Consider the following 144179-nt stretch of genomic DNA (forward strand, 5'->3'; position numbering starts at 1 on the left):
GTCCAACCACAACCACTGCAGGTCCCACTACTACAACAGCAGGACCCATAACTACAACAGCTGGTCCAACTACAACGACTGTAGGCCCAACAACAACGACTGCAGGCCCTACAACAACTACAGCTGGCCCAACAACAACGACTGCAGGCCCCACAACAACTACAGCTGGTCTAATAACAACCACTGCAGGTCCCACAACTACAAAAGCTGGTCCAACCACAACTACTGCAGATGCCACTACTACATCAGCTGGTCCTACCTCAACCACTGCAGGCCCAACAACGACAACTATAGTCCCAACGACAACGACAGCTGGTCAAACAACAACGACTGCAGGCCCCACAACAAATACAGCTGGTCCAACAACAACCACTGCAGGTCCCACAACTACAACCGTGGGACCAACAACAAGCACCGCAGGTCCCACTACTACAACAGCTGGTCCCACTACTACAACAGCTGTTCAAACCACAACCACTGTAGGCCCAGCGACAACGACTGCAGGCCCCACAGCGACTACAGCTGGTCCAACAACAACGACTGCAGGCCCCACAACAACTACAGCTGGTCCAACAACAACCACTGCAGGTCCCACATCTACAACAGTGGGACCAACAACAACCACTGCAGGTCCCACTACTACATCAGCTGGTCCTACCACAACCACTGCAGGTCCCACTGTTGCAACAGTGGGACCAACAACAACCACTGCGGATCCCACTACTACAATAGCTGGTCCTACCACAACCACTGTAGGCCCAACGACAACGACTGCAGGTCCCACAACTACAACAGTTGGACCAACAACAACAACTGCAGCTCCCACAACAACAACAGCTGGTCCAACAAAAACCACAGCAGGCCCAACAACGACAACTATTGGCCCAACGACAACGACCGCAGGTCCCACATCAACGACAGCTGGTCAAACAACAACCACTGCGGGTCCCCCTACTACAGTGGGACCAACAACAACCACTGCAGCTCCCACAACTACAACAGTGGGACAAACAACAACCACTGCAGGCCCAACAACGTTGATTATAGGCCCAACGACAACCTCAGCTGGTCAAACAACAACCACTGCGGGTCCCACTACTACAACAGCCGATCCTATTACTACAACAGCTGGTCCAACCACAACCACTGTAGGCCCAACGACAACCACTGCAGGCCCCACAACAACTACAGCTGGTCCAACAACCACCACTGCAGGTCCCACAACTACAACAGCTGGTCCCACTACTACAACAGCTGGTCCAACCACTACCACTGTAGGCCCAACGACAACTATAGGCCCAACGACAACGACCGCAGGTCCCACAACAACGACAGCTGGTCCAACAACAACCTCTGCAGGACCCACAACTACAACAGTGGGACCAACAACAACCACTGCAGGTCCCACTACTACAATAGCTGGTCCAACCACAACCACTGTAGGCCCAACAACAACCACTGCAGGCCCCACAACAACTACAGCTGGTCAAACAACAACCTCTGCAGGACCCACAACTACAACAGTGGGACCAACAACAACCACTGCAGGTCCCACTACTACAATAGCTGGTCCTACCACAACCACTGTAGGCCCAACGACAACGACTGCAGGCCCCACAACAACTACAGCTGGTCCAACAACAACCACTGCAGGTCCTACTACTACAACAGCTGGTCCAACCACAAGCACTGCAGGTCCCACAACTACAACAGTTGGACCAACAACAACAACTGCAGCTCCCACAACTACAACAGCTGGTCCATCCACAACCACAGCAGGCCCAACAACGACAACTATTGGCCCAACGACAACAACCGCAGGTCCCACAACAATGAGAGCTGGTCAAACAACGACCACTGCAGGTCCCCCTACTACAGTGGTACCAACAACAACCACTGCAGCTCCCACAACTACAACAGTGGGACCAACAACAACCACTGCAGGCCCAACAACGTTAACTATAGGCCCAACGAAAACGTCAGCTGGTCAGACAATTACCACTGCGGGTCCCATTACTACAACAGCCGGTCCTACTACTACAACAGCTGGTCCAACCACAACGACTGTAGGCCCCACAACAACTACAGTGGGACCAACAACAACCACTGCAGGTCCCACTACTACAACATCTGGTCCTACCACAACCACTGTAGGCCCAACAACAATGACTGCAAGCCCCACAACAACTACAGCTGGTCCAACAACAACCACTGTCGGCCCCAGAACAACTACAGTGGGACCAACAACAACCACTGCAGGTCCCACTTCTACAACATCTGGTCCTACCACAACCACTGTAGGCCCAACAACAACGACTGCAAGCCCCACAACAGCTGGTCCAACAACAACCACTGCAGGTCCCACATCTACAACAGTGGGACCAACAACAACCACAGCAGGTCCCACTACTACATCAGCTGGTCCAACCACAACCACTGTAGGCCCAACAACAACCACTGTAGGACCAACAACAACAACTGCAGGCCCCACAACAACTACAGCTGGTGCTACAACAACCACTGCAGGTCCCACTACTACAACATCTGTTCCTACCACAACCACTGCAGGCCCAACAACAACGACTGCAGGCCCTACAACAACTACAGCTGGCCCAACAACAACGACTGCAGTCCCCACAACAACTACAGCTGGTCTAATAACAACCACTGCAGGTCCCACAACTACAAAAGCTGGTCCAACCACAACCACTGCAGGTCCCACAACTACAACTGTGGGACCAACAACAACCACTGCAGGTCCCATTACTACAACAGCTGGTCCCACTACTACAACAGCTGTTCCAACCACAAACACTGTAGGCCCAACGACAACGACTGCAGCCCCCACAACAACTACAGCTGGTCCAACAACAACCATTGCAGGACCCACAACTACAATAGTGGGACCAACTACAACCACTGCAGGTGCCACTACTACATCAGCTGGTCCTACCACAACCACTGCAGGCCCAACAACGACAACTATAGTCCCAACGACAACGACAGCTGGTCAAACAACAACGACTGCAGGCCCCACAACAACTACAGCTGGTCCAATTACAACCACTGCAGGTCCCACAACTACAACCGTGGGACCAACAACAAGCACCGCAGGTCCCACTACTACGACAGCTGGTCCCACTACTACAACAGCTGTTCCAACCACAACCACTGTAGGCCCCACAACAACTACAGCTGGTCCAACAACAACCACTGCAGGTCCCACTGTTACAACAGTGGGACCAACAACAACCACTGTGGGTCCCACTACTACAATAGCTGGTCCTACCACAACCACTGTAGGCCCAACGACAACGACTGCAGGTCCCACAACTACAACAGTTGGACCAACAACAACAACTGCAGCTCCCACAACTACAACAGCTGGTCCAACCACAACCACAGCAGGCCCAACAACGACAACTATTGGCCAAATGACAACGACTGCAGGTCCCACATCAACGACAGCTGGTCAAACAACAACCACTGCGGGTCCCCCTACTACAGTGGGACCAACAACAACCACTGCGGCTCCCACAACTACAACAGTGGGACCAACAACAACCACTGCAGGCCCAACAACGACAACTATTGGCCCAACGACAACCTCAGCTGGTCAAACAACAACCACTGCGGGTCCCACTACTACAACAGCTGGTCCAACCACAACCACTGTAGGCCCAACGACAACCACTGCAGGCCCCACAACAACTACAGCTGGTCCAACAACCACCACTGCAGGTCCCACAACTACAACAGCTGGTCCCACTACTACAACAGCTGGTCCAACCACTACCACTGTAGGCCCAACGACAACTATAGGCCCAACGACAACGACCGCAGGTCCCACAACAACGACAGCTGGTCCAACAACAACCCCTGCAGGACCCACAACTACAACAGTGGGACCAACAACAACGACTGCAGGTCCCACTACTACAATAGCTGGTCCAACCACAACCACTGTAGGCCCAACAACAACCACTGCAGGCCCCACAACAACTACAGCTGGTCCAACAACAACCACTGCAGCTCCCACAACTACAACAGTGGGACCAACAACAACCACTGCAGACCCAACAACGACAACTATAGGCCCAACGACAACCTCAGCTGGTCAAACAACAACCACTGCGGGTCCCACTACTACAACAGCCGGTCCTATTACTACAACAGCTGGTCCAACCACAACCACTGTAGGCCCGACGACAACCACTGCAGGCCCCACAACAACTACAGCTGGTCCAACAACCACCACTGCAGGTCCCACAACTACAACAGCTGGTCCCACTACTACAACAGCTGGTCCAACCACTACCACTGTAGAACCAACGACAACAATAGGCCCAACGACAATGACCGCAGGTCCCACAACAACGACAGCTGGTCCAACAACAACCTCTGCAGGACCCACAACTACAACAGTGGGACCAACGACAACCACTGCAGGTCCCATTACAACAACAGCTGGTCCCACTACTACAACAGCTGTTCCAACCACAAACACTGTAGGCCCAACGACAACGACTGCAGCCCCCACAACAGCTACAGCTGGTCCAACAACAACCATTGCAGGACCCACAACTACAATAGTGGGACCAACTACAACCACTGCAGGTGCCACTACTACATCAGCTGGTCCTACCACAACCACTGCAGGCCCAACAACGACAACTATAGTCCCAACGACAACGACAGCTGGTCCAACAACAACGACTGCAGGCCCCACAACAACTACAGATGGTCCAATTACAACCACTTCAGGTCCCACAACTACAACCGTGGGACCAACAACAAGCACCGCAGGTCCCACTACTACAACAGCTGGTCCCACTACTACAACAGCTGTTCCAACCACAACCACTGTAGGCCCCACAACAACGACTGCAAGCCCCACAACAACTACAGCTGGTCCAACAACAACCACTGCAGGTCCCACTACTACAACAGCTGGTCCAACCGCAACCACTGCAGGTCCCACTGTTACAACAGTGGGACCAACAACACCCACTGCTGGTCCTACAACTACAACAGTGGGACCAACAACAACCACTGCGGGTCCCACTACTACAATAGCAGGTCCTACCACAACCACTGTAGGCCCAACGACAACGACTGCAGGTCCCACAACTACAACAGTTGGACCAACAACAACAACTGCAGCTCCCACAACTACAACAGCTGGTCCAACCACAACCACAGCAGGCCCAACAACGACAACTATTGGCCCAACGACAACGACCGCAGGTCCCACATCAACGACAGCTGGTCAAACAACAACCACTGCGGGTCCCCCTACTACAGTGGGACCAACAACAACCACTGCGGCTCCCACAACTACAACAGTGGGACCAACAACAACCACTGCAGGCCCAACAACGACAACTATAGGCCCAACGACAACCTCAGCTGGTCAAACAACAACCACTGCGGGACCCACTACCACAACAGCTGGTCCAACCACAACCACTGTAGGCCCAACGACAACCACTGCAGGCCCCACAACAACTACAGCTGGTCCAACAACCACCACTGCAGGTCCCACAACTACAACAGCTGGTCCCACTACTACAACAGCTGGTCCAACCACTACCACTGTAGGCCCAACAACAACTATAGGCCCAACGACAACGACCGCAGGTCCCACAACAACGACAGCTGGTCCAACAACAACCTCTGCAGGACCCACAACTACAACAGTGGGACCAACAACAACGACTGCAGGTCCCACTACTACAATAGCTGGTCCAACCACAACCACTGTAGGCCCAACAACAACCACTGCAGGCCCCACAACAACTACAGCTGGTCCAACAACAACCACTGCAGCTCCCACAACTACAACAGTGGGACCAACAACAACCACTGCAGACCCAACAACGACAACTATAGGCCCAACGACAACCTCAGCTGGTCAAACAACAACCACTGCGGGTCCCACTACTACAACAGCCGGTCCTATTACTACAACAGCTGGTCCAACCACAACCACTGTAGGCCCAACGACAACCACTGCAGGCCCCACAACAACTACAGCTCGTCCAACAACCACCACTGCAGGTCCCACAACTACAACAGCTGGTCCCACTACTACAACAGCTGGTCCAACCACTACCACTGTAGGCCCAACGACAACAATAGGCCCAACGACAATGACCGCAGTTCCCACAACAACGACAGCTGGTCCAACAACAACCTCTGCAGGACCCACAACTACAACAGTGGGACCAACAACAACCGCTGCAGGTCCCACTACTACAATAGCTGGTCCAACCACAACCACTGTAGGCCCAACAACAACCACTGCAGGCCCCACAACAACTACAGCTGGTCCAACCACAACCACTGTAGGCCCAACGACAACCACTGCAGGCCCCACAACAACTACAGCTGGTCCAACAACCACCACTGCAGGTCCCACAACTACAACAGCTGGTCCCACTACTACAACAGCTGGTCCAACCCCTACCACTGTAGGCCCAACGACAACTATAGGCCCAACGACAACGACCGCAGGTCCCACAACAACGACAGCTGGTCCAACAACAACCCCTGCAGGACCCACAACTACAACAGTGGGACCAACAACAACGACTGCAGGTCCCACTACTACAATAGCTGGTCCAACCACAACCACTGTAGGCCCAACAACAACCACTGCAGGCCCCACAACAACTACAGCTGGTCCAACAACAACCACTGCAGCTCCCACAACTACAACAGTGGGACCAACAACAACCACTGCAGACCCAACAACGACAACTATAGGCCCAACGACAACCTCAGCTGGTCAAACAACAACCACTGCGGGTCCCACTACTACAACAGCCGGTCCTATTACTACAACAGCTGGTCCAACCACAACCACTGTAGGCCCAACGACAACCACTGCAGGCCCCACAACAACTACAGCTGGTCCAACAACCACCACTGCAGGTCCCACAACTACAAAAGCTGGTCCCACTACTACAACAGCTGGTCCAACCACTACCACTGTAGAACCAACGACAACAATAGGCCCAATGACAATGACCGCAGGTCCCACAACAACGACAGCTGGTCCAACAACAACCTCTGCAGGACCCACAACTACAACAGTGGGACCAACGACAACCACTGCAGGTCCCATTACAACAACAGCTGGTCCCACTACTACAACAGCTGTTCCAACCACAAACACTGTAGGCCCAACGACAACGACTGCAGCCCCCACAACAGCTACAGCTGGTCCAACAACAACCATTGCAGGACCTACAACTACAATAGTGGGACCAACTACAACCACTGCAGGTGCCACTACTACATCAGCTGGTCCTACCACAACCACTGCAGGCCCAACAACGACAACTATAGTCCCAACGACAACGACAGCTGGTCCAACAACAACGACTGCAGGCCCCACAACAACTACAGATGGTCCAATTACAACCACTTCAGGTCCCACAACTACAACCGTGGGACCAACAACAAGCACCGCAGGTCCCACTACTACAACAGCTGGTCCCACTACTACAACAGCTGTTCCAACCACAACCACTGTAGGCCCCACAACAACGACAGCTGGTCCAACAACAACCCCTGCAGGACCCACAACTACAACAGTGGGACCAACAACAACGACTGCAGGTCCCACTACTACAATAGCTGGTCCAACCACAACCACTGTAGGCCCAACAACAACCACTGCAGGCCCCACAACAACTACAGCTGGTCCAACAACAACCACTGCAGCTCCCACAACTACAACAGTGGGACCAACAACAACCACTGCAGACCCAACAACGACAACTATAGGCCCAACGACAACCTCAGCTGGTCAAACAACAACCACTGCGGGTCCCACTACTACAACAGCCGGTCCTATTACTACAACAGCTGGTCCAACCACAACCACTGTAGGCCCAACGACAACCACTGCAGGCCCCACAACAACTACAGCTGGTCCAACAACCACCACTGCAGGTCCCACAACTACAACAGCTGGTCCCACTACTACAACAGCTGGTCCAACCACAACCACTGTAGGCCCAACGACAACCACTGCAGGCCCCACAACAACTACAGCTGGTCCAACAACCACCACTGCAGGTCCCACAACTACAACAGCTGGTCCCACTACTACAACAGCTGGTCCAACCACTACCACTGTTGGCCCAACGACAACAATAGGCCCAACGACAATGACCGCAGTTCCCACAACAACGACAGCTGGTCCAACAACAACCTCTGCAGGACCCACTACTACAACAGTGGGACCAACAACAACCGCTGCAGGTCCCACTACTACAATAGCTGGTCCAACCACAACCACTGTAGGCCCAACAACAACCACTGCAGGCCCCACAACAACGACAGCTGGTCCAACAACAACCTCTGCAGGACCCACAACTACAACAGTGGGACCAACAACAACCACTGCAGGTCCCACTACTACAATAGCTGGTCCAACCACAACCACTGTAGGCCCAACAACAACCACTGCAGGCCCCACAACAACTACAGCTGGTCCAACAACAACCTCTGCAGGACCCACAACTACAACAGTGGGACCAACAACAACCACTGCAGGTCCCACTACTACAATAGCTGGTCCTACCACAACCACTGTAGGCCCAACAACAACGACTGCAAGCCCCACAACAGCTGGTCCAACAACAACCACTGCAGGTCCCACATCTACAACAGTGGGACCAACAACAACCACAGCAGGTCCCACTACTACATCAGCTGGTCCAACCACAACCACTGTAGGCCCAACAACAACCATTGTAGGCCCAACGACAACAACTGCAGGCCCCACAACAACTACAGCTGGTGCAACAACAACCACTGCAGGTCCCACTACTACAACATCTGGTCCTACCACAACCACTGTAGGCCCAACAACAACGACTGCAGGCCCTACAACAACTACAGCTGGCCCAACAACAATGACTGCAGGCCCCACAACAACTACAGCTGGTCTAATAACAACCACTGCAGGTCCCACAACTACAAAAGCTGGTCCAACCACAACCACTGCAGGTCCCACAACTACAACCGTGGGACCAACAACAACCACTGCAGGTCCCATTACAACAACAGCTGGTCCCACTACTACAACAGCTGTTCCAACCACAAACACTGTAGGCCCAACGACAACGACTGCAGCCCCCACAACAACTACAGCTGGTCCAACAACAACCATTGCAGGACCCACAACTACAATAGTGGGACCAACTACAACCACTGCAGGTGCCACTACTACATCAGCTGGTCCTACCACAACCACTGCAGGCCCAACAACGACAACTATAGTCCCAACGACAACGACAGCTGGTCAAACAACAACGACTGCAGGCCCCACAACAACTACAGCTGGTCCAATTACAACCACTTCAGGTCCCACAACTACAACCGTGGGACCAACAACAACCACTGCAGGTCCCACTACTACAATAGCTGGTCCAACCACAACCACTGTAGGCCCAACAACAACCACTGCAGGCCCCACAACAACTACAGCTGGTCCAACAACAACCTCTGCAGGACCCACAACTACAACAGTGGGACCAACAACAACCACTGCAGGTCCCACAACTACAACAGCTGGTCCCACTACTACAACAGCTGGTCCTACCACAACCACTGTAGGCCCACCAACAACGACTGCAAGCCCCACAACAACAACAGCTGGTCCAACAACAACGACTGCGAGCCCCACAACAACAACAGCTGGTCCAACAACAACCACTGCAGGCCCCACAACAACTACAGCTGGTCCAACAACAACCACTGCAGGTCCCACTATTCCAACAGCTGGTCCAACCACAACCACTGCAGGTCCCACTATTACAACAGCAGGACCCACAACTACAACAGCTGGTCCAACCACTACCACTGTAGGCCCAACGACAACTATAGGCCCAACGACAACGACCGCAGGTCCCACAACAACGACAGCTGGTCCAACAACAACCTCTGCAGGACCCACAACTACAACAGTGGGACCAACAACAACCACTGCAGGTCCCACTACTACAATAGCTGGTCCAACCACAACCACTGTAGGCCCAACAACAACCACTGCAGGCCCCACAACAACTACAGCTGGTCCAACAACAACCTCTGCAGGACCCACAACTACAACAGTGGGACCAACAACAACCACTGCAGGTCCCACTACTACAATAGCTGGTCCTACCACAACCACTGTAGGCCCAACGACAACGACTGCAGGCCCCACAACAACTACAGCTGGTCCAACAACAACTACAGCTGGTCCAACAACAACCACTGCAGGTCCCACTACTACAACAGCTGATCCAACCACAAGCACTGCAGGTCCCACAACTACAACAGTTGGACCAACAACAACAACTGCAGCTCCCACAACTACAACAGCTGGTCCAACCACAACCACTGTAGGCCCAACGACAACCACTGCAGGCCCCACAACAACTACAGCTGGTCCAACAACCACCGCTGCAGGTCCCACAACTACAACAGCTGGTCCAACCACTACCACTGTAGGCCCAACGACAACTATAGGCCCAACGACAACGACCGCAGGTCCCGCAACAACGACAGCTGGTCCAACAACAACCGCTGCAAGTCCCACATCTACAACAGTGGGACCAACAACAACCACTGCAGGTCCCACTACTACATCAGCTGGTCCAACCACAACCACTGTAGGCCCAACAACAACCACTGTAGGCCCAACGACAACGACTGCAGGCCCCACAACAACTACAGCTGGTCCAACAACAACCACTGCAAGTCCCACTACTACAACAGCTGATCCAACCACAAGCACTGCAGGTCCCACAACTACAACAGTTGGACCAACAACAACAACTGCAGCTCCCACAACTACAACAGCTGGTCCAACCACAACCACAGCAGGCCCAATGACAATGACAATGACAATGACAACAATGACAACGACAGCTGGTCCAACAACAACCGCTGCAGCTCCCACAACTACAACAGCTGGTCCAACCACAACCACAGCAGGCCCAATGACAATGACAATGACAATGACAACAATGACAACGACAGCTGGTCCAACAACAACCGCTGCAGGTCCCACATCTACAACAGTGGGACCAACAACAATCACTGCAGGTCCCACTACTACATCAGCTGGTCCAACCACAACCACTGTAGGCCCAACAACAACCACTGTAGGCCCAACAACAACCACTGCAGGTCCCACAACTACAACAGTTGGACCAACAACAACAACTGCAGCTCCCACAACTACAACAGCTGGTCCAACCACAACCACAGCAGGCCCAACAATGACAACTATTGGCCCAACGACAACGACCGCAGGTCCCACAACAACGACAGCTGGTCAAACAACGACCACTGCGGGTCCCCCTACTACAGTGGGACCAACAACAACCACTGCAGGCCCAACAACGACAACTATAGGCCCAACGACAACGTCAGCTGGTCAAACAACAACCACTGCGGGTCCCACTACTACAACAGCCAGTCCTACTACTACAACAGCTGGTCCAACCACAACCACTGTCGGCCCAACGACAACCACTGCAGGCCCCACAACAACAACAGCTGGTCCAACCACAACCACTGTAGGCCCAACGACAACCACTGCAGGCCCCACAACAACTACAGCTGGTCCAACAACAACCACTGTAGGTCCCACTACTACAACAGCTGGTCCCACTATTACAACAGCTGTTCCAACCACAACCACTGTAGGCCCAACGACAATGACTGCAGGCCCCACAACAACTACAGCTGGCCCAACAACAACCACTGCAGGTCCCACAACTACAACAGTTGGACCAACAACAACAACTGCAGCTCCCACAACTACAACAGCTGATCCAACCACAAGCACTGCAGGTCCCACAACTACAACAGTTGGACCAACAACAACAACTGCAGCTCCCACAACTACAACAGCTGGTCCAACCACAACCACAGCAGGCCCAATGACAATGACAATGACAATGACAACAATGACAACGACAGCTGGTCCAACAACAACCGCTGCAGGTCCCACATCTACAACAGTGGGACCAACAACAATCACTGCAGGTCCCACTACTACATCAGCTGGTCCAACCACAACCACTGTAGGCCCAACAACAACCACTGTAGGCCCAACAACAACCACTGCAGGTCCCACAACTACAACAGTTGGACCAACAACAACAACTGCAGCCCCCACAACTACAACAGCTGGTCCAACCACAACCACAGCAGGCCCAACAATGACAACTATTGGCCCAACGACAACGACCGCAGGTCCCACAACAACGACAGCTGGTCAAACAACGACCACTGCGGGTCCCCCTACTACAGTGGGACAAACAACAACCACTGCAGGCCCAACAACGACAACTATAGGCCCAACGACAACGTCAGCTGGTCAAACAATAACCACTGCGGGTCCCACTACTACAACAGCCGGTCCTACTACTACAACGGCTGGTCCAACCACAACCACTGTCGGCCCAACGACAACCACTGCAGGCCCCACAACAACAACAGCTGGTCCAACCACAACCACTGTAGGCCCAACGACAACCACTGCAGGCCCCACAACAACTACAGCTGGTCCAACAACAACCACTGTAGGTCCCACTACTACAACAGCTGGTCCCACTATTACAACAGCTGTTCCAACCACAACCACTGTAGGCCCAACGACAATGACTGCAGGCCCCACAACAACTACAGCTGGCCCAACAACAACCACTGCAGGTCCCACAACTACAACAGTTGGACCAACAACAACAACTGCAGCTCCCACAACTACAACAGCTGGTCCAACCACAACCACAGCAGGCCCAACAATGACAACTATTGGCCCAACGACAACAACCGCAGGTCCCACAACAACGACAGCTGGTCAAACAACGACCACTGCGGGTCCCCCTACTACAGTGGGACCAACAACAACCACTGCAGGCCCAACAACGACAACTATAGGCCCAACGACAACGTCAGCTGGTCAAACAACAACCACTGCGGGTCCCACTACTACAGCAGCCGGTCCTACTACTACAACAGCTGGTCCAACCACAACCACTGTCGGCCCAACGACAACCACTGCAGGCCCCACAACAACAACAGCTGGTCCAACCACAACCGCTGTAGGCCCAACGACAACCACTGCAGGCCGCACAACAACTACAGCTGGTCCAACAACAACCACTGCAGGTCCCACTACTACAACAGCTGGTCCAACCACAACCACTGCAGGTCCCACAACTACAACAGCTGGTCCAACCACAACCACTGCAGGCCCAATAACAACAACTGTACACCCAACAACAACGACTGCAGGTCCAACTACTACAACAGTAGGTTCCACAACTACAATAGAAGGTCCCACTACTAGGACAACTGGTCCAACTATAACAGTGAGTTTATCATGAAAAGTCTTTGTAAATTCTTAGTCTTCTCATTTTTTACAGCAATAAAAACAAATATACAATTAACATCATGCTTTCCTAAAATTACATTTAAAAATATCAGCCAGATTTACCAAATTGATTTCCATAAAACCTAAAACTTCCACCAGTCTCAACTAATTTCTCTGCATTCAATTTAAAAAAACACAATCTAAAATAGATTAAGCACTTTCACGATCAAACATGCAACACAGTTTAACTGTATTAAATAATCTTATCGCGCCTAATAATCAAACCCAAGCGTCAAAAGCAATTACAAGTACAACTCACTTAATGAATGAGTTCCTTTCCTAGGAGCAGGTCGTTAAGCGAATTGGTCGGTAAGGGAGGACCCGTGTTATCTCACCTGAAGGGGGCGTGGCCATTGTAAATGCTAGTGTAGTGAATACTGACAGACTGCGGGAACGAGACTGAGACTGAGAACGGTGATGAGATGAGATGTATACAGTGTATATAATGTATATAGTATATATAGTATATAAAGGGTGATGAGATGAGATGCTTGACGCTGAGACGACACGCACACAGCACGCACGCTGCGGTTTTGTATGCAGCGTACAATACAGACTGGTCAGAGAGCTGGTCGTAAGTCAGAACAGTCATTAAACAGGTCAGTCGTTACGTGTCGAGAACCTGTACTATTTCACACCTGAATCAATAAAAAATTTATATCCATACAAAACCTAAATATTTTCACACATTAGTCAGTGAGATAGTCCAATACTTAATAAAATGTTGTCATATGAGCAATTATATTTCATGATTTTCCAAAAACTAATAAAATACATTACAACAATCCACAAAAAATCTTCTACCCCTTCCTCCACCATCAACTCCATCAACCCCAATAATATAAAATAAAGCAACACAACACAAAATCCTGATGCAAACAATTTAATAAAAAGAAAATGCATATAGTAATGAATAATCACTGCCAAATTAAAATTCTGGCAGAGACATTTAACCTCAATGGTCATCAAAATTAAAATAAATACAAATTCACAAATTACAAAATTGCAGATTAACCAATAGATAGCATGCTCAAATGTATGTTATATATGATGTATATCAAACATTTAACTCAATACTTTTATAAAAAAAAGGTTTTTAGCATTCAGAGGTCAGTAGGTCCTGATTTAATGTACTGTAGTTCTCCACATAAATAATTTTCTTAACTAAATAAAAAACAGACATTTGACTTACATCTTTCCTAAAAATACCTGATGTCACAGATCCAACGGATGTCATGTATTTTATCTGTTCAATTCCAGATACCACCAACTGTTACGGATGTCACAACTTTAGCCCCAACAAAAGCATCTGTTACTGCTGCAGTCAGTGCGACCTCAGCTGCAGTAGGATCCACAGACCCTCCACGAGCAGATGAAGGCTTCCTTATTCTGCAGTTTCGTATGGATCGCACTTACCGTCCAGCTTACGCCAACTCTCAGTCGCAAGAGTACAAAGACTTGGCGAATAATGTAACAACAGAGGTAATATCCTGTACAACCCACATATTCAAACATAATTTTTTTTTTTAATTACTTTTTTAAATTATTGGCAAAATGGTTTTCCTCTTTTAAAGAAATCATAATTTGAATGAATTTGAGTGAATTTCTTTTCATTTTTTAGTGTAATAACGGGTACAGAGAAATATATCCATCAACCTTTCTGCGTTCTCGTATCATACGTTTTTGGTAAGTATTTAATATTCAAATACATTCAATATCCATAAGGTATCTACTATGATAACTACTGCTCTCGAAAACAATACATTTAGTCCTGTTCTTTCACAATAGGGAAGGCTCTGTCGGGGTGGAAATTGATTTGATCTTTAAAAATCAGTCAGTGGTACCTGACATCACCAATGTAGAGGAGTCTCTAAAAATGGCTGATAACACATCAAGGGCTTTCCTGAACTTAATTCCCAGCAGTGTCACAGCAGGTTGGTTTCATGTTTCAGATTACTTTCAAACTTGTACCAACAAATGTGGCATCAAGCTATCAAAAGAGATTAATATCTACATACATTTAAATTTAAGCAATTTTGTTAAAACATGTTTCTTCTTAATTTTTTTTTTTTTTTTTAGCCCCACCGAATACCATGACAAATGCAATTGCAACAACTGAAGCCACAACCACAGCATCACCAACAACTTCAGCCGCAGTAACAACACAAGCAGACAACATTGCAACATCATCTACCAGCAGACCGATCAATTCTGTCCTATTACTCCTATTGTCCCTGGTCTACACGGCATCAGATCAGCGGTGGATTCTCTAGGGGTGCATTCATGTTCACCGGAAGTTAATCTGCTGAAGTAGCAATCATTTAAACAATGTTTTTAAGATGGGTATGCCATTTAAAATATATGCTAGATCTTCTTCAGTTCATTTGGGATATATCTTCTGGGACAAGCTCGGCATTTCCTAGAGCACTCTTCCAAGATTTAAACCTATACCAGAACTCACTTAAATATATATTGAATCATTAACTCAAGGTTAAATGACTTAAGGTGGACCTTCTTACTAAAGAAAAACGGTTAGAGTACTTCTATATTTAATATTTTAAATGTTGTATTTATTGCTCTCATTAACATCAGCTAGTCACAGGTGAGTGATTGCATTGTTGTTTAGTTTATGTTATTTTATGTTGTTGTCTCCAACAACAGAAATATTATCCAATTTCTAATGTTGTCTCATCTTTGTATTGTCTTAATCAATGACATGTGAGTAAATCTTTCCGTGATTATGCTTTATTAACCAATAAATGAAAATGTCTTTTTTTCTTTCTTTCTTTTTAGATTTTTAAATTAAATATATTTATTTTTAACCTGTGCTGTCAGCATGCTGGCCATACAACACTGAGTATTTGTGCCATTGAATCTAGGATAGAGTTAGTCTGCAAGTGGGGTTCAACTTCTTAACCTCCAATGCCACTCATTATTCATTCTTTAATCATCAAGAACTGCTGCAATAACTCTGTCCTGTGGACGACCTGTAAGACGACAGGATTGAGTTTGTTACACAGAACCACCACCCATGCCCCAGTTTGGTGAACCATCTTACCATGGTTTGGTCTTTAAACAACTAATCATCATTACTACTCCAAGAGAGGGTGATTACCACGGTCGAGACAAATAAACAAAAAACCAAATAACATGTACATGGAAAAACATAAACATACAAACATCAGACAACAGCATTTATTGAAAAAATGAGAGTTAGCGTTGGAGTTGGGTTAAAGAGTTAATTAAGTCTAGGAAAATTGGAACAGCAGTTGGACATGTGGCCTTTTCCTGTCCTACTGTAGTTATGGCAGTAAATGGGGGAGGAAAGGAGAGGGACGAAACCAGTTATCAGGATGGTGTAGGGGGTGTGTTCAAACCAGATGCTGGCGGTGTGTGTGTGCCTGTGATGAGACCGCCTGTGTGTGTGTGTGTGTGTGTCCACCGGTGCACCGGTGAGTGCACAGGAGTTTTCCCAATTGGTTCTGGTGTATGAGATCGGTATTATATCGTTGCGCCTCCAAGCAGCGGATAAGTCCCCAAAGCCACCCCTGAGTCTCGCGGCCATAAAGACACTTCACGACCGCAGGAAAGCCCCGAATACCCTGCCCTGCAGCCACAACAGACCCCCCAGCCCCCAGAGAAGCCGGAAGCCTGCGGAGCAACACCCACGCATAGCCCGGAGGAGCATAACCCAGTCCCAGAGAGTGCAAGGAGACCCTGCACCCTGAGGCGCACGCATTCAACCCACCCCCATGCGCAGGCACAAGACACAGCCGGAGGCGCAGAACCCGGGCCACAGACGTCAAGCACGGATCACAGGCCAAGAGCCAGATCCCGTGCCGACAGACCGACACCCCGCCCAAACCGCCAGGCCCAAAGTGGAGCCAGCGAGGCCCACACACCCACCTGCACCCCGCGCAAAGGCGAGGCCCGCCCCACCACGACCGACTAGACACCTCATCCATTTGCAAGCCTTGAGCGCCCATCAATGTAGCTGGGTGTGCGCTGAACACCTGGATGTCAGCCACCGCCCACCACCCCCCCTCTGAGAATGTGTAGGCAGGCAACAGGAAATACAGATGTGAAGATCGTTAAATCCAAATCATTAAAATTATATATATATATATATATATAATAGGTTTGTTTGATTGAGGTATCTCAGTGTAACAGTGCAGGCAATATGTAGTTACTTCTTATCTATTGTTGATACTGGTGCATGGGCATATGAAAGTTTATGCATTCTATTCATGTTTCATGTTATGCATTACACCTGTGAATAACCCACTGTGACACCTCTGTGAAAAGGGTCCGCCACTGGAGCATGCACTTCTTTATAAATAAAAAAATTACTAATTTTTGTTAATGAGTAACCGGTTATGGTTCAGTTAGTTACCCCACATGAGGAATCTTCTATATGTTATACTTAATCTGATGAGATAAAAAAAACGAATTGAGTGAATAAAAACCCTTTAAAAATGACCTTTAAAATTTATATCTGTCATAAGGCCAGGAGATGGAGCCAAAATCGAATTCACCTTGAAGCCAGTGGAGGGAGCCAAAGTCTAGTACATCCTATGACCAGCAGAGGGTGCCAAAGCCTTCCACGATACAGAAAGATTAAAATATTACCAAGGTCACACAAGGCGCAGCAGACTGCAGAGTCAGCTTTTGTTTTTTTGGAAGCCAGCTGCACTGGAAATTACAGCAACGCCCTCTCCCAAGAGAGGGGAGGGTATTCAACTATGAAGACTGTAATTGGCTAATGGTAATTGACTGTGAAGCGACATCAGAAGACGGGTAAACAAAGTATAACAAATGCGATTGGCTAAAAATGGGATTTTGATGGCTTATGACAAAAAAAGAGGGGCGATATGTAAATAAGCAAAAAACCTTTTCACGACTATAAAACAATGAGTACAACCGAAGACAAATCAGTCAGTTTGGCAAAGCCTTCTCCGGGTTTGCTGCTGTGTTTGTTTTTCTGATAGACAATAAACTTGATCGCATCAGATTTTGTTTTGTTCCAGTGTTTTTCAAAGTATTTGAAAGTTCGAATAAGATAGAAACGTTGTGCAGAGATCCAGGCTTTTTTCACAGGCCCAGGCCTGAATGTTCTTTGTCCACGACATTGTATTAAAAATACATATATTTGATATGTGTATTTTATTAAACAAAAGATTTGTTGATCAACAATGTATCAGATTCCTTGAAAAGCTGTGTAATGTGTGTATAATCGATATATATATATATATATATATATATATATATAATTGTTTATAGTGTACTGTATTTTATTAAAATAAAATAAATAATATAATATTCAAATAGTTTGTTATTTTATTCAAATCACTCAACACCAAAGACAGTGTTTAGTCGATGAATAATTGTTCCCGGAAAAATCGAACATAAAATATTTTACAAATACAGACTTTTTGTAAACAAACTCAGCAATCTGTCCTTATCACCCATACTTAACTTGTTTTGTTTCCCATTTGCAAATGTTGCGGGCCTCTGTCTGTAGAATATAGTTGTCTCACTATCTGCATTATGGCTGAAATGTCCCAAATCATATTCCTCAAATGAACGATTGTAGACGATGACAAATGCATTGTCTAGTTCAATGATGTCCTCTAATTCCTATCTTCTAAATTACTCTAAAGTCTGCAGACTGAAGTAGCAGTACACCCATACTCCAGTACTACCCCCCTGTCCCCCAATTTGGAAAATATAAAGTGGGGTCAATCCCAGAGGGGATTCAAAAACTGCCAAGTATCATTTAAGGTTGACAAGAAAGCTTGTTTGTTTTCATAACCATGGATATTTTTTAATATAATTGGCCCTTTTTATACAATCACACCAATGTTATTTCATACCTGGACACATCAACTTGCTGGAAAGTATGCAGGAAACATGAGTAGCTATTGTTGTAGCAGTTAAATTCAGTTTCTTTCATTTAGTTTGGATTTTCCTTTATCAACAATTTGGAGTGAAATTATTATCCCCCAAATCATCCATCCATCCAGTTACCTATGCCACTGATTCACCATAATGTTGATGGTGGTGTCACAACTTAGGTTGCTAAGTTTTATTCTGTCACTTATCCTGTTGATTTCTCTGGTCATTTCAGATTATGTCTCTCCTAGAGTTCTGCCCCTCCCAATCTGCACCCCTAAAATCAGCACTATGATAGCATTGTGACATGTCTGTCTATGCCTGTGTATACTGTATATATTGGTCCTGTTCACTCATGCGGTGCATGATTGTCTACTACCTTCCAACCAGCTTTCTAGTGTCTTATTCTGTATGTATGTATGCAGTAGGTAAGGTTGCACAGTGCATTGCACTGCTCCCTCACAGCAAGCAGGTCCTGGGTTCAATTCCTGCCTGCTGTTGGCACCTTGCTCCAGCTGGTTATCTCCCAATTAGGGTCCTTTCTGTGTGGAGTTGGAATGTTCTCCCTGTGCTCATATCGGGGTTTTATCCATGGTTGTCTGACGAGTAACCGACATTTTTAACTGGTCACCGGCATGACACTATATGCTACCATACAGTCATCTGCCACCATTTGAAGCATGTGCATTCTTCTGTATCAGCCTGCCTAATTCTTGCCATGTTCCTGCCTTATGGATCCTGGAATTACGGCAGCGGTCTGCAACATGGACCTGTTTTAAGCAAGACAATTATCCACGTTCCATGGTCATCGCGTACATAACACAAAATAAGTTGTTTTTTTGTTTTTCTCCTAAAGATGAATAAATAAATAAATAAAATGAAATAAAATGAAAATAGAGAAACAACAACAGAACAGACACAACCAACCTCAGACTGGTCCTGAAAGAAAAATTCACCAGCCAGTATCTTGCACACACATCAAATACAGTATAATAATTTCACTTTTGCATTACGCTTTAACATTATTCCAATATATGATTAACATTTTCCTTTTCCCCCCTTTGTCCATGCATTTTCTAAGATAAAAATAGTATTGAGTCTATGACGGAATCAGATATTTAGAATGGATATTTCTCTACTAATGTTTGCTCCTCACTACACACCTCTACCCAATTCAGACCTGTATGCTGACAGATTTTAACAATGTCATTTTTCAGCACACCATTCATTTTTTCACAAACACCTTGGCTTTGCGGATGATAAAAAGCTCCTAGACGTTGTTTAATTCCCAATTTTTGCAGAATTAATTTTCCTGTTTTTCCCATTATCTGAAGATATGCGATCTGTAAGTTCCCACCTGCTTATGACCTCACGACACAAGAACTTGGCTTGGCAACTGACTGAGCATCTTTACGTTTGGTTGGACATGCCTCAGTCCACCTTGAAAATCTATCCATGTCCACTAACATGTATCTTGTACCTCCTACTGGTCTTATCATGTCAACAAATTCCACAATCAACTCACGCATGGGACCTGTCGAAGTTGGAATGTGACCGGGTGGACTCATCAAACCCCTCCGAACATTGTTTTTAAGACCGATTGTACATTGTACATTGACATAATCAATTTGCTCAAGCAAGTACGGTGCCCAAAAACTATACTCTTTCGTGATTTTTCTCCTTATCTCCCCCCTTGCAACATGGGCTAACCCATGTGCTTCCTGAATCATCAGACCTAGTAAGTCGGGGGTGCTACCATCAGTCCTTCATGATTTCTCCACAGACCAGTAGACTCATGTGTTGCCCCTCGGTCCAACCATAATTGTTTATCTATGTCTGACGCCGCTCTTGCATTAAGATCACATCTCTGAACGTGATTTTATCTTCCAAGTCCACTTCATGGGTGACAAAAAGAACATTGCCTGCTTTGTTTGCTCCTGAAACTGCTTTAGCAGCTTCATCCGCTGCTTTGTTACCTTGAGTAACCCTTGACGTGTCCATTTTGTGTGCTCAATTTCCTTATCCGGGCATGATGCTTCTGTGTCCATGGGTTATTGTTTGACCCCAATAAGCTACTTTTTCTCGACAATACTGCAGCTTCTTCCATCACTTCTCTTATATGCTTCTGCTCAAATCCTTCAGCCACCATTAAAGTCATATGTGGCACACTTTTCTCAATGTCACGCTCTTTATCAAGATAATCATCAGTGTTTGTCTTCATAGCTGCTCCTTTACTTCCTCATTCCACCACCAAGAATCCTCTTCTTTCAGCTTCTCCCGTTAGGGGGCGCCGCAGTGCCTTATCTACCTACAATTCCTTCTGTTCTGCGCATCTATAAACCTTCTCTTTGGCCTTCTTATTCTCATTCTTCCTCTCCACCAACTGTATTTGGTTGTTTTTTAAGAGTCTCCTGGTCTTGTTCCTTCCGGTCATGCTCCTTTTTCCTCCGCTTTAGCCCACATCTGTCTGACTGCTGGGTTGTATCCTCCAATAGCTTCATCCGAGTCACTCACACTCTCTTCTCCTATTTCCAGGCTTCTGACTTGTTGCCTGCTTTCCAAACAGTTCCTTCTCTTGGTACTGTTGGAGCTCGGATACATCTTTATGGTTGTTGTAGCCTTGCCCATCTCTATTATTTGCTCATCCTCATCTTTGAAGAGATAGTTGCCCTCCGTTGTCATCACTGGGAGCTGGGGATAAACATCAGTGAACTTCACCTCCTTCTAATAAGGCGGGGGCTTCTTTACAGATGCTGTATGTGAGAAGGGTGCGGTAATCTTCTCCATCAATTTTTCTGCTTCGTTTTCATTTTTCTTTATTTCTTGTATACTTCTCTCTTTTGCAGCTTCGAACCATGTCTGTCCCTCCTTTACGAACAGCTGCAGAATGCCAAATTCCGTTTGCCTTTTCTCCATGCCTCTCTTTCCTCTTTTCCTTTCTTTTGATTTACTTTATATGTGGACACAAGCACCTGCATTGTTTTAATCACATCTGGGTTAAGAGTTCCTTCAGCCGGCCACGGTTGTTCAATGTCAGGCCACCGCTTGCTCCATTTTCCTGATATTTTTGCAATATCTTTAATAAGAGGATTATTCTTTCGCATTACATCAATAGGAGTTATTACTTTTGTAAGTTTTGTATCCATTTATTTTATGATAAATTGAATTTATTTATTTAAAAATTATTTATAAAGCACCGTGTAATCACACTCAACAAAAAACAACTGAATTTACCAACCCCAAAGGAGACCAATAGCTTCCCACTTATGAAAGCAACTTCACTTGTTTATGATCTGATACATCTGATCATACTCATTTATCTTCAATTATCAAAATGTCCATCAATTTTCACTCTCAAAACAGCCTCTATCAAGGTAAATCATACCCAGATAATGAAACCAATATTCACAGCACTCAACCGTATTTAAATCAAATCAGTTTTTCTGCATGTGAGCAAGCAAATCAATAATGCTCCATTAATTAGGCGAATGCCTTGATTAGTCAGTCCGTTACAAGTCTCTTACTAACTAATTGCAAATGCAATATAAGAAAAAGACCTACTGTAAGCCCATATGTGAAAACAAGCAATCATGTTGGTTATCACTAGATGTACACACATATACGGAAATGCAGGTGTTTATTGAAAAGAGTTTGTGGATAATACGCACTGGCCTTATTCAACTGGATTCAGAATTCTTATGCGCTGTCATCCAAAAGCTCCCGGTGTCTGAAGAACTGCCAGATGTCTTGTCATCTGCCCCTTGGATGATCCAATTCAGACACATTCCATCTTCTGTCTTTCCCCCATCTCTCGCTCAGCAAAGTAAAAGAGAGGAAGAAAGAAAAAAAAAACACAAGAGTTTAGTGTCTTAAGACCACTCCAGATTCTTATACATACTATAATACAATTCAATGAGACATACATTATCAGCTTTTTTTTTTCTTGCGCATTTGAAATAAAGCAATGTTTACTTTTATTCATACGACGCATTTAAATCTAAAGAGTACATTAGTCAATCTAATATCACCTCTAATTAATTATTTTTATTCTATTTTTCCTATTTTATTTTAATATTAATTTACTTTCTTCTATCATACTTCTTCTCGGCCCCTCTTGTCAGGGGGAGTTGATTAAGTTCCTCTCTGTATGAAGCACCACCCCTTCCTCCACCTCTTAAATTTAGTCACAGCTTCCAGTTTGCACTGGTCGTCAGTGAGCGAACATCCTGTTTTAGCTCCCTGTCGGAACACCCCAGCCAAATGCAGCCACGCACAGAGTCATAAATCAAAGCTGGTTCCTTGCACTCAGCAGCCAAAACACAAAACCTCTTCTCTTGCATCAAAAACCCAACTTTTCCTTCTATTTCACCAAGGCTATCTGCTCCTTTAACCAACAGGTGTCACGACCAAAACTAGGAGAGACCCAAACGCACGACACAGGGAGATGGAAAGCAGGCAAAGGATGTTTATTAGCCTGGACGGTGGAGCTGGCCGAGTGGACCCGGTCGGGTAGGGATGGAGCAGGGCAGGGCAGGGATGATGATGACCAGTAGATGGGGTCCAGGATCCGGGTGGAGAGACGGGGAACCAGGCTGGATGGAGATGGACGGGCAGCCTTGGTCGACGAGCGGAGACAGGCAGGTAAACCGGGCTGGCTGGATTTGGAGAGACAGACTGGGTCGACAGGAGGAGACAAGCAGGTAAGGGGAAGATGAGACAAACTAGGAACTAGAAATATGCACTAGGAACTTGGAAGGGAGCCAATAGCGATGCAACTCGGGTAAGCTAGTTGACGGTCTGGCAAGGAATGACTGGGAAGCTGGGACTCATTCCACAGGGATGAGTTAGGGTTAGGGTTAGGGTTAGGGTTAGGGTTTGGGTACCTCCAGGATGTGCAGGTAATTGATCCCAGATGTGTGCATTCGGGCTTGAGTAGGGAGCTGCAGATGGGGCAAGGGCGGCCTCTAGTGGCGCTGGGAGGCCGTGGGCCTAACAACAGGACTCACAGCAAGCACTGTCACACACACTACAAGCACAAAAAGAAAAAACTCACACACCAACAAACAATACACAAATCCTACCCATAATTCAGAGCAGAATATTTTTTTTTTCTTTTATGAATGTGTACATGCATGTGTAGGCAGACTGTTTCTGGTGATTCTAGTCCTTCTCTCAAGAAGGCTCATTTTGTTATCAAATATATAAAGTCCTGTGAAGGTTCATATCCTTTATCAAATGTATAAAACGTCCTTGAAAGAAAAAGGCTCATATATATTTATCAAAACATCCTTAAAGAAAAAGGCTCATATATATTTATCAAACGTCTTTTAAAGAAAAAGGCTCATATATATTTATCAAATGTCCTTAAAGAAAGGTTTCTCTTTATGTATTATTTAACTGCTCACCACCTATTTAATAACGCATGTATTCTATATATCATTTATACATATACACCAACAATACACAAATCTCTTCACATCTCTTTAGCCGGCACACTCACACCCCAAAAGGAAAAAGACATGTCTGTCCACAGCACATCTGATTCTCCAAAAACTTCAACAGCGCTTAACTTTATACTTTAATGTCAACTCATGTATACTTTTCAAGATTTTCACTTTGGCCAAACTTTTCCCCATTTTTTCTCAAACTTTATGTTTCATCTTTTAAGGCTTTAACTTGTAACTCTTTTTGCTTCACTTTTCATCTTTTTCATCTTACTTTAGGCTTTTAACTTTCATCTCTTTTTCACTTTTCATCTTTTTACTTTTTTAACTTTTATCTCTTTTTTACTTTTCATCTTTTTCATCTTACTTGAGACTTTTAACTTTTATCTCTTTTTCACTTTTCATCTTTTTCATCTTCATTCATAAAATTTTATTTTGAGTCAATTCCCCTGGCCAGGGTTATTTCCTCTTTGTTTTTCCTACCTAGATTTGACTATATTATATTTTCATTTGGCCAACTTTCACGCAGCATTTAATGTACACATGTCTTACTGATAAAGGAGATGTCTTCGGGCCCTGTCTTCGTTAATCTTGCATGGTTATTTAATAACTTTTGGTTACTAGTTCTGCCATTCTACAATTACCATTTACTTAAACTTTCTCCATTTCTATTCTCTATTTCAACTTAATTCTCTTTTTCTTCGTTTATTATTCTCTTATTCCCCTTATTTACGTCTTTTACAACTTAATAAACCCAGATTTAGACGGAAACTCACTTCAAGAAGTCCACCATCATTCCTGTCCCGAAGATCGCCTCTCCAGCCTGCTTGAATGACTACCGTCCAGTGGCCCTCACCTCGGTGGTCATGAAGTGCTTCGAGAGGCTGATTAAGGATTAAATCTGCGCCTCCCTCACCAGCACCTTGGACCTGCTGCAGTTCGCATACCGGCCGAACAGATCTATGGACGATGCGGTCTCCCAGGTATTAAACACCACGCTCACGCACCTTGATGGCTGGAAGGGGCTCTATATGAGATTTTTGTTCATTGATTATAGTTTGACTTTCAATACCATAGTCGCCACCAGACTGGCTGTCAAGCTGTGGGAGCTAGGACTGAGCACCCCGCTGTGCGCCTGGATCCTGGACTTCCTCACAGCCCGGCCCCAGGTGGTTGAGTGGGGAGGCACACGTCCAGCTCCCTCACGCTGAACACAGGATCCCCCAGGGCTGCGTCCTCAGCCCCCTACTGTACTCCCTGTACACACATGACTGTGTGGCCAGGTCCAGCTCCAACACCATCATCAAGTTTGCCGACGACACCGTCGTGGTGGGCCAGATCACCGATGACGATGAGAGCCCTACCGCGAGGAAGTGGCTGACCTGTCACTCTGGTGCCAGGACAACAGCCTCCACCTGAATGTCAGCAAAACAAAGCAGCTGATTGTGGACTTCAGGAGGGGATTACAACCGAGGATGCACGCGCCGTTGGTGATTAATGGCACTTCTGTCGACAGGATGAGCAGCTTCAAGTACCTGGGAGTCCACATGACGGAGGATTTAACATGGACTTTACATACAGACACTCTGGTGGGAAAGGCGAGGCAGCATCTTTACCACCTCAGGCAGCTAAAGAAATTCAGGGTATCGGAGGGGATCCTCAAGTCCTTCTACTCTGGCGTGGTGGAGAGCATCCTGACAGGCAACATCATTGCTGGTTTGGGAACTGTACTGCTCAGGACAGGTGGGCCCTGCAGAGGGTGGTGCGTTCAGCCCAATGTACCAGTGGAACCACCCTCCCCTCCCTGAAGGACTTATACACTAGGAGGTGTAGTAGCAGAGCCCGCAGGATCACGAAGGATCCTCACCACCCCAACAACGGACTGTTGCAGCTGCTGTGGTCGGTCATACTGTATTACTGTTGTTTCAGTATTCCGGTCTGCCTCCGATTGGAAAACCACCTACATTGTCACAAATCAAATCCTATAAATAAGGCTACTGGTACTGCATCCCTTTTCCACCAAGGCATTTCAAGGGCCCGTTCAGAGCCGGTGCCAAATCTCAAACCAGTTGTTTCGCGTTTCGACGGCAAAATAACTGGCTCTCGGCCAGGGAAACCAGTTCCATCATGTCTGACGGGCGGTGTATCATATGAAGGTATAAGGATGCCCCTCATCAAAACAATGGCTGTGATGTGTGTTTATTTATTAAAATATTGTTGTTTCTGTTTTGGAAATATGTGTGCTCTGTCTTCGAGAATAGAATATGTGTTCTTCTTTTTCGTTTATTACCTTTCTTTTACCAGGTTAATCTCAGCGAGCTTGAACATTTTTATATTTTTAAAGAGAGACGTGCTCTTGACACCAGGAAATGGAGTTACAGCATAGACACATGGTTCAAAACATTAATATAATCGGTGAGACGAGACAGAGATAATGTGAAGGATAAGAATCTAAGGGTTTAAATGTTTAAATGATTTAAATGTTGTTAAATGACCTCGATTTCTTTCACCTTGGCTTTCACGGACACAAACTCCCACTAAATGCACTTCTTCTTGGTCCAAGCTGAGGGGCCAGAGGCTGTGCCCTGATAACAAAATCTCAAAGTGGCCATCTTACATAAAATTGTGGAACGACAACAATGACAACAGAATTTACATTTACCTTAATTTCCATTTACTAATTCTAAAGCCTCGTCACTGCCACACCATGCTGTCTTTGTGTCATCCAGCAGGGCAGCTTATTTCCTTCTTCTCAGGCCTGTAAGCTTTGTAAAGCTTGTCAATAATGAAATCTGCATTCTTGACAGCAGGTGTATTACAAACATAACAAGGTGTCACACTTGGGTGACTTCGAAGAAAGACATCGTCTTGTGTTCTTTGCGGAAAAAAACAGTAGAAACCTGTTTTTTACGTCAATGGCAGTGCCGTGTTTGCACTATAAAAGTTGTGTCTTCTAGTGAGTAAGTGAAGAAGTCTTCTCCTGAGAGCGGGAATTACTTAGTGAACTGAAATTCTACGGAGAGCCACGCTGAGCACCGCAGCACAATCCAGAAACAACTGTAAGTTCAACTCCGTATACCTAATGACAATTAAGTTATGATTCATCATTTTTACATTTGATGTATTTTTCATTTCAACGCCTTTGACAGCTTCTTAATTTAAATAATTGTTTTCTTAAAACGAGAATTACTGACGCGATCTTTTCTCCTCTTTCAGAGATAACATGCATTACAGTAAGATGCTTCTAATAATCCTGATACCTCTTCTGCTCCTTGGTAAGTTGAATATTTCAATAATTATGCAGTCTGTCCTGACCACACTGTAAAAAGAACACTAGTCACACTATCCAAAACTGTATCTTCACTCTCTCTACGATTCACAGCATCGGCAGAAGCACAGACCACAGCAGGCGCCACCACCGCCGCGGCCACCACCGCCGCGGCCACCACCGCCGCGGCCACCACCGCCGCGGCCACCACCGCAGCCGCCACCACCGCCGCCGCCACCACCGCCGCCGCCACCACCGCCGCAGCCACCACCGCCGCCGGCACCACCGCCGCCGGCGCCACCACCGCCGCCGCCACCACCGCCGCAGCCACCACCGCCGCAGCCACCACCGCCGCCGGCACCACCGCCGCCGGCACCACCGCCGCCGCCGGCACCACCGCCGCCGCCGGCACCACCGCCGCCGCCGGCACCACCGCCGCCACCACCGCCGCCGCCACCACCGCCGCCGCCACCACCGCAGCCGCCACCACCGCCGCCGCCACCACCGCCGCCGCCACCACCGCCGCCGGCACCACCGCAGCCGCCACCACCGCAGCCGCCACCACCGCCGCGGCCACCACCGCAGCGGCCACCACCGCCGCACCCACCACCGCCGCACCCACCACCGCCGCCGCCACTACAACCAGCACCGCTGCTGCGTCCACCAGGACAATGATGGAGACCGTGGCGATGATCTGCATGGCCCTGGCAGCACAATTTCTCCAAATCAGCGGCTAGCGGCTCCTCGAGAAGCTGCTAAAAAGAGACTCATGTTCTTATTTATCTTAGAATTAAATATATTGGATGGGTTTCCTCTGTAAAAGTGAGTATCATGAGGCCTGAATCTGAAATCTGAATCTTTTCCAAGTTGGTAGTTATTGTACCTAGGTATATATAGCATATAGCCATATGTGATATGAAAAATATGTAATAATTTAGCAAACTGTAACACTGGGTCATGATGTGTGTGACATGTTAAGCCTGCCTGAAGCTGATTCCATAATAAGTATGATGGAGTTTGAAGCGATGTGTTGATTGGTTTGGATATCTAAATGGTACAGCTCTTTGCTCTTGAACAGTTATATTTTAATAAAAGTTTCCGTAACTCAAAAGAACACTGGTTTTCTGTTTTATTATTGATTTACAGGGTTACCTCCTAAAAGTCAAACTTGGGGTATTTCGCACCAAACTTGTGATGTTATTCCAAGTGAAATGGTTTTCTTAGCAACTGCTCAGCATGCATGTTATTTACATGAAAACATCTATACTTGCACTTTCGCAACTAGGAGACAAATATTCTTTAGAAACCTTCTGCAAAGCAAATATGAAATGTAATCAGGCGATTGTTATCAAGCAAACATTTAACACATAGTGTGCACCAAAATAAAGCAACAATTGAAAAATGATGCCTAACTTATTCATACATAACTACGAAATGCAAATAATTGCATTCACAATTTTTTTTAGATTAAAATTTTGCAACTTCTCTCAAATGGCTGGAAGAATTAAAAAAAAAAAAAAGAAGACTGTTGATCCTGCTGACCCTCCTACGTACAGGTTTGGGTCTTTAAATGCCAACCCAACCTTACTCTGACAGTTGAACAAATGAGGGATGTCATGATTAACAAGTAAGAATGGATTGTTTTTTTCCAGTTAGGCGTGAAGTCACGCATTAAAAATTACTTTGTTGACTTTAAGGTGAGACAGTTTAGCCACACCTGAGTGACTCAATACCCTTCTAAAACACACCATACTGTGACCCAAAAAATGCTCCATTGTCACTATTTAGATTCATAGAAATCGACGTAGAACATAGACATAGAACACGACCAGACCAGGGTATGTGGGGCAGGGGGGGGTGAATGGCTCGGGTTAGACATGCTTGGATGACTCGCACCCCACACCCCGCAATTTTTGTCGCAAACACAAAAATAGCGCACATGGGGCTCTGCCTGCTTACCCGATGGGCAGGCGTTTCTTGTAGGGTGTCGTCTGTGCTTGGGCGCCTGCAGCGCGGGTTCTGCATTTGCCGTTGCGTCTTATGCCTACCCATGGGGGCAGGTTGTATGTGTGCGCTTCAGGGGTGCGCTGGGGTGTGCTTTTTGGGACGGGTTCGTGCACCTTGGGGCATGAGTGAGGGGTCAAGTACATGTTGTCTGTTTCTGTGTTTATCTGTCCCCTCGTGATGATTCTCCCCCTCCTGGAGAAGTAATGATGATTCGTTTTTATTGGGGATCATTAGCAGATCAAAACATGGTAAGATTGTTCTCCAAAGAGGTGGCGGTCATAATTTATAATATAAATGCTGTACTCTTGTCATCTCACAGGTCATCCAAAGGACAGAGTTATTGTAAGCGGTTCTTGATGATTCACAAAAGAGTGGCTTTGCAGGTTTAGTATTTGAACTCCACTTGCAGATGAACTCTCTCTTGGATGCAATGGCATACAAATACCTTGTGTATGCCCAGCCTGCTGCCAGCACAGTCAGGATAGTGAGCCGTTTTGCCCACTGTCCCACGGGAGAAGTAGAGTTGGCATCAACATGTTGTAACCGACTCTTTGTCTACACCTCCAGAATTTGAGGCGTTTCACATGAGGGAGGTTTATTTCTGGGCGTTACTGGATGTATCTTGATTAATGTTGGGGCCGCACTAGAAGTGGAAAGGAAGTTCTGCAGCACATATTTTTGCCGCACGGCAGTCACAGCTTTGGTCAATGGAATGCAATAGATCCACATGCCACTACCCTAATTTCAACAACGTATTTAATACATTTGTGGGTGTGCTGACAAGTAAAGCCAAACGTCAACATGATGGTTCCTTTTGGCCCATTGTTTTTTTCAGAAAGGTGACTCAAGTTTCGTCCAGCCATTTCAAAATGTTGTATGGTGGCTTTGCAATGCAGGCGACAATGCCAACATGCCGAGCACAGTGGATTGCTTGTGTCCCTTAGAAAATTGATGATGTAAATGGTCACTTGGAGAATAACGCACAATACCTTCACACCAGCACCAGCTCCATGGCAAAGAAACTACAGATTTAGGGTTAAATCGGGGGATGGTGGCTCAGGCGGTAGAGCTGGTGGTCTAGTGATCTAAAGGTTGCTGGTTCGATCCCAGGCTCCTCCTGCTAGCATGCTGTAGTGTCCTTGAGCAAGACAATTAACCCCTAATTGCTCCTGATGGCTGCGTCCGTCGGTGTTTGAACAATTGTAAGTCGCTTTGGATAAAAGCGTCTGCTAAACGACTAAATGTAAATTTCATATACACTATACATGACATACAATATACGTGAGTATGCTTCTGCGCCTACATTGATATGGTAAAAGTGGTGAATAAGGTGCATGAGTAATTGCTTTTGCTAATGATCGAGAACAAGCATTATCTAGTTAGTGCTTCTTAATTCTAAATAATTGCCTATTTTTGTAAGTGTCAGTGAATCTGGAGTTTTGTCTTTTGCCATCCACACTCAGCTTTCTGGCACTCCTGTTTCCAGGTTTGTACAGATAAGGCATTTCTCCATGGGGCTTTCCAAGAGCGTCACATCAGCGTCACATCAGCGTCACGTTGCCGTCGCATCTACGCTTCAGATTCGCCGCCATGTAAATCAATGCTACCATTCACACCAGGTGCACAACTACACATCGGGTGCCTTGTGTCGTGCCGCGAGGCTCCCAGACCCCTTGCATTGAGAATACACCATTGCAAAACCTTTAGGTTGCTTGTCTCAGCTGTAATTGTGTCAAACCCCTGATCCTCATGTTCTTGACGATAACTCTGACTATAACGATTTAGTGGATGAATTTGTTTGTTTTTTTTGCTTCTGGTTGTGTTAACCAGTGATTATTGACTTTGTATATACAGTATATTGCGTATAAGCAGTTGAAGAAAACAAGTTTTCATGTGATGTTGTCATCCTCAGAGGAGCAGTAAATCCAGTCTCCTCTTCCGTTTCTACATACTTTATGGCCCTTCCCATCAAGCTACAGCCTTTTGTTATCAACACCTTCAATAGACCAAAAATCACGATATCATCTAGTCGCATGGGCACATTCCATCCTTAATGCCCTGACCTCTGTTACAAAGGCTAAAAGTATGTTGATGGATAGTTTTGGTTGCCTGGATATTGGTAAACTCAAAACTGAAATTCAACACCAATCAAAAATACCATTTTAGTAAATAATGCATGTAGGTCTTTTAAAAAAATATAGCCAAGTAGAAAGATATTTGTTTCGGAATATAGTAATGTGAAGGTATATGTCCCCAAGATGGAATTTCATGAGAAAAGCACAAATAAACAATAGCTGAGTAAAAGCAGTCAACTTTTACGTCACGGAACTTGGAACACGGAAGGTGTTGCCGTATCAGTGGGCAGCAGGTGACTTGGTTCCTGTTCAACTAGTATAAATTCTCTGTTCAACTTCCTTTAACTTGAATGGTACACATTTCCGCCATATCTTTGCAATTTCTATAAGGATTCATGACAGTGTGTGTACTAATGGCAGATCATTTTAAGTACAGGAATATTAGGCTGGGTGGAATATTAAGCTGTTTTAGCACGGTAAAATATTATAGCTATATAGATGAGCATACAAAAAATAAGTTTTCAGATACATGAGCAGCATGAATTAAAAATATAGAATTTAGGCCAGATTTTTTTGAATAACCCAGAATATCTTTATCGTCATCGGGTGAACTATTTAAATCCTGCGTACCAAATATAGTCGCTGACAGACAATTTCTACTGAATCGTTGTATTATGTTAACTCTCCCTCCACTGGTCACCCTGATCACTGCCTTGCCCTCTGGCTTTCAGTTTTGGGCTGTGACTTTTGCAGCATAGCCAATGTGTCCCTCTTCTCGATCTTCCTCAGGTGCTTTTTCTTCATTCTCTTTATCTTGGCTGTGTTGCGGGTCTGTGAGGGAAACCCTCGCTGGTCTCACGATGTCAGACCAGCAATTCCCAACCTATGGGCCTATGAGGGTATTGCAAGTGGGCTGCAAAAATCAAGTTCAAGTTCAAGAGATTATTTGTCACATACATATACAGTACATACGGTCATACATATATTCATGGGCAAAACACGGTTCGGAGAAAGTATAGCGCTAAATATTTATCATTGGGATTTTTTTGGACAGGCACGGAAGATGAACCGTTACCACTGTGCGTGGTGTGATCCGAGATTTTATCAAAGGAAGCTCTGAAGCCATGGAGACTGCGCCGTCACCTCGAGACAGAACACCAGCAGTACATGTCCAAGCCACTTGAATTTTTCGATAATAAACTCAAGGAGTATCAGGGCAAGAAGAAAGTGATCCAAACGTCATGCATTTGCACTGAGAACGCAAATCCCGATCTGTCCAACAGAGCTGTGCAATTTGTGATGCCTTTCCCGACGACGTATCTGTGAGACTGGCTTTTCAGTGTTTGTGCCATTGAAGACGAAATACAGGAATAAACCGATTGTTGAGCCAGATCTTGGCCTGAGACTGTCGTCCCTTAAGCCAGACATCAAGCATCTGGTGTCTGCCACGCAACATCAGCCTTCTCATGAGGGGAGTTCATATTAATGTGCTCCTGTTATTGTTGGTTTTACATTACGAACGTGACACGAAAGTTCCATAGATATGAGGTTATTTTTAACCCACCTCTTTTTTTGTTTTACCGCTACTGGACTGTACGTATGACAATGCATATGATTGTTAAAATATACGTCCTCTGAGAACACACTGTTTGGCTCCCGTATTACTTCTGGTCGGATGTGGTGCGGCCAACACTTTTTCAGATTTTCAAGTGGGCCGTGAGTCGAAAAAGGTTGGGAACTGCTGTGTTAGACTAACTAGCTGTGTTAGACTAAGTGCTGAAACGGCAGAATTTGTTTGGTGGTTAGGGTACTAAACATCTTCTATTGGTCAGATGTGGCATTCATAACTATGCTTCTTGTTCCCGTGTTTTTTGACAATTTGCAGACTTGGCAAAAAAAATAAAACCTAGAAGCACTTATTAAAACCATTTAATATTTGTAACAGCTAGTTCTCAATCCTTTCTTTTAAGAAGAATGTTGTTATGGTCCACACATTTCTGAGTATAGGTCCCCAAGGTGGAATTTCATAAGAAAAGCCAAAATACACAATAGCCGAGTAAAAGCAATCAACTTTTACGTCACAGCAATGAAAGTGTTGCTATATCAAAGGGCAGCAGGTGACTTGGTTCCTGTTCAACTAATATAAATTCTCTAACATACGTACACCACTGACCTATGAACGGGTGTTTACAGAGCTGTACACACCCTGCTACTTGCCAGTAATCTACATTGAAGGGATTCCACTTCCTTCAATCGGAATGTTACAGATTTGCACCATAGTTTTGCAATTTCTGTAAGGACTCATTCAAATCAACCGCATGTATATATGTGCAGACTGAAATTGTGCTTATGTCAATGTGCAGATGATGAAAAAACCTTTACTAGTTGTGTTCAGCTTTAAATGTCTTGTGACAGACACCCTTGTATTTCACCCTGTTATGGTTTTTTATATCAACCATTTTGTTCATCATGTCCAGGGTTCTTGATTTTTTTTAACCTTATATCGGATCGTCTAAAAGTCATAGCCAGAGCCACTTCAACTTCCGTGTTGCGTTACTTTTGCTGGGATGGGTTGCACAGTTTTATTTTATTGTATTTATTTTAAATTTGGAAAGAAGAAAATGTTATCAATAGACTTGCACACTCGTAAGAAGAAGACAAGAAAATAAGACAACATCAAGGTACATTTTTAGAACTTTCTTTAATGTAAATTTAAAGCATCTATCTCTAACAGTGTGTTTCACTGCGGAGAGGAGAACCTCCCCAGGAACAGAATGGAATTGGTCTTATTGTGCCTTATGAAGAACAGGAAAGGGTGGTCCGCCATGAAGTGTTCCTCTCGCAGCATGCAGAATTGCGCCAAGCCGGCAGTGGCCGCGGCAGCCTCCGTCCCCTCCTCGTTCACCTCCACAAAGGCCTTGTGGGCCACCGTGGACAGGAACAATCCTCCCTCGCCGCTCATGCCCGACAGGTCGGCTTTGGCCCCGCAGAACACGTCCGTCATCCCCAGTTTGGCCAGGGGCTCGTTCAGCTCGTACTCCTCCTCCAGCTTGAACTTGGGAAGGTGGACTATGACGTCTGAGCCAGTGTCCATGTCCGTGGTCCATTGGTTCAGCTTCTCCCGTGTCAATTTATTCTCCAGCTGGAGCATTGGACAGACAAAAACAACCACACACACACACACAGGAATTTATATCATACTCATTTCTATGATTTTACATTTCAAGTATTATTTGACCACTCTTACCTACTGTTAAATTATGGTGAGGGGTTAGTAAGGTAAGTCCACTAATATTATTTAACAAAATGTTGCCACATTTTATCCACCATAGCATAGTTTTGTTTGGAAAAGTAGAAGTCAACCAAAGTGATGTCTGTTCTGCTCTTTTGAATAATCAATGAAACGCGGCTTTGTACCTTGAGCAGTGGGTTAGAGCCGCCTACGGACTCCTCTGGGAGCAGGATGAACATACTGAGCTCCTTATTGATATAGGGGAGCTCCAGGATCTGCAATCCATGTTCAGGGATGTAGTTGAATGGCAGCTTCTTCATCTGGTACATCATCTGGACGGGTTTGCTCTCATTCTGAAATAAACGCAACAGTCATTCAGCAGAGCTGACCACGTCCGACCTCCCCAGCTATGTTGTAAAGTGAGTTCATAGTTATTCAATCGTTGTACAGTGTGTACTGTGTACATTATACTGATTTTGTTATTCATTGTTGATCAATAAATATTGATATTCCAGCTACCCCGTTTATTTTAAAGGGCATTTCTTTGGTTTTGGCCTCATTAAAGGGATGGAGCCAGCTTCCCTTGAAGTAGATGGCATTCACAAGAGCCAGCCTTGTCCTAGGGCTGACTGTGCCTGGCTTTAGAAGATCTTTTATCTTATCTGTGGGGAAAGAGACAAATCAGTCACCAGTTCGGATTTTAGAGGCATGGACGTTTGTCAAAGGTTGTTCTTCTCACTCTGAGTCTGATGTTCCACCCAGCTGTTGATTTCCGCCCTGCACTCCTCCGGAGCCCCCATGAAGTCAACCGCCTGCAGGTTGGCCTGGTAGAACTCCTCCGTGGCTTCCAGAAATCCCTGAGAAAGTGTCGGACATCATTAAGCGTTCTCCAACCACAGCGACAATGGGAATATTTGGCGAAATGAAATTCACCGGGAGGAAGTTGGCCGTCTTCTCCCCATAAAGACGGTTAGCCAGCTTTAAGATGTACGAGGAGGATGGTGAGTTGATATCAGCATTGAGCGTCTGGAAATCAGTGTGGATTTCTCCAGCGCCGAACGAAAGGGCCTGCACACAAATAAAAGCCACGGAGACATCAAGTATTTAGACCCGGAGGCAGGAAAAATGTGTGTGGTGAGCTGAAACAAGGGCAGAGTAAAGCGTCAGGTTTATGACTCCTGTACACACTATGACACTGTGTGCCAGAGACAAGGGTGTGGACAAAGTACACGTGTAATTACACCTTAAATTACATTCAAGACACACCCTTGATTTATCGGCTACCGTGCCTGAACAAACATGGGGGCGGTTTCAAAGATTGAAATCAAGACTAAACTAATCCTACCTAAATGAATCCAGATTTTTTTTTAAATGCCGTTCTGAGTCGTTGCTTAATTTCAGATGAATTAGTTCTAGGCTAGGATGTGAGACTAAGGTAATTAAGGACTAGGCAGCTCCCGTCTAGAACCACCTTTCTGTCCGGTCTTGGTGCTGATCTAACCGTACGCTCACACCGGTGAGCCGGTTTTAACGCTTGTAGTCGCTCAGTCGCCAAAGAGCCGGTCTAACCGGAGGCCACATCCATTCATCCAAAGTTAAACCTGCCTCTGGCCAGGTTAAATTCAATACTTCACTTAGAAATAGGTTAGTTCCAATCTCCGTTCTGGAAATGTGATTTTTTTTTTTTTTTTTAATCCAAGACTAGGTCAAATCTGAGACCATTTTTAAACCGTGACTGAGAAAGGCAGTTTAGGTAACTGCATTTTAAAAGTGTGATTTACTTTCGATTATCGCCCACCGGTTTCTGTGAAACCGCCCCATGGATTCCATATCTATGAATCGTTATCACGTCACTTATTCACGCCACTATGACCTGAGAACTATTTCACAATACTCTCCAGATTAATCCCTGGGTGGACTTTCTGGTGCGTGGTATTTTTTTTTTTTTTTTTTTTAACAACTGTGAGATCAGGAAAACAGGAATAGGAAAATAGGTGGTGATTCTCTGATGGCTGAGAAAGGTCGCACCTGGCTACGTCAGTGTGTGCCCCACCTTGGCCATCTGCGCTGCGGTGTCACCCTTCGCTCCCAGGTAGACCATGGCCATGGCCGCGCTGATGCTGAGCGGGGAGATGAAGACATTCCTGCCGGGGTCAGCTCGGCTCAGGGTGCGGAAGAGGTCCAGAGCAAAGACTGTGTTGGAGCTAAGGAGGCTGCTCATGGCTGCTGGGGTGTGGTGGTCCTGTCAACATGCACGCACGCACGCAAAATAATGTTTTAACAATGCAAAAGGTAGATTTCAAGCAATCTACTTTTTAACTTTTTGCTATTTTATTCACACAAATGATGGAATGCTACCATGGATGGGATTTTACGAGGCAGGACACGCGAGACCGCACCTGCGTGCACTTGTTGTGTACGTAATGTGTGACTCTTTCCTTTAGTACGTCACATGTGATCTGGATGTTTTCCAAGTCGTTCAAAGTCGAAAATATATAGAAATTGTAAACCCCGTTTTAACTCGGTCGACTGTATCTATTGCATTTGATAATAATAATAATAATAATAATGTAATTTTACTACAGTACAAAATATGTTTATTATAACACAAAAATAATAATACTCTTTCCTTGTATACCGATTGTTATTTGATAATATTTTTTTGTGGCTGAGGTCTAAACAGTACCTTTCAGAGAATAACTTTATAAAAGGGGAAAAGAGTTGAAAACGCCCGTTTAATTGTTTTAACGCGTTAATTTCTTTCCGCGTACGAGGAAGTGCCGCCGTTACTCCGAGCGCAGGACGCTTAAAAAGACGGGCACGTACGAAAACACGAGCGTTTACCTAGTGCGGCGAAGAAGCGCTTTGAATTTCCTCTTCCTCTCGGAGCGACGGGAGCGCCCGCTCGACTCCTGTGTGAAGCAAAAAAAAAAAAACAGCGTGAAAACGGGGGAAAGATTCGCGAGTCCGGGTCGGGAAATCGCGGGGAGGGTGTTCAGGTTCTAACGGCCGTGCGACGTGACGCGTCCCCATCGCGGGGAAAGGGGGAAGTTCGTGGGTGCGCGACAGCGGAGCGGGTGGGTCCCGGTGGTCCGGTACGGAAGTGTTTCAAACTGCAGTTCAGGAAATGGCCGCTAGAGGCTACTCCCCTAGACGGACTCGGTGTAAGATTCAAGATGCAAGAGGTTATTTGTCGAATACATACACATACGGTCATACATGCGTGCGGTGAAACGTCATGGCACCCGGTGATTACGCACAATAAGCTCCAAACATACTTAAAATGTGCGTAGCCGACACGAGGTGCTCGCCCAGGCGGCCGCAAGGGGCGGCGCCACAATTGCGATTCTGGATTCTATAAATATATATACACTAGTCTTAATTGTCAATGGGAATATAAACTTCTCACTTGAAATACAGAGGTCATATTTTAGACTTTATGATCCTGGTATGTCGGGTCACTTCAGACGTGTGTTTGGGATTTGATTTTGAATATGAGTGTGCCATTAAGAAGATATAAAGCAGGGGTACCCAAACTTTTTCCTGTGAGGGCCACATCACTTTTCCCTTCTCTGATGGGGGTCAGTTTGTGACAGGAAAAGTGTGACGACCGCAGGGGTGCCTAAATGTATTCAATGAAATAAATATCACTATCTAGGAAATAAATAATAACCAAATAACCCTCTCTGGGATCTTCACAGAAAACAAGTCAGGAAATAAATAACACTATTTGTGAAATAAATAATAACCAAATAACCCTCTCTGGGTTCTTCACGGAAAAAAAAAAAAAGTCCATTGAACATTAACTTACAGGTAAAAGTTTAGCTTAGTTGTCAGAGCAGAATCTCTCACTCAAATGCCTCATACGAGCCGTCTCTCAAAGTTAATTTGTTCCTTCCTTTTGTAGGTTCCTTTAGGCTTGTAGACGCCGCTGCTTGCAGCCCTCTCTCATCGACTTCCCTGTGAAAACCACAAAGCAAGCAGGCTGAGAAACCGAACTCAGCGATACAGCACCTACACAGCGCAATACATTTCACTACCAGTATGGTTGTGGATTTTATCCCAGCGGATTTTTATTATGATTCAATTTGTTTCTGCTCAGAATGACTCATTCAAGTCAGAAAAGTGAGCGGACCCATGTATGTTCATCAGCGTGAACCGTGGGCCCGCGTCTGGCGGGTGAGAAGTTGAATGTCAGGTTCCATTCTAGTCACAGCCTCAGAACACTCAAACACTGGTGCAGATGTTCATCTGTCAAGTCTTGATCTCGTCGGAGTTTTCAGGTGTTTCATGTGTGAAAAGGTTTGCTCGCAGATATACGTGCTGCCAAAAAGTGTAAACATCTTCATTGCGTGTTTTTTTGGGGTTTTTTTATGTTAGGGTACGTGTCGTTTGGGAGGGCGGCATAGAAGTCAATGAGACTGTTGGGCTTGAATGCGTCTTTCAGAACATCACAGTTCTGGGCTTCGTCGACGTCGGCAGTAAAGGGGTTCTGGAAAAGGCGGATTTCTTTCGCATTAACATGTAGTTGCCGGAATCGCGCACCGAACTCCGCCTCCAGCATCTCCGGTGCTTCCACACACGTTTCAGCTGGGAACGGGGCCGCTGGGTTCTCTGCGGAGAGGCTTTGGGGTGGCAGGGAGATGGACGAAGTTGTGCTTTTTCACTTGTTCCTAAAGCAGCGCAAGTGTCACCTCAAATGCTTTTAAGTGCGAATACGCGTCGCAAATGAGTTCCCCCTGGCCTTGTTGCTGCAAGTTGAGGCTGTTCAGCATTTCTGTCACGTCTGTTAAAAACGCGAGGTGCCATCGCGCTAGCAGCCCCGTCAGTCGTGACGCTGGCAAGCTTTGACCAGTCTAGGTCCAACTCTTCCATGGTTTGGGACTTTGGAGGGCTGCCGGCTCCTCGCACGTCTCAGAGTTTGCGCTAACTCCACGAATAAAAATGAGTGTCTTGCACGTCCGCGCAAGTGCTAATGAAAAAAAGTCAAAGTCGTTCGTCTTCTGCTGCAGCGGGGCATACACATCACCCCCGATGTCATCAATGCGTCTGGTGATTGTACTCGGCGACAGACCCACGGCATTAAAAAACATCTTTCTTCTCGGGGACACACCTCTTCCGCGACAGCGTTCAAACATTCCTTGACAAGCTCTCCATCGGTGAAAGGTTTACCGCAGTTGAGCGACCCGAACGGATGACTGGTTCAGCTGAGCTCGGCGTACAAATGTATTCCGCTGAGCTAACAGTCCGCTTTTTAGCTTGGGGAGTTCGTCTGCTCGCATTTGGCCTCGCAAGTTATGATACTTGTCTTCGTGACGGGATTCATAGTGTCGGCGCCGATTGTATTGTTTGAATACCGCCGCCGCCCCTTGACAGACGAGACAAACAGCCTTTTCTTTGCATTGAACAAAAAAATAATCGTTCGACCACTGCAGGTTAAATACCCTGCATTCTGACTCAATTTGTCTCTTACCTAAACTTTTCGCCATTATTCCGTTCTATGTGACAGGGGCTAGTCTAGGATTCGCGTGGCCAGACTGAAAAAAATAATCATAATGCGTCTCTGGTATTGTTCAGGGGGCCGGGACAAATCGGACCACTGACTCCTCGCAACACAGGTAGCGTGGCCGAGCGGTCCAAGGCGCTGGATTAAGGCTCCAGTCTCTTCGGAGGCGTGGGTTCGAATCCCACCGCTGCCAACAAGTGCTTTATGAGACATCTCGCTGCAAGAATGGCGGTCTTGAAATAATTTTGTTTAGTATAGAAGAAAGGATATGGAAACTGTCGGTGTTGGATATCACATATAGATTAATGTAAACATAGTATTTATTTCTTGAGATGCCATTGATACCTTAGGTTGGGATTTGTCAATTAGAGGTTGAGTGTTATGCAAACAACTCATTTTCCAGCACTCCTCCTTTCTTACAGGTCAAACAATAGACCCATATGCCATGATATTTTAAAGAATCGACAGTGTGTGTACTAATGGCAGATCATTTTTAGTACAGGAATATTAGGCCTAGCTGTTTTAGCCCGGTAAATTATTATGGCCATATAGATGAGCGTACAAAAAATAAGTTTTCAGATACATGAGCAGCATCAATTAAAAATATACAAACCAGATTTATTTGAATAACCCAGAATATCTTTATTGTCATCGGGTGAACTATTTAAATCCTGCGTACCAAAAATACTTGCTGACAGACAAATTCTACTGAATCGTTGCATTATGTTAACTCTCCCTCCACTGGTCACCCTGATCACTGCCTTGCCCTCTGGCTTTCAGTTTTGGGCTGTGACTTTTGCAGCATAGCCAATGTGTCCCTCTTCTCGATCTTCCTCAGGTGCTTTTTCTTCATTCGCTTTATCTTGGCTGTGTTGCGGATCTGTGAGGGAAAACAAACAAAAGGAAACATAATGAGCGATTTTGTTTGAGCAAGTATCTCGATACATTTGTCTTCTAATGTTGGTAATAAAAAAATCTCTATGATGAGATATATTCATATTAACTGCATTCTTCTGCACAAAATAAAAAAAGTCAGCAGTTTGGAAAGCAGCCACCGGAGAACAGTACATTTAATTTCAAAGCTGAAATTAAACCTGCCATCATCAGGTGGCAAGACGCAAACATTTTAAACCAACCGCAATTCTCACAATGTTAAACTAACTGCTGAAATGGCAGCATGTGTTTGGTGGTTAGGGTTCTAGACAACTTCGATTGGTCAAATGTGGGTTTCATAACAATGCTTCTCGTTTACTTGCTTTTTGAAGATTTGCAGACTTTGCAGAAAAAGAAAACCTAGAAGCACTAATAAAAACCATTTAATATTTGTAACAGCTGGTTCTCAATCCTTTCTTTTAAGAAGAATGTTTTTGTGGTCCACACATTTGAGTGTGCTGATATAAAAAGTTGTTCACTTTTGCAATAAATTGTGAGACCAGTTAATTCTGATGTCTAATGGAAAAAGTGCAGGCCACAGCCCTTAAGGTTGTGTTTCTCTATTTGTGCATGCAAATTCACTTTACATACCACTTGCACAATCTCAGCCTTGCGTTCATTCTCAGCCCGTCGCTTCAAGTTCTCTTCTCGTCGTTTCCGCTTATCCTATTATAAGGGAAAGATATACACGATTAGAAAAGAGTACGGACACTTTTCTAGAACAAAGGCGTAGAGTGTATTGTAGCATACCTCTTTCTCTTTGGCTTTCTGCCCTTTAAGTTCAAGGGAGTAACTTTTGACCAGCTCCTTTTCTCGCTTGGCCTCCATCTTTTTCTCCCAAGAAGAACACAGCGGCTTGTCCCTGAGCAAGGCAGAGAACCTGGAAGAGGAACAAAAATATGAATACTTCAAGCCAAGGCAGAAGGTAAATATGGAGGGCAACCACTTTTTCACGACCAGTACCAAACCTATTCCAACCTCTCGGGCTGTAACATTTACTGATCGGTATAGGTGGTTAGTTTGCGGTCTGATCATCCAATTAATTGTTGTTTTTTTTCTTGGTCACTTGAGGTGATGGGGATATTTCTTCTGATGAGCGTGCTGTTCTTTATAGTGAATCTTCAACTGTATCAAGAGTTTCCAATACAAACCACAACTCGCTACGGTGGTTTATCATAATATTGTGTGTAATCACCGGGTGCGTTACATTGACATTTGACTGCATATATGTATGAAAGTATGTATATGTATGTGACAAATAAACCTCTTGAATCTTGAATCTTATCAATTTCAACGTGGCTGCCTTTCACCTTTTGCGTGTACCCGAATCAGTGCATTCTTGCAGGGTTGGTGGCGGACCCTGCCACCAACCCTGGCAATGGAAACAGCATATATAGATCATGCATAATGCAAAAACATTAAACAACTGGGACGACTTACCGCAACAACAAACATCGGGCTGTTCCAAAGTCTAGACTTAAAATTCAAGGTGGTCGTGCCTTTTCTCTCAGGGCCCCCCGAATTTGGGACGAGCTGCCTGGGGAGATACGGCTAGCAGAGTCAGTCCCTTCTTTTAAGTCACTTCTCAAAAACCCACTTTTATACATCTGCTTTGATGTCGACCACTTTCTTTAACTATTTTATTTTTTACTTATTTTGTTTTCCATTTTTTCTATTTCTTATTGTATTGCATTTACTTATCTTTTTATTGTAGCTTTATCCGCTTTTACAACTTAATGAATGAATTAAATTCCTGCTTATTAACGTTCCTTTTAAATTCATGATCTGAACACTGTTGCTTTTATAGCTTATAAAGCTATTATTATAATGATTATTGTCATCATCATTATTAGTATTATTAGCAACTTGACCTCACCGTTGTTTGTTGCGGTCCTTCCAGATCCGTCCGGACTTGGGCTTCCCCAGCGGGATAAGAGGGGGTGGCTTGGACCCGGAGGTAGGGTTCTTCGGCGTCTTTTTACTCGGGAGCGTGGGCGCAGTCTCCCGCGGCGTCGGGCTCGCCGAGCCGTCGACGCCGCGCATGACACAGTCGGCGTCGCCTGTGTCCACCGGTTCTGGGCATGGTGCGGTTCTTTCGTTCTCGGACCCCCCCCCACGGACGGCCCACGCGGCCTCCTCTGGGGGAACAGCAGCGTCCGCGTTTACTTCCGGGTGTTCTTCGGGAAGCGCAGACTTCCGCGTCCTGCGCGTGGGCGTCTTGGCCGGAGCCGCCACCTGGGAGCCGAGCCGGGCGGCCGGAGCGCGGACCTTGCGGCCGCTGCGGGTCCGGGTGACCAGCGGCGGGGACTCCTCTGGGCTCTGTTCGGCCCCCTCGTTCGGCGAAACCTTTTCCTTGCCGCGCATGTTGTTGTCCCGCTGGGTGTGAAAGGGACGCCGGCGTGACGCAGGTGCGATGTAACGACAGCAGGTCGAACTACACGGCAGCTGTCGTGAAGCTCAACGGGCTACGTACCCGCACGTGTGTCCGCTCCACTTCCTGTTCGCAGGGCGAGGGGTCGTGACCAGCGCCACCCGCTGTCCGGGAGGGACACTACGCCACAAAAAAATAAGGAAATTAAATGTGTGTGTGTGTGTGTGTGTGTGTGTGTGTGTGTGTGTGTGTGTGGCATATTTGGGAGGAAATAACATCAAGTCTTTGTGGTCAAAACATTGACACACTGCCTTAAAAAAAAAAGTTATTGCTCAAAACCATACAAACACACGAGTAGTGGAAAAAAACAGCGGGCGGATTCGGGCTCTGTTTACAACAATACACAGTAGAATATGCGTCCACTACAATTGTAACGGCAAAATAACTAAAAATGTAAATACAATAAAAAATAAATAATAATAATAATAACACTGAAGCGTTTCTTTATAAAGCTAGGTTATTTACCGCCTCTTGTTTTTATTTAACTTGAGCAAAGCTTCCGGGTTTTTCGGACGAAGTTATACAAGCAACGCCAGTGGAAAATCAGCAGTGCACAGAAACAAACACGGGGTTGGGAAGAAAAAAAACAACAACTGTCTCCCCGAGCATTACAACAACGATTGAATCGAACGTAAAAATGAATACAAACGCCAAAATAAACGAACACAATATTTTTTCTTAAATGAATTAACGTAACGTGAAAAACATTACATGAAAGCCAGATATCGACGCGTCACCCCTTGCTTCGCGTACGTTCGGGGCGCAGCAGAGCCGAACATTAACAAAACAAACAAACAACAAAAAAAAAAAAAACACGTGACACGGCCACGCTATCTGTCGTGTGCGGAACTCCCACAGCAACCGCGTCACATGACTTTACTTCCGTAAATCATTGACCGGCCGCGGCGTGCCGCCGCCTTGCGCTGCGTCTCCTTTTCCATCTTTTGTTTTAATCGCAGCGGGTGTACGGGCTCGGTCCAAAGCATGACGCTCACGCCCTTCTTTCCAGTTGGAGCCCTGCTGTTCTCGCTCCTCGGAAATTCGGTAAGTGACAGCGGGTTTTAAGAACTCGTAATCTCCTGGGGGTGTTATGTTCAACTTCGACTTATTGTTTTGCATCGCGATGCGCTTAAATCGGGATAAATGTAAGGCTTTTGAGTTTATGGTTTTCAGGGTGGTGAAAGTATAATCATATGACACCTGAGATGCCACCACTTTGTCATAAAACGTGTTTTAACTGGCCTGTGCATCTTGACCAAGGGTTATAAAGTCAGGTGAAACGGCTGTTGTAATGTAAGAGTTAATGATTGCCCTCGCATCACGTCTTACATTGTGTTTCTCAGCTGTGGGTCTATGGAAAAAACTAAAAAAAAAAATCATAAACCGGTATTTTGTAGATAAAATGGTTACATCCCATCCGATACAATCGGGTAAAAAAAATTCTGTGTCCTTGAAAACAGGCTATTCCTTGTCTCTCACAGGAATTTGAAGTGAACGTAGTGTGGGGAGTAGTTCTGGGGTTCCGCCTGTTTGCCAAAAAAAACACACACACACACATGCAGACAAAGATGATCCACAACTTGAAATATTCTTCTCGTCCGGGTACCACCGATCTATTGTATAAGCATTAAGCACTGATCCCCCCCCCCCCAAATGTTTTTCTTTTATCAGTTTGCAGCGCCACACTCGTTCAGTGTGGACTACAAGAACGACTGCTTTCTGAAGGATGGGAAGGAGTTTCGCTACATATCCGGGAGCATCCACTACAACAGAATCCCAAGAGTCTACTGGAAAGATCGTCTGCTCAAGATGTACATGGCCGGACTGAATGCCATTCAGACGTAGGTTTACCTTTTGTGCGTTGTCTGAATGTTTCATGGCAGGTTTTATTAATCAATATGTTTTGTGTACTGTAATAAGATTATCAAAGTCAAGTTTTTTTTGTCAGATGCACAGGAAAAACCCAAGGTCAACTGGACACTGAAATTCTTATGACGAAGGCACAGGGTAGCTACGTAGCAGATAAATAACACAATAATAGCACAATAAGACATAAAAATAGAAAAAAAAAAAAATTATATATATATATATATATATACACACACACACACTGATCAGGCACAACATTAAAACCATTGACAGGTGAAGTGAATAACATTGCTCATCTTGTTCCAATGGCACCTGTCAAGGTGTGGGATATAATAAGGCAGCAAGTGAACAGTCAATTCTTGAAGTTGATGTGTTGGAAGCAGGAAAAATGGGCAAGCGTAACGATCTGAGCGACTTTGACAAGGACCAAATTGTGATGGCTAGACGACTGGATCAGAGCATCTCCAATGTATGCAGTGGTAAGTACCACTACCAAAAGTGGTCCAAGGAAGGACAACCACTGAACCAGCGACAGGGTCATGGGCGCCCAAGGCTCAATGATGTACGTGGGGAGTGAAGTCTAGCCTGTCTGGTCCGATCCCACAGAAGAGCTACTGTCGCACAAATTGGTGAAAATGGTAAAGCTGCTATGATAGAAAGAACACACAGTGCATCGCAGCTTGTTGTGTATGGGGCTGCGTAGCCACACGGTCAGAGTGTCCATGCTGACCCCTGTCCACTGCCGAAAGCGCCTACAATGGGCAGGTGAGCGTCAGAACTGGACCATGGAGCAAAGGAAGAAGGTGGCCTGGTCTGATGAATCACGTTTTCTCTTACATCATGTGGGTGGCCCTGTGCGTGTGTGTCGTTTGAGGTAGAGATGGCACCAGGATGCACTATGGGAAGAAGGAAAGCCTGCAGAGGCAGTGTGATGCTCTGGGTAATGTTCTGCTGGGAAACCTTGGGTTCTGGCATTCATGTGGATGTTACTTTGACGAGTACCACCTCACTGAACATCGTTGCAGACCAAGTACACACCTTCATGGCAACGGTATTCCCTGATGACAGAGGCCTCTTTCACCAGGATACTGCACCTCGCCACACTGTAAAAATAGTTCAGGAATGGTTTGAGGAATATCGGATCACGTCTCGAGCAGTTCACACCACACGCTTGTCGCTCACGACAAGCAGGCTATAATTTTCCTCCAGTCTGGGGCTTTGTTCGGCCATCTCCAAAAATCTGTCAGTGAGCAGAAAATCAGCCCAGAATCACGTAGTCTGAACTCTGCATCACAGGACCTAAAGGATCTGCTGCTAATGTCTTGGTGCCAGATACCACAGGACACCTTCAGAGGTCTTGTGGAGCGCTTCGATGGGTCAGAGCTGTTTTGGCGGCACAAAGGGGACCTACACAATATTAGTGGTAGTTTTATTGTTGTGGCTGATCGGTGTATATCTCAATAAGAGCCATTATTATTATCGGCCACAGTCCAAAAGATCAATGGGACCTAGGACTTCAATGTGCTTTTTTGTTTTCCTTGAAGGTACATTCCCTGGAACTACCATGAGCTATCTCCTAATCGGTTCGATTTCAGCGGAGAAAAAGACGTAGAGCACTTTCTTCAGCTGGCCCAAGACATTGGCCTGCTGGTCATTCTCAGACCCGGTCCCTACATATGTGGAGAGTGGGATATGGTGAGAGAGCGATTCGGTAAATGTAACTCCTGTATGTGAAGGGTTCATTATTCTATGAAGACAAATACTGAAAATATGGAACCGTCAAACATATCTATAACAATGAAATGTTTTAGTTGGGACTTCCATCAACAGGGCTGGTTATTGATCATGCATTCCGATTTGGAACTAGATCCTAATTCTTAATTCACCAGAATTGCTCAGTTACCACAGTAGCGACTCCTCTTATTGGCGTGCGTGGCTTCTCGTAGCTTCTTGACTATCAACACGGCAGCCTTCCTGTGTGCTGACGATCGAACGAAAGATCTGATCTGACGTTTGCTGCCTGTTGCGTCCACAGTAGGAGAGAATCAGTAACACTTCGACAAAATGTACCTTTTGCAATTGTAAGCAACTGCTAACATTGTAAAACAAATATTTTGAGGAAAAAAAAGTTATACATTTACGAGAAAAAAATGAAATTTAAAGTCCAAATATCAATTACCAACTCTGGGTGCATGGAATAACATAAAAAAACAGAATTCCACATTTATGAGTCTATTGACTGTTTATCACGCAAGTCTCGTCAATGAATGCAGAGAAGTCGCAAATTTCACCATTCAGAACTTTAATAGGCCTTCCATCGGAACATTAACTTCACATATGATACGCATAGATCTCAACAAAACAGACTGCATTTATATTGTGCTGTTCTAGCTATATGATTATATTAGGAGTTATAGCTAAATATACGAGTATGTCCTTTTTGCTAAATCCAATTGAAAAGTATAATATGGATATATTAATCTACTGCAGGCTCGATGCACAGTGAGAAGTAGCTTATGTACATCTGATAATTGCAACTGTAAAAAAAAGTTATACTTAAAAAAAACTGATCCACCGTGTTTAACATTTGTGTAACGTAGGGTGGCTTGCCAGCCTGGCTTCTCACCAAGAAAGACATTGTGCTGCGCTCTTCAGATCCAGGTACGAAAATAAATAGGAATTAAACCGCGCAAAAAATATTGCTTCAGTTGGGTGGTGTACCAATGACGACACCTTTTTGGTTTTTTTCAGATTACATGAAAGCAGTGGATCGCTGGATGGGCAAGGTATTGCCGATGATGAAGCCTTTCCTCTATCAGAATGGAGGCCCGATTATCACCATCCAGGCAAGAAGCTTTAGTTATCAACATCCAGGAAACAGAATTTGTATTTCACAACATTTAGGTGTACTCCTGTAGCAGCATTAACTTATCACGTGAAAAATTGAGCCCGGATAGGTGGAGAATGAATATGGCAGCTACTTTGCTTGTGACTACGACTACCTGCGTTCCCTGGCCAAGCTGTTCCGCTCGCACCTCGGGGACCAGGCGGTGCTGTTCACCACGGACGGGGCCGGGGTCGGATACCTCAAGTGCGGCTCCATCCAGGGGCTCTATGCCACCGTCGACTTCGGACCCGGTAGATCTCAGCCTCTCATGTCTGGAATGTATAAGATAACTTGCCCCTGTTTTGACTAGGTATTTGAATTTGTTACTCACACCGACTCGCTGCGGTCGTAATTTGTGTCTTTATTGGTCAGTTGAAGAGGGCGTTTAGGAGTTGTGTGTGAACTGTAAAACAAGCATGTGATCACACGTCTCACAGTACAAAGTTTCTAAAGCCGTAATTTCCCTGCTTTTCACTGCGTTGACTCACCATCACAATTTAGACGTCTCAAAGTAGAGTCATATATCTTTTTTCAAACTCGAGCCGTTCTGTCCTGAGTTTCGTCTCGTTCCTCTTTATGAGGTGGGAACACAAGTGCTGCGTTCGAAGCTCAGAGATCCGCTGAACCTCATGGACCTTTGGTTTGTATTTCTCACAAAACATTTTTGATCTCCAACGGGCCGACGGGTTCCCTGTTCATGACCTAACGACCTGAAACTGTGTCCCGCCGCCTTCCAGGTGAACTCTGAGTTCTACACCGGCTGGCTGGACAACTGGGGCAACCCCCACTCGGTGGTGTCAACTGCCATTGTGACAAAGTCCCTGAATGAGATTCTGGCCCTAAGAGCAAACGTCAACATGTAGGTTTACACACTTCTTGTTTTGTTCGATTTTTACCCGTGGCCACAGTCAATACACAATAACTGCCCCAGAAACCAAACTTTTATTTATTTTTTTCATGATAACTCGTAAGCCTATTTGAAATTCTGCACCCAACCCCCAACACTCTGTCACATATCTCCGTGCAGGTATATGTTCATTGGAGGAACAAATTTTGGATATTGGAATGGTGAGTGTACACAAACGCAAACGGGACGGTGGGAAGATTGGGCGATCGCCGGTATCACCTCACACGCTGCTTTGGTCTCCTCCTCAGGTGCCAATAACCCCTTTTCCCCACAGCCCACCAGCTACGACTACGACGCTCCTCTCACGGAGGCAGGAGACCTGACGGACAAGTACTTTGCCATTCGAGAAGTGATTAAAATGGTATGTCAGATGAGCTCGAGCTGCATGTAAAAACCACGTGAAATTAGCAGTTTTAAATACTTATTGTTAACGACACGGTGGTTTCAATCTGGTAAAGCAGTTGTTCCCTGTGCCAACAGTATCGTAAAGTACCGGAAGGACTGGCACCGCCATCAACTCCAAAATATGCGTATGGAGCCCTGCAAATGAAGAAGGTTGGTTGTCATTTGAAACTGCAGTATCTCTCTAGATAAATATTTTGTAAATAGATATGCATATATATAATTTTTTATTTTATTAATAATATTATTTAAATCCGGATCAATTCAAAAGCAACTGTCAACTACAATCTACCTTTAGTGAATTGTAAATTGTGAAAAGGATTCACCAATATATATATTTTTTATATATTAAAAGAGGGTTTTGGACTAGTGAGAGGTTATGTTAGGAAATAACCCCTTTTAATTGGTGAATATTACATTTATAATATTGTAATAGTATATTTTTTCATAATATTATGTGAAATTGTCTTCAAATCCCTTCAGCTTCAGACAGTCACAGACAGCGTAGAAGAACTGTCTTTCTCGGGACCCGTCAAAAGCATGTATCCTCTGACTTTCATTGAACTGAAACAGGTATTCCTTTATGTTTTAAACCAAGAAGTTCAGTAACTATATAATTATAATTATATTTCTGTTTTTTATTTGGTTGTATGAGGAGGTATCTCTTTCACTTTCCTCTAGGCCTTTGGGTTTGTTCTGTACAGAACCAAGCTTCCTGTGGACTGCAGCTCACCAACTCCTCTGTCTTCTCCGCTCAACGGAGTCCACGACAGAGGCTACGTGTCAGTGAATGGGGTGATTTCACCAATCTCAACACTCATGTGACTCATTAGCAAAGATACGCCAACCATGTTCTTTGGTTGATTGGGTGAAATTGTAAACACCCTACCAATCCATTTGAAAGGGTGTGTTTGGTTTGGGACCAGTTTAACTTCCTTCCTTTGTTCTGTTTATTTTGAAGGTGGCAGTGGGAATCCTGGAAAGGAACAAGGCCTTAACTGTCAACATAACAGGAAAGTCTGGAAGTCAGGTGGATATACTGGTTGAAAACATGGGCCGAATCAACTATGGACGAGACATCAATGACTTTAAGGTTTGTTCCCAGTAAAACCTGATGCTTTGTTTTAAGCTGTATTTCAAATGCAGGTACTATGACACATGAATGATGAAACTCGTGTCCCCTGTTTTGCAAATTGTATTTCCCAACATATAAAACCGCACAAGAGCAATTGACTTTGTGACATAAAACTTCACTTCACATCAGAGTCGAAGACACGTGGGAATGCCGAATTGAATTATATTCCTAATCCACTGTCTACCGCACAGGGCTTGGTGTCCAACCTAACTCTGGGTAAGGACGTGCTCACTGACTGGACTATCTACAGCCTGAGCATCGATGAAGCAGTCAGCCAGGGCCTCTTCTGGGAAACCAAACCTCCAGCGATGGATCCTCCTCCACCCGCCCCCTGGTCTATGCCAGCGTTCTACGGGGGCAGCTTTCTGATTCCCGATGGCATTCCGGACCTGCCCCAGGACACCTACATTCAGTTCCCTGGCTGGAGAAAGGCATGTTAATCATTATAGCTCTATAGGTAGTTCATAAGAACAGCATTCTTTTTTTGTTGTTTTACAAATAAAGCCTGTATGTCTGTGCATCCCTGGATTTCCAGGCAAATAGTGTGCTTCATTGTCTAAAAAATAAAAAAGGATAAGCCAAGGTTCACATTGGATAAAGTGACTCAAGCAAATGCTTTGTATTTAATCATACATTATTATGTTTTTGTAAAATGTTGTTTTAAAGAAATGTATGGCCCTTGTTATCGTTTTCTGTTTTGGTAATAATTTGGTAATAATCATTAACTGGGTGGTTTTGTCATTTCACCAAATCAGAGCAGTGCTCTAAAGTCCAATACGCTGACCTGCCTTAAGTGTTTACAGCCGATGTTTTTCCTTCATTCATATTTAGGGCCAGGTTTGGATCAATGGCTTCAACTTGGGGCGTTACTGGCCCATCCGAGGACCTCAGGTGACCCTTTTTGTGCCCGCCAGCCTCCTGAGCACATCTCTACCCAACAATGTGACGGTGCTGGAGCTGGAAGGGGCTCCCTGCTTCGCGGGGCCCTGCTTCATTGAGTTTACGGACACCCCCGTCCTCAACGGCACAGTGCACCATGGCCATAAGACACAACTGTTCATTAAAGGGGACATCAAATAATCTTCACTCAGATTTGCACAAATGGACCAATTTGCACTTTTCCTTGATGTACAATCTCAAATCAGAATGACCTGGCTTTTCGTAATGTTTGATGGCAAATGCAAGGTTGGCTGAAATAGTAGGATGATTTGCGTTGCCATCGGCCTTAAATATGCTTTGCCTTCTGATCTTATCCTGAAATAACCGGGTCAGTTAAAAATTGCCAAGAAACCTTGTTGTCTTTAACATTTATGATTCACTGTGACCCACTGAACACAATACTGAAGTTGTAATATTTCTTTCCTTAATCTGCCATATACGCCATATACCTCAGCGATTCGGAACGGGTCAGTGAACGCGTTTGTCGTTGTTCATCTGAAGAGAGTACTGATGTTTGAAACGTACCAAGAACATATGTTTGTTTTGGTTTTTTTCTTCCTGGAAATCACAAATGGATGAGTAGATGAAACCATCCATCAGACATGAGTATTGATCTGTCTTCCTCAAGCACTTTGGGACCGCTGATTTATACTGTACGTTTACATTTATAATGTTGATTTTGTTTTTAATGGTGAATGTTTTTGTTTGTAAGTGCCAAATGGTTGATTAAAGGTTATGATGCTTTTATAATGCTTGTGACTCCTAATGTGTATAGGAACCTGAGTGCCAAGAGGGTTGTTTCCAGAAGGAACACATTTTGGATATTGGAATGGTGAGTGTACACAAACTGAGGAACTGGAATGGAACTCGAAGTGTGTGTGTGTGTGTGTGTGTGTATATATGAGTAATGTTGCAGGGTAACTGAACGGGTGGAGAAGAACGGCGATGAGATGATGATGTGTTCGATAGCTCAACTAAGCCTGGTTTTATTACCTTGCCGCAGCAACAGCTAACCCGAGGTTGAGGTGTCCTCAGGCTGGCTAACTAGCGGGCTCTCTACTTGCGTTGCGTCTCTCTCCTTCCGCCCAGACACACTTCCACTTAACCCCCAATTATCCTGCCCCGGGAAGAACTTCCAAGCCAATTACCCACTACGGTGAACACCTCCCTCAATAAAACATTGCAAAACAACAATGGATAAACAGGAACTTATGCCCAGCATTACACTGCACATTTCCTTGAACAGCTGGGCCTCAAAATTCCTTCCCTGATCGGAATGTAGTTCAGCTGGGACTCCGAAGCAAGTGAACATCCCATCAATAAGTACCTCAGACAGTAGCCGTCACCTGATCAGGAACCCCAACAGCCTCTGGCCATTTTGTAAAGTAATCCAGCGCCACCACTACATAGCGATTTTCACATGGTGTGCAAAGAAAAGGGCCTAGTATGTCAACAGCCACTCGGTCCATTGGATCCCCAACCTGATGTTGCTGTAGCGGTGCTCTACTTTGGCCTTTAGGGCCCTTGCGAGCAACACAGGGATCACATCTTTGACAATAGGCTTCCACATCCCGCTACATGTGCCGCAAGAACCATTGTCGCACTCTATTTAGCGTTTTATTGACGCCAAAGTGCCCTACTCCTGGTGCACCATGATGGAAACTAAGCACATCCTTCGGTCAGCCCTTTGGCACCACCACCTGCCACCTCTCTGTCCTGACGCTGGCTCCTTCCTTTTTTTTTTATTTTGTTATACAGAGCCACCACCAATCCCACTCTTTTGAGAACTATTTTACCATGTTTGGGTCTATAAACATCTGATCACTACTCCAAGAGGGGGAGATGCACCACGGATGAGACAATTAAACATAGAACCAAACAACATTTACACGGAAAACAGAAACTTTAATCAGTAAATCAGGTCTAGGAAAACTGGAACAGCAATTTGGCATGTGGCCTCTTCCTGTCATAGTTATGGCAGAAAATGAGGGAGGAAAGGAGAGGGATGCAACCAGGAGGATGCTGGGGTGCGTTCAAAGCAGGTGTTGGTGGTGTGTGTGTGTGTGTGTGATGAGACCACCTGTATGTATGTGTGTGTGTGTGTGTGAGGTGTCCACTGGTGAGTCTACAGGACTTATTCAAATTGGTTCTGGTGTATAAGGTCAGTATTATGTCGTGGCACCTCCAAGCAGCGGAAAGGGCAGCCGCCCTGAGCTCCGCAGCTACTTAAGACACCCCACAGCTGCAGGAAAGCCCCGAGCACCCCGCTACGCAGCCACAGAAGACCCCCAGGTCCCAAGAGAAGCCGGAAGCCCACGGAGCAACCCCCAGGCCCGGCCCCAGCAGCGAGGCCCGCCCGTTGTTTGGAGTAGGATTGGTGTGTGAGTGCATGTGTTCTAAGCTAATATGAGTGGGATTAAAATTTCTGGATGGATGAGGAGCATGTCGGGGCAGGAGGACCTGAGCTGCTATGGAGAGGGGATTCGGGCTTGATTCATCGGCTTGACCTCCAGTTTTAGCATGAAAAAGACATTCCGCCGTACCAATTTCTGTGCCAGTGAAAATTACACGCACAGTCTTTATTCCCCTCCCTCCCTCCAGTGCGTTTTCCCTGTGTGTTTATCGAGGCCCCCTCTCCACTGAGAAACATGAGCGTCATGGCCCAAAACTAAAAAATGAGCCCGAAGACTCAGTTGAGGCCGGGACATGTCACCAAACACATATATTTCAAGCTTGTTATGCAAATAAGTTATTGGGCTTGTTAGCACATCAACTTACATTTGTAGAAAATGTTATCAACTTTAATTGACTGAATCTAATGAGTTTTTGGCCTTATTAACACATGAATACTGTGTAATATATTTTCAACTCACCTTTAATAGGAACAGCGTTGCACACTGTGCGAGCAGTGATGCTGAGCTTTGGACTGAAGGATGGCTGGCAGGTCAGGAGTAAGTTTGGTGGTTGAGATGTGAAGGACATCACAGAGCTGGCTGTCGGTCATTTTGGTTCTCAATCTACATTTGTTCAGAGTTAACAGAGAAAATGTTTGCTCACATATGTATGTTGAGCTGAACAGACTCATCATTCTTTTTTGCGTGGCGTTCCATCAGAGGAAACTTGGCCTCTTCCAAGCTCCGGTAGAAGGCAGGTAGGGGGAGAAGCTGATGTTGATTCTTCAGAGAATTATCACACTGCATTTCAATAAGTTCTAATTGCAGACTCTCTTCCACTTCATCCGCATCCATCAGGAATGGAGTCAAGAACAGCTTGATTTCTTTCTTAATGATAGAAAAATCTTGGAAGCGCTGACTGAATTCTGTCATGAGGGGTGCGATCCCAGACACATTGTGTGCAACATTGAAATTGCGTAGTTGTGTCTCAAAGAGACGGAGCTTCACACAAAATGCTTTCATGTGCGCATAAAGTTGTGGTACAAGCTGGTCTTTGCCTTGTAGGCTCTCGTTTACTCTGTTGAGATGATCACTAAGATCAACTAAAAAAGCCAGGTCTCCAACCATAGAGGGTCACTCAGCTCATGAAGGGGTCGATCCTTCTCTTTCAAAAACTGGTCGATTTCTGTTCTCAGGGAATAAAACCGCTGCAGCACGGAGCTGCGACTTAGCCAGCGCACATCATATTGGTAGAATAGGTCCCTGTATTCAGCATCGACATAAGATAGGAAAGCTTGAAATTCTCTGTAGAAGAGCCCTCGTGCTCGAATTATGTTGAGAGTTTTCACAACAGTGTTTGTCACATCGCCAAACTGGATGTCTTGGCATAGAGGGCTTCTTGTTCGATGATACAGTGCATTTTAACAGCCTCACCTCCACTCTCTTGCACCTTGGCGCACACCGTAGAGGCCATTCTTTTGCGCTCGCCTTTCATTGCTGGAGCCCTATCCATTGTAAGTCGACACAGCTTGTCCCATTTAATTCCCCTCTTTACAATTGCATCTGACACAGCTTCAAAAATGTCCTTAACCGTTCTTGTGCCCTTAAGACTCCTAAGATCAAGCATCCGTGCTCTCATCACATGAAATTGGGTAAAAATCAAAAGCACACGCTTTATGTGACACTTGATGATTTAAGTGAGCTGACAAGTCTTTGATTCGCTGCACAACTGTGTTTCTGGACACGCTAACTCTTGTTTTGTGGAGAAGCTGCCTTGTTCAAGACAGTAGCTCTACCTAGTGTTAAAACTAAGAAGTACAACACAGTCAAGCGGAAGTCTCATGTGTGGGCCCATATTCCGTTATATTTTTAGAATTTGCTGTGGGCCAATCAAAAATGGACCAAGGACCACAGTTGGCCCGTGGACCGTAGTTTGGACACCCCTGTTTTCAACGTCCCGACATGACGGTGTCAGCACTGGCGCGGGCTGTTTTGACAGGTGCCAGGTCTGCCTGCGTGTAGAGTTACGCTATGTGGTTGAGAGTGGTTACATCAGGTGATACGGCTGTATGGAGAATCCTCACCCACGAGCAATGCAGTGGGTCTGGGGGTGGGCGGGGGTTGTAATGTAATTTACCTCCTCCTCCTCAACCTAAACCTATGAATGGGTTCTTAAATGCTGAAATTGGGGTTTGAGGTCACATCTGCCGGTTGGTCCTTGGAAAGGGCTACCCGGATCCAGGGTTCTCTGTCTCTGCCTTTAGAAGCTTGCATAGGACACATCGGTTCAGACCTCGCGGGTCAGTGAGGGTGAGTGGTGGCCGTACAATATGGCATGGTAAGAACTTGAGTTCCAAATGAAGTAAAACATTTGTGTTGTGCTACAACCCTAGTTTAATGAATGAAGAATGCAAGTTTTTACTGGTTGCCTCCACTGAGCAGCTCGCTCAAGAGCTGAATAACATGTCAGAGGACGGATGACAGGTGCGGACCCAGTATATATACTGGGGGGCGGGTCTTATGATGGGTTGATTAGGACTGGGCCATGTGAGTGGCCCGACCGCAGCCTGCCAGGGCCAAGTTAAGCCTTGGTTGGTCCAAAGAGGCTTTTGGCTTCATTCAGTCGGCCCGTCTGGAGACAGCTTGAGGCATAGTGACAACGCTCGTTCTTCATTCGTAAAACCAGGGTTGTTGCGCAACGCAAACGGTTCGTTGTGGACAGCACCAAGCTTCCTGTGCACCGCGGCTCGCCAACCGCACGGGGTTCGAGGGGAATGGAACGCTTCAAATAAAATCTACAGTTCGGCGAGAGAGTGGCGGTGATTTGTTTGCCGCCTCAGTGGATGTAGCTGGTTCTTTACTGTATTGACCTGGGAAACATACTTCTAAATTGCAAAAGCATATGGAAAACAAAAGGTGAGGGATTTAACCTAAAATAAAGAGAACGTTGTAAATTGCCAGCCTACGGTTTAAAAAAAAGGCTAAAAGTTGCTGTAAAAGAAATAAAAATGTATATACCGATCAATGAAGTTAACGCACACAATTGGAAGTCACACAATCACCATCAAAGGGATGACGAGAAAAGAGTATTTACAAAAGAATGAAATTATTATCACAACAATCAAAACCCAAGACAGGAGCAATTGTAAAGTTTGAGCAACTATCGTATTATATATTTATGGTAATATGGCTTCCGGAGTCTGTGACGGAGAAGAGCAGCGTAAAAATGTTTTTTAGGGTTTTCTCTTCACCTGGTGGCGCTATTTCACTTCACAGTAGCTCACATAAGGAGGAGGAGGCGGAGATGCGAGACTATAGATCCTCTCTTCTCATGCAACAATTATCTTTATATATAACACGGATATAAAATGTACACGACGCGCGACGGTTCCATGCCACAGCGGCAATACCATCAAAAACAACGAGTCAAAGCACCACTTCCGGTGACGTTAAAAAAAACAACAACCGTCTGACGTCATAAGTGACGTGGCAATGGTAATTCTACACAAGCTCCGCCCCCGATACGCTGTGTACGCGGTGCTAGCGCTGCTGCTAACCAGGTTAGCTCGGCTGCTGCTGTCCAAATACGCCGTTTCTGTGAGCCGCGCGATAGCATCAGCGAAGCAGCGAGCGTGCACAATGGTTGAATCGGCGAGCTCGGGGCACAGCGGTCACTGAATAAACACCATAGCAGTGGATCGACCTTCCAGGCAAGTGGTCATTTTGTCCTTGTGATATGATGACATAAACTGTCAAGGACTGTGTCGGCGATGCCGCAAGCCTAAAATGCTACACGCCCCCGTCATAAGCTGACGTTAGCTTATGCTAAAATGCCACACGCCGTAACCCCCGTCATAGACTGACGTAAGCGTATGCTTAAATGCTTCACGCTATAATCTCGCCGTAAACTGACGTTATCTCACGCTTCAATGCTTCACGCCATCACCCCGTCACAGACTGACGATAGCCTACGCTTAGATGCTACACGCCATAACCCCATCGTGAACTGACGTTGCCTTATGTTAAAGTACTACACGCCATTACCGCATCATGAACTGACGTTAGATTATGCTAAAATGCGACACGGCATAACGTCGTCGTAAGCTGACCTCGGTTTATGCTCAAAGCTCAGGTTAACTAGGGCAAGTGAAAAGAGTCATTCCTCCTCCGATTCTTTTTTTTGATCCGTGCCTTCTCCTCACAAAAAGAAGCCCCCTCCAGCCCAGTCATGGTGGATAACCGCTACGCCACCGCCCTGGTGATCGGCTCCGTGCTGAGCCTCCTGTCGGCCGTGTACCTGTCGGTGGCGGTGGGGACCCAGCACTGGTACCAGTACCGCGCCCCGCCTGGCAGGCCACAGGGCGGAGCCAACGCCTCGGACCTGTCCAGGGAGTTCCTCCAGGGGGACTTCGACGAGCGGACCTACAGCGACGCCCTGCTCCGCCTCAACGGGAGCCTGGGCCTGTGGTGGAGGTGCATCCGGGTGCCTGGCTACACCCACTGGTTCCAGGAGCCCGGTACGGAGGCGACTCCAACATCGACACGGGGCCCAAAAATTTTAAGAGTGCCGCCCAAGATTTGTTGGGACGCTGGTCCGTCATAATGTTTGCGGTGACGACCCCACCGGTGAATTTGGGGATGATTGTGTTTGTCTCGTAGATCCCAGGATGGAGACCCGCTGCGCCAGCTTCTCTCTTCCCCAGCAGTTTTTCCCCAAATACAACGACCCTGGGAACCACAACAGTGGGGTGGATCTGTTAAGGACCTGTAAGTTGACCCACCCTCCAAAAACAAAGGCCTATCGGGTGTTGTGATTGGATAAGGCGTGGCCATGACAACGTGTCTGTGCAGGGCTGTGGAGGTGTCAGTTTGGGCTGCCCCTCATGTCCTTGGGCCTGGTGTTCCTCAGCGGCCTCGTCGGGGTGTGCGCCTGTTTGTGCCGCAGTGTCACGCCCACTCTAGCTGTTGGAGTGCTCCATCTTCTTGCAGGTGAGAGAAAGTGGGTTTTGGGGGGTGAACAAATTCTCCTTTTAGACAAACTAATCCCGCCATGTGCTTTATCTCGCCTGTCTAGTTATCTCACCTGTCTATCTCAGCTGTCTAGTTATCACATTGTCCTGGTTAGACAATGGTCCAGATCTGGGGCCAGTAAAAAAAATCTGGATCTCTGCACGACGTTACTATCTTATTCTGGCTCCAAAAACTGAGAAGAAACACACCGGAACCGTACCGGAGTCTGATGCGATCGAGTTTATTGTGTATCGCAAGAACAAGTACAGTAGCAAACTTGTAGTTGGCTTCGCGAAAATCCACTGATCTTATCTCTCTTTGTCCTCCTGTTTCATAGTCGCGGAGAAGCTTGCTCATTTACATGTTCGACTCAAAATCCCGTTTGAGCCGGTCACAGCTCGTAGTCTTGTCGTCATACGTTCTGATGTCACTTTCCAGACAGCCAATCGCAGCCTTGGTTGCTGAACACCCTCCCCTTTCTTGGAAGGGGGCGGTCTCTATGATTCCCCGAACTCCAGTACCTTTCCCAGACAGCTGTTCCCTTCCCAGGAAAGAGCAATCCATGATTCTTGTTTCTTGGCCGTGCCGTATATATGCTGGTTGCAGGATGTACTAGACTTTAAAAAGGTTTTTCGAGTCACTTAATTTTGATTGAGTTTTTAGTGCAACATGTGATAAGTTATTTATATGTGGGGTTACTAATTAACCACAACGACATCTGTCTATTTATCACACCTGTCTAGTTATCATACCTGTCTAGTTGTCACACCTGTCTCTCTTTATCTCTATTCTTTCATCTTGAGCTACAATGTTACTTGTTTATTTAATTGAATCCATTGTTTTTATAAATTGTATTTTGAAATGTTTCCCTTTAATGTTTCTCCACATGAAGTAGTAGTGTGAGAAATATCCTCATTTCAAATTATTTTTTGGGACCGACGATAGAGGTCTTCTGTTAATTTTCTCTCATATACTGTAAGGGTCCTTGGTTGGAAAAAAGTGAGCATTTCTGAAAGAGTGCAGGAAGGTAGGAAGGAATTGCTGATTTTGAGCCTATATATGTATTAGGGGTGTCACGATTCTCCAAATCCACGTTTGACTTTTGATTTCAACATATACACTACTCACAAAAAGTTAGGGATATTTGGCTTTCGGGTGAAATTTATGGAAAATGTAAAAAGTTCACGTGACAGTGATATTATATCATGAAAGTAGGGCATTTAAGTACAAGCATGCAATGGTGATTTCCTCACCTCAAACAATTTATTGAAAACAAAAGCCAACAACAGTGGTGGGTTTACCACAACAAAAAATGTCAATGTCTCAATAACTTGTCTTGTGTCCTTGAACATCAATTACAGCTTGACAACCACGTCTCATGCTGTTCAAGGGTCGACTTATTGTCTGCTGAGGCCTGGCCCCCCACTCTTCTTGAAGGGCGGCCCTCGGGTCATTGAGGTTCTGGGGTACAGAGTTAGGAGCCTCTACACGGCGACTCAGCTGATCCCATAGATGTTCTATGGGATTCAGGTCTGGAGAAAGTGCAGGCCACTCCATTTGAGGTGCCCCAGTCTCCAGCAGCCGTTCCCTAATGATGCGACATTCGATGAGCTGGAGCATTGTCGTCCATGAAGATGAAATGAGGCCTGTGTTGTTCATGCAGGGGCACAATGACTGGATTAATGATGTCATTCAGGTAGTATGGGCTTGTCACTGTACCATTCACAAAGTGTAGGGCAGTTCTGTATTGACCAGACACACCTGCCCACACTGTAACACCACCACCACCAAAGGCTCGTCTGGTGACAGCAGTGGCTGATGCGTAGCGCTCTCCTTGACGTCTCCAACATCGTTGGCGGCCATCATTTCTGCTCAACGTCAATCAACTTTCATCAGAGAACAGCACTGAGGCCACTGGTCCCTCGTCCAGCGTCAGCGCTGCCTGATCCGTGCAAGAGGATGATGCCTGTGCCTGGTGGTGTGGTCAGGTACCCTTGCAGGTCGTCTAGCACGCAGACCACGCTGATGGAAACGCTTTTGAATGGTCTGATGTGACACTTGGGTGCCTCTCACCTCCTTTAAATGTGCCTGGAGTTGAGTGGCATTCATCATCCGGTTCCGCAGGGCACGGTTCACAATGAAGCGCTCATCAGTGTGGGATGTGGCCAAAGGACGTCCACTTCTATGCCTTTCTGTGACTATTCCAGTCTCTGTATCTCTGTTGCAACCTGCTGATGACACTCTGTGACACTCTAAGCTCAGTGGCCACTTCCCTCTGAGAACATCCTGTTTGAAGCCTCACAATGGCGAGGTACTGTTGATCAGTTGTTAGGTGTCGTCTTGGTCTCATGATGTCAAAATGTGAACAGCATGATGAAGAGGACTGTTTGAATACCAATTCTAATTGAACCAGGGAATGTATTGGTCGATTCATGGATCAAACACCTGTTGTGAATTTTACCATTTAGCTCCTTGTTAGAGAACAGCAAGTTGTGCAAAAAGTACTGAAACATTGAACAGTTGGACATGTGCATTCAAAAGTTTAGAGAAGGTCAAATTAAGTTCACCTGTAGAGGTTATAGTGCATTTTAGGTTCATCCTGAAATTTCACCCGAAAGGGGGGTGGCATTGACGGCTATGTTATGGTCGAGTCCTGATTTGTAAAGAAAAACACTTTTCTGGACTTTTGAGTCCAGTCACATTAAATCATAATAAATAATGCATTTTTTTTTTGTAATGGTATAAATATAAACAAAATATTTCATAGTTATAAGAAAAGCATGGGAGCTATAAAAGAGACTTTTCAACACACTGCAAGTGTGTCCCTTCTCCTCCGCCCACTGTATCTCTGTCCGCTCCGTACGTTCTTCTCTAATTGGAGTTTTTTCCTAATTCGACTCATCATACCACAGCATCATGTTCGGTTGAACATTATCTTATCTTTGTTATGACAATCCAAATCAGATCCATAATTTTAACTACTCTTATGGAGCGTGTACCAGTGCGTACCAGCACTTCTCACAAGCTGCCAGTCCCTTTTCTGCCCTCTCAACTGGACGTATTGTAAAATATATCATATTTTATTGAATCGGAGCGCACTTTTTCTTAAAAAACGTGCGCTCCAGCTCCTACGGCTCGAGCCTCGGAATGTGAAGTTCAAAGTCTGTAAACATACTGTACATTTTAGGACGACGCTGGTCCGTCTTTAAAGGTCCTGCGCCTCTCTTTAAACCAGGTCTGTGTTCTCTTGGAACCGTGTGCTGCTTTCTGGCGGGGATGGACCTCCTGCACAGGAATTCGGCGCTCCCGGACGGCGTGGACGGCTCGCTGGGCTGGTCCCTGTACCTGGCGCTCATCTCCTCCCCGCTGCAGATGATGGCGGCGGCTCTGTTCCTGTGGGCGGCCAGGAGCCACCGCAAGAGCTACACCCGCATGACGGCGTACAGGGTCGCCTAGAAGAGACTGTTCTCAGAGGCGGCTGGTCGATAGACTTTGCTTTTAGGTTTCTGTTAAAACGAGAGCGTTATTTTTAAGTAACTGAGGCTGCTTTATAGGTACTAAAGCTTTTTTTTTTATTTTAATTTTTTCATCTTGATGGTTATTTCGCTAAGCAATGCTCTGTTTAATCTGTGTTATGGGTGCTTCCAGTCCAGGAAAACATGAAGTCAAACAGACCCTCCCCCATGTTGGATGTAGGGGGTGGGACTCGTTTCCTACAAACAGCTGATTTTAGGTGGTGATGTCTACACTTCCTTTACTTCACAAGATTTTATGGATTTAAATTTGTGTCCTTACCAGCACATATCACGTAAATGGCCTTTTGTGATGTTGCCATTACCCACTCACCATATTGACCTTATTCACTTTTGGTTTAAAACAGATGTAAATTCACATTGGCACTTGCCAAGTGAAATGACATGCCATTGCATGAATTTATCGCAAATGTGTTGTTTTGTTTAATTATATTGTCATTTCAACTGCCTTTGCTTTGCATGCGTCTACACCGCCTCTCTTGTCATGCATGTTCTTATTTGTGATATTTTTTTACATATTTTGTGTGATTTAACTGGATGCCATTCACTGAGGTTAACCACTCCTTTATCATTTTTTTCACGTTATTTGTGAGGTACAGTGGCTCCAGAAGACCTGTGGTATCGTTTTTTTTTGTTTTTTTTTTTTTTTTGTTTTTTTCACTTCATTAACTTGAGTGAGATTTTTGCACTCCCAACCTTAATTGACTGCCACTGTGTATTTTCCCAACCTAAAGGGTAAATAAAGTTTTCAGGAGAGGTGAGGAAACTGTTTTAAAGTAGGTTTTGTGTTATGTCACATTAATTGGTCAGTCCTGAAAATATTCACTTTTGTTTCGTTTGTGGAAATTAAAGGAGCTGGTATGAAAATGTATTTGTTAAAGATCACTGTGTTTCAAGTGAATACCTCACAAACTCATATTAAGGAGGTTTGGCCGTGCATGTCAGGATTTGTTAATAAAACGTAAACTCCCAATTTTAAAAACCCAATAGTAAAGCTGCTCTGTCCACATTCGGGCGGATAGTGGAGGCGCTCTATGACGATACGTCCGTCCTCATTCCGAATGAATGAGGGCCTGTTCCTCCATCAGATACTGCGCTTACAGTACAGATGATTTGATTGTCTGACTGGAGTGGGCCGACGATTGTTGAAGGGGCAAATAAGCGTTCTTACACTATTTTTCACCAAAAGTGTTAATGCAGCTTTAAACGTCAACACCTTGAGACTTTTGAACTCGAGTGTCTGCCGTTCTCAGCCTTCGGGTTTGTCTTGGGCTTGCTGATGTGTATGATGTGTATGTCATTTACCATTCAATGTAGGGGTTGCTAACGGTGCTTAAATGGTAGCTCTTGATCAGTATATGGTAGTGATTTCAATTCTAATCTTGAAAGTTTTCGCTTCAGTCATATTTGTTGTTTAATCCAACCAGTTTTGGGCATCAATTGAAGCAGCGTATCCCACCACAAAGTGGCACTGGGTTGTTACTGTTTGTACCTCATAATATGCTGACCATACAAAAAAGTGTTGACTTCGGGGCAGGAGTGGAGCAGACGCTCATTTGCTACTGTTGGTCTCTCAATGGGACGCGCAGTGGTGGTGGTATCTCAGGATTTTTTGGAATTAGCCCATGTTTGAAAAAGGAGACACTACCAATCTGACTGTGAGGGCTGACACTTTTTGGCCAGCCACGATTTACTAGAAAAATATTTACACCTAAATATTTAGTTTATCCCCTTTCACGTGGGGGAAAAACCTGGCAGCTGAGAAATGTCAACTGTTGGCTATGTTTGCTTGTTTAGACTTACCTACTACGTCACTATGTTCAAGGGACCGTGAACTGAGGTTTAAGTGGATTAATCCCATATGTGATCTGATGTTGTTCGTCTTGGATTATTCAAGTTTTTTTTTTGTCTCATAAACAAATCTTGACATTATTTGTCAACGTAAAAATGACTGAGGAGATTGTGTCTGGGCTTTAGTGGCAGAGATTTAGGGTTTGTGTTTCAACTTGGCACGGATTGTAACGGTTTTAAAAGTTATTACAGGCATCAGATTGATATACACTGTCACTTTTTTACTTGCATGTATGTATCCTAAAGAGCACTACTTTGTCGTATCTGTGTAAATAAACGTGACCTCTTCTGGCGCTTTGGTGTGGATATCTGATGTTAAATAATCTCTTGAATCTTGAAATACTGCTTCCCAAAATATTAGTCAGGCACGTAATGGTGGAGCTGCGTGTCGCAATGGGAACAAATAGGTAATAACCTGTTTAAATCCACCAGCTTCAACACTAGGAATATTGGAGAAAAACACATCCATGATCTTATTTTGATCTTTGTTTTATTATTATTCCTCTGCTCCTCTGTCAATTCTTTTTTACACTTATGGATGGAATGTTCATAGTAACCTTGCGACCTAGATGGAAGGCAATTTTCTTCTCGTAGTACGCACATTCATTCACAAAATATGGATAGAGCTCCTTTCCTGCGTACAAAATGGTCTCCCCCGAAAACGTCTGGAATATCGGATCGCCCGGCCGGAGAAGCGTGAAATCGCTGTCCTGAGGGAAAAGAAACCACAGGCAGAAGGTGAAGCACAGCTCCAGGATGGCTTTTTAGACTGTTTTGAATTGAGGAAAAAAAAAACAACAAAAAAAAAAAAAGACGAAAGCCACAAATTCTAGGCTTTCACACGCATCTAATGATTTCAAGCCATTTATGAGGCGGGAGACATGTCTTTTTATACCTGTAGTTGTGGGTGTATAGCTGCAGTAATTTCCTGGGTCTCCGGGTCTCTTGGGTAGTCTACACTCCGCTCATGAATGTACACTTCCACTTCACCGCCTTCAAAGGTTGCTCCTGTAGCGAAAAGGCGGAAATAACCCAAACTGGTAAAATCTTAAATAGTTTCTAGTCACTGCTGTTAACTCGATGAGTTACAGTTGGTTGGCATACCGGAGTTGAAGCTCTGAACCCAATCCAGAGTCCGGTCCAAGGCCTCTTTCATCCAATTGTAGATATCGGCTCTAATCACTCCGTGAGGTTGAGGGCCAACCTCTATCGCTGCGGATCGGTCGAAAGACCACAATGAAATGAACAAATGTGAAGGATTCGGCAGTTAGTGGGCTAACTATGAACTTTGATCTGACCTTGGAATTCTCACTCAAATCATCAACCTCTTTTTTTGTGTGTGCTAACCCTCGTCTCTGGCCTTTTGGCAGAAGCACCGCTTTCAGTTGTTGCTTATTTTACATCCTTCACACTTGAGCATTATACGTCTCTCCTAGGATGAGACACCTCTCTGTGTCTAACCCCGGTGGGGGTTTCGGGGGATTAATCCTAGGCATGAGTATTAAAACATTAATACCTAACGTTAGAAGGTTAATGGACAAAGACAAAGGTCTTAACCGCCGTCTCCATGCAGGTTATCTGTGATTGCATTCGCCGGCTTTGATGAAGCTGAAGCGCACTCAGAAGGCCGTGCTGACCCTCTGTGAGGCAGGACCCCGGTCATGCAAATGAACAAACAGATGCACGTGCAGAAGCGCTTACATAAACCGTGTTTGCCCAGCGACTCCAAGGAGTAAACCTCAGAGGGGGCCAGGTCCAGCAAGATTAACCTGACGGGTGTTGCGGTTGTCCTCTCCTGAAAACCAGACAAGATTAACCCAAGTTAACTTGAGAGTTGCCAAAAAAGAAGGATCGTCATGTCACATCTAAACGTAGAATCCCGGCGAAAAAAAAAGTACTGAGCTGAACTGGTTTAGCAAGTTTCACTCCAGCGTGATGCTGGGGGGTGGTTAATCGCTGGACAAAGAACGATGTTAATGTTGGAGAAGACTCTGCAGGCTCTCCGTTTTATTTTGCCGCAGACCGGTGTCTTCCACCGCTGTCCATGTGAGTGAACTGCGGGGGTTTCTGTTCTGCACTTTTTTTTTTCTAACAATCGCACCCCACCAGCATCCTGTGCCCCCAGGATGTTGAACTTATTTTCCACAAAGGGAAGTAGCTCCTACCTGGATGTATTTATAGAGGTGCAGGCCGGCCCAGTCTGAGTTTAAGCAGATGATGCATATGCCCATGTTGGCGGTGGTGTTGTGCAGGTCACACACCAGGTCCATGGCGTCCCGGCTGCCTTTGGGCCCGAGCTGCGAGTTCAGCTCATGGGCCCGCCTCACCTCGTACGGAGTGGCATCTGTGACCGGGGCACTGAGGCGGATCAGAGGCATTTCGCAGTTTAGTATGAAAACATCTATATATTCAAAGGCACAAACTAGCGCCGCCTGGTCCTCCATCCATAACTTTCAGCGGCGTCGCCCTACTTCGCCCCTGCTCACCTGAGCAAGGCTTCCGTGAAGCAACGGTTGAGGTCGGTTTCCATGTATCTCCTGCAGGCTTCCACAGCGCGCGGGTTCGATATGACGGCGGCGACGGAGAAGGATCCAAATTGGTCCGGCTGCGTTTTTCGCAACTCCTTCACCGCGTACACCCCGGACAGTTCATTCCCGTGAGTGCCACCGCAAACGGCGAGACGGGAGAAGGGCTGGAGGAACAGGTGCTCCATCTGGTGACAAGGAAGACAAAGGAAGGGGTCGATGGAGCTTTGCCGTTGTCTTTTACCCCATCTTGGGTCGCGTACGATCTGATCTATCAGAGTCGTTTAAGAAATTGAATGCAATTTGAAGGGAAAGGTGTGTGTTTCTCCTGACTGGATAATAAAACGTGTGCAAACGTTATTATTATCGTCGGAAGGACGTGCGGCCCTTATCTTCTAATTTATGGTTGGGGTTGATCATAGCTGTTCTATAAAAAAATAACTATTTGTTGTGTTTTCTAACAGCTTTCCCAATTCTGACCCAAACCTTTCAGTTGACCTTGATGTCGGTTATTTTGGAGAATTCACACAAATGGGTGGAAGTGCTGGAAAACAACAAAACGCTTCAAAGTCTATTATTCCCACGTTTTCAATAGTTAAAGGTTAACCTTTTGACGTGTCTGCCACTCGAGCGCACTCAAATCAAACGACAGACGCGGAAGAGCATCGTCGGTGCTGATTCACTACAACAGCCAAAACAAGTGTCACCCCTGAATGCGTTTGCTTGTTTATGTTAATGTCTGAGGTAAGCGCCTTGTAATAGTATCTTTTATACTTCCGTGACATCGCTATCAGGCCTCAGCAGCTGCAGTGCTGAGTTATTATTTAACAGAGAGCTCGTTTTTCATAGGACTGTTCCAACCAGACAGTAGTCACCGCCTCGGGTCAATTGACTTTCTGCATTATCCCTCCCTCAACATTTTTCAGAAGTGACGTCACTTCAAAGGCACATGGAAACATTTTTCCATACCCGAGCTGTGCTTTGTCTCTTTTTCTTCTCATCTCAGTTGACCTTGGACGGGGGGGGGGACGGACGCTCGTTCACACATGATGTGTACAAAGCATCCATGAAATTGTTTGTTTTAACCGAGGTTGTCGGAATTTGTATCAGAAGGGTTTCCTAAAAAATAAAGAATCACCCCAGAATCCAGTACGGGAGTGATATAAGGAAGCTGTGACTACAGCATGAATGCAAAGGAACACAAAGTGAAAATGGCACTCACCTTTAACTTCAGCTCAGAGCTCCAGTGCCGAGAAGAGCCTTCCCTGAGCACTATTTGAGTGTTCACCAACCTTTGATCCCAGACTCATTTACTTGAGGTCCCGTTCATTTACCAAGTCAGTTTACGACCGGTTAAAAAGCAAACGTGACCCTGACGGCACGGCTTGCTCAACTGTTCAACCTTTAAGACACGGAGCCAAACTTTAACACATTCCCGTTGCTAAAGGCCCCCACGCCCCTGTGTTTCCTGCAGATCAAGTTGCCAGTTAGGGAGTGTACTATGCAAAAACAAAACCCACAGAGAGTCTCTCCACCCTCTCTCTCTCTCTCTCTCTCTTACACACACACACACACACACACACACACACACGGATGGGGGCGGGGGGGGGGGGGGTGTTTTCTAACAATTTGCTATGGAGCGCTCAAGACGACAGGCGTAAGTGATAGGCTGTGTGGTGACGATTCAAAGTGAATATTAAAGCAAAACGATAGTGTGGCCACCCTTTAATAATAGATTAATAATAATGGATTGTAAAGCAAAACAGCACAACAACTTGTATTCCTTGCATCCAGAGGATTACAAGCACCTGAAAAAAAGTTTCATATTGCCCTAATCCTCTTCTGTAGAAGAACAATCTTTAATCGTCACACAGCACACCACTCTACAACACATGCACGCACACACACATGCACATGCTTTGGATGGTGGCCGGTGAAATGAGGCCTCTGCGTTTAACCCACCCTGGCTTGTCCTTCCTCCGGGGCCACAGCCAGGAGCAGTGGGCAGCATTTGTGGACGCGCCCGGGGACGAGTGTCCATCGCTGGTCAGACGATGATGAGTGCATGTTTTTGGTGGGGGTCCTTACCGTCAGTAGGTGGAGTAAACCCCATGTGAGCACGGGGAGAACATGCAAACTCCACACAGAAAGGCTCCTATTTGGGAGATAACCCACCGGATTAAATTTTATTTTGGCACATTGGAACATTCCACATCCTCCGCATCGTTTATATGATCATGATGTCTCCAATGCTTAAATGGATATTTAAATGAATATTTAACCATAACAGATATTAAGCGATATTGCCTGAGTATGCTGTGCGCTACTGTCTAATATTCTGTCCCTAATAGATAAGTACAAGTCTACTAAAAAGCTTACAAACTACAAAAGAATAGTGTTAAAACCCATGAGATCACTAGTGGCTGGGGAGGAGTTACAGTCAAATCCACGATATTAAAAAAGACGGGAATGGAGATCTCACTGACATCTAGTGGCTATATTATATTATATTATATTATATTATATTATATTATATTATATTATATTATATTATATTATATTATATTATATTATATTATTCTATATTATATTAAATTATATTACATTATATTATATTATATTATATTATATTATATTATATTATATTATGGGAAATTATTAGATGGGAGATAATTAAATGCATGCTCGGGACAACTAAAAAAGATTAACCGAGGGTTTGAAAAATAAAAAAAGAGCCATTTAATGTAAATGGCACAGTAAAATAAAATGAAATAAAAAAATAAAAAATAAATCAATAAAATGTAGTTTATTTTGTCAACTACATACATCCATGCACATAGCATACAAGGCAAATTATTAAAAGCATTCAAATGACAGTCCAATTCAATTACAATAATTTTATTTGACTTCATTTTTTATTTTAAATTCCATTACATTGCCATTACATGGCAATGAAATTAATTTGAGGTCTTTGGGATTCTATTGTTCTTCTTTTCACCTTTGTGACAGACCTCTAATTACTTTATTATTTATAATTATTTATATATCAAAATTATACATATTTTCTATTCCTCTCTCTCCCACCCCCCCACCCCTCTCTCGCTCTCTCTCAGGGGGAAATCTCACTCTTTCTGCATCTATTAAGTTGTACGCAAAGTTAAGACTCCATTTAGCCATGTAATCCCTGAGGATCATCATCCACTTCCTCATAATCTCTTTCTCTCTCTCTCTCTCTCTCTCTCTCTCTCTCTCTCTCTCTCTCTCTCTCTCTCTCCTTATCCAACAGTTATATGGATTAAAAACTCAACACACCAACGTACATGGCAAACTTGACTCTTATAAATACGCAGTCTCATGGTTTACACTCTGGTCTGGAGTCCCTGATACATCATATTTATGTTGTTTAAAAAGATACCGGTGCAGGAAACATAAAGGGCAAACTGATGTCTTCTGTCGATGAGGGAACAATTTGACCTTTAAGCAAGGACAAGGGCACTTTGGCAAATTGTTTCATTTCAATCAAACTTCACACCACATAGATATCTGACTGAAAGGGAGACAAACAGAAGCAATAATCCCCCGTCAAGTAATTTCTAAATTATTTAGCAAAATCATGATCATTTTGATTTAGCAAATGGTATCGACAGCAGATATCTGATGGCTTGTAACCTTTCAATGGGAGCGCCGGGTACTGTTTGGAAGCCGTTTCCACTGTGACATTTAATTTAGGGAGTGGTGCTAGGGAAGTGGTGCAAGGGATAATGAGGTCATGCTGGGAGGAAATTGACTTTTTGACCTTCTCCCGGCCTTTTCCAACTGCTGTGGACCCACACGTTGTTTATATTCGGTAATACAAAGGTCTATCCTGATGCCTGTCACGGATCAGAATATCTTTAAGCACATGGTAGTGGAGGTAAATTTGTTTGGACAATGTCACAGTGAGAGGGGCAGACCAGCTGTGGGCCAAAAGGGAAATGTGGCTGTATTGGAGTGTCCTCCAAAAGTATGGCAATAGTGGATTGAAATGTGTTATTTTTTGCATTATACTTAAAGTGGTAATCCATAAAACGGTCTGTATTTTGTAAGTTACAACAGATGTCCTATAGAATTCCATTCAAAAGGGCGACGTATTTTTCCAACGTCCGTGTTTACCCTCATCTTCCCTCTAAAGTGGTCACTTTCTTTTCTTGAAAGTTTGCCTTCTTCTGATCGATTGATTTATTTGGAGTATTTCTTGGTCACTTGGGGGGGTGGGGATATTTTTTCCTTCTGAGGTTGCTGTTTTTTTCTTGTACAATGGACAGACAGCCAATAGAGGAGAAAATATATTGAATGGTTGTTTCTTATAAAGTGCCAGCTAAACAAATATGGGATAGATATCAAATATGGGATTTATTTTAACAGAATAATCTTATGGATTACCCCTTTAATGCATTTGGATTAGAGATGAAAAAATGAATATCAGGCAAAAGTACAGACAAACAGCTTTTATTTGATCGTAGCTACATGCACATGTTTGGATGAGACAGACATTTTTCCCCTATTTTCCACTTTGCAAAATTATGTTAAGGAAGGGATTAATAATTCAATCAAAGCAATAAAGTCTAAAATTAAAATTGGGTTTCACGTTGGTGGCTGACTTGGCCTGTCGAAAACTTCCCACTTCTAATCATTGAGGAACCTTTTGTTCTATGATTCATGAAATTTTAGAAAGGGTCAGAGAAGAGAACATAAGAGAAGTAGTAGACATAAAATAAGAAGGTTAATATTGAGGAGCTCAGAAATATACAAGAATTGACATTTAATAAGAAGAGAATACAAATATGAAATATGAAATAAGAAGGTTGGCTATCGATTTTGTCATGGTTTACATTCAACATACACCCTCACCAAGAGATTTACAAGTAAATCAAATATCTGTGCTAAAGCATTCATAAGAAAATATGAAATTAGATTAGCTAAGATATAATAAGATAATAGAAAATAAGATAAGGCAAGTGGCAAGTAATGGACCAAATAAAAACAAGTAAGTAGAAGACAAGTTTAGAAATAAAAATATGAATACCGTATATACATATAAAATAGGAAATAGGAAAATCGGTTATGGATCTATTTGGTCACATCAGACAACATAGGCCCAGCTGAACGTCATGTTGTGCCAACTTGTGGCATCCAGCTTTTTACGCACGGCTCTAGAAATGATTTGGAGAGGATTTCCGTACCAATCTTGTTTCGTTTATTTCCCCAGTATTATTATTATTATTATCATTATTATTATTATTATTATTAATAATAATAATAATAATAATAATAATTAAAATGTCAATATTTGACAGTAACAGTTGAATTGAGCGGCGGTTTGTGGCTCCAGGGATTCCAGTTCCTATGGGAAGTGAAGTCCGCGATGCGTAATTGCGCATCAGCCGCGCGGCGCCGCGGGGCGTCTTTGATTGGATCGACATCGTGATGTCGCAGGTATAAACCACGCTTCTCCCCTGGACTCGTTCAGAGCCGAGCCGAGCCAACCGCGTGGCATGGCTGCGGCTCAGCACGGATCCAACGCCACGCGGACTCTGACCAACCAGTTCGTGCAGCCCCCGTGGCGCGTCGCGCTGTGGTCCGTGGCGTACAGCCTGGTGCTGGGGGTGGCCGTGTTCGGGAACCTGGTGGTCATGTGGATCATCCTGGCGCACAAGAGGATGCGCACCGTCACCAACTATTTCCTCCTGAACTTGGCTTTCTCTGACGCCTCCATGGCGGCGTTCAACACCTTGATCAACTTCATCTACGCGGCCCACGGGGATTGGTACTTCGGAGAGGCGTACTGCAGGTTCCACAACTTCTTCCCCGTCACGGCGGTGTTCGCCAGCATCTACTCCATGACCGCCATAGCCGTGGACAGGTAAGGCAAACAGTGGGTGGTTCCCCAAACGATTCACTTATCTGGTCAACTAAGTAAGTGATTAACAAGTTCGTTTAAGTAGTTTCCAGATTACCAAATAACTTGGGGCAGAATCATAATCATAATTTATTCATATTTTTATTATTATAAGTACACTTTCATACACAATAAATGTGTCTTGGTGCATTGTGGTGCAGCCAGAGGAGTATATATATAAAAAAAGCTTAACAGCCCAAACAAAAATGAATACAATATATACAGAATATAAAAAATATGTTCTACGCACCAGATACAGAGAAATAAAAAAATGACCACACTTAACAATTATTACACTCCCTTTAACGAAAATACACATTTGAAAAGATTCTAATACATAATTGTTTATTTTATTGACCTCTTGGTCTTTTGAAAAGATGCCAACGGAAGACCAAATGTTTGGTCATATATGTGAATTGCAAATATAAGGATGCTTTATTGATACAAACTGAGACATAAATATACACATAACTTGATATGAGTATTTATTGTTACTTTTATGACATTTTGAATGTAAGTACGATTTTAAGCTTATAAACAGCGTCATTTATACAGCATAGCCTAAACACTACTCTTATATTCTCACCTACCTCACATTCTCACTTCTCACAATGGAGTATGGGAATATGTATTTTAGATGTTGGGTCTTATAAAGGTCTTTAAATAAGAGCTATAAAAAAATGACAGCTATCTGTAATTTACAGAGCCACACACTCGGACATCTCCATCAACACTTTTCATTAAATTTCCATTAAGATGCAATATGAAAAACAATCACCATTATGGAAATGTATTACAGTACAATTTTTTTTTTCTGTGCACAGTATTGACCTCAAGTACGAAATTTCCGTTGTCCTCTAGGTACATGGCCATCATCCATCCTCTCAAACCGCGGCTGTCGGCGACCGCCACCAAAGTGATCATAGTGTGTATCTGGAGTCTGGCCGTGGTGCTGGCCTTCCCTCTCTGCTTCTTCTCCACCATCCGGACGCTTCCCGGCAGGACGCTCTGCTACGTGGCCTGGCCTCGACCTGCCGACGACTCCTTTATGTGACAGGATAAAACACACACACACACGCGCGCGCACACACGCACACACACACACACACACACACACACACACACACACACACACACACACACACACACACACACATGTTATTGTGAAGTGAGGTTAAGCATTCACAAATAAATGTGTTTAACCACTAGTATAAACATTCCAAATGTCTAGGAATGTTTATTGACTTTATTTCAACCATACACGGACAGATAACAATTCTTAACCCTTCAATTCCAATGCAAGTCATTGATGTGCGGTCCAAACTTCAGATTCAAGCTGGTGGGCTTAATAACTTTTCCATCAAATGTACTCTGTCACTTAAGTTAGTTCCCTCCACGTCAATCTCTGTTCCACAGAATGGTGATCTTATTTAAAATAGCTTTGTTCTGAATAGAGGCGCTCTGGACACCTAAGCATCTTTTTTCCTGTGCAGATAGTGTGAGAGCAATCAACATCGACATACTATATACGTATTCAAATTACTGTAATACTAGCTATTTTTTTTTTTCAGGTATCACATCATAGTGACCCTTCTGGTGTACCTGCTGCCCCTAGTGGTGATGGGGATCACCTACACCATTGTAGGAGTGACGCTTTGGGGAGGCGAGATCCCAGGGGACTCCTCTGATAACTACCACGGACAACTCAGAGCTAAGCGGAAAGTAAGTATCTGTCCACTCGATGATAGACCTACGCAGTTTATAATACATCTGCATAGTTTATAATACACCTACGTAGTTTACAATACACCTGCATAGTTTATAATACACCTACGTAGTTTACAATACACCTACATAGTTTATAATACACCTACGTAGTTTGTAATGCACCTTTATAGTTTATAATACACTTACGTAGTTTATAATACACCTTTATAGTTTATAATACACCTACATAGTTTATAATACACCTACATAGTTTATAATACACCTACATAGTTTATAATACACCTTTATAGTTTATAATACACCTACATAGTTTATAATTCACCTACATAGTTTATAATACACCTGCAGAGTTTATAATGGACCTGTATAATTTATTATGCACCCATGTAGTTTATATTACACCTACGTAGTTTACAATACACCTACTAGTTTATAATACACCTACATAGTTTATAACACACGTGCATAGTTTAACATACACCTACATAGTTTATAATACACCCGCATAGTTTAATATACACCTAGGTAGTTTATAATATACCTGCATAGTTTATTACACACCAACATAGTTTATAATACACCTGCATATTTTATAATACACCTACGTAGTTTATAATACACCCACGTAGTTTATAATACACCTTTATAGTTTAATATACACCTACGTAGTTTATAATCCATCTACATAGTTTCTAATACACCCGCATAGTTTAATATACACCTATTTAGTTTATAATATACCTGCATAGTTTATTTTACACCTATGTAGTTTATAATACACCTTTATAGTTTATAATACACCTATGTGGTTTATAATACACCTACGTAGTTTATATTACACCTGCATAGTTTATAATACACCTATGTAGTTTATAATACACCTACATAGTTTATAATACTCCTTATAGTTTATAATACACCTACATAGTTTATAATTCACCTACATAGTTTGTAATACACCTACGTAGTTTATAATACACCTACATAGTTTATAACACGCCTGCATAGTTTAATATACACCTATGTAGTTTATAATACACCTGCATAGTTTATTATTCACCTATGTAGTTTATAATTTACCTACATAATTTATAATACACCTACGTAGTTTATAATGCACCTGCATAGTTTATAATGCACCTATGTAGTTTATAATTCACCTGAATTGTTTATAATACAGCTATGTAGTTTATAATACACCTTTATAGTCTATAATACACCTACATAGTTTATTATACACCTGCAAAGTTTATAATGCACCTATGTAGTATATAATTCACCTAAATAGTTTATAATACACCAACGTAGTTTATAATACACCTTTATAGTTTATTATACACCTACATAGTTTATAATACACCTTTATAGTTTATAATACACCTACATCGTTTATAATGCACCTTTATGGTTTATAATTCACCTACATAGTTTATAATTCACCTACATAGTTTATAACACACCTGCATAGTTTATAATGGACCTGTATAGTTTATTATGCACCCATGTAGTTTATAATACACCTACGTAGTTTACAATACACCTACTAGTTTATAATACACCTACATAGTTTATAACACACCTGCATAGTTTAACATACACCTACATAGTTTATAATACACCCGCATAGTTTAATATACACCTATGTAGTTTATAATATACCTGCATAGTTTATTACACACCAACATAGTTTATAATACACCTGCATATTTTATAATACACCTACGTAGTTTATAATACACCTACATAGTTTATAATACACCCACGTAGTTTATAATACACCTTTATAGTTTAATATACACCTACGTAGTTTATAATCCATCTACATAGTTTCTAATACACCCGCATAGTTTAATATACACCTATTTAGTTTATAATATACCTGCATAGTTTATTTTACACCTATGTAGTTTATAATACACCTTTATAGTTTATAATACACCTATGTGGTTTATAATACACCTACGTAGTTTATATTACACCTGCATAGTTTATAATACACCTATGTAGTTTATAATACACCTACATAGTTTATAATACTCCTTATAGTTTATAATACACCTACATAGTTTATAATTCACCTACATAGTTTGTAATACACCTACGTAGTTTATAATACACCTACATAGTTTATAACACGCCTGCATAGTTTAATATACACTTATGTAGTTTATAATACACCTGCATAGTTTATTATTCACCTACGTAGTTTATAATTTACCTACATAATTTATAATACACCTACGTAGTTTATAATGCACCTGCATAGTTTATAATGCAGCTATGTAGTTTATAATTCACCTGAATTGTTTATAATACACCAACGTAGGTTATAATACACCTTTATAGTCTATAATACACCTACATAGTTTATTATACACCTGCAAAGTTTATAATGCACCTATGTAGTTTATAATTCACCTAAATAGTTTATAATACACCAACGTAGTTTATAATACACCTTTATAGTTTATTATACACCTACATAGTTTATAATTTACCTACATAATTTATAATACACCTATGTAGTTTATAATGCACCTGCATAGTTTATAATGCACCTATGTAGTTTATAATTCACCTAAATTGTTTATAATACAGCTACGTAGTTTATAATACACCTGCATAGTTTATAATGCACCTATGTAGTTTATAATTCACCTAAATTGTTTATAATACAGCTACGTAGTTTATAATACACCTGCGTAGTTTATAATGCACCTATGTAGTTTATAATTCACCTAAATGGTTTATAATACACCAACTTAGTTTATAATACACCTTTATAGTTTATAATACACCTATGTACTTTATAATACACCTACCTAGTTTATAATTCACCTACGTAGTTTATAATACACCTGCATAGTTTAATATACACCTATGTAGTTTATAATACACCTGCATAGCTTCTAATACACCTACGTAGTTTATAATACACCTACATAATTTAGAATACACCTACGTAGTTTATAATGCACCTATGTAGTTTATAATTCACCTAAATAGTTTATAATACACCTTTATAGTTTATAATACAACTATTTATTTTATAATACACCTACATAGTTTAAAATTCACCTACGTAGTTTATTATACACCTGAATAGTTTATAAAACAGCTACGTAGTTTATTTTACACCTGCACAGTTTATAATACATCTAAATAGTTTATAATACACCTACATAGTTTATAATACACCTACGTAGTTTAAAATACACCTACATAGTTTATAATACATCCGCATAGTTTATAATACACCTATGTAGGTTAGAATACACCTACATAGTCTATAATACACCTACCTAGTGTATAATACACCCACATATAAAAGTATCTTCTTCTCGTTCTCTTTCTCTGTGTGTTTGAGTGTGCGTGTCCGTGTGTCTGTACAGGTTACAAATTCAATGCTTATATAAGTCTTGGTCCATTTAGCCCATAATCATCTCAGCAAACAGAACTTTTTAGATGCCAGGAGAAACAAGCTGCAGGAAGGAAATCTGGTGTTTGGACAAAAGAGTAGCACATTAAAGACAATACAGGCAACGGTATTTACACTAACACTGGCTCAGACTGCATGGCTTCCTCAGTGGACAGACTCCCATTTAAAGGGAAATCCCTCCCTGGGTCTCTCGTTTATTAGTAGACAGATTTATTACCTCCAGATTAACTGGACATTTTGCATTTTCATACATAAATCAATATAATGCTATTATGTATGCCATTGTTAATCATGTCATTGTGGATTTCTGCTTTTTTTCCTTGTGCCTAATCTGCATGTGATTGCAGCACATTGTTTCAAATAGTATATGTTATTTTAATGAGTCTACTTTTGATGAGAAAATAAGAAAAGAACATTGACCTCTGGTGTGTCTGACATCATGCTGATACAGAGTGAGGCCACATTTTCCCACAGTCGGTGATTGAGGTTGCGTTAGACAGGGATTAAGGTCATGACAGTTTTGTATGACGACCATTTATGGAGCCAGATGTGGGATTAACACGAAAGAAAATAGTTGATTGACAAAAAAATACCCCAGGTTTCCATGTGGGATTATTCAAAGGAGCTCCATGAAGGTTCCGCTGTGGGTATCATTGATGATAAAGTGCCCTGATATTTTCATGAGAAAAGGAACAACTCCAGTTGCTTCGTGTGCTGTGCGACTGAAGTTTTAAAAGACCTTAAAATCGAAAGAGCGTTGATGTAAACTCTGATTAATGTCATTTGAAGTAAGGAAACGTCTTTTCAAGGTGATATTAGTACAGTATTTTCAAACATACTATAGGTATGACAAAGGTATTTGAAACACCCAAACTTAAGGTCTTTCAAAACTTCTCCCACATACAGCTTTCCTTTCAGAAAACCCCAGAGGCCGGGGGGGGGGGGTCGCCGAGTAACCCCCGACCTCCCACAGCATGGATCTGTTGTTGTGTTCCGTTTACTGAGACAGAGTCGTGTTCTGGGTCTGTAAGAACAGCACCGTCACTGTCGGCCCTGTTCTCCGGCTCGGCCCTTGGGTTCCCGGCTTTCAAGAGTTCACTGGGCATTGGGCCTTCAAGTCCTCATACCACAGGCGCTTTTAATCGTGCACCCCGTCTTGCCGGCTTTTGAAAGCTCACCCGGGGCATGAAGCATTGAAGGCTCTTTATTCTCACTGTATCAACCATAGGCCAGAGAGAGAGCAGTTCTTCACATTTACTCCAGTGTAGGGGCACTTCATATTCTATTTAGTTAAAAAAAAAAAATCACCCAACATTATAGGGCACTTTAATGTTTTCTCTATCGTAAGAGCCCCTTGGAGGACACTACATCATGTTTTCTCTCGTAGGGGCACGTTTGACGGCGCTTTACAACCTTTTTCTCAATTTTAGGGGCACTCTAGAGGGCCCTTTAGAAACTTTTTAGAGAAATTCAGGCTGGTGATATACTGTAGCCATGTGTGTGTGTCGGGTGATGGTTTAAAAATAAGTAATACTGCTCAATTAATTTGTACCCTTGAAATAACCGATTTGGAAACAACAATATAGAGATGTTCTATATATATGTTCTATATATATTCTATAATAGGTGTACTATTAACTAGTTAATAGTACACCTATTATCAATTTCCAATTTCCTCCATTCCTTCTTCAGGTGGTGAAGATGATGATCGTGGTGGTGGTGACCTTTGCGTTCTGCTGGCTGCCGTACCACGTCTACTTCATCGTCACGGGCCTCAGCAAGCACCTGAGCAGGTGGAAGTACATCCAGCAGGTGTACCTATCGGTGATGTGGCTCGCCATGAGCTCCACCATGTACAACCCCATCATCTACTGCTGCCTCAACAGCAGGTGGGTGAGCGCGAGCATACAGGCCCGGCATCCACGGCACGCACACACACGAGCATGCGCATGCACGCACACGCACACGCACACGCACACACACACACACACACACACACGCACACACGCACGCATGCCCACACACATACACACACACACACACATACATACACACACACACACACACACACACACACACACAAACACACACTCACACACGTGCGATCCAAGGCCAGTTTTCAAATATTGTTATCGAGCTGATTCCTTATCGATTTTTGTATAGTTCCTTTCTAAGTTTTCGGGGGTAAAAAATACTTCTTTAGGGGAGTTACCTGTGGTCACCCACAGTGGCTGCAAGGGGTTGTAATTTTCTAAAATGTGTTTTCTGTTTTCGTTGTATTCATTTTGATTAGTCAAGGGAATAAAATAAATGAATTCACAGAATGGCACATTGATTGGAAATTATTTTTGTGGTTTAAGAGCTGCTGCTAAGAAAAATGGTGACTCCCCATTCGTCTCTTCAAGTCTATATATGTATATCTATGTTGAGAGTTCCTTTCTTCCAGGTTCCGTGCTGGCTTCAAGCACGTGTTCCGCTGGTGTCCGTTCGTGCGGGTGTCGAGCTACGACGAGCTGGAGCTGCGCAGCACCCGCCTCAGAGCCGGCCACCAGGGCAGCCGCTGCACGCTGTCTGCCGTGGACACCGGTTTCCAAAGCACCAGGAGGAGCGCCGGCTCTCGGGGAAAGGACAGAGGGCTTTGCAACGAGGGCAAGAAAGTGCGAGCGAGCCGACTCACAAGCAGATCCAGGCTGGACACTGTCCCCCAGTGAGGAATGTTCTCATTCTCAGCAACGAGCGTGTTATTTAGTTTATTAACAGCACAGCTGGCTGTACCATCCAGGGTTTATAGGCAGAGTGAAATAATAGTAATTATTTACACGCTACTCTAGTTGCAAATATTGAATCTGAAAATATTGCTGATTGTTAGGTGAGTTATTATTTATAACGTGCTGTTTGCATTGTTTCTGTTTCATGCCATTTGAGATTGTTACAATGAACTATTGTTCAGTTAATAGATTATACAAACATTACTACTGCTACTATTACTTTTATGTACTTTATACCATTGTTTCTTCCAGTAACAGTATTGTTAAATTATTTATTGTTTGTTTTAGCGCCTGGCAGTAGTGAGTAGCATTAAGCAATGCCAATATTTTAAAAGCTTTCTTCTAAACAAAAACGGCTGTAAGAGTGATATTACATTTTGAAACTTGGATCACATTGACTTTGGACCTCTTCATTTGTCCAAATGGATTTTTATAAACCGATCTCTCGAGCGCAGCTGTCACTGCACCAATTGCAGCGTGGCTGGGAGATTTATTCAGGTTACGATCAATTGAGAACATTTGCGCGGCTCACACTGATCACGGATTAAGTTCAGTTGAAACCATACCTGCGTCGCTTATAATATTCACTTTATTCACGAATACCTGGAAATACCTTTGAATTCCATCAAATTATAATTCAGGAGTTTAAATAAACACTAAAATTAATCTCACGCTCACCAGATCAGCCAGAGGACGCATTTATCAAAAACGTTTAAAGTGTAAGAAAGTGTAATCCGGACAGCATTTTAGTTGGAAAAAAAGCTGTTTCGCCTCTACTTTCCCTTTATTCATCTGGCTTTCAAAAAGTCATGCAGCAAGTAACTGTGCATTATGTTGACCTGACCATATATATATATATATATATATATATATATATATATATATATATATATATATATATATATATATATATATATATATACAGTATATACAATTCAGTACATTTATTGTGTATTTTAACTACATCCCTCGGATTGGACCAGATGCTACGACCTGTGGCTCTGTATCCCCTCCCTCTCCTCTCACTCAACATCCACTGAGCTCAGCAGTACTTTATTCGAGAAAAGAGGAATGCAGATGATCAATGCTGATGAAAGATATTGCTTTACAACCAAGTGCTGTCCAAATGCTAAGAGGCATATGTTTTGTTTGGTGACTACTCCCAACTCTTTATCAGGGGATCTTACGTTCCTGCCCACAAATGGCACAAATGTTTTAGTTGTTATCTCTCTTGTTTTTCTATCTCGTAAAAGGACCTTTTGTGTAAACACTCAATGTATGCTTTCTTTTTATGATGGTGTTTGACGTCCTTTGTTAAAAAAGTTCTCAGGTGTTACTGAAGGCAACCGCTAATCACATGGTCTCGGGAAAGGCCCAACCTTTTCTCTGCATATAAAGCTGGCTTCTTCAAATGTAAAACTAGACTGAACAGCATCACAGTCTTGAAGTGCATCTGTATCTTTCTCTTGATTCTGCAGAACAAATATGTTTAATATGCTCCTCGAATTCTCCGACGACTAGGCGACGATGATGGGACTCTGTGCTTGGCTCTGTTGGACCTCTTCATGTCCAGGTTGTGTCCCGGCCGTGAGGCCTCCGAGAAGGAGACGTCTGGACGTGACAGCAGATCCAGCAGAGGCAACACGAGATCCCGAACAAACTAAAGGTGAGGACTTACTGAGATATTGTACCGATCGGGGAAGATCGTAGGAAAAAGCTCTGGGTAAGCTTAACGGTTGCATCGATTTAGAGGCTCGTCGAAGAAGCTCTGTTAAGCTTAGAAACCCCCCTCCCAGACAGACGTGTCGCCAGCTGCGTAGCTACGTACGTGGGCTAAGAAGGGCAGAGGAAATATCGGTCTGGAGGACCGTGGATAAGGTGGCCAAATCGGCATCGATCAGGGTGATCTCATTGAATTTGCCAGCAAAAAAAAATTATATATATATATATATATATATATATATATATATATATATATATATATATATATATATATATATCTTAATATCTTATAAACCCAAACTCTTGGAGGTGTCCTTTGTTAAGTATGTTGTTAAAAAGCACCACTTCTTGTACACAGTTTACAGCGGGAATTATGCCACACATTTGTATGAGTGGATTTATCTTTATATTCCTCCATTCATTTACACAAAATGTATTCTTAGCTATTTTCCGTCAGATATTTTCATTGTTTTGTTTGAGTCAAATGGCAAAGAAACCTGTGATAGCCACATGTACCATCACAATTCCGGCCAGCATCCTGGTAGAGGAGGCTTCCGGGGAACTACAGGGACAGAAAGAAAGAAGGAAGATAATATGAATATTACTTTGTACTTCTGCAATATTTCTATTTTGCTGCATCACATTCATTTTTTTAATGTTTTGAGCCTCACCGGGATATTAAGTAACAGTTGTGGGAGGAGGAGCGCCTCACGTGTTGCAGGGAGATCTCGGTGTGGTCGTATCCGTGTTCCGTGACGGCCTTCACCTCGGTCACGTTGAAGACCTCAGCCGGGCCCAGGAGCAGCTCCGTGTCCGGCTCCTCGCACGTGGCCTCCTCCACGTTGACCACGTGGCACGAGTTGATCTTGAGCAGGACGCCGCCTTCCAGATCGGGGTCCTCCCTCATTGTGTTGTAATCAGAGAAGGCCACGGTGAAGCGACCCAGTCTGACCTCCGCGCCCTTCTGCGCGGTGAACTTGTGCCTGGACACGTGGTACACCGTCATGCAGCTGCCGTGTTCCAGCAGCCTCAGGGTGTCGGTGAGCAGGAAGTGCAGCGATTTGAAGGGGAAGTCGGGCGCGCTGAGGTTCCCGCCCGATGTTTCCACCGCCTGGTTGAAGGCCTTCTGAAACTCTCTGCCCCCGTACGCATACGCCAGCAGGGCAGTGCTGTGCTCCTTTAACCCTCCCGGGATGGAAGCTGCGCACTCTGTGTTGGCGTTCCAGGCTTTTTTAAAGTCCTTGTTCTGCTCCAGCTCCTTTCTCAGCAGCCCGGACTTCAGCACCCACTCCAGCATCTCGTCCCGGCATCCCTGGTACAAGTCGTCCATGGCGTCTGGCACCATGTCCATGTTCTTTGCAGTCGCCTAATAATCAGCGGTGGAAAGTACTTTGTCAAGTACTTGTACTTGCTTAAGTGTATTCAGTTTCAGAGAGTGGGACTTTCACTCCACTACATTTCAGTGCAGATGTCTATATTTTTCACACTACATTTCTCACACAAAAATATACCAGGGAGTGGTTCCATCAAACTGCTGGTTTAGGATTGCTCATGAGTGACTCATAAGCTCCATATCCTACATTTCTATGACTTCATCTATACTATTGTTTTGTAAATTGTGATCTGTATATGACGCGCCTTTAGCACGTTATGCCAAAGTCTTAGCCAAATAGGGACATAGGTCATGATAAGTACGTTTAATACTTTAAGTACATTTAAGAGCAATTACTAAGTAGAAATGTCATTGTGGTACTTTCCCTTTGAGTAATTGTATTTATTTTTATTGAATCATTTCTTAATTTAATGTTATTAATTGTACATGGTGTATTTGCACTTTTACTCAAGTAAAATGTCTGAGTACTTCTTTCACCACTGCCTAAAATGTCATTATTCAGTTATGATCTGACACACCGTCTCAGAACACATCACATTATATCACACGTCTGATTTTGTTGTTTGTTAAGCCAACTGCTGGTCTGCGGAGCCAGCAAAGTTTGTTTTAATAGAACACGTAGTACTTACTTTGCAGTAAAGAGCTGCAAACAGAATAAAGGCGAGGAGCATTTCTGTGGGATGCTGCATCTCACCAGGGCTGAGGTCCAGCTGTGATCTACAGCGGGCAGAGCAGGGAATAAGGCAATACAAGGACACGGCATTTTCCTAAATGGGTGTTAAATATTTTGTGTTTTTCAAATAGCACGCTGTCTGGACAACGTTTAGACAAGACATGCAAGATTTTGGTTTCCTCCCTGCCAAACTTTGGCAGCTCTCCAAGATGTCCCACCTCACATCCAGTATTTTACCAACACTAAAATATGCATCATAAATCTTTAAGATAGAAAGCTGTAAGTAACTAAATGTCACATACCGTTGGTTAGCAGTATTTTTAGTTCGCTGGTGTTGTTGGATCCGATGAAGGAAACTCTGAAACCATCCCTAAATACTGCAGACTCCGGGCGTGTTTTTCCTCCACTATTATTCCCTTCGGACCAGTGTTTGGGGGACGGCCTAAGTATCTGTACTCAGAGACTCCCTTTCCTTCCCATGGAGGAAAAGATAACAATGAGTCGGAGGCCAGGGGGTCGCTTTCCTCGTGAAGAAATATGTGTTTGCTGCACCAATTTGAAATGGTGTCTGCTCTGTCTATCCTAGTGTTTGGCCAAGGGAATTAATGAGCTAAGACTGTTGATGTAAATAGACCTTATCTTTTAGGAGGTGTGAAGAGAAGACGACTTAATAAGTTGTTAAAACGAGAAAGTGATAAAGTAATTCTTGTTCTTATAATGATTTGAACTTAGAGTTTAGGCACTCTGTTTTTTTTGTGGTTTTTTTTTGCATTGCCACCAGGCCTTCCTTTCGTAAGATAAGATAAAGATCTAAACCCTTTTTCAAAATAAGCATGCAAAGTACATCTCAGTACATAGTTATCGTATCTATTTTATGACCTACACTGTAGCTGTCTCACTGCGGCCAAGGGCTGATGATGATCTAGGGGCTGGAAAAATCGGTTCCCTTTCCTGCTCGTCTTCCTGTTGAGAGTTAACAGCTTGAGCACGGAACACTGGAACAGCTTGAACTCAAGTTTAATACTTCAAGTATTCCAGTTGTCAGGCAAGCATTGCAAATATGCGCAGTGGAAAGACTGTATTTCGGACATGGACTTCGACACATCTGGGCTTTTGAGACTCTGATGCTGTGGAATAAACACTGCTTCCACGCAGTTATGAGCTGTTGTGTGGGCGGTTACGGTGAAAAGAACATTGGCGCTGATTGATGTTGATATGTTGGCCGTCCTACTTACGACAACCCAAAAAGAGCTCCTCCTTTTGAGAACCTCCTTTTGAAAACTCAAGGAAAAACACGTGAAAGAAATAGAGCAGGCACAGCCTCACGGCGTATGGAAGTGTGAAAAGACTCGACGGAAGCAGGTCAATTCAAAAGAAAAAACGCAAAGTAAAAACACCAACCGGGACTGGATAGAAATGAAGGATTTAAATAGACGGCCTGTTTAACCGTCAAAGGTCAGGGGTTTCCAACCCTTTTATGGCAAGGTCCTCCTGGGAAGACCAACGTCCGTGCTGAGGACCGTGCAGATTCCACACAACATATAAAATATTGGAAAAGTGGATTCAACATGATCACCACTGGTTTCCAACTCAAAGCCAGCATAACCGCATAAACGAATGAAAAAGAAAATAAGACTGCCACCTCGTGGTTGTTATGGTGTACTGCTGAAGTTTAAACACGTTACATTACACTGCGTAATTTAGTGGTGCAATATTTAACTTGAACGTTTCTGAAAATAAAATGACAGTCCCACGACAAAACAATTTCCCGGGGGAGGGAGGGGACATTCGGCATCCCTGGCCTGTTGTTGCTCCTCCTCGCACGGCGAATGTAGCCAGCGGACGGGGGTGGGGTGGGGGGGGCCTTTTACTTTGAAGGAAATTGAAAAGGACACTTCCGGAATGGAGGTGTTACTCCGGAAGTGACGCGGCCAAACGGCCCTCGAAAACAGAGCCCGCGTCAATGCGAGTCACTCCGACGGGACGTGACTCGCCCCGCGCCGCGGCTCCTCTTCGTCCACGGTACGTCCTCGATCCGCGGACGCAGACAGTAATAAGGCCATAGAATATACAGTCGGTAAAACAACGACAACAAAAGTTATACAAATATGAATGAATAAATATACAATCGAACGAAAACATGTACTTATATTATACTGACATACTTATGTTGCAGTTATATTCTAGGGCAGTGGTTTCCAAACTTGTTTTTTAGCCGTGTCCCCCTCCCTCTTTTCAACCAGCATTGAGAGGGGAACAAAAAAGAAAATGCACATAAATGATGTACTGTATGTGGGGTTTCTTAAGACATTATATATAACAAATATATATATTTTTTAAACACATTTTATTTTTAATTTTCGGAGTACCCCCTGCAGTACCCCGGCAGTACCCCCAGGGGTACGAGTAGGTCTTGTGTAGCTGCTGGGCTCGTCTACGTCTCATGACATGAAAAGGGAACTAGTTTGGATGAACGTGTTTGTACTGTCCTTCCTTCCTTCACTATCAACTTATCCTGTTGATAGTGCAGTAAAATAAAGGGTTGATATCATCCTCCGCTGCATGCCTGCTTTATTAATTAAATACGTTATATTAATATGAATGTTCAGTTAATACCATGTAATGCCTGTTATTTTATACAAACTTAATCTTTTCCAAGCGGGATCCCTCTGTCAGGTGTAAAGGCAGCGTCCACTGACAACCTTCTCGGGGCCAGAAGGTTTGGGACGCTGTGTGTTACCAACAGCTACAACAAGACAGAGTGTGTAGTCGGGGGAGACGCCTCTCCCACACCCCGATGGTCTGAAATTCAACCCGATCGCACGTCCCCTTGTAGCAGCGGGACTCCCCCTGACGCACGTACACCGGCGACCTCGTGAGGAGTCGGGAATGGCGACGTGGGAAGATCGCCTGAAGCAGGTCGAGGGACTGGCCCGCTCGTTCCGGCGGCACCCTCTGACCGCGGCGTACAAGCCTCGCCTGCTGCCGTGCCAACCGTCCTCCATCTGGAAGCTGTTTCCCCGCCAGGGCCTGGCCATCACCTTCGCCCAAACCTGCAAGGAGGTGAGACGCAGGGGGTCGTTTGTTGTTGTAGTTGTCCATCGTATCCGTGCTTTGTTTACGTCTGGTCCCCGCCGAAATGACCTGACGAATGGGTTCTGCGCCTTCCAGGATGTTCATGTTTTCGCACTCGAAAAGGAAAACGCCGCCCTTGGCAAGAGGATCTTCCTGGTGACCAGTTACAGTGAGCTGTGGCATTACTACAGGTGTGTGGTCAGTCTATATTATTGATCGCAATGGCACGAAATGCCAGCTGAAACTACACCAAAAAATATAAACAAGTGTGTGTGTGTGTGTATATGTATATCTGTGTGTGTGTGTGTGTGTGTGTGTGTGTGTATATATATATATATATATATAATATATATATATATATATATTCTTTTTTGAAAGTTGGTGACAGTCCCATTTTATTGGAACTCGGTGACCGTTCCATGTTGTATTTTAGTTTATTGGAACTCAGGGACCGTTTCATGTTCTGTTATTATTTCATAGTTAATAATGAACAATAATAAACACGTTGTCAAAATCAGAAATCTCACCATTGTGGTTAGTGAAAATTGCAGTAGTAGTCAGTATGTGCATCTGTCCTATCACTTGAGCATGATCAGATCACATCATCTATTTTTTTTATTGACATACAGCAGATGAACCTAATGAGACCAAATAAGAAAATTTGATTTCTCTGATCACGGATATAAAGTCAAAATGACCGGACAACAATGTAAAATATATTTAATAGTCAATGTTTTTTTTATTATGCCGAAATGGAAATTGACAGGTCAGATTTTGTTTTTTTAAATCCGAATCAGCCAAGAAAACTGCAGTCGGTGCATCTCTCGTCAACAAAATTCCATGATGGTGATAGCCCTAACCGCCATTAACATGTTTTCAACACATGACGCTCTCACCCCAAACTTCCTCAGGACGTACCAGCAGTCGCTGATGCATTGCTACGAGGTGATTCCAGACGGGGCGGTCAGCAAACTCTATTTTGACCTGGAGTTTCACCGTCCTTCCAACCCAGAGCTCGACGGAAAAGCGATGGTGTCCTTTCTGATCCAGGTGGGCAACAGCTCCTCCACCCTGAGTTTATCTGAACCTGTTACCTGGACAAGACACAGACGAGATAAAAGGCACAGAGGTTCGATTTTTCTCTTTTATTTATTTTTATTTTTTTTGTGTCAGTATGTGTGTGAAAAGCTCATGGAGGTTTATGGGGTGGCGTGCTCGGCGAAGGATGTGCTGAATCTCGACTCCAGCACGGGAGAGAAGTTCAGCCGACATCTCATCTTCAATCTATGCAACGCGGCTTTTAAAGACAACATACACGTGGGTAGGTTTAGAAATACAAATATTAATGCTAAAGTGTGTGTGTGTGTGTGTGTGTGTGTGTGTGTGTGTGTGTGTGTGTGTGTGTGTGTGTGTGTGTGTGTGTGTGTGTGTGTGTGTGTGTGTGTGTGTGTGTCGCGCGCACACAGTTTTATATACACATACATTATATGTATGAACTGCCCGAGTTTGAAGGCTCGATTCCTAAAGTTCTCTTCTTGGCATTCACTTCAGGTAGATTTGTCCACGGCATTCTACAGCAACAAAGCACAAACAAGCCACGCGGGGGAACGGGAACGCCATCCAGTCCTGACACAAGGTCGGCGGCGAAGGACGACGGAAAGAATCCCGCCGAGGCAGAGGGTGTGGCAAAGAGTCCACGGGCGAAGAGGCAGAGGACAGAGGAGAGAGACCTCAGCTGCCTCTCGGTGAAAAACAAAGAGGGTCAGGAGTCTCTCTTCGTTGATCTCGGTAAGAAAAGCTGTGAACTTTATTTGATTTGTTGGTTGTGTTTTTTTTTTTTTTTTAACCAAGTAAACCGTTTTGTATCCTGCTGCTTTTTAATCTCACGGCGGTCAGATTCCCTTGCGGATATTTCAATTTTCTTTAATAATTTGCGACACAGGCGTTTACACCAAGAACCGAAATTTCCGTCTGTACAAGTCCTCCAAGTTGGGGAAGAACGTTGCCTTTGCTCTGGCAGAGGATAACAAATTCACTGCCAGGCCCCTGAGGAGCGTCTCTGCCGAGGAGAACATATTCCTGTCTTCTCTCGTCTGCAATGTGAGGTAGGGCGTACGCACCTCCTGGGGTTTTTTTTTTTTTTGATTCACACAGAAATTAGCATCTGTACCGGGGCCAAACAAGGGACTTACACGATTGCTCCTGTGCAAAACCAGTTACACTGCTCAGAGGATACTGACCTGGGACGGTCCTGAAGCAAAGCGATCTCAAACCACGATGCATCAACACCAGCCGGGACCAAACCCCACTCGCGGTAAATGGTCAATGGCGGCAACAGTTTGCGTGTACTGTTTGCACGTTACATACTGTATGACTTTTCGGGATTTACCCTGACACGTCCTACTTTTCAGGTCCCTCGCTGACCGACACGTTGGGTGGCTACGAGCGTTCACCTTTCAAAGAGGTGGACGACTTTGTTCTGACTCTGGTTCAAAAGGACGGAATACAAGGAAGTACGTGCTCGTCACTATTCATTTCAGACTGTCCGGTGGAACCAGCTTGAGTCCATTATAACTGAGTTGCAAATTTAGGCAACTACACATGTAACCCAACGCTGTTCCTGACCATGGCTTCAAATGTGTACATGTGATTAACGGTTTTGTACGACGCCTGGCGTTAATGTCAGTACCTCTTTCCAGGCGTGAGGCGATGGAGCTACTTTGTCTCTGAACAACTGCTCATCTACGACATCCTGAAATACCGCTGGTGCGAAAACATCGGCAGGTTCCATAAAAGCAACAACATTATGTACGTGGTGCATGTGTGTTTTCTGGACATTTACAACTTCTGATAATGTCCTTGCAATTGGTTGTAACAATTCAGTGGTATTCAAAAAATAAATAAAAAATTTGCTGAGCCCCCCTTTCATCGCAGAAATGAATGTTGCTGGCAAAGTAGATCACGCAAAAGACCATTAATATTCAAAGTCATATTCTACTATTATATTTCGAAACTTTGAATTAACATATTGAATATAAGCAAATCTAATAAAAATGTTGTAACTTGTGCTTAAAAGTCTAATATTGACTCTTTCATTTTCTCACCACCCCCCGATTCCTTGCACCAGTTTTAATAGCACTGTTGTCGTTTCTCCGGGCAGGATTCTTGTGGACCTCAAGGAGGAAGTGTGGTACCAGAAGTGTCACGATCCCGCTTGCAAGAGCTTCAGATCCTCCAGTAAGGCAGCGGCCCGAAGTCTTATTCTGTTTTTATGCGCAAGCTCTGAGAGATTATACGCGGAATAAAAATACTAACACACAGGCTTGTCCTGTCGCAGGCTTCCCACTACCACAGGAGATCTGCATCAGCTACCTTGTCAAGATGGTGAGTTCTCTGCATTCTTTTAAACCGTGCCCTGAAGTTTAGTTTGGAGGAGAAGGGTGGGGACTAAAAAAAAAAGATACAGTTTTGTATAATCGTGACCCATGGTTGACGAAGTGGAAATCAACAACAAACATGTGAACCGACAGGATGAGGAGCACCAGGGATATTCCATGGACGCCGCCGGGAACATTGAGCTCCAGACCCCTGAAAGCGCGGCCCCCCGGGGGGAAGAGGCGTCGGACGACTGGGGCGACGAATCCGCCGACCGGGTTTATCTGGAAGCTCTGGACGACGTGGAGAGGAGCGCGGCGCGAGAGGAGGCCGCCTCGGATCAGCTTCTGCTCGACTTCATGACCGATTTTGATTCACATTAAATGGTCATGGCGAGCGTGGCGATAGATATTTAACTGTGGCTCAGTGTTCGCATCATCCATGCACTTTATCTTGTCTTTTCTGTTGAATTGTTATAAGAAAATCTTTCGGGTGTTTTGTAACTGATTGTCAAAACAATTTGTAGAATAAAAAAAAAAAAGGCTATATATATATGTATGTATATATATATTTTTTTAAGTGCACAAAATGACCTCTTTAGAACGAGATGAACTTGGACATTTTGAAAACAACGTTACATGGCCGGTTCTACAGTAAAACAGTTGCCCACGAATCACACTTTTCCCTTTGACACAGATGTGCCTGGTTCATTTTATAAACACACGTTCAATATTGATGTATGGCGTTTCTAAAACTAAAATATGGACAGAATGTTTCAAGTGTCCCCTAAACAGGTTAAAATGCATGAAAGGGGGGGGGGGGAAATGCAAATACAGTATATTTGGACAATGTGTGGCCTTTATTTCGCCCTACACAAGTCCACCGCGGTTTGTCGATTCACCTAAAAGTAAATTCCATAAAGTCAAACATTATTCTTTTGAAAAATGGACATTCATTCTGAAATCTAGTCGGTCACAGTAATACGTCTTCTGCAGCATACAACGCGCGGTTGCAATGTGACTGAGGACACTTAAATCTGCGCGGGGCAGAGATATTTGTGGTACATCGAAACATCTATACAACAAAAGAGTTCGGAAAGGTTTCGGCGGCCATTTCATCGCCGACACCAAGAGAAGAGCGGGAATGCAAGAAACAACTAAACATCTCAAACCAAACTGTTGACTCCCCACACAAATAGACTTATTTTCTGCGGACGCACTATACAAGCTCCAGGAAGATATTAAATATCAACTTAAATAGAAATCCAACACATTAAATAGATAAATAAGCTGATGTTTGCCACTGTTGGAAAGAAATGTTCATTGCAAGTTTCTAGTGCTTACCAAAACAAAGCAGAATGTTCCCTAAGATGGAAAATGTCATTTAAGCACACACAAAAATTGGGACCGTCAAAGATGGTGAAGGGGGTGTGAGGCTTGCATTGGCAGTTAAGGCATGAACGTGGCACATTTGTCCTGTGTGTGTGTGCTTTTTTTTTTTGTTTGTTTTTTACCTGATCTCTCAATCTGCAATCTCAGTTTGGGGATGTCTCTGCTGTTTTAAGCACAATAGAGCAAATATTGTGTTGCCGGGGAGAGTTGTCTGACTCCCAGCTGGGAGGGGGGGACAGTCGCTAGCGGGGAGAACAATATCCCTTTGAAATAAATGCTATTTGGTTCAGGCTACGAGTTCCAAACACAATTTCACTTTCTCTTCCCGCTTGGATGGGATCTCACATCTTAACATTTGCGTAGAGTACGTCGATGTGCTCTCTGAAGCGGCTGCGGAGCTCGACCCTCTTGGCCTTGAGGGTCGGCGTCAGCAGGCCGTTCTGAACCGAAAACATCTCGTCGTGTAGAACGATTTCTCTGACCTGTGAAAGAGGACCGGGGGGCGGGTGGGGGGAGAAAAAGGGAGTGTTGAAGGTGAAAACGTGACTCGTGGGCCCCACGAGGCAACGCACGTTGGGCAAAGTGGAACGTAACCAAAGGTCAAAGGGCGTGTCGGCGCCACATTACCTGTTCAAAGGATTTAAGCCCCGCTTCTTTCCCCAACACCAGCATCTCCTGCAGAATGCTGTTCTTTACGTCCTAAATGTGGTCGTGGGGAAAAAAAACAAGGCGTCACGACGATCCGCAGCGAGTTGACAAAAAAAAACTCGACGCCGGAGAACACCCTACCTTGTTGCCGCAGAGGTCGGTGTAGGAGCCCTCGATGCCTCTTTTCTTGGCCCAGCCCGGTAGGAAGTCCGGGTCCGGAACCACGATGCCAACCAGGCACGCCTTCGGGGAAAGCAAGGATTCGGTCGATCAGAAGTGTACGCGGCTTGTTAATAGACGCACTGTGTTAAAGAACGACCTTTAGAAGATTGAATCAACAATGTTCCCCCCCAAAGAAAAACAACAAAAAAAAAACAGAATAAAAAATCTTTACCTGTAAGCTGTCGCCGTGGATGAAGATTTGTGCGACGGGATCACAGCGGATGTAGACGTTCTCGATTTTCTCGGGGGCGATGTATTCGCCTTGCGCCAGTTTAAAAATGTGTTTCTTTCTGTCGACGATCTTCAAGGTACCGTTCTGCGGAAACGAAGGGAGGTTCGTGGAAATACGGATTTTCACGGCTTTGAATGGAAATGAAATACAACCTTAAATACGCGTCTTTTTAAGGGCGGACGTTATTTCAAATGTGTGAACGAGGGGGCAGACTACGTCAGGTTCTGCTTTGATTTGCATCTCCTTACAGGAAGCCACATTCCGATATCTCCCGTGTGCAGCCACCCGTCCTGGTCAATGGCTTCTGCTGTTTTTTCGGGGTCCTTGAGGTAACCCTGGAATACATTTGGTCCCTTAACGCAAACCTAGGAGAGAAAAAGATGGCGGGCATGAACAATTAAAATAGTGCGCGCGTCAAGTATATCAACAGATGGTTTGGTTTACTTCATAATTGTTCCTCTTTTGTTGCGGTCTTTTTCATAAAAACCATAATAATGTTTTTTTGTTTATTTTTACAATTTTACAGCTGTACCAAGTGTCTTATCAGGAGTAAAGCGAGCTACCAAAACAGAAATCAATTCCATGAGAGCGAGAGAGGGCGACTCCCCAGAGTCGACTGCCACACCCGGAGCGTTCATGGGGAAAAAAAGGGTTTGGACGTGATCTCCCTCTTGTGGGAAGTGTCTTATCATCATCCAGTACTTTCTGGTTAGTCCTCCTCACCTCTCCCTCTCCGTTGGCCGCCAGGTAATTCATTTCGGAAACGTCCACCAGCTTGACAGCGTTGCAGGGAAGCGGCGCCCCGACATGACCTGGACCGACAGCACATTATTTTTTCCCCCTCCACTCAGTACAAACAAGTGGAAAAAAAAAAACGTCCACATCATCCACTCCATGTTTGAAGGTGCCGGCGACACCAGATCAGCCCCTACCTGCGCTCCAGTCTCCGGGCATCGACATGGAGCACCCTGCGGTGCATTCGGTCTGGCCGTACCCTTCATAGAACTGCGGTACAAAGAAAGATGGGCTCATCAATAATACAAACGCGCACACACACGCGCGCGCGCGCTGACGTCGTCGGTGACCGTAGCCTGTGACGAGGAGCGGTCGAAGCCGGCGGAGCTCACCTGACATCCCAGCGCCGCCCGCAGGAACGTCAGCACTGTCGGGGAAACCGGAGCCGCTCCGGTGATCATCAGCCTCACATGGCCGCCCAGGCTGGCCTGAAAAGACGTCGGATCTAACTGAAACCTTGTGATCGACTCAGGTTTTATGGAGTCATTAGCCCTTTTTTAGAATATCCAGGCGCTGTTTTCAAGCGCGACCTTTTGATTTGTACATTGAATACATCTGTACATGTATTCATCATTAACATGGTGGAGCATGTACTGTACTTCCACCCACATTTGGTTGGGTGTTGGCTCACTTCTTACTGATAAATTAAAGACGCAGTGAAATTCAAAATGCCCGTTCTTACAGTATTCTCGACCTGAACAAATTCATATGAGACTTAATCACATTTTGTACAAATAATAAGATACTGTATGTAGGATGTACTAATATTAAGTGATGGGTTGTTGGCTCACTCCGGTGTTTTTTTGCAGTACTTACATTCAGCTGCAAGGCTCCACATAAATGAGCTCATGTATGTGTTTTTCAATGTTCTCATTGGTTTTCTTGATCGAGTCGTCTATTTCGTGGTTGTCGCCCCGCGTTACAACGAGCCGCTTCTTCGGGGTTTCTGATGTTTACCTGCACTTTCTTGAAGATGAGCTTGTCCCACATGCTGTCTCTCCGCACCACGCCGCTTTTAAGCTCCGCCCCCTTCCTCCGGGACGCAAAGTCCAGCAGCCACCTCTTCAGCGGAGTGTTGGCCTGGCTGAATATCTGCACAGTTCAGCAGAATTGACTCTTAAACTCAAACATACCACAGGAAATCAAACACATTTCTCATATAAAATAAGATCATTGGGAAATGTTTTGAGGATTTTGAGGATATGTTTTATTCGGCTAGTCCAATGTCAATACTCAATTCAGTATGAACTGACTATAAGTTGACTTATAATAGTCATTTTATACTGAATTCAGCTTGTCCAACATTAACACTAAACTGCATCAACTGAGAGCTGATATCAATTTAATACATGAGTTGTTTTTGAGATGTTAATCAGATAGCTTGGATCTTGGAGATGGTTAAGTTTAGATATTAGGTTAGAAAAGGTTAATTTTAGGTTTCAGGTTAGAAATTGTTAATTTTAGATATTGTGTTAGAAATGTTTGATTTTAGGTGCTGGGTTAAAAAACGGTCCTCATCCAAATCTCAAAGATGTAGGCGGCCCCCCACGGGCAGACCAGTCGACACCAAGTGAAGTTGATACGTAAGACACATCGACTTAAGCACCAATAAGTGGACGGTGTTAGTATTACCAACGGCAACCATGATACTGGTTCCGTCATCAAGATGAGAAGCCCCGCAGAGCCGCGGTGTCTGACCTTATCGAACATGCGGTTGAGGAGACGCGGGACGACGGGGAACACCGTGGGCTGCAGCATCTTCAGATCGTCCATCAGGAGGCGGATGTCTCCCTGGAAGTAGCCGATCCGAGCGCCGTGGATGAGGATGACGCTCTGAGGAAGGCCAGAGACGGCGGGTTTGAGACAAAGTTAACGGGTACATTGTCATCTGCCCCCCCCCCACAGGAGTTGATCCGCTAACACATTTCCACATTAGTTATTCAGAAAGTTTTCAAACTGTTAATCGGCACGACAGACCCAAACATCCATCATATGTTAGGGAACAGAGACATTTTTAACGGTAACCGAAACGCATTTCTATTTCTTTGGCATGGAAAAAAAACTAACAAAAAAACTAATTAATACCTACCTCCACGACTCTCTCGAGCATGTGTGCTAGGGGCAGATAGGATACATGAATGTCATGAAGGTTCAGCATGCAGTGCACCTGCGGAGGACGCACAACAAACGCACACACGTGCACACACACACACACACACACACACACACGTGCACACACACACACACACACACACACACACACACACACACACACACACATGCAGTTCAACGTGCCGTACCTCCACCACCCTCTCAAACATATGGGCCAGAGGCAGAAAGGAGATGAGCACATCTTTATTGCTGGCCTTCAGAGACGCCTGTAGCCCGTAGACATACAGCACCAATCAAAACAAGACAGCAGGAAAGAATGAGTAGAAAGGGCAGATGGGTGGGGGTCGGTGAGCACAGTTCAGGTGGCGTGTGAAATACTAGAATAATAATAAGCCGCCGCTGCAAAATAATTGGATGATTAAAGATTTACAAGCAATCCCTCTTCAAGGAACATTTTTCACCCAGCGGGGTCATTTCCTTCATTAGCAAAAAAGGGAATAAAAATGATCTCCCAGTCCTCTGCGGGGGAATACTCTGAATACATGTACATGTTGTACCACAAACTACAGCCAAATTAAATCAGCTACTTCTGCCTCTATGCTTGACCAATGTTCCACAATGTGAGTCCTAAAATATATACAGGAAGTTTTTTTCGATGTTTTTTGGTCTGATATGTTACTTTACAACACCACAGTCAGCTGGATGAATCTCAGCTCTTTAACATGGAATACGTTCAATATATGCGCAGATATTCATTATGGTGTGTAAAATCACATCTCTAACTACAAGTCATTTTGGCTGAAACCTCGAGTCATTTCGCTACCGACACCGCTAGTTTTTGGTAGAGAACACCAGCACAAACATTTAATATGAGCCTCCATCTGTTCAATGAGATCAACTGAAAAGTGTCAAAATGGACTTTTTAATCTTTACCTTGGTTACTCTAATGAACGCCGCCGTGTTGGAGATGACGTTCCCGTGGGTGAGCATCGCACCCTTTGGGTTTCCTGTCCAAGATAACGTTGACTGGATTAGTTATAGATTCCCGTTTCCTCCTCCGCAGAATTGTCATGATGTTGAACTCATGCGCGAAATCGAACGCAATGTAACAAAATAAACCTGTGGTTCCGGAGGTAAAGCATACGAGAGCGAGGTCCTCTGGTGTTGGAGGCTGGAACAGACCACAAACGTCACATCAATGATAGGACGTCTGAACTCCTAATAATGAATAATCAGTACCGTAATACTTTCTTCTTTCAAATATAATGTGTTTTTTATACTCACCAGTGGTTTGTGATAGTTGGCTTTACCCACAGCCTGCAAACACAAACATTTAACATGGTAAGGCCGTGCGTGTCCGCCTTCAAAATGACCTTTATTGGGCACTGTTGGCACCGAGAAGGTCATATTTTTAGCCCTAAGTGAGCCAAATACTTTGTAGCAACGTAAATAGAACCATGAAAATAGAAAATGACTCCATTCCTCCACCCATTCCATTCGTCATGGGAACGCATGGGTTTTGTTTGTTTTTTTAACTCTCGAGCATCGGATTCCTCTTATTATTACCAGTGCTATTGTACAAACACATGCTTTGTCGAGAAAGGTGCCAGTGTATGAATCATGAGAAATCTTCCCCCAGTTGGAAACCAAACCCCAAATGACTCGTTACGGAAAGTCGGCACTTGTGAAATATCTCGTATTCCATTCTCTCACCTCCACTTCCTTGAGGCTGAGAATTTCGATGTCGCACTGCTGTCCTTTGGTGACCAGGTCCCTGTCAAAGGCCTCCATGATTATGACGGTCCTCACCGAGTGCTCCTTTCCCCTCACGCAGTCCAGGAGCAGGTTGGCCTTGTCGGCCACGTCGCAGATCACTGTCGAGATGGTTGCTGCAATAAAAATTTAGAGAAAAAAAAAAAAAGAGAGAGACAGTCATCACGAGAAACCGAACAAAAGCCGGAACATGTCTTTGCAAGTATTGTGTCATGACGGAAAAAAAAAAAAGAACACACCTTTCTCAATGATGTAGGCGATGGCCTCCGTGCCGAGTGTGTCATACAGTGGAACTCCCACTAGGGAATATGTGTAGCAAGCCAGCTCAGAAATGGTCCACTGAAATAAAAAAGTACAGAGGTAAGAAGAATTAAACACGGGTTTGACCAGGAGGTCAGAGCAGACCGAGCGGAGGAAGAGCGGAAAATGGAGGAGAGATTCTCCCCAAACTCCCTTCTTACCTCAGGTCTGTTCTGGGAAAAGATGCCGATAAACTTGTCTCCGGTTTGAGAGTGTCCTCGGTGCAGCAGAGCGGATCCCAAGTGCTCTGCTCGGTCCACCACCTTTGGGAAATAAGTCACCGCGGTTATTATTCTTTCGCAAAGGTTCGCCGGGTTTACGTGCGCTGAAGGAACGGAACTTTTTTTTTCCGGATTTCGTCACACGCGGAATTCAGGAATTCAGCCCCGCAGCGTACCTCTCTGTAGGACTGCCATTCGTAGGGCTTGTTGGGTTTCCTGGACCCCAGACAGGGTCCGTCATCTGTACGGACAAAGTGATTCGTTTGAAAAACCCGAATTTTTGTCAGGTGCAAGTGAGAAACACATGCTCAGAATGCCTGGCGGTGATATTTCAGCGTCAGTGTTCACACTTACTTGAAACCCTCAGACCTCGCAGGAACACCTCGTACATGGTCCGGGCATCGTCGTAGTAGTGCGTCATGGGTTTCTCGCTGTCGTTCAACACCGACCTCCGAGCGTATTCTCCGCCCTGTGAGGGAAAGAAAGAAAAGAGAGAAATGTTGGTCATTTTCTGAAAAAATACTCTGTCCTGTATGATGGTACACTAGCTCAGGGCAATGAATTATTTTGAATATAACATCTAATGGGCGGGTGGATCCCTCAAACCCGTTTGATTTCCTATCCCTTATACCCGGGTTAGTAAAACGACTTCTGTATTCAATGGCTTAAGCACTGAACAAACATTGAAAAAGTCATTTTAAATATTGCTTGATATGTAAATAAAAAATGACCCTGGACATCACAATTTAAAAGCAGAATGTAAAAATACAAAACTTCAACAATGTTAAGTTATTGGTATTTGTGATATGGTATTTATACTGACGATTTTAATCCGATTTCACATCTGTATCATTGCTTGTGGCGTCTGTACTCAGTCTGACATCCTGTTACAGTTCAAACAGGTTGTCAGGTTTGTAATCTTTTCTCTAGTATCTTTACACTGAGCCCATTTCAAAATAGACTCTTGTGAAAACCAAAAGCAAGAAAAAAAGAAAAGAGAGACAGTCCCTTCTGGATAGAAGAGGCAGCAGGTACGCCTCCGTGCGCATCTGTCCGGATACGAAGCAGTTTGCAATATAAACAGATGTGTCTCGGCATTCCAGTGAGATTGTGTCACAGGAAACGCTTCGACAGCGCTGAGAGCTCCGGCACCGAAAGACGTACAGGAGGAATTCAACAACAGATAAGATAACAGAGCACTCCTCTTTAGATTAAGATATCAAAATGTTTTTTGAAGGTAGTTTTGAGTTGCTCCCTCCCTCCTTCCCAGAACTTAAGGGAATAAAAAACAAAAATACAAAAAAAGGAAGGAATTAGAAAAACCTTCATAATTCCTGCTATTTCAGTTCAACCTACCTCAATTTCCAGCGACTGCATGTTGAGGTCACAGGGCGGCTTCAGAGCTTTGGGCCTGGTGGCGTACCAGTAGGCGGTGATGGCGGCAAAAGCGCCCATTCCCATCAGCGCATTGGTGGGCAAGCTGCGCACATAATGCCGAAAGTCATCCAGCTCTGGAATCCGCAGATGCCTCAGGACTTCCTGAGCCTGCATCGCTTCTCTGGTGGAAGAGAGAGCGAGAGAGAGAGAGAGAGAGAGAGAGAGAGAGAGAGAGAGAGAGAGACAGAGAGAGAGAGAGAGAGAGAGAGAGGGAGGGAGGGAGGGAGGGAGGGAGGGAGGGAGAGAGAGAGGGAGAGAGAGAGAGAGAGGGGAGGGATTTAATAATGTGACAACTTGGGAGACTTTGAAATCAAAAGACACAGAAAGACGATTTAGAGAGTGTAAAGCCTTTTTTTTTTTTTTTTTAACGTGATTTTTCCTGCTCTTACAGTCTCAAAAGTTTCAAAGTGATTGTTGAGAAGCTTTGTTTGCATTTCATTTAATTATCATCCCTTAGAAATAACAAGGGGACATATTGTGTTTCCTTATTTTGCCGCAGTGCACTTGAGAGCGCAGCAAATGGCTCAGGAAGGAAACATGACACTAAAGGACGACGAGACGAGATTGTTCAGATCGGTCTCCATGGAGACATCGGGGGGGACCCACCGCAAAATAAAAGGCGCATCTCATTTTGGTGGGGAAACAAAACTTCCTTCTTTGGAATGCTTTCAAAAGCGTGATTACTGGAAGTTTCCATTTCCACTAAAGCTGCAGTACTTCCTTACAAAAAAAAAAAAAAAAAAAAGTGGGATGGTTTAGCGCCAGCAGACTTTTCCATGTACCATATCTTTTAAGGTGTGGATTTATGTTTATTATTCGTGTTCTGGATCGAAACAATCCTCTTTAAAGGAAAAGACATTTGATGCACAGCATCATTTATATACGTGAAGGGAGATCTCAGGTTGACTATAAAAGGTGACATTGTTCTTCTAACTAAACTGAGCTCCGGAGTTGGTGTCAAATTCCCGCTTAACATCACTCGGTATAAAAATGTAAAAACCAAACGCACTCCTGCCATAGAAAGATCTGACTTCTTCCATTCCGTTATTATTGACAACTCGGCTTTTATTCAGGGAAAACCTTGCCGCTAATGCAACAACAACACCACCGATCTTTCAGCTGAATACAAAATTACAGCACAGTTAATTTTCCTTGTTTGCATTAACATCTCTTAAGGCGGGAGGCAAAGAAAATGTTTGCGCCACTAAACGTGCTGAAACTAGTCCTGATTTAGTTCTTCGTATTCTATTGTCTCTTCTCAAGCCGTGGAGACACAAGGCGACGCAATGACCTCCAGCAGCGGTTATAGCGGCTGAACTCTTGACTTCTCACCTACTTCTATTATTATCGCCAAGCCCCTGATGAATTGGGATGGTTCCAACTGGGACAGAGTTCCGCATTAAATCGAACCCAAAATATTAGCAGTGTTATTTATGGGAATGGTTAAAATCGCTCGACAAATGACTCGGACGACAGGTTTTCCCGAAGCATTTAAATTAGAAGCAGAACAACAGCAATTACAGAAAATGCGTTTGGTTACCAGAACAGCTTTGTTGAAACAAAAAACAAATTTGACTTAACTCTATGGACCACTGCAATACAAATGTCAACTCTCTGACAAAATGGCTTTAGATCATTAAAAATAAGTCATGGTTAAGTCATGATAAAGTCATGATAAAGGGCATATCACAACAAACTGAAACTCTTGCTTTGTATTGGCCATAAAAAGGGTATAACTGGTAAAACGCAGATTAAATAGAGGAAGAAAATACTTACAATAACTTTAGAATGTACAGGTGAAGGGAGGCAGAAGATCCACCTTGAGGAGGGAAAAGGTAAAGGCTGTGTGTAAGTTCCTGTCCAGTGGCGGCTGCTAAGAGAAGCAGCGTAAAGCGACCTATAATAGCCCTCGGAGGCGCGTACTACTATGAATAGCAGAACACCACCCACTCCGAGCAGAAACACAGGCATGCACGGCTCTGACAGCTACTCATTGAGGCACAACTATAGGTGCAACCTTCCAAAACACCCCAGAAGATGAAAGCCTTTTCAGTATAATTATACGCACACTTTCTTGTCATTAGCTCACCTCACGCGTCACACACATCACAGACAAATAAACGGCAAACAAACATCCACGCATTGTGATGGGCTCCCTGGGAACAAAGCGTGCGCTGTGTTTACATCCGTGGATAAAAAAACAAAAACAAACAAACAAAAAAAAACAAAAAACAAAGATCACTATTAGATTTGAATTGTAAAGAACATTTAAAAATATAGAGAGCGGGGCGATTAAAGCATTTCTGGGAATGTTAATTCGAGGTTTAATGTGCAACGCCCTTATTACAAGTAATCTGCGCATGAACAATGTGTGCCATTCTTGTGTCGTTACAGAAAACCTTCAGTCCGTCGTGTTCTGTGTAAACTGTAGCTAAGAAAAGCTGATATTGAGATACAGTAGGTTGTCAATCTGTCCTATTTTTATAGATTAGAATTTTTCCATGCCAATGTTAGTAGCTTGGAGAAGCAAAGGCCCGGTGTGGTGTGGGGGTGGTGTGGCAGTCAGCGGTTAGACAGGTGTGGCAGCCCAGGATTAAGGTGGCTGTTTACCTGTTGCCCGTCAGAGTAATCAATGAGCAACAGGTATAACACACACACACACACACACACACACACACACACACACACACACACACACACACACACACACACACACACACACACACACACACACACACACACACACACACACACACACACACACACACACACACACACGAGGAGCCCTTGTCACGACACGTTTTACATCTGCTCCAGGCTTGTTCCACCTTGCCCACTCTCTACAATGAAAATGGTTCTCTTCAGCCCCATCGCCTGTGTCTCTGTGTCGGAGGGCACTGGAAATGCCACTCGGGTGGTGTGTGTCAGGCGAAAGTGCCACATCCGGTAAAACCAAATCTGAGTTAAAATGCTGATTCCAGGGAATACAGCACAGCTAAAAAGTTAGAAAGGCCTCAAAAGTCAAAGACACCTGTATGTGTGTGTGCATGTTTGTGTGTGTGCGTGTTTATACACCAATCAGCCACAACATTAAAACCGTTGATAGGTGAAGGGAATGACATTGCTCATCTTGTTCCAATGGCACCTGTCATATCACGTCAGTGTGGGATATATTAGGCAGCAAGTGAACAGTCAGTTCTTGAAGTTGATATGTTGGAAGCAGGAAAATTGGGCAAGCATAAGGATCTGAGCGACTTTGACAAGGGCAGTTCTGTGTAACAAAAAGCTGTGCTCTGGTCATCCCACAGGTCGTCCACAGGAACGAATAAAAACATGGCCTTGCAGGTTGAGAAGTTGAACTATGCACGTGCACACGCACACACTGCGCATTATTAGGTACAACTGTACAATCGAATGTAATCCAATACACCAGTTCAGCCATAACTTTTGCTTGATGTTGCCGATAATGTTCAGGGTTTTTTACGCTGTCAATAGGACAACATTTTTTTTTAAAACACCTCTCAATATAATGTAGTTCAGTACAACACCACATTTAACCATGACCTCAGTCAAAAACATATAATTGAACTTACATGTTTCCAACTGTGTCAACAGAAACTCAACATAATAAACTTCATAAAGGTAGAATTCCTGGCAGAGCTGGTGTATTGGATGACATTGGCTTGTACAGGTGTCCCTCATAAAGTGCAAACGGTGTATATATACATATACATATACATACACATACACACTTTGGACAGAGCACGTACAAGACGTTGCAAGCATGTGATTGTGTCAGCTGGCCGAGACGAGCGTCACATGGTCGGTGGTGAGCGGTTTGAGTTGAACGGTAGCTCCTCGCCCCTGCCCCCACTGACACCAGTGCTCTCCATACTTGGCCCGGCAGGATGACAAACCAATGGCAGCGCTTGACAGCCAGTCACCCCACTCGCCGACAAACACAAGAAGACATCGGAGAAAAAGGAGGAAGGAGGGGCTGACCCAGCTGGTCCATTTGACACACAGCAGAACAACAGGAAAACAGTCTACAGCTGAGGAAGAGTACGCACTGCAGCCAAAACCTCAGATTGTTGAAAGATATCCTTGTTCCTGGAGTGACGTAGCCGTGAAAATAGGTTTGTCACACTTAATGCTAAACAGTGCCTTATACTATCCTTCATTTGGCGTCTAGATGAACTTGAACCCGAAAGGAACTGACATACAAACATCAGACAGAAACATTTCCCATCCACAATCCATTTTTTAACGGCAATGAATAGCAACTCTGCAAGGAGCAATAACAGCGCTTCAGCTCGTACAGATTGTCTGTATTGAGTTACTTCAGGTGTGCTGAAAACCGTCCGATCCACCGAATCGTATTACCACCCTGCACCCTGGAGGCTTAGCACATGGGAACTTAAATACACTTAACTTCATCACACCCCTACAAGACACCAGCAGCTGAGCTGCAAAAAGGCCTTTTCCTCTCGCCTGTTCAATAATTCACTTCTTGTGCATAAGCTAATGGATCTCTCTGATGGATTTCTAATCGCTCACAAATAAACCATGCTGATTTTAAGGCACAGTAACCCTACAATAATCTGTTGTGCACCAAATAAAAAAAATAAAAACAAAAATAAATAAATAAATAAATAAATAAATAAATTGAAACTACTGAAATAAAGTAAAGAAAAATAAAAATAATAATGCATAGACTGATGTATTAGTCACAAAGCTTTGCATTGAAAACAACTGAACGAGTTAGGACAAAGTCCTCTTTAGCCACTGTCAGACTGTTAAATGACAAGGAATGAAGCAAAAGCTGGAAGCACAAAGGAAAAATCTGCTGAAAGACTGCTCGAGCGTGATCGTTGCCATGAGTGAAAAATGAATATTTTGCCCTTGGTTGCCAGGAATAGCAAAGGGTGGGGGGGCTTAATTATGAATGCTGTATTGTTGGGTGGTGTTGGTAATGCTGAGTCGTGCATGGAATCAGTGTCTTCCTTTCCCTCATTCTAACGCACAAATCAATCAATCAATCACTCCTGCCTCTGTCCTGGGGAGAAAAACTGACCTTGGAAAGGATGCAACACTTCAGGCTGTGACGCTGTCTTACACAGAAGTGAAATCATTCACTCCTGTGCACACAAACCCACTGTGAGGGGTCATGTGGGTGGAGGGTGGAGGGTGGAGGGTGGGATTTGTGAATTAGGACAAAGGTCGGCCATCCATCGACAGCTACCAGTGGAGCCTGAGCCCACGGTGACCTCCAGCACAGGGAGCACATAAAGGCTGCCGCTCATCCTATGCTCCGCTCCGCTGCTTTATATAACAAGATAAATATAGAAATACACATCCAATTCCCAGCTAAAAGACTGGAAATGCTACAGTTCATATTTACAGAATTGCGTCACATAAAATGGAAAAGAATGCCATATTTTAGTAATTAAGTGAATGGAAAATGTTTGTTTGTTTATATATTATATATATAGTGACCTTGCATTGGGTAACTGCAGTAAATTAAAAAAAAAAAAAAAAAAAAAAAAAAAAAAGAGGCTTCTGACGATGGGCCTGACTTCAGATTTTCTTTTCCCCAAAATGCCTTGAAATGATCAGAATTGTACCTTTAAAAGCTTGGAAACTTGGACACAAAATGAAGGCCTCACGAAGTGCGTCAGGACCTTGAGAAATCATACGCAGATTAGTTTCATCAGTTCATTCCGTTTACTATACATTCTCCAGCCAACACCCACAACAGATCGTCCTCCCTGCAGCGGCACACCCATAACACTATGGGCGGTTGGTGCATTAATCCGAAAGGCAGGCAGTTTGGTGAAACGCAACTTGAAGAGCAAAATGACTTGAGAGACAAGCTGGAGGCAGGGTGTTCAGTTTGCATGTTTTGACTTGCGCAAGCCACCACCGTAAACTATGCGCCCGGTTTGCCAATAGTTTGCTGACGTCCCCGATTGTAATTGTTCCAAATATCACTCGACAAGCGTCGCCGGTTGACAACTACCTTTCCTGCTCCCTGGAGTGGCTAACCCGGCTGCGGTCAGGCATGTTGCAAGTCCAAACCCAGCACGTTGTCTTCAACCTGTTTAAGCCATGGTCGAATAAACACGGCACACGAATGTGGGAAAAATTCATCTGTGTTCTCATCAGTATTTATAGGCTTATTTAAAAAAATAATAATAATAATAACCTCCACTAAAAGCTGGCATTTATTTTTACCGCTACCTGCTTGAAGAAGCATAACTTTGACTCGAGTCTGATTGTTTTACGGGCAAAGTGTGTCACTGTAGCGCGCGGTGCCAACACTCCCCTGCGGAACAGCGAGGGCTCTGACGGCTTCCAGGCGGGATTCTTGTTTACACAACGCACACTTTACAGATGAAAACTTCCAGGACCCAACACAAAAGTACGGGGGTTTGCGGGGTTGGTCTTGGAACCTGACGGCGTTCCAAGCATACTGTACACTGGGACCACAGCAGCTAGCGGAAGCCGAGCGGTTTTGTTTTACGGTTTATGGTAGGCGAGCCAGACTGCTAACCGTGCATACAGCTGTGGAGTCATTTTGCAGACCATTCCTAGTGTGACCGGGACTTTTCAGGGCGATAACAGACATGTCATCGTGTAGGCATTGGTTCGCCCACAGTTAGAACCGCTGGCGGTATGGCGACACAAATCTCAGTTGAGATACTGATAAACAACTGGTGTTTACCAATGAGCCTAGCTTAGCCACCATGAGTTAGCCAGTCAGTTTCAACTGATGGGGAGGAGCAGCAACAAAAAGTAAGAACTAAACCCATCATTCTGACGCCTCAGCGAGGCTCGCGGGGCAGTTTTGGGGAACACTTTGTCTGAATGCGGCTCACACGTGTAAAGTTGTATTTCATTACATGTTTATCGCTTTTATCCAAAGCGACATACAGACATTTTGTCTGTAGTATTTAACGAACTGCACAGCACAGTCACAGCTAATCCTCTAGGAATAAGTAGCATTACTAGAATTAGGGCGGTTTTATGTCAGTAAAGTAGGATAAAGGTGAGTGAAGCTGTTTGGCCGGCTGACCTAGTGATCTATGTGAGTGTCATCTAAACATTCAACAGAGTCTGCACGTACAGGGGTGGCCCTTAACTTACACCCCTTTTGGGTGGAAAACCTTATTAAAAACAGTTCACGGTTTATTTTGGCAGCTATATGTGGCGAAGAGGGTCTTTTGAGGGTCGAGCACTAGCTGGAATAGCCTTTCCAAAAGAGAGTCATGTCACTGCTGAAGCGGGCCAAGGTCAGAACAACAGTTGGCAGAGAGGTGTTGAGTAAATAATGGCTGCCTCACGTGTTCTGCTCAAACTTCTTTACCTGTCTGCGTCTCACGGACAGGTGGACACGAGTTTTCCATCATCTTTCAAAGTAACCAAAGGTATACCGACACTATGGTCAAGCGGTCTATCGCTGAGTCACAAAACCATAAAAAACAAAGTTTTCGCCATTCCTCTTGTCAAAGGGGATTTTTAATGATCTGTCAACATGATTGTGACAAACTGTGAATAATCTTCACCAACCGACCATGTGCAACAATCACAGATAAAGCCACAGAAGTCTGTCATCGCAGATTTGAACCATAATGGTATGGTAAAGCAAAAGTCAACTAGAAGTGGCATATTTTATTATGAGTTAGCATATAGATTGTAATAAAAAAAAAAAAAAAAAAAAAAAAAAAAGGTTAATTAAATCGCAAAATTGGTCAGAAAAATCGTCCGTAGATATTTTCTCCAAACTGTTCCGCCTTTAGATTTATTAGTTGACAACAATCAATCCCCAGTAAAAAAAATATACAAAAAAACAACAGTCGGACTGGCCCTTTAGGGATGTTAACGTTAGGTTACTAAGCAACGGACGAATGATGAAAAAACATGTTTGTCTCAAGTCCAGACAGATATATGGGTGTGGGCGGGGAACTTTAACTCCACAATGAACACAGACAATCATGCATAACTACAATGGGTCTTCAGGAGCACCTTTTCTCCTAAATAACATTTTAAAAGACCTGATTCAATTGATGTGAAAATAACCTAGTTTCACACCATGTTGTGTAAAAAGTGGAGCAACCAAAATACATCAGACTGGAGCCACATTCCACAGATTCCTGCAGTAGAATTTTTGCCATAAAACTCCCAAACCGCTGGCATGTTGTGAACTGTGCACATCTCCGCCATCCTCAACACTGTCACCTGGAAATTACGTTTTTTCTGTTTAAACACACCTCACATGCACGGAACAGCAATTGTATTTTGCAAAAGTGGACACACTCTGTGGCAGGAACAGCTGCGCAACACCATTTCCTCAGGAGGAAGAGAACGAGAAAGAAATGACAGAGTGCTTTGCCTCTAAAAGGCGAACCCGCCAAGACAAATCTTCACTGTTGTGAGACTGAAAGGGGCAATCCATAGGATTGTCACTTTTAAGTGGATTACACCACAAGTCCCATTCCAAACAGCAATGTTTTGGGGTTTTTTTTCCCAACATCCAGGTTTATTCTCATTTTCACTCGAAGATGGTAGAATAATTTCTGATTAAAAGTAATTTGATTAATTGACTTGATTTGTTTTTCCCTTTGTAACTTGAGGTGGTGGGGGTATGTTTTCACATGAGAGTGATTGAAGACTTTCGAAGACATTTCTAAGGCACAGTTTAACAAAATGTAAGGACAAATTTACAAGAAAAAATAAGCACCAAATGAAAATATAGGCATATTAGAACTTCAGGAGTATCAGTTGAGTCCCGGTTTCTTCTGTCAGTGATTCAGTCCTGTTTATGCCGACTGTCAATCCTTTAACTTGTCTTCATAAACAACGTTCACCTGCACCTCTTCATAAACAGCACTGCTGAAAAAAGAGGCGCTTTTCTTTGTCTCTTCACCCTGAGCAAGAAGGTGAAGCCTGCTTGATCTGCCGACCCCGCTGGCGGCCACGTACAACTGACCGCCGCTGAAGAAGTCTCTTCGCAGAAGACCCCAACACAGTGTAGGGACTGCCCCTGAGACTTAGTCACGGTCATGGCAAAGCGGGATCTCACCGGAAACTGCCGACGCCGCAGCTTGAATGGGAAGTTGTTGTCAGACGGGCTCAGGGTGATGAGTGGAATGAGGAGTGCACATCCAGCGTCAACACCGACCTGACCGGATGTTGCAACCAAGAGATGGGGTAGGATCTGATCGATGAGATATTTTGACTGATTGCAGTGTTCCGCTGATTGCAGTGTTCTGCTGAGTTGGTCAGGCACAGTAGGACATGCTCACGTAGCCACTTGGGGTTGGCAATGTTGGTCTGGATGTCCTCACACACTGAACCGATGATGTCCAAGAGTCTTTCACCAGGAAGAGGGGGTCGTTGAGCTCAACAGCAAAGTCACCCTTCTCCTGGATCACCGGAATCCTTCGCTCGCCAAGGTCCGGCAGGAATTTTTTCTTGAATTTATTACATTTCACTGCATATATGTATGGAAGTATGTATATGTATGTGACAAATAAAAATCTTGAATCTTGAATCTTGAATTTGACAAAACGTGCTTTTGTTGGGCTCCCAGCAGCAGCCTGATGCCCCGTCCACAAACAAACCTGGACACCTGGTCACCGTAGTTTAATCACATGTTTACAAGGAGCTTTACGTCATCATTACACTGCCGTGCCGACGCATATAAATACACTGCGCCCAATAGTTTTCAATCCATCTCTCCGTTTGCGGTTCCCAGTGCAGTGTTGTTGTTGCATTCAACGCTCAAGAAGAAGCCCATCTATGTGCATGCTCCCAATGTTCTTCTGTGGTGTTTGACGTAAAGTTTAAACGCCCTCCACTGGCCTGGAATGTGTATGTGAGCGTTTTCAATCTTTGCGTTCTCGTGTGGACGGAGATATTTTCAAAAACACAGTTGACGTGGACAGGATTATTATTATTGTTGTTTTTTCATACCTATATACGTGTGGGCGAGGCCTGAGTGATCCTCATGTTTTCAGTAATGCCATGGGCACACTACACAACTTTCAAAGTCGGCAGGTCGATGTACTGTTCACACTACACAACTTTCTGTCTTGTGATCAGGAATCTTGCAGTCTTTGGTTTCACACTATATGACTGCTTGGTGGCAAGTGGTCACACATTACAAGATCTGTCGGGTCTCCAAAATGACGTGTGTGTATTATATATATATATATATATATATATATATATATATATATATATATATATATATATATATATATATATATATATTTTACATTACACGTGTCACTGTCCAAATTGCACCACATTTGACACTGCACGCCCTTGGGTCCCCAGCAATACACCCGCCTAGAGTGAAGGTCGGTTGTCGGGATTATCAAAATTAGAGAAGAAGATAGTGAGATTAGATATAGTTAGATTACAGCAAGTTAGATGTTTGTCCATACTGACCAAAACAAGCTACGCTGCTTGATCAAATTCACAGCTGCCTTTCATTTCTTGTGGAGGACCCTGCCACCAACATTGGATACATCATATAGAGGAGGACATCCATGATACAAATTGAAGAAATCGTCAGCTAAATAAATATAGGATAAATATGAAATATTTATATATTTTTTTATAATATCATATCACGGATTACCAGTTTAAAAGGAGTTCAATCCAATACATCTATATGTGATTACTCGTGATCTGCTTTTATTGTTGAGACATACCAGGGCTTTTGTTTGATCCGGGTTCACTTAAAATGCAATTCAATTTAATTTAATTTAATTTAAAACCATGAACATCATCCACCGGTGCTCACAGACAGTGGGGGTGCCGCGGCTACTTGACAATGGTCGCATTGTTTTCCCCCATAAACTCGTTAGAAAAATCACCCCGTTATATAACAAAAGCGCAACCCTGTGGAAGCTTTGCAAACAGGATTTAACAACCACGACGACGACGACAACAACAACAACAACAACAACAACAACAACAACAAACATCATGTGGATTCCAGCCTGTGAGGCGTCGTATCCATCCACGACAAACGTCACCACACCGGCGCCTGCATCACGACGAACACACGCCTCGCTGCGCGAAACGGGGCGGAAACGCAGACGTCCCCTTTTGATTTCTCTGCGAGGAAGAGAGCATCCCCGCCTGCCACGCAGCCCCCCGAAGAGTCCCGGGGGGAGCGGACGGTCCTCCCCACTAACCTGTGACGAGCTCCGACGCCTGGCACCGCCGCCCCGCAACTGGGGACGCGGAGCGGAGCGTGCGGCGTTTTTGAACCGTGCCTCGTCCTTGGCCAATCGCGGACGAGCGCTCGCACGTCTGACCCCGCCCCCCTCTGTCTGCCCGCTGGACGCGGAAGCGCCCTCCGCTCGTTCCTCCCGAAAGGAGCGACTTTGAAAACCTGTTGCTTGTTGTTGTCGTCGTCGTTGTCGTTTTTCGGTCTCAACGTCAACACGTTTTTGGTGTTTTTTTTGCCTGATTTGATCCATGCTTTTTTTTTTTTTTTTTTTTTTATCATCGCCATTCGTCAAAGTCCACATTTCTGGTGTCCATTCGGCCAACATTTCATCTATTACCTGCCCTGTTTCCACCTAATACGTTCATATTTATTGAATACGATTATAATACGAAAACAAATATATTAGTACATTTAGTTAAAAATTTGTCTTAAGGAGTTTTTAAGTATTTTTTTAGAAGTATACGATTTCACTCTCTGATACCCTGCTATTATAAAAGCAGCAGCGTGTTCCAGTGAGGGGGGGGGACACAGCTACACACACGCACGCACGCACGCACACACACACACGCACACGTTCTCTTATACTCACGTGTGATGTCATGCCGTGTAAGATTAGTATTGCATTAAAATGTTAGTTAACATACTCTAATACAATACAGTAATTAAACTATTTAAAAAAAAAACAGATTTAGTTCTGAAAATAACGACATTGTGACGGTAATAGATCTTTTATTCTGTAATATCTGTGATGCAACTTCCATGAAATGAACAGTAGTCTTTTGAAAAAGTTATTTAAAAAACCCCATCGTTATTCACTTTAAATAACATTTTCTCATAAAGTCTGTTAATAGTGAACTTTAAAGGAATATTTTTAAGCTTGGCAAACATGTTGGCAGATTATTGTGTTTGATAGACCTCATTAAAGGAAGTGGACCCAAATGGCACTCCTGTCATGGGATGACTCTTTCTGACTGACTCTGACGTCCTTCTTGTCGCTCTGTTGCGCCTCTTCCCTTGTAGGATGTAGATTGTCGCAATTACTGTTGACTGTAGCTACCACATTGTCTATAGTGCTAAAGTTGGCAATATCTGAATACTTCCTAAAAACTCAAGTGGTACTAGAATCAAATTCATTTGGACTAGCAAAACTAAAATAGTTACTATTAATGATTTGAGTAGTTAGTAGTAACAAATAGGTAGTAAGTACTGAGTTTATCATCGGACTATATTCATTATTCATTTTATCGAATTATGTTTTATTAGTAGAATGGAAATAATTAGTCATTTAGATTTAGTTATTTCAGTGCTGCTTGTTTGTTGACATTTGGATGTTTAGATGCACTTGTTACCCTGTAAATAAGCACGTTTCTTGAATTTAAAAATATTCCGATTCATTTTAAACATTTGCCAATTGAAAATGGTGGAATGCAAGTGAAAGCACACCATACAGTCCAGCATGTTCATATCATCATCATCATCATCAATCATCATGTCATTTTACAAGGCTTTCGTAAAAATGGCAAAAACATGACTGAACCGCATGGAGTGTGGTCCTTCACAAGTTAAGCTACCTAATGTGTTCCCATTCTGCATGAAAATCACCTAATGTAATAAATCAACCATAAGGTAATTTGGATCAAATGGAAGATACAACTGAGGATCATTAAGATATTATAAGTACAAACAGTAGCCTATTGGTTCAAGGATGAAGCCTCATGTGAACCCCAGAATTCATCTTGGCTCATATTGATATTAATTCCCTACAAATACTTACAATCAGATGCATTTTGGTAAGACGTAAACCAGAGAGACCAACCGGTCAACCTGCCTCAATTTGTCCTGCATAACTACATTGCATACATTATCGAAAGCCTCCATCGTGCTGGGATAGTCTGAAAAAATGAGGGGCGTTAAACATTGCAGATGATGCAGATGAGGTCCTGACAGGAAACAGATAAATGTGATAGTGCGAGAGTTCGAGCTTGGGGTCAGATTAGAGATGGATTGATATGGCCTTCTCACTACAGATACGGCGTGCTATATGAGTTATATATAGAACTAAAATAAAAGCCCTTTTTAATGTCAATCCTTAAAACATACAACCGTACTGACAGAATTAAAAAGATAAGGGACCCTCCCTCAAAGTGGCTGACAATGGGAATAACAACAATGGCAACAATGCAGACAAAATAGCTTTTTTCCACATTTTTTCCACAAGGTTCAACTGAGCACAAACTTTTAATTAAGTAAGTTAAGTTTATTTATATGGTGCCTCTCAAGACACAATAACATGAAAATATATCGCATAAAACATAATCTTAGTCACATAAATAACACAGATACAGACACAATACAAAGGCCGAAATGAAGCAAATGACACGAAGGCTTTGGTTGCTTTTGAGTCCAGTTTCAACCAACTTAACTTCACCTAACTTTATTTACTTAATGCTTAATTAACTTTTGTTCAACCTAACATCTTCCCTGATAAGCAGGATGGCACATTTCTGCAGAAAACACAGTGGAACCTGTTATAAGAATTTTATGTCTATGTTTTGCTGTACTTTTCACATGAACTTTTGTACAAGGTATGTGTACTTTGCTTTTCTTCTAAAGGCTAAATAGAGTTCATGTCTTAACTAGTCACTTCCTGTGCCATAATGTGATGAGGAGAAAGGCAACATGTCTCGACCATCAGATAAAGGGAACTTCAACAGATGATCTGTCTCAACGAAACTGCCCCATCAGCGAAATTGTCTCTTCAGCAGGACCCATGCGGAGGCGTCGCGACATCTGCTGACCGACATCTCATCGACTCGTCATCGTCTGTGGCACTCTGTTGTGTTGTTACACTGAAACTGCTCCTCTTGTACAAGAAGAAATACTTTATTAACCTAAAGTATTCGTCTCCGATTTCCTCTGTAACGATTAGACTGTCCACGAACAAAGTTTATAACAATTTAACTTTTACAGAACCCACTTTTTCACAACAAGAAGAATAAATATGAGAAATTAGATAGCTCAACTATAATTACCAATCTAATGGAATTGGGAGGCAGGTTTACAGAGGGGGTCGTTTTGGTCACTATTTTTTTTTAAAGGGGGGCACCTTGCGTCGTCCCTAAATTCAATAGGCCACTTCGATGCATTGGCATGATATCAGAGGGGTTCCAGTCCCATAAAAAAAAGTGGGAACCTTTCCTCCTTTTTCTGTGAATCAAACCCCAAGAAGTCCATTGAAACGCCAGGGAACCTTGAAGAGAATTACAGAGCACACTTTACAACCTCACCACACGAGGGAGTAGGTTACCTTCACATAACAGGGTGGAGCTTTGTCCTATAGGCTAGATCACGTATGAACAATTTGGTCAAAATGATGAGCTTAACCAGGCTGGTTTTCTTTTTTGTTTTGTTTTTATGGTGAAATATGTCCTTCCACTGATAGCACGTTAAAATAATGGAATTTTAAGATTTATTTTGTCGGAGCGACCCAGTTGTGTAAGTGCACCAAAGCCTTCTTCACCCTTTCTAATTTATTTGTCTGCAGTGAACTTGTCCCAGTGTGTTTGGTATTTTATCCTAAAGTCATAAATATCAAGACTAGACCATTATGCAATCTATGCTTTTTTTTTTTATTCCACAAAGTTTCACTTGGATGCTGTTTTACTTTACATTTTACCATCATAACATTAAAACAGTCCATGTCACTTTGTAGCATGGAGAGATTGGAGTGAATGAATTTTCCCGGGATTGTCCCAAACTCAGTGCAGACCGTGTGAACTGATGCGGCCCGGGCTGAGGGTGGCGCGCCAAGCCAGGGGATTGTGTGTGCGTGGGGCGGGGGACGCGCAGGGGTCACCACGGGTCAGAGCGCAGCGCCACACAACGCAGCAGTGCACGCTAATGCCTGAAATAACACAACTTTAACATTGTAATTTACCATCCCGTGCGTGTGTTTTCTGCATGTTTATGTGAATTGTGTGCATATAAGGCCCGTGGGCACTAACGCTTTTACAACTTAAAAAAAAACAAACTAACAACAAAAAAAAAAAAAAACTTTTACTCTATTTCCTATTTTTGAGTGTGGTTGTGCTTAAGAGGCTTATTGGTCATTATACATTTTTGTAAGTTTATCGCACTTGGCAATTTTTCAATTTGATTTTAGGATTTTTGTACATTGGCCATTTTTTTGTACATTTTTAGGATTCTTGCATTTAACCATTTTGTTGTGTTTTTATCCTTATCAGTTTATTATTGCCATCGTTTTTTATTTGAACTGCTATTATACCGCATCTATCTATCTATCTATCTATCTATCTATCTATCTATCTATCTATCTATCTATCTATCTATCTATCTATCTATCTATCTATCTATCTATCTATCTATCTATCTATCTATCTATCTATCTATCTATCTATCTATCTATCTATCTATCTATCTATCTATCTATCTATCTATCTATCTATCTATCGATCTAGACATCTATCTATCTATACATCTATCTATCTATACATCTATCTATCTATCTATACATCTATCTATACATCTATCTATCTATACATCCATCCATCTATCATCTATCTGTCTGTCTGTCTGTCTGTCTGACTGTCTATCTATATAATTTAATCCAATTGTATATTTATTGAAGGCTTTCTTTTTGCTTGGTACACTGCATAGGAGAATGACACAGACCTAAATTTGGGGAAATGTAAGTTAAATGAACCAAATTTTTGTCCTCATTTTTAAAATATATTAATTAGTTTATTTTTAAATTGTCTTTCCATTACTTTGATTTGCAGTAATGACAATGTTATTATATATATGACTTGAAATTGCTTACATTTCTCCGTGGACCACTGCAAATCTCATCACACAAAACACACACATCCTAAATATTTATGTACTCAAAGTGTGAGTCTTTGGTGAAACCACGAAATATCCGACGAGGTGATGTCTCCATTTGTAAAATCGAAGGCTCCCATACTTAACAAATTGAATTAATATTGCAATAACCTCAAAGTTCAAGTAAGGCACTTATTTAATTATTGATACTAAACATGTTCATTACATTTGTCTCAGAAAACAAACAAACAGAACGACGTGTTATGGGTCATGAGGATGAGCTTTTCTGAATTGTTGGTAATTTTTATATTTATTTAGATCTACCATGGGTCATCAGGAACGCTGCTGATGTAAGAATAGGCCCATGCCCATTTTAGTAGTTTTCATTTAAGAAAATAAAAGATACACAAAAATCTAAGAAAATAAAACCAAAGAGAACTTCACATAACGTCTATTTAAGTAGGTTAAATCTCGGTATTTCAACTTCAAACAATCCCAAATAAAGTAATTTAGGGCAGTCGAAATGTGTCCATAATAATTCCCACAAATCTAACAAATGCGCATGTATCTAATAAAACAATATTAAGATAATTGTCAGAATATTTTCGAAGACAATTATTGTTATTAAAGTAATCTTAATTGAACCGTAACGTATATTTTTAACATGTAGTTTCCCTGTGTGATAACTGTGAGCATCTTGGCGCTTTATTATGTCTTTATCTTTCGGGTTTACTTGGCAAATAATCCATCGTTTTTACACTAAACCCGCAAAAGGATATGTAATATATACGTTTTATTACACACAATACATTTTCGTTTTAGTCACATTTCAGAGGAAAAATGTATAAAACTGTTAACCCAGCCAGTTCATAATATTGGCTTTTGTGCCCCCATGCAACACGGTGGCGCTTTCCTCGCCGTGGTTCTAAAACTCTCCAGACTCTTTATCCGTCCTGTGAGCATCTCTTTCAATCCCCACTCTTTTCTTTTATTCTTCCACAAGGCTCACAGGATCAAATATATCAAGACTTGGCAAAACCTTTAAGGATAAAACGTCCTTAATGCGAAAAAACAAGCAAGAGAAGTGTTTTGGCGCATGAAACCAGTTTGAATCTGTGAGCCGGAGCGCACACAATAAACCTGTTGTTAACCTTGCTGTGAAGATATGTTTGAAGAAAACAGCCAATTGTTGTATGAAATGTATTCAAGTATAAAATAAAGCCCTTTGTTGGGGGAAAAACTTGTGCAATGTGAGGGTACAAAAGTCCCCTGTGGCATTTACCAGCAGCCTTTGTGAAGTTTGCGCTTTGGCGTCTCCACTTGGCGCATTACCCAGGCCCCCTTAAAACACGATTGTTTCTTTCTTTCTAATGACATTTACCGGATCAAAACATGCTGTTAATTCGATCAGAAAGCTTCACCCTTCGCAACAATAGCAGTATAATTTCTCCCAAAGTTTGTTAAGTTGACCGAAATTAGGCAAATGAATAGGGGTCTCCAGGCTACCCATCTTGCAGGTGACAGGGAATAATGCGCGTTCACACCAGCTGCATTCTTCTTTATTTCTCCCTTTCTTTCACAGCATTATTAAAATTTAGGCCAATGAAACTATTCACTCGACTGAATGGACATTTTCTTATAGGATAATAGGATACAAATTGAGCCTCTCCAAAGACTCTCCAGTGGTGGGTAACCCTCGTGTGCCAGAGGCTGCTGGAGACGCGCTGGCCCCGACGCAGACGACGCTCGTGTGCCGGGGCCTATCACACACCTGCCGGGAACTCCAACCAACATAAAGAACGTAAACAAAAAGCTCGCCACCCTTCATAAAAGATGGACGTGTCACCAAGTCGTGTGAGAAACGCCGAGAACAAACGGGGGGGACTCCGTCTCCAAAAGGTCTCCCCTGAACTCGGCGGAACAGCCTATTAAAGGCTTACTTAATTACTCTAATGACACTGGACAGGCCTTCAGACCCGAACCGGGCTCGCAGGAGAGTTAAGATCGCTTGCTGGGATTTGGTAAACAGGCGATCGTGTGAGAAACGCGAGTTGGAAAGAAAAGAGGCTCCTTTTTACGCTTTGTCTTCCAGTGCGCACAGTGCGCCCCGGCGGATCAGGGCGGCTCCAAGCGCTCAGCTCTTATTTCCCGCCTGGGTTGTTACTATGCAAATAATATTCCCAAAGTAATCACGTGTCCTTTGAACAGCCACGTGGATTAACAAAGCAGGTTTGCCCCCCTGCCAGCCCGTGGCTTTAGATTTTTTTTTTTTTTACTTTTTCTTTAAGTGATCCTAAACGCACACATTTACCAACGCCTGGTTTTAATCCCGTTGGAATAATTTACACCATGAATGCTGCAGTCCCCTGGATGATTCCCTTTATAAGGACCCAACTTTCCCCCTTCCAACTCCAGTCTACTCCATCACCTGCAAGAGGAACACTTTGACCCAACTCCCAGCGAGGCTGTTTTAACAACATCTTTGGCAGAAACTCGTCGATGGCATCGAAAATGAAGGATAGAAAGGTATGCGCGCCCTGTGCGCTGCCGCACCGCCAGCACCAAGAACATTTAGGCATCAGTTATATCATTTATTGGTATTTTTGGATATTTTTTCATGGTTTTTTTTATACCATTTTTGTAACTTAAAAACTACGGAACAACTTCTCTTGGGGAACGTTTGGCGTAAACAGAATCCAAAAAGGCGCGACGAAGTAGTGACCGCACGTCCTAGAATAACCAGGACGTATTTTTTAGTCTTTAAGAGTTATACGAGTCCAGTCTAATTGTATAATTTTCCTGTTAAATACATTACCAATGGATTACAAAAATGGTGTCAGGCACTTAAACCATTCGCACGCGTGCGCGCAAAACCAATTTGCGTTTCCGCGTCTTGGCGCAGCGGAGCGCACAGCGCGCACCGAAATCCGTCTCATGTCAGTTCTATAGCACCCTGTTCTACAGTTTTCTTTCTATTTTCTTGCACATGGACGTACGCACATCATTCTACACGATAGATTATGGCATTATGATTTGTTTAGCATTTTTCTTTCTTTGCAGAGAACTCCCATCTCCCACAAAGTGATTGAAAAAAGAAGACGGGACCGCATCAACCGCTGCCTGAACGAACTGGGAAAAACTGTTCCCATGGCACTGGCTAAACAGGTATGCCATTTACCCAATTATCCACCGAGGTTTTATTTCTATCATGATGCGTTCCTGGTAATTTACCAAAATATGTGGCAAAAAAAGGCTTATGTCTATATGTATATATCATGTTTCTCTGTCTGTGTTTTCAAAACTAGAACTCTGGAAAACTAGAAAAGGCCGAAATCCTGGAGATGACGGTCCAGTATTTACGCGCGCTCCACTCAGCGGATTTCCCCAGAGGCAGAGAAAAGGGTGGGTCTAGTACTACTACTACTACTACTACGATTATTATAATAACAATAATAACAATAATAACAATAATAATAATAATAATAACAACAACAACAACAACAACAACAACAACAACAACAACAACAACAACAACAACAACAACAACAACAACAATAATAATAATAATATCATCATTACTACTACAACTTAACACTACACAGATCAACTAATCGGAGATCTTTTCTATTTGTCTTTTTCCACCCAAACCTTTGGATTGTGGACCAGGTGCGTTTAACATCTTAAATCTCAATGTAAAGATTCCTTATGCATTTTATTGTCATTGATTTATTCCAGGGGAGCTGCTGGCCGAGTTCGCCAACTACTTCCACTACGGGTACCACGAGTGCATGAAGAACCTGGTGCACTACCTCACCACGGAGGACCGGGCCGAGACCAAGGACATCAAGTACGCGCGGATCCTCGCCTTCCTGCAGTCCAAGTCCCGGGCGGTCACGGAGCCCGTGTTCGGCCACGCTGTCGGATCGCTGGAGCCCGCGGACTACCTGGGCCAGCTGCACTCCTCCCCGGAGCACCAGGGCCTCAGTCCCACCGACGCGGTGTACCAGCACCAGGGTCCGCCCGGACACTTCTCCTGGCACGGCGCGGCGCGCAGCCCGGCGCTCGCCTACCCGCCGGTGCCCCTCAGTGCGCCCGCGCAGCAGCACGCCGGCTACCTGCAGCCGGTGCAGGGGCTGGACCACCACTACTTCAACATCATCGGTCACACGCACTCCAACGCCTTTAGTTTGCACAGTGCGCAACACGCCATGTAAAACGACCCCACCACTGTGTAATTGTTGCCTTTATTTATATCTTGTATATATGTGTATATGTGTGTGACAAAAATATATGTAAATATATAAAATATTTCTTACCTGATATTTCATGTTGTTTGTCATGATGAGATATAAGCCAAATGGAGACACAGGGCAGAATGGGAACTTGATATAAAAGGGCTTCACAATAATTACATTTGAATCAAAAGTCTGTTGATTTAACTGTAGTAAGGCGCGCATTGATTTTAAATATGTATTATCTATACATATCAGATGTAAAAACCTTTTTTTTCAAGACTAGCTTGATCACAATATGACCCAGTTCTCAGTGCATGATAACTGCCGAATATAAAATAGGAATGTCAGTGAAAAAAGCAGATTTCATATATTTCACAAATTAACTTGCCATCCCCTCGTGTAACTTCCATAATCTAAAAATAACTTGAAACCTGTTATTTAGTTAAATATGAGAGCATTTATCATAACATATATCTACTTAAAAGCAGAACAATGAGTTCTTTATCATTGTATCAAATATTTTATTTTTAGCATTTATTATTAATTTCGAACTGGGTCATACTGGAATCACATATATATATATATATATATATATATATATATATATATATATATATATATATATATATATATATATATATATATATATTTATTTATTTATTTATTTATTTATTTATTTATACACTTTGCGGTACCCTTGCACCTATATTTAAATTGAATGCAAATGACGATAACGGTAATGTGTTATCTCTGCAGAGGATCTTTTTATGAAAGGGGGTCATGTTAGTGTCATGTCCAGGGGGAAGCATTGTTTTCACATAGAGATGCTTTTCACAGAGCTCTCTCTCTTCATTTAAACAAACCCACACTTAAACAACCAAAGCGTCAAGACATTCAAAATATGCGGTTAAATAATTTGGTTGGGATGTGAAAATAAGTTTGGACTATGATCACGCTTTTAGACCAGACAGCCAACCTAGTTATACCAGTTGTTATTTTCCGACACTTTTCGCCATGATGGATGCTGAGGAGAGCATTACCTTGTAAACAACCTTCTAACCAATGACCTGTGGACTGGAAATCTAATTTGTGGGATTTCAAATTGATAACATTTACTTACTTCTTACCCAGAGCTTATTCACTGACGTTGGACCAGAAAGGAAATGTATTTGAAATAATTTTGCAAGTTTACATATGTACTTTACATAGTATTGGTTTTCATGAAAGCATAAAAAAAAGCTGTAAAAAAAAACCAAAAAACACAGGAGGGAAAAAGGAGAAACATTTGGAGGCCTGTTGTGGTGCAGTGGGCCTCTTCTAAAAGGAGAACAATCTCCGAGTCCTTGGGCTTCATCCTTGAGCGATTACGAAGAAAAATAATCAACACCATGAAATCAAAGATTTTCTCTTGGAGGATTTGAGAAGAAAAGAGTTCCACTTTCTTCCTTGGCCCCTAAAAAAACAGGAGCAGCTTTCCAGCATTTCCCACATTCAGGCTCAGATAAGTCGTCATTCACCTGGGCTGTTGCGTGTGCGCACACACACACACGCACGCACGCACACACGCACACGCACACGCTCACGCTCACACACACACACACACACACACACACACACACACACACGCACACACACACACACACACACACACACACACACACACACACACACACACCCTCTTATGGGGCTCCTTGTATGTATGTGTGTACATTTGCATTTATGGATCGCTGGTTGGACATGGAGACATATATGGATGGATGATGAATGGATTAACTCACATTAACCGCCTGGATGGTTGGATAAAGCCGGCACATTAACCAACCCCTGACCAAAATACAAGCAACGAGAAAGCGAAAGAAAGAAATAAAGGACAGTGTCCATGCAGATGGCAAGAGGACAATACTATAAAAGGCAGAGGCTTTGATGGGATACTTGGGTCCCAACAGGCCCAATATTGGTTTAAAGTCCGCCTCTAAACAGGGAACTGAGGAGGGAAAGAGACTAATGTTCCACCAGATGAGAGAGATTTAGCCGCAACACACCCCATGAATAATAATACATTTAGCAACAGAGAAAAGAACTTTAGACCATTTATTGTCATGTAAACCTTGCCTCAACGGAAAAGCTTTGGTTGGAAAATGTTTATCTTTCGCATTAATATCTCACGCTGAGCACTAACAATCCGCTCTTTTATACCGCGGAGCATAATGGAATGCTGCAGAGGAATATAATCACATTTGGAATTCATAGGTTCACCTCTGATGGGGATAAACACTATCGTTTATAAAAGAAGAAAAGGAAATTTGCCACTAGATGTATTGCTAAAAAAATGCCATATTTTATACTTTATTTATCTGGCAATTTATAACACATAGACATTAAATGTATTTGTGTTATGAATGTGCTCCTCTATGCACTGTTTGTGTGGCCGGTGGCGGGGTCCGCCTTTCCCGGAAGGAATGCACCGATCCGGTACGCGCAACAAGCGAAAGGCAGCAGTGGTGAATTTGATGAAGCAGCGTAGCTAGTTGTGGTCAGGAAACTGTGGATCTTCAATTCAGATGAACGCTCACAAACAATACCCCCATCACCTCGAGCATCCACGGAGATAGCAAAGAAATCGATCAGAAGAAGGCAAACTTAAGAGCCGTGTTTTTTTATGCAACGGTCATGTTAACCACTAAAAGCATCACAAACCCATAGATAACTGTGCTTATTATTATGGCCTACTAATAATTAGTGCCTTTCGACAAACTGAAAATAATTACTGAGGACTTAATTAAAGGACAGAGGGAAAACAGGCCAAGGCATTTGAAATCAATTTAAATTAAATGTGACATATTTACACTTTGCTATTCAACCAAAATAAATCGCTGATAGAATTAAATGATTCCTGTGAGAATTCCATTCACAACTCAAAGCTCAACAGAATCATTGATTGTTCACAGGAAGTCCTCCTGCGCCAACTGAGTGAAACGAGCGAAGAAACTGGAAATTACTCTCCTCACTCTTTGAGTGACTCGTCAAGAACCGCATCTCGAGAAACAGTCGAAACCTTTATCACTGCTAATTTCTCACTTTCATTGTGAAGCCTGCTCTGATGAACCCAGAGCTGCTATTCAGGCCGGAACTGATGAATTTGATGAATTAGCGCGGCCTTGCAATTTTGATCGTGCAACACGAGAGCTAGTCTCCAATATTTATGTATTTTAAGTGGAATTTGAGCTCTCGCAGCACACAGTTGTACCAGCTACCGCGGCACAGTGGTTGAAAAACAATGCTTTAGAGAAAAGAAAGTAACCATTTTAGAGCTTGCAGTGTAATCCACCATCCACCTAACACAAACAATGTTATGGATTTCCAACTTTAAAATTGTATCAATTTCAGTTTCCCTGGGATTCTTTCTTTCGAAAATAAAATAAAATACATTAAATAAATAAATAAATAAATAAATAAATAAATATATTTGTTATATATATATATATAAAATTTTAATATATTGTATATTTTAATATATATATATAATTATATGTATATGGATGTTTATTCTTTGGATGTGCTATTTTCAGAGGTGGAAATGAACTCTTACAGTACTTGAATACCATTTCACCTCTAATGGTACTTTATTGAGTACCTTTACTCGTCATTTTCCTCTTTACAACTTATACTTTTACTACAACTTGTCTGTAGCTGCCGTGCTGTGACTCCAGTCAGGATTTTCATTGCTCTTCCACCTCTGGTTATTCTTAGAGAGAAAAAACACAATAATGTTGAGAAAGTCAACATCAAGCCATGGTGCATGAATTATATTTGGAGGACATTGGAAAGTGCTGTCCTTAATACAAATAGGAATTGGTAACATATTGTGAATCAAACATCTTTAATGGATTCCACATCTTCATCATGGAAACCTCCCGTCATGGATACCACAAATATATTAAGTTACCGCTAAAACATACCTAAAATGTTGCCTTTTGACTCACAAACTTAATGCCAGACCCATTTAACTGGCAACCCGTGGGCCAAATGTTGCTCTTGCATTAGTTGAAGACTGGTCCTTTGAATGAATTGGAATGTGAGCGAGGAACCGAGAGAACACCACCACATCAATTGGACAACTGGTTTAAAACTGAATGTGACTCTAACGTCCTTGAATAAAAATAAACCATTTTCCTTGCTGCCCCACCCAACACACAATTTGCTTGCTCATGTTCTGCTTAGTTAGGTTACTTAGGTTACTTAGGTTTTAGTTGTATGGTCCAGCATTTTAAGCTGTTATTTTAATTGTAAATGGACAATGGTCTGGTATACATGTATTGAGAGGTTGGCAAAGATATTCCTTCATTACATTTGATCAATTTGAGAAATACCACTATGGCTGACAGAACCGAAAAAAACCAATATCATTCATATGACTCTGCACAAACAGCATGCAAATATGAATATAGAAATATGAGATAATAACATCCAAAAATGTATTTGTTAATTTAAAACTGCTGCATGTTTGTAAATCTAAATGTATTTATTTATTATATTATTACTTATTATGTATGTATATTTTAAAGGTAATATGAAAGTGTTTGTGCACTTTCTTTGAGTGTTGCTGCACACTTTCAACAAAGAAAAGCGCATGTTGAATTTGGACAACCTTTAAGCCAACAGGTTAAAAAACAGGACCTCCTAGTAGAACATTGTTTCATTATGTTGCATTAATACATAAGAAGTACTCAGTAAGTAAGTCTATCTAACACTTTTTGGCGATGCTGTTTAACATGTTTCTGTTAACGTTGACTTACATTCACATCGTAGTTGAGTTAATTACGGAAACAATATGGAAATATGATAGATATAATATCAGTCCCCTTTTTACGTCACGTTAATAAACATGGTATTTAAATAAAAATACCAACTTTATGATGTTTTGTGGAGAGCACTGCCCAATTCCCAGTCAAACGTTACTTATAATGTGTACGTAAATGTATGTGTGTGTGCACGCGCGCATGTGTGTGTGTACAAGCGCATGTGTGTGTGTGCACGTGCACGTGTGTGTGTGTGTGTGTGTGTGTGTGTGTGTGTGTGTGTGTGTGTGTGTGTGTGTGTGTGTGCGTGTGTATTTATGTGTGTGTGCATGCATGCACATCCCTGAAAGTGTAATCTAAGGGACAAAACAATTTATCCAGACTTGTCTATCTGCACTAAAATGTTTGTAAAGCTCCTCCTCCCCTGCAGTAAGAGCCTAAAGCAGGCGGTTCAGCTAAGCTTCTGGGAGCACAGGAACATAGTCTGGTTTCCTTTCAGTGATTTGAGTGTGTGTGTGAGAGGGAGAGAGAGAGAGGGAGAGAGAGAGAGGGAGAGAGAGAGAGAAACACACACTGTGTGTGTGTGTGTATGTGTGTGTGTGTGTGTGTGTGTGTGTGTGTGTGTGTGTGTGTGTGTGTGTGTGTGTGTGTGTGTGTGCGCGCGCGCGTGCGCGTGCGCGTGCGCGTGCGTGCGTGTGTGTGTGTGTGGAAGAGGGGTTAGGAGTGATGTGCACGGTGCTGGTAAGGTTGGGGGTGGGGGTGCTGTGGGTTGCACGTTAAGGGGGGGGCGTGAATTTTGGGAGTGAAGCCAAAGAAATATCCAAGCTGTGAGAAACCCAACAGTCGATCATCAAAACACTTCAACGGCATCAGACCTCCACTGGCTCACCTCAGGACGGCTGTCTGATCTGAGGCATGAAAAGGCAGAGACAGAGACGGGGGAAGGAGGGGTGGGGTGGGGGGTGAAAGCGTGGAGGAGACAGAAAGGAAAGGAGTGTGATGTGAGAGAGATACGACGCCGATAGAGAGAGAGAGAGGGAGAGAGAGAGAGAGCGTTAGCTCGGAGTTGGGGAAAGGGGTGGGTGTGGGGAGGGGAGGGATGGATCATTCCCACAACAGATATCACTATCTCACAGGGTTTAAAGGGCCTCCTTTCTGTAAGACCATCCCTTTCCCCACCCCTCCACCCCCTCCACCCAGCCCTCCAGCCCCCTCCACCCCCCTCCCTTCCCCAACAACAATGCCAAAACTTGGCAGCCGACCCGGCACATGAGCAACAGTTTCCCATCGGAGAGGAGCAGCCATCCCAGTGCCTTGGCACCAGAGATGTGTGAAGAATGACAGCCCTGTAAGAGCGGAGCAGACATGAATGGAGTCTGCGAAGGGCCCCGCAAAAAAAAAAAGGAAAAACAATCCGCATCAACGCCTCTCCAACAGTCTGGGGATTGTGTGAGAAACGGGCCGACGTGTTGGTACGACCCGAACCAGGGCGTGTTCTGGGTGTGGTCAGAAGTGGAAAATGTTTGAAGCATATTATCTGGTTAAAAAACAGGATAATACAAGGTTGGGGTTTTCACCAGCACAGACAGGGGAGTAGACAGATAGATAGATAGATAGATAGATAGATAGATAGATAGATAGATAGATAGATAGATAGATAGATAGATAGATAGATAGATAGATAGATAGATAGATAGATAGATAGATAGATAGATAGATAGATAGATAGACAGATAGATAGATAGATAGATAGATAGATAGATAGATAGATAGATAGATAGATAGATAGATAGATAGATAGATAGATAGATCAAGCAGCATAAACCTGAGAATTTCAAGCGGTTTTGCGGGTGCAGATGTATGAAAAATGGATGTATTTGTTCAAATAACTTGTCGCCCGTAATTGTGAGGTCAAGTGCGCGGGCTCTGAAGTTTGACCACAATGTTTGTAAAAGACCCCACCACCACCACCACCAGCACCACCACCAGGGGATGAGGCCTTTACCTTTCTGCCGTTGGCTTGACCCAATGTGCGCTCACCAGCAATCCAACCCCGAAGCCACCAGATTATGCAAATCCAGGGAGGCGTCCCATTCAGCGCCTCCCCTATTTAGAGCTGCAACCAAGATATCGGAGCCAAAAATGAATAGAGTGATAAAAGAGGCAGTGTGATACATTTAAAAAAAGGGGGAAGATAGAGGAGGGTCAAAGACATGGTGGATACGAATGGACACATAATGAGTCCAGTACAAAGTGTCCTACTGCGGAATGCAGTTTCAGCCGTGCCTTCTCGCCCTTTTTCTTTATTCTCATCTTCCTAATTAGTTGTTTTTCTGCCGTGATGTGACACTTATTGACACTCTTTTTTATTTTTATTTTTTTGCTGAAATGTTCTGGAAAAAAAAAAAAAATGGCGGATACAGCACACGCGGGCGAGCAGCACCGTGAACACCCCGCATGTGTCACTATGTCGTGGAAAAAAACGATCGGAACGTTGGAGAGAGCAAAAGAAGCAATACATCAAATAAACGAATAAACACCCCCGCCCCCAAACAGGTCCGATCTCTGTTATTCCGGGGGCAAAAAGAGGGGGGCCAGCTTGTTAACTTGCACAATTAAGGCATCATTTGCCAAGAGAAAGCGTCGTGTTGTGTCTGCCATTGTTTCTGGCGACAAAGGAGGGAGCGGGCGAGCGTTGGATCGGTCTTGTGTGCATCGCGAGCGGACTGTGTTATCGTGCACGCCGCAACAAGGGCCACTTTTGTCAGTAACTCAGACAGTGTGACATCGGAAAAGTGCTGCAGATAAATCAGGTAATTTTGCACGGTAGTTAGACAAAGAGCACTTTACATTCCAGTTCCTGTGAGCATCTCTCCGCGGGGGGCGTCAATGGGAGGCCAACACTGTGTGAGTAATGTCACCAGACGCTTCCAGTGGAACGGCACAGTTTAGTACTCGGGGGCCTTTTTTTGTTACACTCTAAATGGCGTTAAGTTGGACGACATCAATAAATTATTCATATTTCGATTAATCTCAAAACGCCGAGAAACCCCGGGAGCGACGTTTCCCGAATACGACTGGAACTTCTCATTCACACAGCGGACAAAGGTCTGACATGTAAGGGGAAAAAAAACAACGAGAGAAGAGGTATTCAGATCTAAATTCATTGGCTACAGAAAATACAACGAAACACGTGTGCGTACAATCAAGAAAACTCGTCGATTCGCAATTTTAAAGATGCGCAGGGAATTTTGCAGTTCTGGATTCACTGGATGTGACGTCCCTCACACACCATTCTCCATGAGGGACTAGACGCTCTACATGACGGTGTGATGATCATTTCCAACCATCAAACTGGTCTGACTGATGACGTACGCTTTTCCTCTGAAATAGTATTTCGAGGTTTTTCCACATTAGTCTAGACCTGCCGTAACAAGTCTCTGAAGGTGAGTGGGACAACAGGATGGAGAGACCATTACCCCAAGGTAGTATTCAGTATGTCTGATGCCATAGTATGCATCGAATGGTCTGCAACAAGTACCAGGATGAGCTACTACAGCCGTCGGTTTAGCATTTGGACTGACAACTCGACAGACAGCTACATTCAGACAATTTTAGACAGATAACCATTTATCCCTCCGCTGGGAAACCGTGGTTATCAGCTGTGAACGCTTTGGTGCCGCAGGGTTGCCAGTCAGTTCCGCTGAGTTTTCTTGACTGTAAACGGACCGTACCTGGCAACCCTCGGCTCACTTGACGCGGCGCTTGAAACGAATAATCACCGCGGCGGGATTTAGTGGAATAGGATTTTGGGGGTGGAAGTTTAAGTGTGCAGCTGTGATTATTAGATGTCCTGTAATGCCTCCGTTCCCACTGCACATGTGACGTAACACATTGATGTGCAACAGTTTGGAAGAAAGTTAAGCGGGGCCGGTTCAGAACACCAAAAAGACCTGACAATACAGTATAATAATGAAAGACCTGAAAATATGTGTGATACAATAAATCTTACATTTTTTGGTATCTGTGTATCTGTATCAGCAGTCTCGCACAATTTGGGGATGAGCCTGGAAAACGGTCTGACAGAAGCAGAGTTTTGTGTTTAAAAGTACGGGGCGATCGCGTATGATCTTGTGACATGCTCTGTTTGCTTGTTGCAACCCACCGTTGCATGAGGTAATTCAACAGAACAATTCCTCGATTTCTCCTTGGCGGCTTTTTTACAGAAGCGGAATGATTTGTCTCCTGGAAAGAAGAAAGCTGTCGCCTCGGCCCCACTCACACTTCGCTTTCATTCACACCAAAAGGCTTCCCCCCTTAAGAACGCCTTTGAGGAGAAGGAAAGCGTCGGTTGTGTGCGCTTCCTCTCCTTTCCCGGGTCCCGTGCGGCAAACCTTCTCAAACGCGGAGGCCTCGCCGGCAAATGGAGAATATGAAAACTGACAACAGCGATCAGGCTCAGGGGACGTGAGCCGCTTTGGCAGCCTCGACGCCCGCGCGCGATGCGGTCAAACGGCTAAGCACCTGACAGTCTGGACGTCCTGGCCAAGTCTCTCGGCAGAAGCCAAGAAGAAAGAGTAAATAAAACCCAGAGCTCCTAATATGCTCCCTGTGCGCTTGGCTGGACTCCTAAGGGGCTAAAGTTGTGTGTCTGCCCAATAGACCACCTTTTGTCCGGGGGGATGCCGGCCACTCCTCTGCATTTAGCTGCGTCCAGGGCCAGCGCGGGGCCAGCGGCGCAGGACTTAGGGCCCGGCGGGTCACACCCCCGGGGTCAGGGTGTGAGTTACCAGGGCCGCCAGAGGAAACAAAGCCAAGAAAAAAAAACAAAAAGACAAAAAAACAAGCCTAGATCGGCAGGCCTGCGCAGAGGGGAATGTCCCGTTGAAGACTTCATCTTAAAGCCAACGCAAAACCAGTCCGACCAAGATTCGACTACTGAGGGGAGGAGTCAAAACCACGAGTCGAGGAGTCCTTTTAATTCCTTCTGCAAATTAAACACGTACGGTAAGGTTAGTCGCAGTGGACAAATGGAGTCCTGAACGGAACCATATTGAAATAATTAATTCATGACGAGCGCCGGCGACAACAACAGCGACCAAACGAGTAAACAAACGCTCGAGGTTCGACGACTTCTCTATTGATTTGACCATTTCTTAATTGATTACTCTGCGGTGATGTCAGGGGTGAAGTGGTCATTCCCTCAGTGACCTTACAACGGCCTTCCCAGCGGGGCTCCATGTCCGACACCGGCAGCAGGGTTTAACAACACCAGATCACACCGCACAGCGCAGCGCCTCCGACCCGTCGTAAATGAACGGGCTCGCGCGCGATGAGAAAACTAGGTCTGGCGTCTTGCAAGGCGTTCCAAAGTCTGTCATGAAAACAGAAAGTCAAATCGCCGTTTGGAAATTTGAAAATGACGCTCTTATACACAAATAAGGATGGGTTGACTATCACAGGGAGAATACCACCGGCTAATGGAACTCAAAACTTGAATATCAGATGGCGCTAGGTTCACCAGTTACACAGCCTGGAAAATGTATGCTGAGCCTTTGCTTTTAAACATAAAAAAGAAGAATTCAACTATATCACTCGCTTTGAATACTTTGACTATGTTCCAGAATTCAGATGTACAGAAATGAAAAACCGGAGATCTCCCTGAGGCTTTCCTAGTTTAACCATGCGTCTGTAGTTGCAATGTGTACATCCGATAGTCTTATCCCGAGCAGGAAGGATTTTTAGATCGGAGATTTGTATTACTGCTACTTAAACTTAATTATGTTCATTACTGTTTTTTTTTGTTTTTCATTTTTTTGTCTCTACAGTAGAAGCATTTCTTCTGACGTGTCACCTATATCGTCCCCAGCCAGCCCTGCAGGGGAATCCCTCTCCAGGTTTCCTCCGACAGTATTTTCCTCCTTGTTTTGTTTGGGGAGTCGTTCCTCTCCCATACAAAGGCTTAGGGCTGCGAGGGGTGATTCAATTTTTAAATGTGGACCTACAAAGGCATCCGAGACTGTAAGCCAATCGGGAATGGGAGGTTTGACAGTTGCTATGTGTTGCTAGGGACTCCGGTCGCCATCTTTGGAGGATCGCTTCCATTCTATTGCTCCAGCAACGTGGCGGCAGCTTCACGGTCCCTTCAAAGGCATCCGAGACTGCAAACCAAAACGTTATTTCTCAATATTGCCCAAAGTTTCTATGTGGTGTTTTGCCCTGAAAAAAAGTTCATTTTTACTCTGCTGCAGCTCTGTTCAGCAGCAGAAAGCAGGTTTCTTGTGTCAATTTTTTTCGGAATTATTATCCACCACCATTGAAAAAGTCATATTTCACGTTTCAAATAAAACCGCTAAAAATATTCTAAAATAAGTAAGTAACATTGTTTTTTTTGTTTTTTTTTCCTGAATTCTACCTTTTTAATACAAAACAAATTTGTGGGAATGCCTACAAATTCTATCTGGAACTCACTCACAGCTCCATTATTTCAGCCTGTAGATAGATATCCCATATATATTAAATACAAACAAATTCAAAACATTGTCTTCACGTTTTACATGAAACTAAGCTTTTACACATTTTTCATTGATTTCCAATCTTTTGCATTCTCCTATTTTGTTTTTATAAAACTTGTCCTGCCTAATTTTCAATTCGCAACACAGGTCCAGTTAAAAAAAAATATATATATATATATAAAGGTTTTTCTGTCTATATACTGGAGCACATGATGATGTGTATGATACTGTTCTTTTTATCACTTGGTCTGCTCCTCAAACACTACTTTGTAAAATCATATCATTCGTTATTTCCCTCTCCTACACATGTTGTCTTTTCAGTTTTAACAGTAAAATCCATCGTCCTCAGCTGCGAAGCCCAAACTGCTCTGATGTGTTGTACTGTATATTAATGTCTGCTCTTTGATGACTACAGACCAGTCGGAATGAATTTGAATCATCCAATCCTGCTGGTTTTGCGATTATTGAAACAAAGTTCACCACAAGTATATGGTGAACTTTATTTAACTTTATTAAACTTTATACTGTTCCTGAGTGGTCAATGAATAGACCGTTTTTTTATACCTATGAATAAATTAGAAAGTCAAAAAAATATATAATAGTCATTTCATCAGAGGTGGGAAGTAACTAGTTACAACTACTCTCGTTACGGCACTCAGGTATGTTATTACCTGTATCGGTACTTTATTGAGTATAACTCCAATTTTAAGCGTTGATACTTTTGCTTGAGTTATTTTTTTTAATGCGTTTGGTATTGTACTCGCTATTTTTGTCCATTTCTACGAGTTATTAATGGACGATCCTCCGTCAACTCAGAAAGAATGTGCTCCCCAAACGCGCAGGGTGGAAAAAGTAACTGAATGAGTAATTACCGGTGTGGTATTTTCGTAAAGCAATTATATACTCTTGAGCCCTTTTCCTCGTCGTCACGACTTCTACTCGTACTCAAGTGTGTCTGGAACGCACCCGGAAAAATGGAAAACGGAAATCTGCTGACGCAAAATGAAAATGTTTGTGCGGGTGGGTCAATTCGACGATCCCGATCCGATTCCAAAGCGGACAAAGAGAGACGTTTGCGATGCGCGTTGTCGGGACGAGACACGCCGCCCCCGCGAGAGTTTTCTCTTTTTACCCCCCACACCCGTCCATCTTGAGATGGAAGGAGCAGGAAAGAGGGACTAACAAGATGCACATTTTTACATTGAAAACTGTTATTGTTCCTTCTCCCTAATCTGGCCCACCATCTGAGCAGAGGGCAGGGGAGGGGGGTGGGTGGGGGTGAATGGGGGGACGAGAGCCAACTCACGGACAGAGGGGTGAGTTGGGGGGTGGGAGGTTACGTCTTTGGCTTTAGTGGGGGGGGGGATCAGTGTGGAAGTGCAGAATGGATGTTTCTTTTTCTCCGTGGGCGGGGGTTTCTTTTTTTTTGGGGGGGGGGTCTTTGGGGGACTTTGTATTTGACTGTTGTTTGTATCTGTCTTTCATTGTGGCCTGATCCCCGTGGGTCTGGACGGGGCGACGATGGCCCTGTGTGTGTGTTTGTATGTAGCGCATAGCGTGCACGCCTGTCATCTACACGGGTGTTTGTGTGTGTGTGTGTGTGTGAGAGAGAGAGAGAGAGAGAGAGAGAGAGAGAGAGAGAGAGAGAGAGAGAGGGAGAGAGGGAGAGGGAGCGAGAGGGAGAGAGAGAGGCTGGTGGTGGGATATCAACGCCTCTTCTTCTTCCCTACAGCTGCAGCTCAGCGGATTAGTCGTCATCCACAAGGCAACATTACACAAGTCGCCTTTGAACAAAAGTCATGGCTGCTATTAATGAGATGGTAATCCTTAATGGAGCTACCTCCCAGTAGTGATTATACGCGGAGACACGGGAAGAATGTCCGAGAGTCCTGGACGCAACTCCAGCCCAAAACAACACTGCGGCTATTGTCTGCAGGGCCCGGTCCACAGCCCTGTGCACCTACACCCACTGGCATCAGCCAAGCGGCAATCCCTTCCTGCTTTCTTGACACCAGCCCCTCTTCCCTCCACCCCTATCACCCTATGAATAAAAAATGGAAAAACCCCAAAAATGGATGGAGAGAAACAGTGGGAGGAGAGGGGTCCGGTGCGGAGTGGGGGGGGCGGCGGACGGGTAAATCGGAGGGGAGGAAAAAGTGTCTTGGGCAGGATCAGCTGGGGATTTCTCCTTATGCGGTTCCCACACACTGATTTCCACTGGATCCCCTCATCTCTTTCTCTCTCTCTCTCTCTCTCTCTCTCTCTCTCTCTCTCTCTCTCTCTCTCTCTCCTACGACCGGGCAGGACCACACAAAGACTAAATGATTTAATCGAAGCTTATTTTGAGGCGTGATGTCGGCAGACGTGAGCTGGGTTTTTGCGTCAGCTGGCGCTGGGCTCCACTGGGCTCCTCTGAGCTCCACCGGGCTCCACCGGGCGTGGTCGCTAGGGAGGTTAGTGGGGTTAGTTGTCCTCTGTTTGCCTGAGTAAACGCTCCGTGTTGGGCAGGCCCGGTCACAGCAGGGGTGGTTATCCCAAAGTAAAAACTTTTGCTCTTTCATAAACACAATTGCCCATCACCCCGTTCTTCATTGCTGTTCTACATCCACTCAGGAGTCATTCATGATCGAAAAATGGAAGCTTGCATCTCAAATGCACTGCTGTAAGAACAGGGGGTTTGATATATGTAGGATGGATCATTCTGGGTGGAGGTGGATAACTCTAAATAACTTTTCTTGAACGGATGAATTCTGTCACACTTAAAATCAAATGGAGCACAAGCTTTCTTTGTGATCTAATCAACCAATCAGAAGACAGAAAGGAAAACCCTGAACATTGCTGCGTTCCGCTGAGGTCCGATACTCGGTCCTCGGAAAATCGGACCTCTTACTCCGAAAAGTGTAAAAGAGCGGCTATTTAAGTCGGGATTCCAAGTTGGAATTTCAGGGGAAGATTGCTCAGGCCGATTTTATTAGAGAACACAAAACCGACGTCATGGCAACATGACGCTACACACCGCTAACGGCAAACAAAGTTCCCTTTGTGTGTTTTCTTTAATTTGAAAACACATCTAACTTTGATCTAAACTACTCATTTTTATTTTTATGTTATCTTCACATACTTTTTGTAACTTACAGAATACACAATTCTGCCAAGCAAACAAACCTTCACTGCGGACGTCTGTGTTTTTTAACAACAGATGCAACACATTTAGCACAGAAGTGGAACTACCGACTCTGAATTGCAAATTTCCGAGTTTCAATGGAACGCAGCATAAATATGAAGCTAAACAATGGATGTGTATTCCATACATTATTCTGACAGTTTAATACAACTATTATAATTTTTTGTGTAAAATAATATATTCTATATACAGTATATATATTATTTTAAAAATATATTAATAGTAAAAATATAAATACATTTTTGTCACTAAGCTTGCAATCCCTTGGTTAATTTTTTTTTAAATCTTATAGATTAGTTAAGAAATAACAGGGAAATTGTTAAGTTACGACTTAACAGGAGTGCGTATTGAGAGATGTTATCCCCAGATTTAATTTGTGTTGACTTGGAAGGGTGCACATTTTAAATCTCCACTTTTTAAAAACAGCACCTTTTTTTTTTTGGAACCCATCGGGCCCCGTCTTTTCCTTCTTTGTAGCCGCTCTGTCCTCCGCTGACTGATATGTCAAAGTTGAAGACACGCCGGAGAGCGGAGAATGAAAATGCCACACAGGCGCTGACACGGGAGACCAATCCGATTGGAATGATTTAGCATTTCGACGTTTTGAATAAAAATGAGAGCGCTAGACGGTGGCGAAGTTTGATTAGCCAGATCCCTAAGTCGCTCCGAGCCTGCGAGGCCCTTTCTCTCTTCCTTCACCGCAAGAATAAAAGTCCTCTTTCTCCCTTTTCACGAGTCCCCTGGTACCCCCAGCTTTTTCCTCAATGTTGGTATTACAAAATCCCCATTGAAAACAACCCTTGTCACCTGTCAACTAAGCCAGGCCGGTTTTGGTAGGTCTTTATCCCCGGCACTGACTCCCAGCCCCCACGTATCCCCTACATTCATACAGAAAAATAGACACAGACACAAAACCCAAATCCCGAGCGCACACACACATTCCCCCACCCACCCATGCTCACACACTAAAACCACATGTCTGAGAGCTGTTACTATAGCAGTTTAAAATTCATTACCCTGTTCAGTTAAAGAAATGTCCACACTGGGATGGACGGCCGGCAGCTATTCTTTTTTTTTTTTTTTTTTTTTTTGCTGAAGCCCGGGGCCGAGGACCAGCGGTTGAGCACCCGAGGAGGATCCCGGCGACCAAAATATGAAGCCGATATCACAAACCGATGTCACGTGAGTCAATCTGGGTGTCACCGTGAAAGACGATTCTCTGTGTTAATTAACCAAGATTATTTATGAGTAAAATCAAATCAGCTCAAGTCAATTTACGCCTGCACTTCAAATGGTTGATGCAGAGGTTTTACTGCTTTATTCTTTATTTTTTGTTTTATCGTTTATTGTTTTTTTGGGGTTTTTTTTTTGCATATTGCCAAAATCGTTCTATTTTCCATTTTTGTTTCTTCATTTTTTTATTGCCTGTTTGTTATGTTTGTTGCTGTAATAACACCATTTCCCTCCGTGCATGAAGAAAATATCCATCCATCCATCCATCCATCATCCAGCCATCCATCCATCCATCCATCATCCATCCATCCATAATCCAACCATCCATCCATCCATCCATCCATCCATCCACCCACCCACCCTTCCATCCATCAACATCCATCCATCCATCCATCCAATTATCCATTCATTGTCATCCATCCATCCATCCACCCACCCTTCCATCCATCATCATCCATCCATCGATCTATCTATCCATCCATCCATCCATCTATCATCCATCTATCCATCCATCTCTCCACCCATCCATCCATCTAACCATCCATCCATCATCAATCCATCCATTTATCCATCATTGTTATCCATCCATCATCCATCATCCATTCATCCAACCATTCATCCATCCATCTATCATCATCTTCCATCCATTCATCTATCCACCCATTCATCTATCCATCCATCCATCCATCCATCCATCATCTATCCATCTATCCATCCATCCATCCATCCATCATCTATCCATCTATCCATCCATCCATCCATCATCTATCCATCTATCCATTCATCTATCCATCCATCTATCCATCTATCCATCCATTCATTTATACATCTATCCATCCATTCATCCATCCATGCATTAATCTATTTATCTATCCATCCATTCATCCATCTATCCATCCATTCTTCTATCTATCCATCTGCTTTCATTGATTCAGTCAGCAGCCAAATTTGATTGATTTGCATAAAATCGGACACACCATTCATTGAGATGACTACAACAGCACATTATTATTTATTTATTATTATTATTATTATTATTATTATTATTATTATTATATATTTTTTTAATTGATAAGATACGATGCAGGTAAAGAGGATGCCTGTGCAAATGGTTTTGGGTTTGTGTGTGTGTGTGTGCGTGCGTGTGTGTGTGTGTGTGTGTGTGTGTGTGTGTGTGTGTGTGTGTGTGTGTGTGTGTGTGTGTGTGTGTGTGTGTGTGTGTGTGTGTGTGTGGGTGTGCCTCATTGTTCTATTCTGTTTTAACCCCAACCCCACCTCACTCCCATAATGCTCAGGCCTCTGGACGAACACTTCCGTTGTCATCCGGTGGAGCCTGCCCAGCAGCTGTGCAAACCCCAGCTTAACACCAACCAGCAGCCCAAATTTCGGGGGGGTGGGGGGGTGGAGGCTTGACCATAGAGAGGGTCACAACAGAGGGTGGTCATCCGGCCCGGTCACTTAGCCACAGCCCCGAAATGCCCCGAGCAGCCGTCGCTCATTAACTCTCTGACAGCCGCTACGGACAGCGAGAGGTGTCGGCCCCACGCGGGAAGGTCACCGGGGGGTCAACCCTCTCTCTCTCTCTCTCTCTCTCTCTCTCTCTCTCTCTCTCTCTCTCTCCCTCCCTGCCATTCAAACAAGAGAAAGGATGAAAAAGAAAATCAAAACCCACTGAAAACACATTCTCAGTTTGCAATTCCTTACTTTCAATATTAGATCTCATTCGCTGTCTAATTTACACACACAATTTTTCAATGTTTTCTATTAACAGAAGAAAAGAAAACGACAGCGTCTTTAATTAGCGCTGGATTCATTTATTTTTGTCTTGTTTCTCGCCAGGATTGGAACCTCACCCTCATGGGTGGAGTCGTCCATTCCTGTGTTCATCCTGAGGCGGTTTTTTTCTTTTGTTGGTCCAGATCTTCAACATGACGACGCCCCCGCCCCCCCCACGCTCAGCGGCTCCACTTCAGGCCTGTGATTGAAAAGTCCCAGGTCCTCCCGGATCAATGCGGGTCGTTAGGACGCAGGTATCGGCCGGATTAGCCCGAGGGGAGCGGTCGGCGGTGAATGGAAACCACTTGTCGACAATGGAGCCCACTAGAGGGTAAACTCTGCACAGGTTTTGTGGCCAAATCTCCCTCATTACGGGCGATTAATACCAGACACGGATTATTCCCTTTTACTAAAATCAACCTGATGGCGTGAGCCCGAGCGTCCTCCGCTCCTTTCAGGGCGCGAGTTAAGAAGGACTCGAGCTTCACCAGAGGTCGTTGTCCCGTCGAGTGCAACGAGGAGCGGGGGGGGGGGATGGAAAGTTCTCCACCCGGCTGCTTGAACCACTCTCCTCGTTCTCAATTGGTGTTTTATCTTATTTATTTATTTATTTTTTAATGACCGTCCACCGCTGTGAATGGAATTGTTAAACAGGGAGGTTTTCTGAGGGTTTTTTTCGCGCATTGTGTTTATGAAGTGTGGCTAAAGGTACGAGGCTACGTGATTAAACCTGGACCTTTGGCGCTTGGGAACAATTAGATAACGGGGAAATTAAAACGACATCAAAGTTTAATAAATAGGTCTGGGAACTACCCTGATGGAGGCATGTGGGTCGAAACGCCTCGTTAATATAACTGAATTCAATTCGTTATTTGACGAATTAATTTTAGTTATCTTCCACTATAAATTGTGTCTTGGTGATTATTTTTCGAGAATTATTGTTCCATTTTTCCTTTTTTTTCCCTGCTCTAATACCCAAAAGAGGCCGTTTTCAATCGTTGACGACACAGGATTTACAGATTTGAACTCTTATCGAGAATTTTAAAAGAGGTTCGTATTTTTCGATCGATTAAGACATTCGATCTGATTCGGGAGCGAGGAAGGAAACACGACTCAGACTCAGCGCACAAAAGCGTTCCGCATAATGGGGGATAATTGAGCTTGCAACACAAGTGGACTCCACCAGATTCAGGGAGCACTGAGGAAGCTCTCCCCGATCCAAGTGAGGATTCCTCACCAAATTGGATTTCCCGCATGGAACCCTGGAAGTCGTGTTTGCTCTGCCCGCGTTATCCGATTTGCGATGGGGTTATCCGGTCTTTAATGTGGACCTGCGTCCACTCATTAAGTTCCACGCTGAATACGTATTTTCTCCTCGGCCCTGATCTCACACTCCAGCGTAAACTTTCGGGCACAAAAGGAGACCAGGCCGTCCGATTGGAAGTGAAATGGGGTTAAATATCTGGCGGCGTGTTCTTTGTTTGCGTACGCGAATCCTAATCTGGAAATAAGTGAATGCAATGGAAGTATGACGCAAACAAAATCAGCTTAAAGAAGGGTTCGTTCGATAGAATCTGAACTTTACGATGCACGTTATCAACATGAGCTCCACTTTGTGGAAGTGTTTGTTTTCCCGTAAATTCCTCGATCCAATGTTAATCTTTCTGCACGTTTTGGCGATCTCAAATTTCAAAACACTGTATCGTTCTAATTATGTACTCTTTTTTTTTTTACTGTTTTGAAAACGGGGAGTTGTTTTCGGCCGTTGCAGACGTCCTGTCACTCAGATATGACCGAAAGCCAAACACAGAGGCATAATAGGATTAAGGAGCTGCTCCACAGAAACCTCAGACTTCCTACTCTCCTCCATGTCTCTCCAGTGTCACCCCCCCCCCCAGCACCCTCTTTGTCATGGAATTTATTTTCCTCTTTTTTCTTTTGCTCAGGTTAAACTTTTGCTTCCCTCCATCTCTGCCTCCAGCCCCATCCATCCCCACCCTTCCCTCCGTCACCCACTGGCTGCGTGTCTCCAGGTCTCTCTGATTGGTCACGGGGATTTCTCAGGTCTTTCTCATCATAACTGTCTGCTCACTGTCTGCTCAGTGTGTGTGTATGTGTGTGTGTGTGTGTGTGTGTGTGTGTGTGTGTGTGTGTGTGTGTGTGTGTGTGTGTGTGTGTGTGTGTGTGTGTGTGTACATGCGTGCGTGTGTTTTGTCCAGTCTGTCCACCACCATAGCTGACCAGCCAACACACACAAACACACACACACACACACACACACACACACACACACACAGACACACACACACACACACACACACACACACACGCAAATACACACACACACACACACACACATCAAAAATCGATACTTCTTACTTTCCTACATTTCCAACATATGTTGCTTTAGTTAAAAAAAAACCCAGCATTTATATTTACATATATTTTAAATGTACTATAACCACAACTTTTTGTTTTGTAAATTGGATTCAGGATGTGCATGAGCACTCATCTGCAGAAAAAAAGATAAGGTAGCACTTTATGAAGACTCTGTCATATCCGGATATGACAAGTTCTTTAACTTTTAATGCTTTAAGTACATTTGAGAACAAGTGCTTTTATATTTTTACTAAAGTAGAAATGTCAGTGTGGTACTTTCACTTTCACTAGAGTCATTTTGTGTCAGGGGTATTTGTACCTTTCCTAAAGTAAAAACGTCTGAATACTTCGTCCCCAGTTGGCTTATTTAAACTATGATGGAAACAGGACAACAAAGACATGAGCCGAAAAAATAAAAAAGAAGAAGGGAAACTGCTTAAATAATCTCTTTTCCCCCGTGAGCCGAGGATGCCCAGCGAGCATCTTAACCTGCTGGACTCGAGGCAAGGGGATTGCACGCCATTGTGACTGAACAGCAGCAGCTTAAGCAGCAGCAGCAGCGGCAGCAGCAGCAGCGGCAGCAGTGGCGTCCACATACCTGCTACTCCATCTACAATGAGATGGATATTACACCACTATATGTTTCTGTGTTGATAAGCCAGTGCACTTTATATTCTGTATTCTATATATACTTTATATTATTCACAGCAAATACATCAGCCATTTCACACCGTAATAAGGGTGATTTAAAATCAGGGTCGACAGATAGATAGATAGACAGACAGACAGACAGACAGACAGATAGATAGATAGATAGATAGATAGATAGACAGACAGACAGACAGACAGACAGACAGATAGATAGATAGATAGATAGATAGATAGATAGATAGACAGACAGACAGACAGACAGACAGACAGACAGACAGACAGATAGATAGATAGATAGATAGATAGATAGATAGATAGATAGATAGATAGATAGATAGATAGATAGATAGATAGATAGATAGATAGATAGATAGATAGATAGATAGATAGATAGATAGATAGATAGATAGATAGATAGATTAATTCATCCCCAGGGGGGAATAGCAATGTCCCATCACAGCTCACATCAAAACAATAGGCAGTACAATAGACTATATAACAATTGAATAAAAATATGAAAATAGAAATATGAAAAAGAAAGTGACAATATATTGGGGAAAAAAAAGTGAAAAATATAGTGGCAGGACAATAGACAATAAAACAGGAGATTTAAGCAGTAAAAACAGAATGAAGACTAGACCTAAAAAAAAAAACCTCAGATCTCCAGCAAAAAGGTGAAGCTACACCTCTGTATTACACCGTCTCTGGACCCCACTTCAGGCTGAAATTTACCTCCACCAAAACCAAAGCCAAAACAACCAGTCAACCAGCATCCTTCGCAATCAAATCCTCTCCTTAGTGCTCCATTTTCCTCACGTAGTCACGTCTTGTGAAATCCAAAAACCGAGCCTGAATTACAATGCTGATGTCAGAAAGCAACCAGTGGCCCCATGCTGCTCGGTTTTGAACCGAATATCTGTGGTTTTAACCCCGTCTGACATTCATAATCTCTATTATCCTGGAATCACCAGCGAGCTTAGAAGGGCGGTCGGGGGTCCGGGCAGTGAAACCGCACGCTTGTCACTGTTCACTCCCGGGAGATATTATCAATGACTGTATTGGCGTTGATGCATTATGTGTGTGTGTGTGTGTGTGTGTGTGTCTGTGTGTGTGTGTGTGTGCACGTGTGTGCGTGTGTGTGTGCGTGAGTGTGTGTGTGAGTGTACATTGATGACGGGGGGTGATTATAACCGTCTGACACCTGCAGCTCTTCGCCATGGGCCCTTCGTGCTCAAAATGCTAATCCAAAACCCTGCCTTGCGTCCCCCCCCCCCACCCCCCCCCCCCCCATCCCCTCCCAAGGCCCCGGCCCCTGGTGACGAACTCCACACGCCGAGCAGTAACACACACCCAAATCCGGGCTGCAGATTTACACAAATCAACAGTTTCCAACAGAATATTTAAAAAAAAGACGATTAAATAAAGAATGCACGCAGAAGGTGAGTGACAAGGTGTGAAATTCAAATTGCAAAACATCCTCAATCTGCAATCCTAAAATCTTAGAATGATCTAATATAATACCATCTTGTAATTATAATTGTAATAACAGCAGTTTACCCTGCCGCGGCCTCTCATCAAGTTTCGTCAAGTCCGACCCATGAAAACGCTCTTATTTATTGCTTGAAAATTGCCCCTGGATGACATTATCGGTTTTTATCTTTTTATTCATGTTTTTCTTTTTCTTTGCCTTTTAAGGCTTATTTAAATCACTTTGAATTGCCCTTGTGTATGAAATGTGCTCTACAAATACACTTACCTTGCCTTGCCTTTACAAACAAGACACTAACTGTAATCTTGTTTTTACGATAAGATATTTTTGTCGTTGTTTCATCATTATAAAGTCAAATTCAAGCCCCTAAACCTTAGTTTGGGAGTTCATTTTAGTTGGTGTTGATATTGAATTTAACACAGCTGATGCTTGATGCTGCCCCCTACCGGTCATCTACAGTAGGACAGCACCACGCAAAGCCCAATGCGCCATATCATTTAAATCAAGTTTTTTTCCAAATACTTATTCGGGTGTGTTGTCTGAAAGGTTGCACGAGCTCTGGAAACGAATGTCAACGTGTCTAATACGTCATTTTGCCCTCTCGGTAAAGATAACATGAAAAGAGCAAGTAAGCCGTTGCCCCCGGCGTGACCTCTCACCTCAATATTAATTATAATATTCAGAATTAATTTGGGAAAATCTGCTCAAAGTGGCACATTGTTCAACCAGAAGCCAGGCAGGAGTCAGTCCGATGTGGGGAATAAAATAATATTGACGTTAAATCCCTTGTGCTGACAATAAGGCGGCTCATTCCAGCCAAGCGGACTCCTGCTCTCCGCCAAGCCCTTGGAATAACTCCCCTTTTCCATACTTCTACCATCAACGTTCATAAATGCT

General features: G+C 43.8%; 10 protein-coding genes across 14 annotated transcripts; 5 read left to right on the forward strand and 5 right to left on the reverse strand.

The window, feature by feature from the left end:
- Positions 1-34820: 34820 nt before the first annotated feature.
- On the reverse strand, positions 34821-38417 carry serpinb1 (serpin peptidase inhibitor, clade B (ovalbumin), member 1). Its single transcript, XM_079998457.1, has 7 exons — positions 38213-38417; positions 37422-37610; positions 36302-36436; positions 36108-36225; positions 35888-36030; positions 35554-35721; positions 34821-35278 (listed from the first exon to the last, which is right to left on the reverse strand). The coding sequence occupies exons 2-7, from the start codon at positions 37587-37589 to the stop codon at positions 34877-34879; spliced, it is 1134 nt and encodes a 377-aa protein (XP_079854583.1). The 5' UTR covers positions 37590-37610; positions 38213-38417; the 3' UTR covers positions 34821-34876.
- Positions 38418-41497: 3080 nt separating this feature from the next.
- ccdc86 (coiled-coil domain containing 86) lies at positions 41498-45093 on the reverse strand. Of its 2 annotated transcripts, XR_013844123.1 has the most exons (6): positions 44950-45093; positions 43684-44358; positions 43248-43344; positions 42558-42687; positions 42399-42473; positions 41692-41754 (listed from the first exon to the last, which is right to left on the reverse strand). XR_013844123.1 is itself a non-coding variant. In XM_079999199.1 (5 exons), the coding sequence occupies exons 2-5, from the start codon at positions 44169-44171 to the stop codon at positions 41629-41631; spliced, it is 819 nt and encodes a 272-aa protein (XP_079855325.1). In that variant the 5' UTR covers positions 44172-44358; positions 44950-45034; the 3' UTR covers positions 41498-41628. The 2 variants fall into 2 exon arrangements, 1 of the variants encoding a protein (XP_079855325.1); XM_079999199.1 differs by lacking the exon at positions 43248-43344 and having other exon boundaries at positions 41498-41754; positions 44950-45034.
- A 110-nt stretch (positions 45094-45203) lies between these two features.
- On the forward strand, positions 45204-53087 carry glb1 (galactosidase, beta 1). The gene is made up of 16 exons (XM_079999681.1): positions 45204-45282; positions 45910-46079; positions 47652-47802; positions 48708-48768; positions 48859-48953; positions 49065-49245; positions 49576-49634; positions 49732-49853; positions 50022-50062; positions 50150-50262; positions 50382-50456; positions 50787-50876; positions 50985-51098; positions 51265-51396; positions 51630-51869; positions 52270-53087. Exons 1-16 carry the CDS (start codon positions 45223-45225, stop codon positions 52516-52518), a joined length of 1953 nt encoding a protein of 650 aa, XP_079855807.1. The 5' UTR covers positions 45204-45222; the 3' UTR covers positions 52519-53087.
- A 5254-nt stretch (positions 53088-58341) lies between these two features.
- cldnd1b (claudin domain containing 1b) lies at positions 58342-65458 on the forward strand. Its single transcript, XM_079999686.1, has 5 exons — positions 58342-58480; positions 58979-59287; positions 59430-59537; positions 59622-59759; positions 63016-65458. Exons 2-5 carry the CDS (start codon positions 58999-59001, stop codon positions 63234-63236), a joined length of 756 nt encoding a protein of 251 aa, XP_079855812.1. The 5' UTR covers positions 58342-58480; positions 58979-58998; the 3' UTR covers positions 63237-65458.
- Positions 65459-65657: 199 nt separating this feature from the next.
- Positions 65658-69126, reverse strand: LOC307229725 (N-acyl-aromatic-L-amino acid amidohydrolase (carboxylate-forming) B-like). The gene is made up of 7 exons (XM_079999778.1): positions 68912-69126; positions 67651-67877; positions 67330-67522; positions 66866-66959; positions 66269-66376; positions 66060-66172; positions 65658-65874 (listed from the first exon to the last, which is right to left on the reverse strand). The coding sequence occupies exons 2-7, from the start codon at positions 67875-67877 to the stop codon at positions 65680-65682; spliced, it is 930 nt and encodes a 309-aa protein (XP_079855904.1). The 5' UTR covers positions 68912-69126; the 3' UTR covers positions 65658-65679.
- Positions 69127-73213: 4087 nt separating this feature from the next.
- On the forward strand, positions 73214-81910 carry LOC307228993 (neuromedin-K receptor-like). The gene is made up of 5 exons (XM_079998868.1): positions 73214-73591; positions 74489-74677; positions 75199-75349; positions 80487-80683; positions 81241-81910. The coding sequence occupies exons 1-5, from the start codon at positions 73224-73226 to the stop codon at positions 81503-81505; spliced, it is 1170 nt and encodes a 389-aa protein (XP_079854994.1). The 5' UTR covers positions 73214-73223; the 3' UTR covers positions 81506-81910.
- A 274-nt stretch (positions 81911-82184) lies between these two features.
- LOC307229630 (ecto-ADP-ribosyltransferase 5) lies at positions 82185-85777 on the reverse strand. The gene is made up of 4 exons (XM_079999656.1): positions 85653-85777; positions 85307-85394; positions 83956-84650; positions 82185-83846 (listed from the first exon to the last, which is right to left on the reverse strand). The coding sequence occupies exons 2-4, from the start codon at positions 85364-85366 to the stop codon at positions 83765-83767; spliced, it is 837 nt and encodes a 278-aa protein (XP_079855782.1). The 5' UTR covers positions 85367-85394; positions 85653-85777; the 3' UTR covers positions 82185-83764.
- A 1525-nt stretch (positions 85778-87302) lies between these two features.
- Positions 87303-93313, forward strand: primpol (primase and polymerase (DNA-directed)). 4 transcript variants are annotated; one of them, XM_079999089.1, is made up of 13 exons: positions 87303-87372; positions 88187-88413; positions 88522-88616; positions 89337-89475; positions 89599-89746; positions 89977-90213; positions 90368-90530; positions 90642-90739; positions 90837-90938; positions 91125-91233; positions 91586-91662; positions 91763-91809; positions 91956-93313. In XM_079999089.1, exons 2-13 carry the CDS (start codon positions 88240-88242, stop codon positions 92181-92183), a joined length of 1617 nt encoding a protein of 538 aa, XP_079855215.1. In that variant the 5' UTR covers positions 87303-87372; positions 88187-88239; the 3' UTR covers positions 92184-93313. The 4 variants fall into 4 exon arrangements, with proteins under 4 accessions (XP_079855215.1, XP_079855213.1, XP_079855214.1 ...); XM_079999087.1 differs by having other exon boundaries at positions 87332-87372; positions 88010-88413; XM_079999088.1 differs by having other exon boundaries at positions 87332-87372; positions 88027-88413.
- On the reverse strand, positions 92351-112159 carry acsl1a (acyl-CoA synthetase long chain family member 1a). The gene is made up of 22 exons (XM_079999086.1): positions 112142-112159; positions 102708-102750; positions 100851-101052; positions 99849-99963; positions 99671-99735; positions 99435-99536; positions 99213-99312; positions 98914-99089; positions 98485-98517; positions 98320-98371; positions 98134-98207; positions 97389-97466; positions 96787-96921; positions 96046-96180; positions 95421-95516; positions 95226-95298; positions 95017-95105; positions 94542-94658; positions 94234-94377; positions 93981-94082; positions 93819-93890; positions 92351-93673 (listed from the first exon to the last, which is right to left on the reverse strand). Exons 3-22 carry the CDS (start codon positions 101043-101045, stop codon positions 93533-93535), a joined length of 2094 nt encoding a protein of 697 aa, XP_079855212.1. The 5' UTR covers positions 101046-101052; positions 102708-102750; positions 112142-112159; the 3' UTR covers positions 92351-93532.
- Positions 112160-119508: 7349 nt separating this feature from the next.
- Positions 119509-121235, forward strand: helt (helt bHLH transcription factor; the record flags this gene model as incomplete). The annotated part of the gene is made up of 4 exons (XM_079999386.1): positions 119509-119547; positions 120082-120186; positions 120327-120423; positions 120757-121235. Exons 1-4 carry the CDS (start codon positions 119521-119523, stop codon positions 121233-121235), a joined length of 708 nt encoding a protein of 235 aa, XP_079855512.1. The 5' UTR covers positions 119509-119520.
- Positions 121236-144179: the final 22944 nt, after the last annotated feature.

Source organism: Zeus faber, assembly GCF_960531495.2.
Source record: "Zeus faber genome assembly, chromosome: 4".
NCBI lineage: Eukaryota > Metazoa > Chordata > Actinopteri > Zeiformes > Zeidae > Zeus > Zeus faber.

What these genes read in the sequence shown, in the direction of transcription:
- glb1 (XM_079999681.1), top strand. Translation starts at nt 45,223, where the DNA reads ATGACGCTCACGCCCTTCTTTCCAGTTGGAGCCCTGCTGTTCTCGCTC. An exon ending in GGACTGAATGCCATTCAGAC is followed by an intron (nt 46,080 to 47,651) that starts GTAGGTTTACCT and finishes TTTTCCTTGAAG; the next exon opens with GTACATTCCCTGGAACTACC. An exon ending in GAGACATCAATGACTTTAAG is followed by an intron (nt 51,397 to 51,629) that starts GTTTGTTCCCAG and finishes TCTACCGCACAG; the next exon opens with GGCTTGGTGTCCAACCTAAC.
- LOC307229725 (XM_079999778.1), bottom strand. Translation starts at nt 67,877, where the DNA reads ATGGAGCACCTGTTCCTCCAGCCCTTCTCCCGTCTCGCCGTTTGCGGT. An exon ending in GCTGGGCAAACACGGTTTAT is followed by an intron (nt 66,377 to 66,865) that starts GTAAGCGCTTCT and finishes ACCGATCCGCAG; the next exon opens with CGATAGAGGTTGGCCCTCAA. An exon ending in GGTTCAGAGCTTCAACTCCG is followed by an intron (nt 66,173 to 66,268) that starts GTATGCCAACCA and finishes TTTTCGCTACAG; the next exon opens with GAGCAACCTTTGAAGGCGGT.
- LOC307228993 (XM_079998868.1), top strand. Translation starts at nt 73,224, where the DNA reads ATGGCTGCGGCTCAGCACGGATCCAACGCCACGCGGACTCTGACCAAC. An exon ending in CCTGCCGACGACTCCTTTAT is followed by an intron (nt 74,678 to 75,198) that starts GTGACAGGATAA and finishes TTTTTTTTTCAG; the next exon opens with GTATCACATCATAGTGACCC. An exon ending in AACTCAGAGCTAAGCGGAAA is followed by an intron (nt 75,350 to 80,486) that starts GTAAGTATCTGT and finishes TTCCTTCTTCAG; the next exon opens with GTGGTGAAGATGATGATCGT.
- serpinb1 (XM_079998457.1), bottom strand. Translation starts at nt 37,589, where the DNA reads ATGAGCAGCCTCCTTAGCTCCAACACAGTCTTTGCTCTGGACCTCTTC. An exon ending in AGACGGCCAACTTCCTCCCG is followed by an intron (nt 36,226 to 36,301) that starts GTGAATTTCATT and finishes ACACTTTCTCAG; the next exon opens with GGATTTCTGGAAGCCACGGA. An exon ending in GGTGGAACATCAGACTCAGA is followed by an intron (nt 36,031 to 36,107) that starts GTGAGAAGAACA and finishes CTTTCCCCACAG; the next exon opens with ATAAGATAAAAGATCTTCTA.
- LOC307229630 (XM_079999656.1), bottom strand. Translation starts at nt 85,366, where the DNA reads ATGCAGCATCCCACAGAAATGCTCCTCGCCTTTATTCTGTTTGCAGCT. An exon ending in TTGCAGCTCTTTACTGCAAA is followed by an intron (nt 84,651 to 85,306) that starts GTAAGTACTACG and finishes GCTGATTATTAG; the next exon opens with GCGACTGCAAAGAACATGGA. An exon ending in AACTGTTACTTAATATCCCG is followed by an intron (nt 83,847 to 83,955) that starts GTGAGGCTCAAA and finishes CTGTCCCTGTAG; the next exon opens with TTCCCCGGAAGCCTCCTCTA.
- primpol (XM_079999089.1), top strand. Translation starts at nt 88,240, where the DNA reads ATGGCGACGTGGGAAGATCGCCTGAAGCAGGTCGAGGGACTGGCCCGC. An exon ending in TCGCCCAAACCTGCAAGGAG is followed by an intron (nt 88,414 to 88,521) that starts GTGAGACGCAGG and finishes TGCGCCTTCCAG; the next exon opens with GATGTTCATGTTTTCGCACT. An exon ending in GTCTCTCTTCGTTGATCTCG is followed by an intron (nt 90,214 to 90,367) that starts GTAAGAAAAGCT and finishes TTTGCGACACAG; the next exon opens with GCGTTTACACCAAGAACCGA.
- acsl1a (XM_079999086.1), bottom strand. Translation starts at nt 101,045, where the DNA reads ATGCAGGCTCAGGAAGTCCTGAGGCATCTGCGGATTCCAGAGCTGGAT. An exon ending in CCGACCTCTGCGGCAACAAG is followed by an intron (nt 93,891 to 93,980) that starts GTAGGGTGTTCT and finishes GACCACATTTAG; the next exon opens with GACGTAAAGAACAGCATTCT. An exon ending in GGCTTAAATCCTTTGAACAG is followed by an intron (nt 93,674 to 93,818) that starts GTAATGTGGCGC and finishes CCTCTTTCACAG; the next exon opens with GTCAGAGAAATCGTTCTACA.
- ccdc86 (XM_079999199.1), bottom strand. Translation starts at nt 44,171, where the DNA reads ATGCGCGGCAAGGAAAAGGTTTCGCCGAACGAGGGGGCCGAACAGAGC. An exon ending in AAGGACCGCAACAAACAACG is followed by an intron (nt 42,688 to 43,683) that starts GTGAGGTCAAGT and finishes TTCCTCTTCCAG; the next exon opens with GTTCTCTGCCTTGCTCAGGG. An exon ending in AGAAAGCCAAAGAGAAAGAG is followed by an intron (nt 42,474 to 42,557) that starts GTATGCTACAAT and finishes CCCTTATAATAG; the next exon opens with GATAAGCGGAAACGACGAGA.
- cldnd1b (XM_079999686.1), top strand. Translation starts at nt 58,999, where the DNA reads ATGGTGGATAACCGCTACGCCACCGCCCTGGTGATCGGCTCCGTGCTG. An exon ending in GGTGGATCTGTTAAGGACCT is followed by an intron (nt 59,538 to 59,621) that starts GTAAGTTGACCC and finishes GTGTCTGTGCAG; the next exon opens with GGCTGTGGAGGTGTCAGTTT. An exon ending in AGTGCTCCATCTTCTTGCAG is followed by an intron (nt 59,760 to 63,015) that starts GTGAGAGAAAGT and finishes TCTTTAAACCAG; the next exon opens with GTCTGTGTTCTCTTGGAACC.